The sequence below is a fragment of the Nansenia antarctica genome (genome assembly GCF_963989245.1).
Source record: "Nansenia antarctica genome assembly, chromosome: 5".
NCBI classification, from domain to species: Eukaryota; Metazoa; Chordata; class Actinopteri; order Argentiniformes; family Microstomatidae; genus Nansenia; species Nansenia antarctica.
In genome coordinates, this window is record NC_137690.1 from 31,299,074 (window position 1) to 31,443,252 (window position 144,179).

Here is a 144,179-nt window from a genome sequence, read left to right on the forward strand (position 1 = left end):
CGAATGACATTGCAAACGCGCGGCCAATTTGCATATCATTCCGGTGTGTCTCCCCGATATTAGATTAATGGATTGTGACTGACGGAAGATGAATACTAATTCCGGGGCGGGGGGCCCCCTCCTTAAATCACGCCGTCCGCGGGAGTGGCCCCGCAGCTGAGTCTCGGACGTTTTTATAAGGTCACTCGCCGCCGCGCGAGGAGTGTGTCTCTCCTCCTAAATGTAAGACAGAAGTCTTCCTCGCTTTTTTTTTTTTTTTTACACCAGCAGGGTTATTGCGCTCCCTGTAAATGTTAGCTGTTCCAGAGACTGTTAGCGCTTCTCATTAAGCGCAGACCGAGAGCACAGCCGCCTAGGGGTTAATGGCCGCACCATATACTAGCTAGCCCCATAAAGCCCTTCTTGATGGAGTCTCTCAGACAGGGGCGACCTTGTGCTGTTGGCCCTGATGAAAATCATAAATGCTGCTCTCTCTCTCTCTCTCCTTCCCTCTCTCTCTCTCCGTCCTAATGTGGCGTGAAAAAGACCAGGCCGTTACGCAGAAGTGCGGAGCGTCACTCGGCATTCTTAATGTCGTCTGCCCCCCTTTTCTCCAGCGGGGGGGCCAACACCCCCGATGAGCCGCGCATTACTGTGTGACAACATGGCGGCTTCGGACCGCGCGTCTGTCTATTTACAACCGAGGAGCCCTGATGTGAAGTTGCACAGTGGCTCATGCGTGTCAAATCCCCCCACCCACCCATGGAGACCAATAGCAATAACATCCACGCTGGTGTTTTTCCAGAATATTCCATTTTCATATTAGGTTTTTAGCACTTGAACGTCGCATATTTTGATGTCTGTATTGTGGTACGGCACCAGCTGAAATGTCCGCTATCCTAGCATGCGAAGCCTTTTGGATGGCGAGTGAAAGCCTCGCTAATACTCAGGGCTCAAAATGGCCACCCGTTCTCTTATGGCCTTTTAGCCTTACCTTACACTCTCGGTCTGACAGACGGTTGTGATTATTCCCCCCCTCCCCCCCATCCCCTTTAAGAGGATGAATTCATTACTGATTCAGCTCTGTAGACTCACAGTCCGAAAGCGGTTTACCGGAAGAAAAAAGACACTAATGGCTGTAATGGATAGTGTCATTCAACCATAGCCATTACATTGTATGGTTTCTCTGTAATGGAATCAGCAAGCTTGATTACATCGATTCAGATCCATTCATTATATTATTGCCCACCGCATTAGCCCAGAACATTAGCCACCGAGAGGAACGTTGTGCTCATGTGGTTTCTGAAGAACATATCTGGAGCTTTGCTGCCAAATGATTATGCCTATGTGGCCATGTACTGTACTGTATGTGATGTGGTGATGTGTGTGTGTGTGTGTGTGTGTGCCTGCGTGTGCACGTGTACGCAAATGTGTGTGGGTGTGTGTTTGTGTGTGTATGTGTGTGTGTGTGTGTGTGTGTGTGTGTGTGTGTGCACGCACATGCGCAGACGTGTGTGTGGGTGTGTAAAGTCGCGTTTCCCTCTATAGAATTGCATCCTAGAGGCGAGGGGATGGTGGCGGGAGTGGGGGAGTGGGAGAGGGGGGGGGGAGTGGGTAGATGGGGCTGCTTGAGTGATGTGTTTGGGGTAGAGGAAGGTGGTGGTGGTTGGTGGGGGGGGGGATGGTAGATATGACTGTGGGGAGAGGGAGCCGAGGGGGGTGGGTGGTGAGGGTGGAGGGGGGGGGGGGGGGGGGGGGGGGCTTTAACAAGCTCTAGATTGTTAGTGACAGGCAGATACTTCAACACTTAAAGTAGAAGGTTTGATTTAATCACAGAGCTGTCATTTGTTATTTGTCTGCCGCCCTCCGCCGGGGCTGGGCCTGATCAACTGCCTGCTCCCCTGAGAGCCTCGCTCTCCCCCTGTAATGTCTAAATCCTCCAAACAAATTACAGGCCCTGCACTGCCTCCCCAGCCAGGTTAAGAGATGGGGGGATGGGGGGAGTGAGGGAGGGGCGGGCGGGCGGGCAGTGAGTAGGGGAAAAAAGGGGGAGGTAGGGGAGGTGGGGGTCTGGGTGTACTGGGGGCGAATGAGGAGGGGGAAAAAAAAAAGGGGGGGGGGGGGGTTTGGTCTTGGCGAGAGAGCTGGAATAGCCTGCGGGCCACTAAAGATCATTAATAGTACTGTCAGAGAGGTTGCCAGTTGGTTAGCTCCTCATAAATAAGGAATGAATTCACCCTCCTCAACTTCATTAATAATGGCTGCTGCTGGAGCTATTTTGTTGCATTGTACTTTAAAGGGGGAAAGAGAGGAGGAGGAGGAGGAGGAGGAGAAGGAGGAGGAGGGAGGAGGAGGAGAGGAGGGTTGGGTCCCTGTGCTCACCGGTAATCTGATAAGACAAGCCTCCAAATTAGCAATGAACGTCTGATACCGCACTGCAGAGTCAATTACTCTAGGACCCAAAGACATGGAGGGGAGGGGGGGGGGGTGACAAGAAGGGATGATGGGAAAGAAAGGGAGGCTACAATGAGGTAGAGTTATTAAAAAGAAGAAGAAAGAAAACTCCCCCCCCCCCCCCCCCTGTCAATCAGGCATGGAGGCAGACAGACAGTGATCCTTTGCAGTGTGTGAGCCTCTCTTAGGTCTGCTTTATCTGGCCCACTTCACTACTGCTGTTCCACTATGCATGTGTGGTGTGGTGTGTCTCTCTATTTCCCTCCCGCCCTCTCTCTCTCTCCCTCTCTCTCCCTCCCTCTCTCCCGGGGGGGACATAGAGAGAGAGAGAGAGAGAGAGAGAGAGAGAGAGAGAGAGAGAGAGAGAGAGAGAGAGGGAGTTCAGTGGGGGTCACCTGCCAGGTATAAAAAAAAATGTATATATATAATATAATTATTGTATTTATTTATTTATTTTTGGCCTTTTCCATTTTAATTAGGTGAGAAAAGGGGTCAGATTGTCTCATAAAGGCCGTGGCTGTAGCGCGCTGGGGGCTGATGGTAGTCAAGCCTCTTCATTAACCCCTCGCTCTCCTCCTCCCTCCCTTCTGAAGACGGAAGGAGAGAGCCCCTCAGATAAAAGGATCAGCCAGCTGCCAAATGACAGGCAGGGGGGGGGGGGGATCCCTCTGGGTTTTTTCCTAAGTCTATCCTTTCTCTCTCTCTCTCGCTCTCTCTCTCTCTCTCTCCTTTATCTCCACCTCTCTCCACCTTCTCCTCGGTCACCGATATCTTAAGCCTCCCTGCTCCACTCGGGCTTAGGCTAGGGCCGCTCTGAGGTGGGCGAGCTAAAGGCCTGGAGATAGGGAGGGAGAGGGAGGGAGAGAGAGAGAGAGAGAGAGAGAGAGGGAGGGAGAGATGCGTCTCATCACATGCCACCTGCCTGACACTCAGATTTGGGTTTTTGCTTTTGTTCTTTCATCTCTCTGTCTCTCTGTCTCTCTCTGTCTCTCTGTCTCTCTGTCTCTCTTGCTCTGACTGTGTGTCATGCTCTTTCTTTCTCTCTTTTCTCTCCTCTCTCTCTATGCAAAGAGCTGTCCTCAGCACTCCTGGTGTGTTTTTCCACATCCAGCCCAGCTGTGGGTGTGGGAGGGAAACAGAGAGGGAGAGAGAGAGAGAGAAATCCAGACAGACAGACAGACAGACAGGGGGTCAGCAGCCACAAGAGGGCTTGTTTCCAAAAAAAACGGCATGATGTATGATTTTCTTCATCCCTCCTTCCTGTTCCTGATTAAGGGGGTGGGGGGGGGGGGTTCTTTAAGCTGTGATCGATCGGCCCCCGAACCGGGCCAAATCAAATGCAGATATGTGTGCTGAGCGGGGATGGGGAACACATGGGGAGGTCTGTACAGTCCCGGGCCACGCCACACAGAGAGAGAGGTTGATTCAGGTTCCTGCTAGCGAAGGGAAAAAGGGAGCGGGGAGGGACGGGGAGGGACAGTGAGGGGTTGTTGCACAATAGCGTCTCTTTCTCTCACACATACACAGACACACGTGCGCGCACACAAACACACACACACACAGTGAGTTGTGTTGAGTGAGTTGTGAAGATCCCAGTGGGACCCTCGGCAGACAGACAGACAGACAGTCAGACAGACAGACAGATCGACAGGTGGACGGATGGACAGGCAGGCAGGCAGACAGATAGGCAGGCAGGCAGACAGGTAGGCAGACAGGTAGGTAGATAGGCAGACAGGTAGGTAGGTAGGTAGGTAGGTAGGCAGACAGGTAGGCAGACAGGTAGGCAGACAGACAGAGACAGAGACAGATAGGCAGCCAGACAGACAGACAGACAGACAGACAGACAGACAGGCAGACAGACAGAGTGAGCTCTTCCCCTGCCTCTCCTTGTCTGAGGGGGGGGTTAGGAGCCCTGACAGCTCTGGTCCTGCTGGATGAAAAGGTGCAGTCAGGAGGCCCCAAAACAACCGTGTTGAAATGTCTACTATCCAACCACATCACCCCCCTCCTCCCTCCCCTCCCCTCCCCATCCTATCCCACTCCCTCAGGCCCAGCCCCACTCCTTTCCCTTCCCTCCTCCCCCCCTCTCTCCACCTCTCCCCCCCCCCACACTCCTCTCTCTCTCTCTCTCTCTCTCTCTCTCTCTCTCTCTCTCTCTCTCTCTCTCTCTCTCTCTCTCTCTCTCTCTCTCTCTCTCTCTCTCCTCCCCACCATCCACTAGAGATGGGCCCTGGCCTCTAAAAAAGACACACTGCGAAACGATTTACGACGCCTCTCTGGAGGAAGTCAGATCTCAGCTGCATACTTGGGGAAGGTTTTTTTTTTCTCTCTCTCTTCTTCTTCTTCTTCTTTTTTTTCCCCTTCTTCCTTTGCGGGTCTGCCAAAGGAACATTGTGATATGTAATCTCTGGATAGAGGAATGGCAGACAGACACATGTGCAACCAGCGCACATTTGTTTTTCCCTGCTCTTGACCTGCGATCGACTGCTGCTCTGCTCCGCTCTCTGTGAGAAGGCAGCAGATGTTTCCCCTTAAGGAGCAGAGATGAGGCTCTTTGTTACAAGTGGAGCTTTCTGAGACTCGAATCAGTTCAGCCTGCTGCAGCCTGCAGTTCAGTCCTGCTGGGCTTTCCTCCAATATGCTAAGAGAGAGAGAGACACACACACACACACACACACACACACACACACACATACATACACTCACACACATACAGACGCAGACACACACAGACATACAGACATACACACACACACACACACACACACACACACACACACACACACACACACACACAGATGAATCGTCCTTAGAATTATACAATAAACTGTTAAAGCCAAGTGCAATAAATTGTTCTCAGATTTCAGTGAACCCAGACAGTAATTGTTGTCCATATACAGTATGGCTCCAGTGAAGTTTGGATGAAGACATTTTGGATGTTAGCAATGGGAATTGTAATGTAACATTTGCAATGCAATAGGCTATTGGACAGAACATTGACCACGTTCAGACGTGTGTGATGGGGTCCATAGCTCTATACAAGGTTACTGGAAGTAGGCTAACCAACAACACTATAGTTATATCATCTGGATATCAAAGCGTCCAGACTGTCCATATAAGGACATGGCTACAATCAGACTGTCCATATAAGGACATGGCTACAATCAGACTGTCCCTATAAGGACATGGCTACAATCAGACTGTCCATTTAGGGACGTGGCTACAATCAGACTGTCCATTTAGGGACGTGGCTACAATCAAGTCGTTTCGATGCATTTCTCACCCATTTAGAAATGTTGTTTTTGCACCAACTCCATTACGTTATTACGATTATAATGGATGATCACTGCGCACGTTGCCATGAGCTTGTTAAGACGACTCCTTTGGATCCACTGACAGATTGATCTGCGAATCTGAATTGGAAATGGGGTGTGCATTCTGCCTTGGTCTCGTAGAAGACAAGAGACATAGCTTTCCCCAGCGGAGAGAAGGCATCACTTCTCAAACCCGGTGCACGCTTGTGACAAGTAAACCCAAATCATCATTGATGTTATTTATTTTCAAATGTGCCTCGCTTGACAGGCGACATCTTGTTCGCCGCGCGTCCCATGGGGGCCCCCGTGCTCAAGACTCGGCGGTTCCATCACGCGGCAGACAGCCGCTGAGCGCTGACACCAAAGCAGCGGAACTCGCTGGAGACATGCTCTGGAATTTGTCACAATCCCACATCTCGCCAAAGAGAAAAAGAAAAAGAAAAAAAGAAAACTCTCGCAAACCACAAAAAAAGAAAAAAAAAGAAACGCGCGCTCTCCTCTCCTTGTTTACACACCTTCAGATGTGTCAAGACGGCTGGTTGTGTCACGCGTCAAACATCTGCAGCGACGCAGGAAAAACAAGGCCTTGTTTGGCACACACACAAAAAAAAAAAAGATAAGTTCAAGATTGGATTTTTTAGGGGGGTTTTGTAGGGTGGGGGGTGGAGGGGGTGGATACATTTCAGCAGAAGTAATCTGCGGAAAACAAGCTGTGCAAATGCCACTCCCCGTCGCAGTCAGACGGCCCTGCTTCTTGAAATTGGAGAACTGAATGAACCTGTCTGTCAAACACGACTCCACACAATGTTGTTGCAATATCTGGAAACAAAAGCTGATATTAATATACGCTGCCCGGGTGAAGGCTTTATACGGTGGGACCTGTCCCATGTACGTTCAGCTTGTGCCATTCATCATGAGTCAAAACAAGCTCCAAATGCGTGCTATGCTAGTATGCTATGCTAGTATGCTATGCTAGTATGCTACCATCTGACCGCCACACCATGCCAGGGCTGCACGTCCTCTGCCCAGTCCAGCTCTGCTGACATTGACCTCATTGTGTGTGTGTGTGTGTGTGTGTGTCCGTGAGGTGCGTGCAAGTCGATACGCGTGTGTGTGTGTGTGTGTGTGTGTCTGCAAAGTCTCAGCAAACCCATGTGTGCCTGGCCCCATTATCAGGCAGTGCATGGGTGAGCTTGTGGGGGGGGGCAGTGTGGATGAAGGAGCGAGCGCGGCGGCAGGTAAACCAGCCGTGAGCCCGACGCCAAGCCCCACGTCCCCCCCGGGCGCGGGCCTGCTGAAGGAGTCCATTTGTCAAAAAGCCGTCCTCCTCCTCCTCCTCCTCTGCGCCCCGCCGCCAGGGAGTGCATTACTGGCCGGGGCCCTGCGGGGGGAGGCCCTGTACCCCCGCCCCCCCCCGAATCCCCCCGCCCCCCACACACTCACTCACTAGCCCCGGTCCACCCTGGGTTCCTCCAGTCAGCGGTGACCAGCCCCCGGCATTGCACTCTCTGGATTGGCTCATTAATAAAACAGCCCCCCCCCTGCCTCCCCCCCCCCCTCCCCCAACCACCCAGACATGCTCCAGTGCTCTGGACATCACTTTCTCCCAACTAATGGGCCCGGCCGGGAGAGGGCTTTGTCCGTACTCAGGTCCCACCCATCCCTCAACGTGTCTGACAAGACAGGAGTGCGAGGGGGAGGATGGAGGATGGAGGGCCGCTCCGTCGCGAAACCGCGAAGCCCAGATCATATAGTCTGAGGCCGGCCAAGGTACGGCGTTCACCACGGGCTCCATGTGTCTTCGGCTCGGAGGACAACTGCCTTATAGCCTGCCCCTCCCCCCCCCCCTTTCCCCCCCATCAATCCCTCTTAGCCTCTCGCCAGGCCTCCTCAGCGATCCGTCCTCTAAATGATTATGGTGCGGCTTGCATGTGTCATCATGAAGCCATCTACTACGAGGTCTGTGGTCGGCTCCCACCCCCCCCACTCCTCACAACCCCCCCCCCCCCCCCCCGTCTCACTGTGGTGGTGTAGCCCTGGGGAGTGTGAACTTGGCCATGCTCTCCTCTTCCTCTTCTCCCCTCTCTCTCTCTCTCTCTCTCTCTCTCTCTCTCTCTCTCTCTCCTACGCTGATTCACAGCTGGGCTCCTGGGGGAGACACAAGAGTTGTGTTTGTGTTCGTGAAGGACGTAAATCTAACGAGCGCGAGGTGGAGATTGAGCTCCGAGGAGTATAGATCCCACCGGGGTCCCTGGAAAGCCCTGACTAAATAAATCTAAAGTGAAAATACATATGGAGCCGTAAACTGTTCAAATAAAGGAACCGGTTGTTCTCCACACGGAGAAGAAGGGAGATTTACAGGCAACATGTCTTCGTCAGTCTGTCTGTCTGTCTGTTGGAACCGACCCCACTCGGCGGATAAACGCTATAGCAAGATGTGTGTGGGGGGGGGGGGGGGGGGGGAAGAATTGTGTTGGTATTGTTTTCAAGCTAGTATGTTCTCATTATATAGCAGGCGGAGGCCAGTGGGGGGGGGGAGTGTGTTCCTGGTCTCCTATCGACAGCCTAGCGGGTAGCCGCTTCACAGCGGTGGTGTGTGTTGCCTAGAACTCGATAGGTTTTTCCTCCCCCTGGAAGAAAAAGACCCTCCAGGGGGGCCTGGACCTGGGGCTGTTTAGAGAGCAATTTACTGACTGCTGTTGTTACTAGAGATTTCCACTTCCTGTTCGGCGGGGAGTCCGCGGCAGGCTCCTGAGAGAGAGAGAGACAGGGGGGGGGGGGGGGGGGAGGAAGGGTGAAATTGGTGGCAAAATATTGCCAGACGCAACTCGTTTGTATTAGCCAGGAACGAGAGAGGTGGTTCTCCAATGATTAGCTTAAGGAAACAGCTCCTGAGATTTATGACTATCCCCGGGTGGCTCAAGAAAAGCCCTAGTCACTTCCATATGTGACCCCCGAGCAGGGGAGGGGGGGGGGTAGGTGAAGGGTTGACAGGGCCCTTCCAGGCCCATTAGACTCCCAGTCCAATTTGAGGGGCCAGTGCTGTCAGCAGTCGGGGGTCCAGGGGTCCGTACCCTCTCCAGCTCAATTGGTAAAGATCACAGACGTGGCGCTCCGTGAGAGGGCGGCGGCGGCCAGGGAGGCCCTCTCAACACTGGGTTTACTGTTACCCAGTTTCCTCTGAGAGGAAATAACTAGCCACCAATTAAAGGTTTAAGACATTAAATAAAAACCCTCTGTTGTTGCTTTTTAAAACATCCCAGTTAAGGCTTGTTTGTCTTTATGATAGAGCTTCAGTCAGCTCAGCTGCCATTTTTCTGCTTTCTATTAGAGCAGGATCGGGTGGTTTTTCTCGTGTTGAGGTTTATTTTTTTTTCCCTCCCTCCCTCCTCCTCCACATTCTTCCCCCCCTCCCACCTCCCCCCGCTCTCTCGCTCATGGCTTGATTGCTGTATAAACAGCTTCTTTTATTGCAGAAATTCTTACGGTTGAAAGGAGGGGGACGCTGAGATGATGTCAACCTTTCAGATGGTAAATGACTTTCATCCTCACACATACAGTGCAGCGCATGCCTGCCCACCCACCCCATCACCCCACCCCACCACAACCCTCAGTAATCATCTTAGTGGAAGAGAAATGTTTATTACGTTTCTGGTACGTTTAGGCTACATTTAGAACACCGTCTGGACGACTTAAGTCTTTAGACCGTGTCCAGACATTCTCAGGTCAAGAATAGATCTGAGATCTGCATACATTTGCAAAGCGGAGGGCCGCCGGTTATAGGAGTCGCATGACAAACATGAGGACATCATGGTGTTTTTGAAGGCTCTGTTTAATGAACTTAGCCATCTCAGGAATCCCTGGAATCTCAAAGGCCGTCCGGATAAGGCGCGGAGGTGTGGAGGTTTTTTTCTCGACACAGTGAATACTATGGAAAGTGTTTCAAGTCCGAGGCGAAGGTCTCCTCGATCCCAACAATGCTCGAACAATGTGCTTTGTATCAAGCTTTATGGAATCTGGGTTGAGTCTCTTGGCTCAAGGTTTTTTTTTGTTCCTGTTTAGTGCAGTCACAGCAGTTAGATGTTGTCTTGTGGTTTCACATATGACCAGAGACATTTTTGTTCCCTTACGGTCAGCCTCTTAATGTCTTACAGCATGCGTGCACTTAGTTTGGGCATTTCTTTGTGTTATTGAGTTTAAACAACCTGTAAAAGTGTTTTACTCGACAGCCTCTGCGTTATTGCGGTCTCTCCCCCGTGCTGTACGCCAACGGAAATGACTAAGCTAAAAGAAACGACATTAATCTCACGATTGAACGGGGGGCCGGAGCTTAATGGAACACAATACTTTGAAATGGGGGGGGAAAAAGTTATAGTGTTCCATATGTGTGTCATGATGTTATTGAAACACAAGCGAGAGGGAAGTCGTGGCGGAGGCCTCTGCGGTCATGCCGAATGAAATGTATGATGGGAACAAAGAAACAAAGGGTGATGTGAAGCTGATGTCAGAGGTTCCCGGTCTCTTGGGCTCTGTCCCCTATAATTAGCCAAGAAGCCCCCTTGCCCTCTCTCACCACTCTTCCATCAACCCCGCCCCCCCCCTCCCGTTGGGGCCCTGGCATGAGGAGGGGCCAGGGCAGCCCCCTGGAGGGGGGGGGGGCTCCGGGGGTCCTCGAGGGGACGTCCCGGGAGACAAGGGGGGTTAGAAGTCACCACAGGCTTGTGGCCAGATGAATGAGGGAGGCTGTGATGAAAAGAGCCTTTTCTGGCATCGTAGCTGAGCTCCCCCAGCTAAAGTGTCTAATCCATATTAGCCGCACAAAGGCCTGGAGCAGATTAGTAGACATCTTCATCAGTCTGAATTTAAAAATGTATTTTTGGGGCCAAAATAAACCCAGACCAGAGACATGAGTTTTTACCAACAAATGCCAAGGGGGCAAGTTTTTTTTTTTTTTTCAGGTTGAGATTCTTAACCCCTCTGTGGAAGACATTATTGCGGAAGTCAGGGGTCTTTCGGATGAAAATATGGGATTTCCTGCCACCGACGCACGCAATGATGAGCTTTAATAGAATCCATCTGACTGGTGTTAACGTCCTCAACTCCTACTGGTGATACAGTTTCATTTTCGGTTGAACTGGGGTTGACTTGATGTGTTTTTCCACTCTTGTAATCTGAGCCTTCACTTGAATTTGACTATACACGCTACTACTGTAACTGTCCTAATGCAGACTGCCTCGCTGGTCATTGGGGCATGGCCTCAGTTGGACTCCATACTATCATGACGACCAGTGATCTAATAAGGACTCTATACTATCATGACGACCAGTGATCTAATAAGACACTTTGCCATTGATGGACTACAAGTGGCTGAGGCCTCACAGCCATGTATTGTGATTAGCTCTATGGTGTTACTGTAGCCTGCTAGCTTCAGCTCTATGATGTTAGTGTAGTCTGCTAGCTTCAGCTCTATGATGTTACTGTAGCCTGCTAGCTTCAGCTCTATGATGTTACTGTAGTCTGCTAGCTTCAGCTCTATGATGTTACTGTAGCCTGCTAGCTTCAGCTCTATGATGTTACTGTAGCCTGCTAGCTTCAGCTCTATGGTGTTACTGTAGCCTGCTAGCTTCAGCTCTATGGTGTTACTGTAGCCTGCTAGCTTCAGCTCTATGGTGTTACTGTAGTCTGCTAGCTTCAGCTCTATGATGTTACTGTAGCCTGCTAGCTTCAGCTCTATGGTGTTACTGTAGCCTGCTAGCTTCAGCTCTATGGTGTTACTGTAGTCTGCTAGCTTCAGCTCTATGGTGTTACTGTAGTCTGCTAGATTCAGCTCTAAGATGTTAGTGTAGTCTGCTAGCTTCAGCTCTATGGTGTTACTGTAGCCTGCTAGATTCAGCTCTATGATGTTAGTGTAGCCTGCTAGATTCAGCTCTAAGATGTTAGTGTAGTCTGCTAGCTTCAGCTCTATGATGTTAGTGTAGCCTGCTAGCTTCAGCTCTATGGTGTTACTGTAGCCTGCTAGCTTCAGCTCTATGATGTTAGTGTAGCCTGCTAGCTTCAGCTCTATGGTGTTACTGTAGCTTCAGCTCTATGGTTTTACTCTAGCCTCAGAACAGAATCTGAATAAAGGAGGTATTCTTTAAAAGAAACGTCAAAACCCGGCCCGCTGGCTTGCAGAAGACAGTTCGGAGTGTGGCGCGGACAGATGAATAGGGGGGATTCACAAGACTGGCATGGACATCTGTCTGTTGATTGAATTGGGGAGAGTTAACGTTGCCGCTCTTCCAGACACTAACCGTTTGTGAGAGGACGGCGGGTTTTAACCCGGGCCCTGTGTGAAAGTCGTACAAATGAGTTCCATTTTTCAGATGTTTCCTCAGATGTTTTATCGCGGAAGGCCTTCGCGGCTCACCTGAATCCAATTAGTGCGCCTGCAGGTTTGTTTACCTTGGGTTTGCTCAGTAGATTGGAGTTCCGAGTTAACTCTGAAGTTCGGCGACGGTTCACAGAGGAGACCAGTGTAAACAGCCGGCCTCTTTTTCCGTGATTTAATTTGAAATCTACTGTCGTAGATTTGATTTAATGATGGTAATGTGATATTCCTAACTCAATTCATCTCATTTGCTTGCTGTTGATTTGTTTTTCACAAGGGGGATTCTTTTTTTTTTGCCTGTTTGACTTTTCCACGAAGCCCATGGTTTCCTGTTGTAACATGTTGTCGAAATTGGATTATTGAACTCCTTCTAGCATTTCTAGCTGTCCTTTCCCTCATTCTGGTGGACTAGATCAGGAGATGGGGAGATGTACTGTGTGGGAGATGTACTGAACTTCAACTGTAATTGAAACAATGTGATCAGTAAGAATCTGTTATTGTTGACATCCCAGTCTGGCAAGAGAACCACCCACATAAAAAAAACAAGCACTGTAAAGCGTCTAATATTAACCAGCACTTCTAAAGCTTTACTCCGTGAGATCAACAGAAACAGAGATTTGTTATGAAGAGCCTACGTATGCAAACTGTCGAAGACTGAAACCAGGCCAAGGTCAAAGACACCCACAGAGGGTTACGTTCTCCTTCTGAGTAAGACATCGGCTATAACATGAGAGGATCCCGATGTTCCTGCTCCTCACGCTGACAGTGTTAGACCAAACATGTGTTTGTGAATACGAATACACATACATTATAGCCCTCTAACCCCCCCCTCCACCACCACCACCACCATCTTAGTCTCAGTGGTGAGAGTGAGGTAAGCCGGTGGCCATTTTGTTTCCCTGTTGTTTTCCCGAACGGCTCTTGTGAAACGCCGGAGTATGGAGTTAATTAATCCGTAGTTTTTGGAGTTGTACTTGATTGAATCACAGACTCATAATAGAAATTGCAGGGCTCCGACAGCTGCTTCTGGATTAAAACCAGTGGCATCCTCACCACGTCAAAAGGTTATGCTAATAAGGCCTTGAATGCAATTTGATTTTGTTGTGTTTGTCTTCTCTTTTCTCTCTTTCTTTTTTTCTTTTTTCTTTAAGGCAAGGATGCTTTTTTTTTCTGCCAACATTTTTCCCTCAAGGGGTCTTATTATACACTTCTGTAACACTAGAGAAGTCAGTGTGCGATGCGGTGGGGAAGCCAAGAAACCCTCCTCTTGGCTCCTTTCGAATCTGTCAAAGCATCTGCCGCCTCTACCCTGGCAAATCCGTTGACGTGTGAGGGGCTAAAGAGCCGGCCTTGTATCATTCATGAATGCTGGTGGATTTCCACATCTGACACCGCGCTGCTGGGAACGCCCGTGTCCATATTCAGCCGTCCGCCCTGAAATGCGCCGACATATGGCGACCGATGAGGTGATGTGCGCACACCGTCGTGCAACTGCGTTGCATCTACAGTCTGTCTCTTCTTCTTCTTCTCTTCCCCCCTCCCTTTCTCTCTCTTTCTCTTTTTTGTGTGAATGCAAACTCTAACACACTCACATCCAAATCGGAATTGAAATTGGACAATGTGCAGATGTGCGGTGAGCAAATATTCACATCCAAGTGCACGTCGTATATCTACAGTATTATCTCCCTCTGTCTCCGTTGCTGGCTTCTCCCTCCTCCAACCCTCCCCCCTCCCCCCTCTCTCTCCCTCTGCCCTGCCTTACCTCAGCCTTTATTCCCAAGCTGACCCTATCTTTGGGCCGTTGATACCGGCCGGTAATGATGAGGAATGGAGTTATAATGCCAGTTGTTAAACCTCAGGCCGCACAACAAATGCGCTTCTGAGACCCAGCATTTGTCTCTGAATGGATTAGGCCTGTGCTCTGGTAACCCTATATTTAATCTCACTCCAGCCTCTGCCGGCTACTCTGTGTTGCCCGCGATAACAAATACTCTGTCATTTTCCTTCCCCCGTCCTTTTAACTGTTTGGATTCTTGCACACTAGGGCTCTCTCTCTCTCTCCGCCGCTCTCTCCCTTTGTTGGGGTTTATCCCTTGTTGTCTAATTTAAGAAGATTGGGAGAGTAACACACTTATCCTTGAAAGAATGTTATCTCTCAAAAGTCTGCTGGTCGAGGCCAGACTTGCATTTAAAAGCCTGTCGGGCCTCTGCGTGAATTGACACAGTCCCTAGCACCTGGAATCCATCCTTCACCTCCTACCGTCCTTTCAAAGTCCCAACCCTTCCCCCTGTGTCTCAGACCTCCTCCATTTTACTCACACACTCATAGCCCATAGTCTAGAACAGGGAGGTCATAGAACGATGCATTTTTTTTCCAATCATTAGCATTTTGTGCAAATCTCTTTTCAGGATATGAATAAGCTTTAACAGATCACTCCCTCGAGTTTACCGTCTGCGTATACAAGTATCTTTTTTTAATGGTGACAACCTTTGAGTGTCTGTTCAGGCGGTAACGCCTGTGCGTCCTCGGTGCCAGAGATTATATGCTTATTATTCTCTGAGAGAAAAAGTCATAGAATGTTAATAAACTGGCGCCACCACTCTGTATTAAATTATCAATGTGCATGAAAAATTCATCTCCAAACGTCTTTCACATTTTCCGAGTCAGTGCGCAATTCACTTTTATCTTGTTAAAGGAAGGAACATTTTATTACAAGGGGAAATAACACAACTTGTTTTTCATTTCAAGTTTCACATCCCAAGCAGTGGCTCAGACGTGAAATATTTTTAATAATTTTAAGTCATTATCAATATTCATACATATTTGGGTGTGCCTCAGTGATTTTCTTATACCGGAACTGCCCAGGGCCATCTCTCATTGCTGTCCACGTGGAATGGCAAACTGGCATATACACTAACAGCTATGTCACTTCTCTTATTGAAATGGTTTTGGTTCAGTATAAACTGTTCAATGGAGGCAAAAAAACAATTAAGACCCAGCATGTTTTTAGACAGAAACAGATGTATATAAAGTCTGTATTTACGATGAAACCATATCCAAACAGCTCTGAGGAGAAAGGAAGTCTTGCCCTGCGAGCAAAGGCTCCATAAACAATCGTGTATCGAATAGAGGATCTGCTTTGCACATTTTCTCCCGACCACTGCCGTGAAGAAGATAAAGAATGTCAAGGTGACATGCGCGCGCTATTTGAGGGAGAAGAAAGACGCCAATGTCCTTGCTGATTCTATCGGTGGGAGCCATTCTTTACCTCCACACGGGCAGGCGGAGAGGGGGAGGGAGGCGGAGAAGGGGGAGGAAGGAGGGAAATGGGAGGGGGAGGCAGACCAAGAGAGAGCTTGACATTCCTCCCAGAAATGCAAGTCCAACGTACCCTTATCAGGGGCCAACTGCTTTTCCTGCCTTATTGATCGGCAGCGTTGGGCAATGCAAATGGCCGCGGTGGCTAGCCCAGGGTATTCCATCATCAATGGAGAGTAATTATCTTCGGCAACAACCAATATCGGATTGTTAAGCCCCAGGATAAGGTGGCCTAGCGAAGCTTTCAAACACTCACTCACCTCTGGGATTGAGGCCTGATGGATAGATGTGCGAGGGGGGACTGTCTGCTAGAGGGGCTCCCCGGGCAAACTAGTGCTGCAGTGAGTAGCTCTCATCTCCCTCTGCCCGACCAGCACAGCCCTTTCAATCCATTTTTAATGCGCCCGGTGGAGGGGCCTTTTTGTTCGACATCGCCTCAATCAATCGGAGCCGCTTTTCATGTCGAACAGAGGACCTCTAGAAACATTCGCCACGGAGGGCCTGTGATGAGTTCTGCTATAGGGAAAGTCAGGAAATGGTTTTGATTCACCTGATAAGCCCCATAGAGAAGATAGGACTTACAAAAAAGGTAGAAGACTATAGCTTCCAAAGACTCTTGAGAGGCAAAATGAAAAATCTATTTTGTTTTGTCTACTGACTACATTTCCAGGTGATACTTTAGATGGCTTCATCTCTTGATGTCATGGTCGGTGAGTCTTTTTTTTTTTTTTTCCCCACTATTACAATAATATACCCTTTAGCCTACTGTACTATAGTCTCCTGAGAGTCTGTCAGAGTGTCTGACATCCTCTGACCTCCATTCACCACAGCGCTACTTGTAGTTTGAAGTAGGCAGGTGCTCCAAATGGATGACCTAGAAATGTTGTCTGTATTGAAGGATGGGAGCCATTGAATGGGGTGCTTATTCCCACATTGTAGGTCTAAGCTACTCATGGCCTCTAATGAATAAATCATGGATTCGGATGGCACTCGCAGTGAGAAATTACAGTGTTTCAGGGGCGCGCAGGAGCGACGGAATATAAAACGGAATAAAACATGAATATCAGCTGCCGCTCCGTTCCGTTTTCGGTTGTGACAGCCTAAGTTGTGCCTCTCCACGGTCATTACTGTCGATGGCAAGGATTCAATGCCGTGGTTCGAAAAGAGGCTCTTATTAATGTCGTCGCCTACTGAATAGACTGCTCTGGATTGTGCTTGTGCATTTTCGCTTTGGACATTTTCGCTTTGGCGCTAATTGTTCAGCCGTTGCCAAAGGCCTGACAACTGGGGTGCAATACTCATTCATTCATTCATGATTGACATAAAAAACTAGTTTGCTCACATTTGGCTACTAACTTCCAGAAACGTTGTACAGACCTTACCAATGCTGTACTGCGTTGTTAAGTGTTTAAGGTGATCATAACATGAAATGATGTATGTGCTTTGAAGAATATCATGCCAATTACGTTTGATGAGCATACGATGTTCACCATGATGTCTGGTCTGTTAACGCTAAGTCCAGATGGTGTGCAAATCAACCTGTCTCTCCACACTCCTTAGTGCTCTTTTACATAACAGGTTGTACTGTACACACCTATTTTGGGAAGCCAGGATGTTGGAGTTTGGTATGCCGGATGCTATTTCCACTGGGCGGATAGTTGGCTGGCGCTCCACATCCACTCAGTCACTGCTGGCTTACCTGAGATTAACTGTTCTTCTGGTCAAGGCTGGTGGCATTAGCGGCCTACCACTGAATGGATTTGAAGCTGTAAAGCTGGCGGGGGTTACTGCTGAAGGACAGAAAACACACTCTCCACCTCAGCCTCACAGCACCTAACGTGTCCTTGTATGCCCAAAGGACTCATGTAGACCACAACACGCAAACAATGGTGTTCAAAAGTGGTTTTGATAGGCTAAACCCTCATTGTGTTTGTTTTGCGAACTATCTCTAGTGAATTGTTGATTTCTTCGCGCCCTACTACACAGGGTTCTTCCCAGGGTTATGAACATCGGGCCGCTGGGTTGCATTATAAAAAAAAACCTTGTTTATTCATGTCCAAAAAGCGCAAAAGAAGAACCGCAAAAATGCTGAATTCACTGAGGTACACCACAACGCTTTCACTTTAGCTTTAGTTTTTTTAATAAACAATGTCATTGGCAATCGAAGATAGTTACTCTATCATTACTATATCTATACAGTATATATATACATATACAGTATATATATATATATATATATATATATATATATATATATATATATATATATATACATAGTGGTGTGGTCAGGTTCCCAGCATGGCGCAGTGCCACTTCCATTCTTTGGGGAGAACCCTGCTATGGTTATTCCAGGATATGAATACGATCGTGGGTTTGATGTGGTGAGAACAGCTTGTTATGCCGAACATCTGCTTTTGTGTTCCATACTTCTCTTGGAACGTTTCCCAAGTCCAGCGTCATTCCTACAGCATGTTTCCCTTCATGTCCTTTAATGTGTTCCCTGAAATCAGGCCCCAGAATAAACACAACCTGCAATTAACCAATTGACCAAAAGTGCATCCAATGACAAAACGTTTCCCTGTCCTATGTATAAGGACCGTCATGTCATCTGACCTGCGCCAATTGCAGATCCTCAAGAGATAAACACATAAAGAGTGTGTGTGTGTGTGTGTGTGTGTGTGTGTGTGTGTGTGTGTGTGTGTGTGTGTGTGCGTGTGTGCGTGCGTGCGTGCGTGCGTGCGTGCGTGCGTGCGTGTTGTGTAATGCCTCATGTTTTTAATGGGAAGTCTGTAGGGTTGGGGATGACCCATAATTACAGTCAGCTGGGAAATAATTACAAGTCTTACATTCCAGACACAAACCCGCCAAGCACTCTTATTGACATCGCATGCAAGGCTTCACCAAATCTACACAACATAGATGCCAGTTTGGGGGGAAACATAATAGTGTATTATTTATCAATTTGTGATACTGTATTTATCATTCTTCTCCAAGCTCTTTTTCACATAATACAACCCCCATCCTCAAGGGTACTTAGGGGGATATCACATGACATAGAAGAAAATAAACATGAATCTTAAATGTGTCTTCAGCCAAATCCTTGAAATGGTGGGTAGTAAGAATGCTTATCCTTGGCGTTCTGTGAGCATAAGCCTTTTTTTTTCTCGATCAGACTTCAAATCTTCAGAGTTAAGCAGGTCGTAACATCGAGAACGATAACCACAGGGCTAACTTTGCAGCGGACGCAGGATATATCCTCCTCTTTAGCCTCCCAGATTTCTCCCCATAGGTACGGTACATTTTAGAATAACATCTTCAGATTTGAAAGACGCAGAGGAACAGCCCCCCCCCACTCCGTTTGACTCTGCCAGACTGTTCTCTCCAGACCAGTACAGTTTAGGCAACCGTTCGAGGTCAAAAGGAATTCATTTCTAGATTTGTATCGTAGTTTAAGGAATGTGTGTATAAAACCAAAAGAGGGTCCAAATTCTCTCTTTAATCTGCTGGGATAGAATCTGGATTTTTGAGTAAATCTGAATAACAGTTATATACTGTACCTACATAGTTTTTTGAAAGGCTTTGTCATTTTAACGTATTAGTAACACTTTACAATAAGGGTACATCAATAAGCATAATGAAAAGTCAATACTGTAAATAACATAAACTAATATTGTTATCAATGAATGTGCCAATAAATGACTCAGAAGGATGATTCATGTTAATAGGTATGGCTTATTAATCCCTCTTTATGCCTATACATTAAAATTAAATTAAGGACAGTTGTTCATGTTAGAAAAGGCTTGATGTCGATCCATTAATCATTAGTTAATTTTTATTACTGCATTCATTCATGTTAATTAATGTCATTATTAAGTATTGTGTTATCAATTAACCATTTGTATAGGTCTATACAGTGTCCTACCATTAACTATTATAGGCCTATACAATTCCTAGATGGAATTGTATTTATCAGTTGCAAATTGAGATGATTGACACTGTTATTCTTACTTTATATCATAATAGGATTTTCTCAACAAATTACAACAAGTAATCTTAGTACCTTTAAGTAGTATTGTTTAAAATATTATAACAAATATTATTTGTGTTTGTGCATGCGTTGTGGTTTGCCTCGGAATGTCCTTGTAAAAGAAAAGGTTGTCTGAATTGTAATGTTAAACATTGAGCATATTATGAGTCCCCTGCCATTTGCAAACCCCCATTTGGCAAAGCATGTTGAAGATACAAGAAGACAGGACTGTCGACATGTTCAATTGAGAACGACGGCGCAGTGAATCAAATTAAAGATCTAGCTCTCCTGCATTGATTGCTCTGGTCTCGTCCTGTCCTTTTTTCCCAACCCACCCAGCGAAGCAGCCTGCTCGACGCCCAGCCTGCCACCACGGAGCCAGTCTCTCTCTGTGTGCTTGGAGAGCATCGTGTCCGAAGGCGCACAGCACAGCGCTGTTTTCGGGACTTCTCGGCTATTTCAAAAGCGTAAAGAAAAGGTGGATACATTATACTGAAATTCCTTACGCACTTGAAATGCTCCTCGCGATCTTGGATATCTATTTCATCTTATTTCCTGCCTGAAATCGTCTAATAATTGGAATCTATTGTTAATGATCTGTCATCGAAGCTTTCATATGACTTGGATTCATATCAGCGGTAATCTGGGTTGACACAAAGATCCACTGTTTTTCAGAACAAGGAACCTGTTTTTAGGACTATTTTCGGAGCACGAATAGTTTCCGTGTATTTTGGAACTTTCATCCAAAGGAGAAATAACTGAATTTCGAAAAGATTGCTGATGGTTTGACAGCTTTCGCTGCCGCAGACGACAAACCGCTCAGTAAAGATTTATTGTTTCAGCAGGTTCCTCTGCCTCGTCTACCCGCTACGCCTGTCTACTCCTGCACCGATCCCGTTGTGTGTAGTAACCTGGATTTATTTCAATAAGGCTTGGTCGAATCATTTTGTGAACCTATACAGAATTTATCCCCCAATGGTTCTTTGCTCGGAGGGGATCGCAGCTCATTTGTTTCGGTAAGGATATGACATTTGATCATGCCTTCTTGTTGCATATGCTTTCACACCATTCTAATGTTTTCCTCTAATGTTTTAAGATGTAGGTGAGGCAACGTAAACACAAAACAACAGCTCGATGTTTACATGATCCAACATGTAAGCTATTTATTTGATAGAGAATAACAATAGGCGAGGGATATGTCTCCGTATTAAATGTAGGGTTGAGACTTCCTCGCATCTCCGCCGAATAGCGGTTCAAATGCGGTTACAATGCAATGTCTGTAGTATGGCAGTCTAATTAGGATTTAATTGCTTACATTCATGTTAACTTTATTTTGTTATGCATGTTTTCTTTTGTTTTATTTTAGTTATATATACCCACTTATTCTGTAGGCTATCTTATCATAAATTCAACACATACGACACTGACACAATGTTAATTTTGCTCCTTGTCGGACTTCTCGGGTCACAAGTGGAGCTGTTTAATTAGGGTTTTTTGTCCCAAAGCACCAATAATCTGGCGTTCAAGGTTATATCAAATGCCTTTCAATACGAGCAGAGCCGCTGCTTTTAGCGCTCTCCACAATGGAGAGGTCTTTTGTTGACTTGTTTGGATATTTCTTCGTACTTACGTAAGCCCTGTGTCGCGAAATGTATGGAATATAAGCCTCGTGTGTTTTAGACACGCACACATAGGCCCTACTTAAAAGTTCTGTTCTTGCATGGCGTCTATCGTCATGTTTCAGGTCGATATTCCCTGGCTAGACATTATAAAGTAGGCTATTGTTATTAGTCGACTTTGGATAGTAGGCTACAGGGTATTGATAATATGTTCATTCTAGTGTTAGATATGGTGCTGGAGATAATAACCAAATAATTGCTGCTTTTAAATCATAGTAAACAATCACGTTTGCTTCATGTCTGTTGACTGTCATGATAAGATTACAGGGTGTAATAATATATGTAGTTGTAGAGTGTAATAAAATAGTTGTTACTTGTGCAATTGTGATGTAAATACTGATGTATCAAATGGTTATTCTGGTCTTGTTTAACCCATTATTTCTGTTCTATATCCATGCTTTTTTTTTAGAAAATAGTTATAGAAAAGTATAGAATTATAGAAAATATATTTGCCATTTTTGATAGCACCGTCATATAGACCATTAGCTTGCAACATTATAGCTTCCACGTAGGCCTGCTATAGTAAAGCAAAGACATGTTGGTCTTATTCTGGCCAGTCCTATTGAGAAAATAGAAAATTAGTCTGAGAAAGGTGGGTCTCTGCATTCTACAGGGTCACTAGGCTCTACATTTAACTAAAGGGTTTGGCAAACTGTTTGGCTTGGGCGAAAGTAAGGTCATTGTCCAGTCCATGAACAGTCTCTAACATTCCTATCTTATTAGCGTGCCCTTTCACAAGGTGGTTATAGTGTGTCGTTCATTTCACCCTTTTGTAAATCTGTATTTCATAATTGGGTGTATGCAGAAAAAAAGAGCCCACCAGCTCCACCACCTTCCTTAGAAAAAAATATGGATATCTTTCTCCATTTCCCTCAACCAATCTGTAATCTACTGCAGATGCAGCTCTGGAATTAGCTTGCAAAAAGCTCTCTTATTCATATCTTCAAAAGCCCGTTTATCTCTAGCGGAAAGCTGATAAGAAAGAGGCCTGCTTGGCAAGCCTGATAAGAGGGTGAAAAATCCTCCAGCTATTTGTAATGTAAGAGTTCAGGCAGATCACAGCTCGGAGAGACATGACAACCCCTGCATCATGAGACTTACGCCTAATGCCCCCTCATACCGGAGGGGAGAAAATATGGAGATTTATTCTGGATTTATGTGTGGATTTAAATGGAATAGTCAAACATCAGGTAGGGAAATGCCAAAGAGATAGCCTTACCCATTCTGGTACTATATTAGGTACAATACTATTCTCAGTTGTCACAATTCTCCGTCGTGACAATGGTGCCTGTAACCTTGTAATGCCATCAACCAATCTCATAAAGAGGTGATTGAGCTGTTAAGCCCGTTGGCTGTTTGCAACTCTCTCTGTGTGAAGTGAATGAGGGGGAAAAAAGAAAGGGAAAAAAAACATGTCAAAGAAACATTTGTTGATGTATTTAAGGGTAAAGCTCCCCAAAAAAACCTCTTTGCGGAGAAAAAGGAGTGATAAACTGCTTTTAAATCCCAACTGGAACCTGTCTGGAATGTAGAGCTTATCCAAATTGGCTTATACTCTGAAGCCTGACCTGGCCACTGTGTGAACCGCAAGAACGATGGAAGTGGGTTTGCCTTGTAAGAAAAGCAACACACACAAAACACAGTAACTAACTTCACATTTGTGGTGTGGCTATAGCTCAGTCGAGTCAAGGCCACCCCTGCAGGCGGCAGAGGCAATGTTTCTCATCTCTATCCAGCACTTCTCTGTTTCCTTGTGATTTACCACTGAAGAACGTGACCTCCCTCTGCTCTATGGAATGGCAGTCGGTTCACTGCAGTAGACGATGGACATTCCCCAAGTGCTGAATATGTGCTTTCTGCAGACCCTCTGACACAGCACCCACTGCCTATAAATCACATTACATCTATTGTACCAATTTGTTGGCTGGGCACTTGTGTTAAGCCTATTAAGCAGGGTGAATTGTATTGGTTGTTCTATGCTTCACCTTTTATTTTTTTTCCCACAGAGATTCAGAGCCCCTTTGAGTTTCCCTTTTAAAGAGAGCAAAAGGCTGTTACCAAAAAAGATGTGGATTTTCCTTCAAGGATTACTCTGGCAACACGTCATTTAATTTACAACAAATGACACAGTAACAGTGACCGTATTTCGTGCTCGGAGGAGGACACTCCCTTGCGCTCGCTTGCTTGTGGGTCCTGTGTGAGATGTGCAGCGTTTACGGGCAGCCCCCATGGCACTTTAAACGTCTTAATCCTGCCCGGGGAAAGGGCCGTAAAGCACTCCCTGCACCAAGAGCAGTGGGGAGAGATCAGAAAAGAGGAAACCGGCAGAGCAGCGAGCGAGACAAGGGTTTGGCAAGCGTGGCTTTAATGCGCACTGCAGATACGTCTCTGCTTTTCACATTAAAGTTATAAATAACATGAAGGGCCGCACAAGGCCAGTGGTCATAAACGGACAGGGAGGTGTTGGCAAAACAAAATGCTTTTTTTTCTTCTCTTCTCTCTCTCTTTTTTTTTATTGCGCTTCGGTCCCCTCGGAGGCAGTGTGTTGTTAACTGCACTGGACATGGGAGGGAGGGTGTGTGTGTGTGGGGTGGGGGGGGGGGTGGATGTGGGGGTGATTTATGCCACGGTCCAAATGGAAGTGACCACTGACCTTTCCTGTGGCGTTGGCCTAGCCTCTGAGACTGTCAGACAATGGACCGCCTCGACAATGACCGCCGCGGCTTTTTGTCCCTCATCTCCTCCTATCAGATGTTATTTCCTAAATGTGGGCATCTGCTCTCTGTGTGAGTCCTGGGGCGCATGTCCTCCTCCCCCCACCCCGCCCCCACCCTCGTCGCCTCCTAAATGTCAAATGTGAGCAGCACAAAGCAGCCATCCAAGGCCCTTTTGAATACCTCCAGGTATTGCTGCAGTCATAGGTCACCCAAGCACTCAGTGGGTAATGTGTATTTCATGCTCACAGCTCAGAATTCACAGTGGATGTCGCTCTGTGGGGTGGGGGGGGGGGGTCGGAGTGATAGGCCTCAGCTCTGATAGTCATGTATTCCTAATTTCCTATTATGACGATGATGATAATGTTGTTATTGTTGTCGTTGTTTTCTGAAGCTACGGATAAAGGACCGTCACTTCACTTCAGAACCGTCTCTGAGGCCTCATCCATATGTCAGAGACTTCTCCCTTTAGTCCTCGCCGCCCTCCTCTTCTCCAATCAGCTGACGGCGTTGGGTGGCTAGCGCGGCTAGCCGCGATCTGAGAGGAGAGAAAAAGGCGGCAAAAAACCAGAGGGCCTTCTGGGGCTGGCGAGCCGTCTCAAGGAGAGCAGGAGGACTTCCTCCTCTTTTTCAAGCTACAGACCAGAGTTTGACCCTGTCATCCCCGGCAGCAGCTTCCTCTGCTCCTTCTCCCTTGTCGTCGTCGTCCTCCTTCTTCTTCCTTCCTCCCCTTCCCCCCCCCTGTCCCCCCCCCGTCCCCAAAGCAGCACTTCCCTGAGAGCAGCCGGTGTCTTTTGTTACCTTTACGAGGCGTAATTAAATGCGCACAGTGAGCACACTGTCTGAGCACCAACCCCAGGCGTGCCATTAGCCAGATGTGGCAGCGCCGGGCTCCCTAACGACGGTCGGAGCGACGAGTCTGAGGAGAAACGAGCCCGGGAGTCCCTTCGCCCCGCCACGCCGCCCGAGGTGTCGCGCAGGCCTAATTGCCTCGTCGTTTGGTGCGGCACACGAGAACCCACCCCCCCCCATGACACCTAGCTCCTGCATTCATCACATACCGTAGCCCTCCCTGTTGGGTGCTACGTGAGATGAAGAGTGTCCGTGTGTTGCGGGCGTGCGTGCGGGCGGGCGGGCGGGGGCGCGTGGTGCAGGATCACAGCCGGCGGGGCCATCAGGAGCTGAGAGAGGAGGGGGGGGGGGGAGTATGGGGGTGGTGACTAACACCCTTTGCTTTGAAGGTAGCCTGTTAATAGTGAAGGTATGATGTACTGTAAGACGATAGCCCAGTCACGGCAGGAACCGGGACAGAGTGACGTTCATCGCTAGGTTCCAAGACGGCGAGAAAAGACGAAAGAAAAAAAACGCCTGCACGTCGCAAACACAGGTCGGCCTGGGATTGAGATTCTCGTCGGGTTTTAGAGAGACGAGGGGATTGGCTGTTGGTACCTCTTGACAAGAGGGATGAGGAAACAAGCGGGCTAATATAGAAGGCACTCTGGAGAAAATACCTGTCTCCCCGCGGAGGCTTTGGGGAGGGCGCTCGGGGATCAGACTGACAAACGCTGACTGATCGGCTCAGATTCACCCCCGCCCCGCTTTCCTTTCAGCCTCGCCGAGGATCTTACCGTGCCGCTGAGCGCTCTCATATTTCCTCCTAAGCCCCCGTTCACTCGCGGTGTATTAAATCCTCTTCTAATCTAGGGGCCTGTGTTTTTCCCCCTTAGTAAGCAGATTCGAGTCGGGGAGCTTTAATTAGATGCGTTTTTTTTGTGTGTGTTTTTTTTTTTCTTCTCTTCCTTCCTACTGGATGTGGATGTGTCGGGTGGTCCGTGAGCAGCCAGGGGAGCGGCGGGGTGGAAGCGGGCCTACATACCAAACATACGGCGCCCTCGCTGGAAAGCAGGCCCCTTCGTTAGCGAGGAGCTGACGAGCTGCCGCTCACATTAGGGTAATTAACACCGCCACAGATTGTGGAACAGCTGTGCAATTTAGCACTGTGGCAACACCAGCGAGTCAGGAGAGGCTTTCGCAAACAGAGGGAAGGAAGGCTCGCCGAGTGCAGCTTCAGAGACCGCCGCCACGGTGCCAAGTTTTATCCCCCCCGCCCGCCCCCCCCCCCCAATACCTGTGCAGTAACTCAGTAATTACTCAGGAAACAACAGTACACATACACGCTGTTTGCTGTTTACGCGGTACGTTTAAGAATTTGTGTCGCAACGGAGTCGAGCATTTCGTGTGTTGTTTCCTAACACAAGTGGAATTTGTGCAAACGTGGCAAGTCGCAGAACAGAACAGAAGAGTTGTTGTTGTTTTTTTCTGTTTGGTACTCTTGACAACAGTCGATTGTAAGCCGACTGAAGTCTATACTTTAAGGGTTACCATGGTTCCTGTGTTAGGTTAGCGAGCGGCCCGTAGCACACAGGGCAGGCTATCCTTGTTGCTGTTCTACTGGGAATACTGATTTTTCTGGGGGCAAGTCGTGCCGTTCAGCCGCTCCGGAGCACGGATATGGCGCGTGTAAAAGAACCTCCAGACTTTTCTCTCCGTAGAATTTCGGTCTTTTTTTTCATCCTGCTTTTCTTGGCAACGCTGGGCTTACCCCCGCAAAACCAAATTATATGTGAGAAGTAATTAAAGTGTCCTGGTCTCTGTTTCTGTTTCTTTTTGATTATAGTTAATGCGTACCATTCCGTCCTCCCCGTTTTATTCCCCTTGTTTTTCATCCACGCTGATCCGCAACATCTGGTTTTGGGTTTTGCCATAGGGGAGTGGTGAACGTGCGGTGAAAAAAAAAAAAAATGTCCCCTACACTTAAGTTGAAGCTCAAGTGTTTCTCTGCCGATCCTGACCTAATTATTACAGAGAAAAAAGCGCAAACATCCTGTAATATTTGACATTTTACTGTAACGTTCTGTAGTCACGCCTGTGACACGGATTTCAAGTGAACTTTCGACACCCGCCCGCCCCCATGTATTCTTATTAGGAGGCTCTGGTGAAGGAGTCAGTCCAGTGAAAACTGAGATTTATGCAGATTTCTCCATATAAATACATGTCTGTAGAGTGAACAACTGTTTTAGCAAGCCTCCTCCAGTGCTGCCTGTGTGTGGCGCCCATGGTGGGTAGAAAGTAGACCTGACCCGGGGTGAAACGGAGGGGGTGAGAACAGGAGAAGGCCAGCGGCGCTGAGCTGAGCTGTGCTGAGCTGAGCTGAGCTTAGGTTGGCCCTGCAGGGTCGAGTTCTGTAACCATGCGTTTCTGTCTCTCTCTCTCTCTCTCTGCTATCAAGTGTCACTGACAGTGACGCATCCATGGCTGTCAGCGAGCCATGTCCTCGCTCCCTGTCGTGAGAGAGAGAGAGAGAGAGCTCGGGGAACTTGTTACATTTCTGCGAAGCACGTCGACTTTGACAAGAGACATTTCCTGCCCCACCCCTTCCCCCCCACCACCACCACCCCCCCTCCAACCTCCCTGACTCAGTGAGTGAGAAAGGCGCGGGGAGAGACAGCACAACGATAATAATGTGGAGGAAAAAACGATTCTATCTACAGTAATGTGAGGGGAAGGCGTGCGGGCGAGCGGCGGCGGCGGCTGCAGTGTGTGCTGGGAGGCCGGGGCCGGCCCCCGACGGGCCTGTCATTTATTTATCTGCTGCGTCTGAGAGGAGAGGAGAGAGAGCAGGCCGAGGCTTCTCCCTGCCAGAGGGCGCCGGGCGCCACATGAGGGATAGGAAATATAATTGGGCTGCGCTCACTCCTGGCTACGAGGCAGGCTCCCCCAACCCCCCCGTCTCTGTCTCTCTCTCTCCCTCTCTCTCACCCACGGTGCTTATGGTCGAGGCCGAGGAGACGAGGCGTCCGTGGCCTTTCATAGCTCCGCGCTGGGGGGGACGGTCCCCAAACAAGACATGTCACTTGCGCTTACCGTGGCACTCATTTGATCAGATGAGGTTTTCTCTCTCCCTCCCCCCTCCTCCCTCCACCCCTCCCCCAAGGCTCTGCCTTGCGTCTATGACTGTGTGTGTGTGTCTCTCAGGTTGCTGTGCTGCGGGCTGGGGGGGGGGTTGGCTGGAGGACTGAGTGTGGCTTGTTGGCCGGGGGTTGGTCTCTCGTCGAGCCTGCTGTGTGAGAAGCACATGACATTGCCGCGGGGGACATGCCACCTGTTAGAAGTCGGGGGGAGGGGAGGAGAGGAGGGGGGGGGGGGTTGACAGAACAAGTGTAGCTGTTAGAGACCCTGGTCTTAAGTGTCCCCCGTTGGGGGCTGGGGGGGGGCAGGGCACTATTTGGAAAAGGACGTCAGCATGAAATAGCACCCCCCCCCCCCTCCTGTTTTTTCAAAGGACTATACTATAGCTGCCTTGGAAGCATCCTTCGTAGAGCGTGAACCCCCTCCCCCCTAGAGGTGCCACGGGTAGAATCTGTGGAAAAAGAGAGAGTTATGGAGATCCGATAGGTAGCTGCTCCGTGTGGAGTATTGAGGTGTGTGTGTGGGGGCGGGGGGCGGGCGTTGGGGAGGTGGCGGGTGGATGGGTGGGATGTTAGGAGACGGTTGAAGCTTGCGAGACCATCTGTTTTCCGCTGCTCTAATTGCGTATGGAGGGTATTGATCTGTAGAGGGGGGAGGAGGGCCGCACGACCAGAAGGCCTGACTCCCCCCCCCCCCCCCCCCCACTGGCAAACACCCCACTGGCTACCTGCCAGTGTTCTGTCAATCACAGAGGTGGGTGCTGGTGGGCGGGGGGGGGGGTGTGTGTGTGTGTGTGTGTGTTCCGGGGGCAGGCCCAGTGGTGCAGCAGACCGTAGATAGCTTCCAATTATACGTAGGGGGTTACCAGGGGTTACCAGGGTTACCAGGCAGGTTCCCAAGGCCAGCTGGGCATCCCTGTTGAGAGCACCTGAGCACCTGTAAAAAAAAACAAAAAAGAAAATGGGGCTTTAAGTGTGTAGGTCTTGAACCTCCCTCTTCCAACAATAGCGCTCTCCTTCTCTCTCTCTCTCTCTCCTCTCTCTCTCTCTCCTCCTCCGCCTCTCAACCATCCCAGGAAGGCTTTTAAGGGCCCTTGTTGCTCGGAGAATAACAAGAGGAGCATGAAGATATGCCTGAGGGCAGCAGGTCTCGAGCCCCCTTACCTCCACCCCCCACCTCCTCCCCCACCTCTCTTCCTGCTACGCTCAGCCTCACAGCACTTGATTAAATCCCTCTCTCTCTCTCTCTCTCTCTCTCTGCTAAAGCTTTTAAGCAGTGGAGAGAACGTGAGAGAGAAAGGGAGAGAGAGAGAGACAGAGGGGGGATAGAGGAGATGAGTCGGAGGCAGGTGTAGCTACTGTTGGCTGTTGTGTTAAGGGCGGCTCACAGGGTTTCTCTCCGCCCCGGGCCCTGAAGATGGATCCTGGGATGATGTGCTTAGGCTCTGCCGCTCTGGATTAGCCACCTTCCCCTCCCCGGGGGGCCTGTTTACAATGGGATCTCCTCCGTCACAGCAATGCCTCTTTTCGCGACGACAGACACGTCATGCAAACACCCGCTTCGTATTAAAAAACCATAGAGCCAATCCGCTTTATTCCCGACACTCTGGGCGTCGAAGGGCCCCGGGAAGGCCTGGCTCCCCGGTAATCCAAGGATTCTCACAAATGTCGGGAAAAGGCAGGGGGGTGGGGGGGGGGTTGGAAGTTCGAAACATAAATAGGCGCCGCCTATTTGCGTCTGTCAACTCGTGGCGTCTGAAAACGCAGAGTGCGGGAGTCACCTGAGCCCGGTGCACGGCGGGGCAGAGAATCCTTCGCGCGGCTTCGAGAGGCTCAAATGGCTTCCTTACCACAGACAGGCGAAAAGGTGGTCGTAGAATTAGCGAAAGTTAGTCTTTTTTTAATTTTTTATAGAAGAACAAAGAGGCAATTTGTGGAAGGACTAATCACAACTAATTAAAGGACCCAGGAGTGAGCAGCGTTGTGTAGCTCGGACACTCGGCCAGCCGACACTGAGCAGGACCGTTTGAAACGGAGAACAGGAGACCTGTTGACATTTTAAGAGGTAGTTTTTAAGGCATAATGGGCTCCCCGCGCATTTGCTTTATTGACAGGAAACGGCTTTGTCAAAGTGATCCAGCCGCGGCCCTAATTAGCTGGGTGACCTCCCCTCTCTGCGTCCAGAATGTCAGGAATCAATAGCCTGCAGTGTCATGTACATATGCCAATGGTCCCATTGGAATGAGGGGGGGTGGGGGGGTGATACGTGTAACCAAGTAGAAATCCCCCCCCCCTCCTCCCCCCTAACACCCAATAGGCTCACACACTCATACTCCCCTAGACTCTAAAGGGAACAAAGCTTTTAACAAGCGCTAAGATATTCATTGCAGCCATCATGAGCCAAGCCTCTGGAGAAGAAAAACAAAAGTGTGTGTGTGTGTGTGCTCCAGGGTGTGTGTGCGTGTGTGTGTGTGTGTGTGTGTGTTTGTGTGTGTGCGCTCCAGGGTGTGTGTGTGCGTGTGCATGCTCCGGGGAACATTCCTCGCCCTGTTGTTGTTGTTTCTTCCACATGAATTATTGAGAGCGCCGCGTGTCAGACAAAGTTCCATTTGACTCTCCTTCATCACGGTTGGGTTCGGGAGCGAGCCTTCGCTCAGCATCTCACTTGGCACGCCGGGCCAACTTTGAACGGTCTTCTGTCTGCCGCTCGGCTCGTAAATCCTCTTCTAACCCTCATTGCTTGATCACACATCACATCCAAACCTCCTCCTCCTCCTTCCCCCCCAAGGTGTCTGTCTAGGGATGTCTTGTTTTATCGATGGAAGCCAGATCAAATTCCTCTACAGGTTCTCCTATCTCATCAGAGATGAATGACCATAGGTTTGGAGAACACACACAGGGTCGACGGCAGCTCCTCGCGCTAGGCCGCAGTCGACGGTTGTAGCTTCACCTCCTCTATGATGTAATAGCGTGGAAATTCTTTTGTTGGAAAAAAAATCCGGCTTTACCGGATCTCCCCCCTGAAATCCATAAAGAGTCCATCTCATTATTGACATGATACTCTATCAGCGGGGGTGTGTGTCATCATACAGTGCTCATGGGGACAGTGTGTCGGACAGTAATTGCATCATTGATTCCCATGCAGCAGAGACGACAACAAAAAAGATTGTGTAATCGAAAACCGTGTCCGGGACCGAGACCCACACCCCCCTCATATCCCCCCCCACATTGTGACTCACAAGGTCAGGCCAAGCTCTGGTATGTGTGTGTGTGTGTGCATGCTCTGGTATGGGCCAGGGTGAGGTTACACAGTAAGTGTGAAAAGCCCCGGTCGTAAGCCCTCTCTCTCTCTCTCCCTCTCACACACAAGGTCTCGGCAGTTGTCACGTTGACGACCGCGGACGTGGTTTGGTGAAATTGCCGCACATACCCCCGCCCCCCCGTCCGCTGTGTTTTATACACCTGGACCGCCTCGTAAAAAGTCACACATCTGGATCGGCCATTAACAGAGAAGACAATGCAGGGTCGTAAAGGGTGATCTATGGGGCGGGGGAGGGGGTGTTTGGGGGACGACACACACACACACATGTGTCGCTCTTCCTGCCTCTGGGCGTTCTTCTCAGAACCCGGCTTCTCTGACCCGCCTGGACCTCAGAAAACTGCCTACAATGAAAAAACCTGAATGCCACGCTCCAAATAAAAGTGTGTGTCTTTAAGGCCACAAAGAGGTTGTTCTCCATGGTCGACCGGCCTGCCATTTCTATTATCGGATTACCGTCCCTCCCCACCCTGATTATCATAACCCCCCCCCACCCGTCACTCTTACCCGCCCTATCACCAAGCACCCATCCATCACACCCTAAAGACACCGCACCAGTAGCGAGAGAGAGACCACCACCCCCTCCGCCCCGCCAAGAATCGAGACGCTTTTACCGTGTTTGGCAATCGGACGGATGTTCCCACCCTCTGTTAAGCAAGTGGCGTAATGCGAGAAAGAAAAAAAACGTAAAGGTGTAGTGACCTCAACCCCCCACCACCACCCTCCCGCCCGCCCCTCCGCCCTCCTCTCGTCCTCTCCTCTATTTTTAAGGACAGCTGAGTGGTAGAAGTATTTCTAAAGGGCTGCCGCGGCGTTGGGTGTCCCGGCGCGAGGCCCGGAGGGGGTGGTGGTGGGGGGGGGGGTGTGTGTAAGGGGGGGGGGGTGGCAGGGTAGTGTTTCAGCTGCCAGTAACCCGAGGCGCGGTGTCCGCTTCAGAAGTAAATTCCACTTAACGTGCCGCGTCCCTCTCCGACATGAACAGGGGCTTAGGGGTCTGAGCCGCCTTTATATAGCGCATACCGTGTCTGTTTGTGCTCGGGGGGGGGGGTGCCAGGGGGTGTTGGGGGGGGGGGGCAGGCTTGGTTTGTTGGCAGGGGTGCCAGTTCCTGCCCCCCCTCCTCCGCCTGCCATTTCAGTTTTCCACTAACACCCACCCCCCCCCCCCACACACACACACACACACACTCCACCCCCCCACTCTGCTCTCCTCCTCCCTCAGACAAGTGGCTGTATTGATCCAGTGAGAGCCCTACTCTCCCACCCGGTGGCTGACATATGAGCGGGGACGCTGGGGCTGAATTCTTAAATTCCCTGGGCTGAATTCCACTGCTGTGGCACTGGCACAGTGGGGGGGGGGGGGCAGGGGATTGCTGTTTCTACCCCAGAGCTGCGCTCATCACCAGAAACGTCAGCAGCCCTGTGGGAGGGAGGGAGGGAGGGAGGGGGAAAGAGAGAGAGCTGAGCCGTGCTATTAAAGGTCAGGGGTCACGGGGATCAGGTGTGAGAGGGGGCCAGTGTCCAAGCCAGTCGAGTAGGGTGTAGGGTACCGCTGAGTCTGAGGAAGTGGTGATGGCATATGTGTGTGTGTGTGTGTGTGTGTGTGTGTGTGTGTGGAGTGGAGATCAGATCCTGTGGAACCCTACAGGCCTCTAGTCAGCTCTCCCTGGCGGTTCCCCAGTGGCTTTGGCACAACATGACGCTTCATGCTCCTTAACATCATCGCACGGGCGGGTGAAAATGTGCCTCGCTGTGCATTTTTCCCCTTGTTTACAGGCCTCCAGGTCCCCAGGGAGGGGTACATACCCCGGGGGGTGGGGGGGGGCATACCGCCACGCCATTAAAGCAGCAGTCAGGCCAGGGCTCCTTCTCTTCTCCAATACTTTTTTCTCTCGGTATCGTCGCCTGTGACCACGGTGGAAATGTGACGTGTGTGGGATGAGAGGGGGGGAAAGGAAGAGAGGGGGGGGGGGGTCACTGCACTCTTCTTGTTTTAACCACGTCGTTATTGAATATCCGAGGATCCGAAGGTTATTTTATCGCTTCTTTCTTTTCTTTCCTTATACAGCGAATATGGGGGGGGGGTGGGGAGGGAGGAAAACCCCGCGTCGCGGTGCGGTCTTAAAGGAGGAGAGGAATGTACATTTCCGGTTTTCGCCTCGAGGTAACTCGTGACTCATCCGAGACATCGTTTCTGCCGTTTCTCTTCTCTCTCCAACGAGCTGCGGTGAGGAGGTGATTCAGAGGTTCTGGTTCTGCCTGCAGCACTCTGCAGGGCGGTCGCGTCACGGCGGCGGCCCAGGGGGGGGAGGGGGGGTGACGTGTGAGTCAGAGTGACGTGTGATGTGTGTCTCTTGTCAGAAGGGGGGGGGAACGCGGAGCCTTCTCTGTAGCGAGCGCTCAGAGCTGCCGGATTATTCGTCTAACTCCTTCCTGTCATACCAGGACGCTGTCTCTCTCCACCAGAACAATGCAGGGGACATGCTTTTAGAAACCTAAACCACACGCAGGAGGAGGAGGAGGAGGAGGAGGAGGGATGGGGATGGGGATTGGTCAAGGCTGTCGGCCAACCAATCAGAGAGCAGCGAACCGTCGCTTTCGATGGCCGCCACCGCCTCTCTCTCTCTCTCACTCCCCTCCCGTTCCTCTCTGTCTCCCATCTCGGCCGCCGGTCCAGGAGAGAGAGGGAGAGAGAGAGAGACACAGGAGACACAGAGAGAGAGACACAGAGAGACGGAGAGAGAGAGAGACAGAGAGAGAAGCAGCAGCCCTCTGATCTCTATCTCGCCCTGAGAGTAATGAAGAACTAGCCCTCTGACTCCTCAGGGAGATTCCCCCAGGCCTTATCGCTGGCACACATTATGACATTAAAGGGACCTCTGGCACCTACCCCTCGCCCCTTCCATGCTGAGCCATGCTGGGCTGTACTGAGCCAGGTGTCTCTTTCTCTCTCTTTCTCTCTCTCTCTCCCCCAGGCCTCCTCCCACAATGCCCTGGGCCTTATCAGTGCTTTATCACAGTGCCACATTGACCCTTATCTCACCCTGAGAGAGATAACACTATCTCTCTCCCTTATCAGTGTTTTCCCTTGCAACTGTGTCTTTTACGCGACAAGGCCGGGGGGGCTGTCGGCGAACACGTCTTCGGTTTTTAGAGGGGGAGGGGGGGGGCAATTTCGCCGCTGTTTTAATTGAGTTAAACGGATAAGAGATGGGCTTAGACGATTTCGGTCCGTCTGCTTTTATTGTGATGATTTTTTACGACACGGCAAACGGCGCGTTCCGTTGCTTGGCGATAGCCGTCGGTAGCAGTTTGTCACTCAAAAAAATTATAATGTGCGCCCAGATATCAACGCTCACACAGGTTCACAGAGATAGCTCGCCCCCCGGTTTCCCTTAATTCGTTGATGCGGAATTGAGCCGACAATTAGTTTTAAGCCCCTCTCTGACTCCTGGCTTTTTTAAATTTTATGCTGTTTTCTTTTTTTTTTTTATGTGTTTTTCTTTTCCGAGGTCTGAGGTTTTCATTTGTTACCAGCCCCCCCCCCCTCTCTCTCTCTCTCTCTCTCTCTCTCTCTCCCCCCCTCCAGGTAGTAGAATGGGGTCTGGAGCCGAGTCCTGTGAAATATGTCATGTCCGTTTTCCTCATTTCTCTTATCTGGTTACTGCTGGCCGTGCGGGGGGCCCCGGGGGGCGACCGCCGCCACCGCGCTGATTTGTGACCCTCCCCCGTCTCCCCGGCTGCGGCTTTAATGCGATGCGTGCCTCTGCCCTTCTCCGGCTGATGAAATGGGGCCCCTGCACTCCCCTGATAGACCGCTAATTTGTATACTAAACTGACAGGCGGCCATGATAAGGGCTAGCAACTGCTCCTCGACAGCGGGGGGGGGGGGGGGGGTGGAAGAGGATGGAGGGAGGGAGGGAGAGGGGGGGGGGGGAGTGATGGAAAGGGGAGAAGAGAGAGTGGTAACTGAGACGAAGGGTAATCATTTACACAAAGCTCAAGCCCCCTCTCTCTCTCCCTCTCTCTCTCTGCGTTTACTTACCCGGCGCTGTTGCTAGGGAAAGGAAGACCAGTAGTCGTCAAACCCCCCCCCCCCCCCCTTCCCTCCCCTCCCCCCTCCTCTCTCTGTACGCACACATCATGGCTGGCTATGAAAATGGCACTCAGGGCTAAAGGCATAGAGGTTGCTGTGTGCGTGCGTGCGTGGCACGCCGCACAGGCCTGTGTGTGTGTGTGTGTTTGTCTGTTCGCAAAGGAGGACGACTCCATTTTGCCCCGGCCCCTCTGTGGAATTCATTATCATCTAAATGACTCTCTTGGTGAGGCTAGACTATCTAATGGCTTCAGGTTTACATACCTGCGTGGGACTTCATCTCTGTCTCTCCCTGGTGGTGGTGGCGTGGTGGGGGGGGGGGCGTCTAACTGTAATCTGACTGGCCCACACCTGTTCTGACTGAGGGGGGTGAAGGGGGGGGGGGACAGCATCCAAAGCTAGCCTGCTAGCCCCTGGCAGCGCGGCGGAGGTATACACGCTGCTGCTGCGGTTTTATGATAAACGAGCGTTCGGGAGGTCATTACGTTTCTGGAGCAGAAGGCGGTGCGGGAGAGAAGAAGAAGGGCGAACGGCGTGGAGATAATTCATCCGGTCGTCTCTGTCACGGGCGGCGGCCCGGCCACGCACGGCCGCGCCGCGCAGAGTTAGCCCCGCTGTGTCTCCGAGACACCGCGCAACTGACGCACGGTTTTTCGAATGTCCGACGGACAAAAACTTGACTTGTGGAGGGGGCATGGGATGGGAGATAGGGGGGAGGAAGGGGGGGTTGAGGGGTTAAAGTGTGATTGTACTTCAAGGCCCCCTTGAGTGGGTGCTGATGGAAATGTTTATCAAAGTCAGCGGACTACTCGGACATGATTGCTAGATAAATGGCGGAGGGCTTTTGGCCGGCGTCCCGGCTGTTTAATAGGAGCAGGCTGAAGGGGGAGGGGGGGGGGCAAGGGGTGACAGTGGATGAGGGAGGAGGAGGCTGCGTTGACAGTGATGGAACACCGACCCAGGCCGCAATTTAACACAAGTGTGTGTGTGTGTGTGCGTGAATGTGTGCGGTTGTGCGTGCGTGTGTGTGTGTGGGCGTGCATCCGTGTGTGTGTGTGTGTATGTGTGTGGTTGGGGGCGGGGGGGGCAGAGGGCGGATGGTAGAAGGATGTCAGGGGGGGGTGGTGAGGGGGGCAGAATGGGTCTGCCAGGGTAATTGAGAGCTTGGTTGTCTGTGCCAGCGCCATGCCCTCTCCTCCTCTGTGCCACCGCCTCCCCCCCCCCCCCCTCTCTCTCTCTCTGGTACTGTAATAAATGACACCACCTGGCTGCGCTGAGAAGTGCACCGTTGCATAGCTCTTTACTGCGGCCCACTCCCCCTGTGTGAGTCCAGTACCAGGCCAGCAGTGTGACCCCCCCCCCCCCTCCCCTCTGCTTCCCACCTTCCTACAGATGGCAGGCACGGTGGGTTTAACAGTGGGGGAGGAGGGAGAGGTAGTGGTGGATCTGAACACTACCCGCCTCAAACACACAACACGTTCACAGCCCCACACCTCTGTACCGCAGTATTCAGAGACACGTCGACTCGACGATTCCGCTTTGTCTCAGCGAAGAGCTCCAGACGCTCCAAGCTAGCCAAAGATAAAAAGCAGAGTAGAGAAGATGCCCTGTTTTTTTGGGGTCGACGGACGAAAACCGCTTTCGGTTTGTTTGTGTGTTTGCCATCGTTCTTTGGGCAGCTCACCACTGGAGCATGCATGCAGAGTGTTTACCGTAATCGCTGGTCAGCGGTTAGTCAGAGTGTCGCTTCCGCCCTCCCGCCCACTCTGCCTTCCCCGAAAGGGTTGTCATCTTAGTCCCTCTGAAAAGCTATCTGCCAAAACGACTCTTTTACTATTGTGAACTGTAACTAGAGAGGTACAATTTCTGTGGAAATAGGTCCCTCTGAAAAGCTATCTTTCAAAAACGACTCTTAACGAATGTTAACTGTAATTATAGGAATGTTAGCGGGCTGGAACCCACAACAAAGTGATACAGGTTTAGCATTCCTTGTTTTCACCCTTTTGGTTTGGTTTAACAGTCGAAGGATTTACCACTCCGCTCTGCACAACATGTACTCAAAAGCACTCTTTTTTTACTAGGTCCTGGAAGGGTTTCTGTTGGGGCTTTTTATTTGGCATTTTTGTTTCTGCGTCTCTTCTGACCCACTCTGACTTTATGTACATCCTTCCCTCTCTCTCTCTCTGGTGTTTTGGAAATATTTTGCTCAGTTCTCAGGAATGCGAAGCATGCAACACGAGTCTTAACATCAAAAAGCGAAGGCTTCGGTGTCCGCTGATCGTTTTTCTTCTATTATTATTACATTTTTATATATATATATATATATAAATCCTGGCAGAATCAGGCTCTCAGCAGTCCTTACTGAATGAGGTTAATTGAATCTGGGTAATTGCTGACTTTTCCTGCTCTTTGTGAAATCACATCCTTAACTGATCAATGCCTTTCATGAATTCATGCCTGAAGGTCATCTTTGCTGATTTACCGCCCCCGGCGCGCCGGGCTTGCTAATTTGGCACATTCTGCAAAATGCAGTGGGGATGTTTTTAATGCTCTCTGAGATAAATCCCTTGTTAGGGTCTGGTGTTAACCTGATGAATTAGTGCCATGTTAAGTGTTACTAGTTCCTAACAAATAGGTTGCCAGATAGGATTTTTCATACACTGTATTTCACTGCTGTGACAACACTACAATTAATGTCTCACTAAATGCTGCTGGGTAGGTTTTCTCTCTCTCTTTCCAGTCTCTCTCTCTCTCGCTGTGTGCTGTTCTGCTATTATCAGGAGATTTATGCAGCCAATAAGTCACCCGTGTACTAGGAAGTTGTGGGACTTCTTAAAACAAACAGCAGTGTAATTCTTAATTTGGCAGTCCCTAAATCTGTGAGTTATGGCGCTGCGTGTGGCTCTCGGGGGAGTCGGCCTTCCGTAGGTGGGATAACAACCCCACCATCTCTCTCTCTCTCCCTCCTTCGCTCCCTTTCCTTCACGCCCCGCCGAGGAAACGGGAGGATTTCACAGCTGCTGCGAGCAGGCCACGGCTGAGGCCTATGACCTCGTTGTTGTTTTTTGGGGAGTTTTTCTCTTCTTTTTTTTTCATCTCCCTCCCTCCATCTCGCTTTTTCTTTTTCCTTTTTTTTTTTTTTTTTTCCTCTCCTCCACAGCCTCTTTCCTCAGGGAGCCCTTGTGCGGCTCAGAGGAAGCTGAATCATAAAGCATGGCTAATGAATAGAATAGGGAAGGAAAGCTGAGGCCTGCTTGACGGCCCTCCTGAGAGCAGGGCCAGGCCCCCTGAAGCCTCAGGCTCAAATAGCAGACGTCCTCAAAGGTCAGGCTTCCTGCGGCCCAGTCCAAGGGCTTTTGGGTCCCATCAATGTGGCTTGAATTTCCCCCTCTTTGGTTTTTTGGAATGGTTATATTTCCCTGTTTCCTTTGGAAAACCTGCCCTTTGGTCTCGTTCTTTAGTTTTTTTTCTTCCCCTGTCTCTCTCTCTCTCTCTCTCTCTCTCTCTCTCTCTCTCTCTCTCTCTCTCTCTCTGTGTTGTTTAATGGAGGGCCAGGGTTCCCTCAACAAAGAGAGAGTGTGAAGAATTTGTTCTACGTGACCTCTGCGCACGACAGTCTGGGCCTGGGAGCCTGCCAACAGAACAGCCCTCTGAAAACATGCAGACTTGACCAGCTCAAGAATCCAGAAGCTCTGCGAAAACAAGAGCAAGAGGCCAAATTCTGGCTCTTGTTTTGACATGCCTTTTTTAAAAGCACTGCTTTTGTAACTTGGCCTTGTAATTGTGGATTTACACCACCGACTCAGCGGTGGAGTTTGGCAGACGCCAAATCAGAGCTGTTGTCGAAAGCGCCGGCGTTTGGGACATCCCGTTAAAAAACAAACCGCTCGACACATCATTAAGCCGTACTCTTTAATTGAACGGATATGAATAAAGATGTCTTGACGGATTTTGCATGAAGTCATCTTAGCATAACAAGAGAACTTGTTTTTATGACTCGCCAGGGGGCGGAAAATAGTTCTCCTCACCTTTTTGGATTAACCACTTTGGTCCGAAAACAGTAGTTCCAGTTGTCAGAGAGGGTTAGACCGTGACCAAATGGGTTTTTAGTTTCCATGACCTAGTGGCAGTCTGCAGCGAGGCCTCTCTCTCTCTGCTCCCGTGTCCATTTGACAAGCTTCATTTCATCACAGCCATATTTTCACACAGGGCCTCCGGGCCTGTGATCCAGGGGCAGGCTAGGCGGCGGCAGGGCCTCGGTACTGGAGCGTTTAATGTGGAGCTCTAACAAAGGCCCAGTGTTAGGAGACAGCCTGGTTCTGGGAGAATGAAGGAGGGCAATGCGGAACGCTCTGTCTCTTCTCTCTCTCTCTCTCTCTCTCTCTCTCTCTCTCTCTCTCTCTCTCTCTCTCTCCGTCTCCTCTCAGGGTGAAACAGAACACCACTAGACTAGAACCGAGCTTCAGCTTTCACTTTGTCTCTCTGTCCGACTCTGAAGGTCCTCCATGACCCCCACCACACCTTGGTCTCGTTGGCAGCTTAAGTGGTAGACAGCCCAGGGGTATTGACCGCATATGGTTGATATTGTAGTATTATATACTGACTGGTTGATATTGTAGTATTGTATATTGACTGCTTCTGGTTGATATTGTAGTATTGTATACTGACTGGTTGATATTGTAGTATTGTATATTGACTGGTTGGTATTGTAGTATTGTATAGTGACTGGTTGATATTGTGGTATTGTATACTGACTGGTTGATATTGTAGTATTGTATACTGACTGGTTGGTATTGTAGTATTGTATACTGACTGGTTGATATTGTAGATAGATTAGATTAGATTCAACTTTATTGTCATCGCAGAGTACAAGTACTATACAATGAAATGCAGTTTAGCATCTAATCAGAAGTGCAAGTCGTGATCTAAGAACATGATATAAATAAAACATGACAGTGATAGTGATGGGTAGGTGTGCAATATACAGTATGTGTGCAGAGGTAGTATTGTAAACATCAGTTTAGTTTAGAGGTACAGTTATGAGCTATGTACATATAAGGTAGCTTGTACAGTGTGGTAGTTTATGTACAGTATCTAATGTGCAGATGTATAAAATAAGCTGTATCAAGAGACATGTGCAATGTGCAATATACAGTATATGCAAAGGTAGTATTGTAAACAGCAGTAGTGCAAAAGTTATAGAGTGATCACATTGACCAGGGAAGTGTAACCATCATAGTACTGTCATTGTCATTGTCATATCATTCTAATATTGTATAGGCTACTGACTGGTTGATATTGTAGTATTGTATACTGACTGGTTGATATTGTAGTATTGTATACTGACTGGTTGATATTGTAGTATTGTGTACTGACTGGTTGATATTGTAGTATTGTATATTGACTGCTCCTGGTTGATATTGTAGTATTGACGGCTTCTGGTTGATATTGTAGTATTGTAGTATTGACGGCTTCTGGTTGATATTGTAGTATTGACGGCTTCTGGTTGATATTGTAGTATTGACGGCTTCTGGTTGATATTGTAGTATTGACTGCTTCTGGTTGATGTTGTAGTATTGACGGCTTCTGGTTGATATTGTAGTATTGACTGCTTCTGGTTGATGTTGTAGTATTGTAGTATTGTAGTATTGACGGCTTCTGGTTGATATTGTAGTATTGACGGCTTCTGGTTGATATTGTAGTATTGACGGCTTCTGGTTGATATTGTAGTATTGACGGCTTCTGGTTGATATTGTAGTATTGATGGCTTCTGGTTGATATTGTAGTATTAACTGCTTCTGGTTGATATTGTAGTATTGACGGCTTCTGGTTGATATTGTAGTATTGACGGCTTCTGGTTGATATTGTAGGTATTGACGGCTTCTGGTTGATGTTGATAAAATGACGGCGTTGGAGCACTAATGTGGTTGACTTTAGAGGAGAAGGCGAGTCGATTAGGAATAGATTGGGAGGTCTTCTCTGGAAAGAGAGGGTGTCTTCAAAACACTTGAGTAGACCGAGGGAGAAGCCAAGCAGAGCCATCTGTGTTTACAGAGTCTCTCTCTCTCTCTTTCTCTCTCTCTCTCTCTCTCTCTCTCTCTCTCTCTCTCTTTCCCTCTCTCTCTCGCGCTAGTGTTTTACATATGTTCCCCTTTGTGCTGTATACAATACAACTATGGCAGCTAAGGACACCAGAGAGGCGAAGGCCTGGAACCACATGCTCAGCTTCAAGTCCCAGTTGAGAGCAGCCGTCGAGAGAGGAAACCGTTGATGTACACAAAGTCTACTGTATATAGACTGACATCATAGGGGACGGAGGGGAAAGGTTCAGTGTTTTAATACAATTTATTTTTTTCGCACAATAGCAAGTTGTCAGACGTAGATTTATGACTCTCCGTCGTCCGTGTTTAAAAGTTTCTCGCGTCTCGCCGTCGTGGTTGTGTGTTTTTGTAGAACATATGGCTTGTTTTTGTTCTCGGAGCGGCTTGCCAGAGTCTACACACACACATCTGAAAAGGGCAGGAAAAAAATATCCAACCAGTGTTTAGTCTAGAACTCTCTGCTGTCACTTTAATAGTCAGATGCCTTTTTCCCCCATTTTCGGTTCGTCTCTCTGGTTGCGAACTCCGCTGGACTGGCCGTACGGTGTTGTGTAGAAACTATCTTTCAGCACGGTCTCACTTGAACCGCTTAAAACACAGAGGCTGCGTTCGTAAATTCGCTCTGAGAGCACCGGAGCGCACACTGGATTCAACGCCATAAAGGGACCAATTTGATCGGACCTAGAGGCATTCCATGAGTGCTGATCAGATTTCCAGAGCGAATTTACGAATGCAGCCTGCAACTGATAGAGAACTTCACATCACACACAAACAGAATTGGGTAACGGTAAACAAATAGTTTCCAACATTTCAGCACACTGTATTCAAAGTATGCGTGTGTGTGTGTGTGTGTGTACATGTGTACATTTGCACACATGTAATAACTACTATGGTATACAGTACATGACCGATTGGCTTGTCTAAAACACTGAATATGATTTGCTTTGATTTACAATGCACGTTATTGTGTGTGTGAATGATCATGACGTGTGTGTGTGTGCGTGTGTGTGTGTGTGTGTGTGTGTGTGTGTGTGTGTGTGTGTGTGTGTAGGGCCCTAGCACGTGCTCTGTTCCTGCACTGATCCTGCAGAGTCACCATCCTGATCAGCCCCCTCCCCTCCCCTCTCCTCCCAGACATCCTCCTATGTTAGGGGGCTCTCATGTGGCTCAACAGTGCCCCCTAATGTTACCTAGCTCTGGCCAGGGAGAGCACCAACCGCTCACAGAGACTCTAGACAACAGGGACTCAGACAGGTGGAGGGGGGGGGGCTCCTATTTGGCAGTGCAGCAGAGGTAATACCTTTCGAGTCATGTAGTGGCAGTGGCTTCTGATTGGACGTTTCGGGGGGGGGGGGGGAAGAAGGACGCTAGATGCTTGTACAACGTCTGCTAGCAAATGTGCTGGGTTCAATGCGATGAGTGTACAGTCGTTTGGTACGTTGTGACGGTGTGTTTTCATGTGTTCTGTCCCTATCTTAGGAAATTTCTTTCTCAGAACTCCTCCGTCCAACCAGACTATTAACAGACTCTCTTCCCCCCCCCCCCCACCTTCTCTTTTGTGTTCCAGGTGTCTGATGTAGGATCTGAGAAGCTCTTCTCCCCTACGACACCTAAAGGTAAGGACTCAGGCTTTATGACCCGTTTTTTTTTCACCTGTGCTCCGTTTGGACCGGCACACCGCGTTTAACAGAGTCTCTGTCCGATATTAAAGTGTCCCGATATTTCCCCCCCCCACTCCTCATACGCTCCGTGTCCATTTCACAAACAATGGAACCCACCAGAACCAGACACACAGCGCCTGCTGTCTCTCCACACATATGCATAATATCGTCCCTGCGGACGGCAGGGAGGGGGACGTTTTTTGGGACACACAACCAAAGGCTTACCCCTTCCCACCGTGTTGGCTCATTAAGGCGGATTTAGAGGCTCCCTGCCACATGCTCCCACCAACATGGGGAAATCCGCCCCGGGCGCTACAAGACGCCCGACAGCAGGCTGCCCGGTAATGGCCGCCAGAGGAGGGGGTCTCGTCTCTGTGCACCCCCCCCCCCCCACCCCCTAGTCTACATAAACACAGATCCACAGGGAAGGTGTGGGGGGAGAGTGTGGGGGGGGAGGTTGTGTGTGTGACTGTGTGTGTGTGTGTGTGTGACTGTGTGTCTGTGACAAGTGTAAGGGCCTGCACCTGTGCACTGGCTGAACGGGAGTGGGGGGGGGCTTGGGGGGTCGGGGGAGGGGAGGAAGGAACGTAAAGTAGAGGAGGAGGAGGGAGGGAGACAGCAGGTCAATCCCCTGGTGGCAGATAACAGCATGTCCACCATGTGTGTCCCCAGGTCGTTTACAGAGGCAGCCACGAGGGCTGTTTGGGTGAAACGGAGCCATTTTGTGAAAGAAAGAAAGAAGGAGGGGAAATGGGGTGCATGTCTGCAGGCCAGCCTGGACAGAGTAGGGGGGGGCGCTTCTGTTCCACGTGAATAGAAACGTTCAAAAACACAGTTTTCATTTTTTTGCCATTATTCATGTAGCTGTAAGGTGTCGCAGGACGGAGAGAGGGAAAGAGATACAGCGAGAGAGAGAGAGACGGAGTGACAGGGAGAGAGAGAGAGAGAGAGACGGAGTGACAGGGAGAGAGAGAGAGAGAGAGAGAGAGAGAGAGAGAGAGAGAGAGAGAGAGAGAGAGAGAGAGAGAGAGAGAGAGAGAGAGAGAGAGAGAGAGGAGAGAGAGAGAGAGAGAGAGAGAGAGAGAGAGAGAGAGAGAGAGAGAGAGAGAGAGAGAGAGAGAGAGAGAGAGAGAGAGAGAGAGAGAGAGAGAGAGAGAGAGAGAGAGAGAGAGAGAGAGAGAGAGAGGGAGGGAGGGAGCTGGTTTTAACATGGCAGAACAGAGGAACCACCGGCTGGTCTGGGCCGTGATGGAGATGCCCTGTGACCAGTGTCAGCCTCGTAAAGGCCGCTGGTTTCCCTCCCCAGTCTGACGATGACTTCCAGACATCCCAGTAATGAGCTCACGCTTCCTTACAAACCAGCCAGGATGCTGTTGTGTACACTAGGCTCCTCTCCTCTCCTCCTCCTCTCCTCTCTCTCCCCTCCTCCTCTCCCCTCTCCCTCTCCTCTCCTCTCTCTCCCCTCCTCCTCTCCCCTCTCCCTCTCCTCTCCCCTCTCCCTCTCCTCTCCTCTCCTCTCCCCCCCCCCCCCTTCCAGTGTTCTGTTGTGGTTGTAGTTGCTGTTTGTTTGTTTTTACTTCTCTCACACACACACACAAGCACATTCACACGCACACACACACCCTGATCTGTTTTTCCTTCTTTCATGCACATACACACAAAAGCATGCACACACACACACCAATCTGGAGAGGGCCTGTGTCAGTGGGCCTCCCGAAATCCTGCTAATGTGAGTGGGCCATGCACACGGGCCCGGCCCGGGGATTAGCACTGGAGCATTACATCAATCCCATCAGTTAGACCCCCGCCTGTTGGTCACAGGGCTCAACGGGAATCCCTGTGTGTGTGTGTGTGTTAGTGTGTGTGTGTGTGTGTGTGTGTGTGTGTGTGTGTGTGTTTAGAAGAGCCATAAGAACGTTCACCCAGATTAGGATTAGGGTGAACAGGGAAAGCAGCCAGCGGAGGCTCTGGGTGGATGAAGTGACTCTGTGATGAGTGAGAAGGTCTTCTCATGCTGCTACCATGTCTCACTCTCCATGTCCTCCTGTGGCCAATGTTGTTGTTGTTGTTGTTGTTGTTGTTGTTGTTGTTGTTGTGTCTGGTAATGGATTCTAGAGCAGTGTTTTTGGTTTTTGGTGTGTGTGTGTGTGTGTGTGTGTGTGTGTGCGTGTGTGTGCTGTGTGCGTGCGTGTATGTGTGCGTGCGTCTGTGTGTGTGTGTGTGTGTGTGTACTAGGTTCTCCAGGCGTCTCAGTGGAATGCAGAGCAGCCCAGTGGCTGTTCCTCTGTGTTCCTCTGTGGTCCTCTGTGGTCCTCTGTGTTCCTCTGTGGTCCTCTGTGGTCCTCTGTGTTCCTCTGTGGTCCTCTGTGTTCCTCTGTGGACCTCTGTGGTCCTCTGTGTTCCTCTGTCCCCCTCTGTGTTCCTCTGTTTCCTCTGTGTTCCTCTGTGATCCTCTGTCCACCTCTGTGTTCCTCTGTGATCCTCTCTGTTCCTCTCTGTTCCTCTGTGGTCCTATGTGTTCCTCTGTGTTCCTCTGTGGTCCTCTGTCCCCCTCTGTGGTCCTCTGTCCTCCTCTGTGGTCCTCTGTGGTCCTCCTCTGTGGTCCTCTGTGTTCCTCTGTGGTCCTCTGTGGTCCTCTGTGTTCCTCTGTGTTCCTTTGTGTTCCTCTGTGGTCCTCTGTGGTCCTCTGTGGTCCTCTGTGGTCCTCCTCTGTGGTCCTCTGTGTTCCTCTGTGTTCCTTTGTGTTCCTCTGTGTTCCTCTGTGGTCCTCTGTGGTCCTCTGTGTTCCTCTGTGTTCTCTGGTTTAACATGCAGCGTATGTGTCCCATTAGCAGCCTGCCTCTCAGTCCTCCGGGACCAATCCAAAGCCCATTTTTCTCTGATCCTCTGATCACAAGGCTCGCCTTGGACACACACACACACACACTCACAAATAGCAATGTTATGATGTCATGTTGGTACAGCACTGTAATGAGGGGGTTTTGATTTTGAATTTTTTTCGTCAAAACTTTAAGGGTTAGAGACAGTCAAAATGTCACTGTGTTTTGTGATAATGAAACCGTTTAGGCGTTGTAGATGACAGGAACATGAGGACAGTCGACCGGTCCTAACTGAACACCGATTGTGGATGTTACTTTATATGTATATACTTATATATTTACTTTATTTATGCACACAGGACCCGGTTTTGGGGGAAATCTTTGGGCCTTAGGCCATTCTAACCATATTCGATATTCAAATTCTCCTCCTATATGCAGGGCTTGACGCTTACCTTTTCCCCAGGTAGCACTGTGCTACCATGTTGAAAAATTTAGTAGCACACCAAGAATTTCAGTAGCACAATGAAAATTGTGCAATTTTCGTCAACAACGACAACAAATGATCATAATCATAACATATCAAAATGATCATAACCGGCTCTTGGCCGTAATAAAAATGGAGACTCACACAATGTAAAGGGGAAGTAAGAATATTAATTTCAGTTGGCCCACGGTTCGGTATGAACCTCGGTTTTTGGGTCACGGTTCACGGTTCATGTTTTTTATTTTTTTAAATGCTACTATTTATTTACATACTGTTACTTTATTTTGCTTATACTTATGGAACTTTAACATTTAGACACATTCCAGAATATGACTGGTAAATTGTATAATATAAATATATATAAACAAAACACTTTCAAATGTAAAAAAATTACATAAACACTTTCAAATGTGACGTGTTGTGGATTGGAACTACGGATCATAAGCTTTCAAATGATGTGTCATACATTGAAATCCGAAAAAATCATCATTTGAATGTTAGACGTCAGGCACATATGGGGTTAACCTCTTTGTAATGAAACCGGAAGCAGACGCTGCTAGCAGCTAGCGGCTAACAAAACACAGCGCTACGAGAGCTGTATCCCATATACACATTATGCGCATTTTAAGCGCATATAGGACTCGCGTGAAGCATTTCTGCGACACGCGTTTCTGTTCACTGTTTTCATTCCCTTGTCGCTTATACACATAAGTTTGACTGCGCATGACAGTAGTTCAGCAGTCTTTTAGTCGCACTGGTGCGATTGAATGTATTTCCAAGTCGCACAGTAATATATTCACTCGCAAATGCGACCAAAACAGTCGCACTGTCGAGCCCTGATATGCGATCCTCTGTTCTTCTCAGCGCTGCGGTATCTCCTCCGCGGCATCCGTCTGCTTCTCCGCGGTGCAGTTAGCGAACGGGATTCTTCCCACCTTTAAAGCCTGACCTCAAGGGCTGTGGGTGCAGTGGCTCCCCAGATAAGATAGGTAACAAGGTACGATAGCAGGAAGAATGTTATCTAACCGGCCAACGTTGTTCTCAGACTCGGTCCTGAACTTCCTGCAAATTATTGATTTCCTGGAGGTGTGTGTGTTAGTGTGTGAGTGTGTGAGTGTGTGTGTGTGTGTGTGTGTCTGTCTGTCTGTCTGTCTGTCTGTCTGTCTGTCTGTCTGTCTGTCTGTCTTGAAGGAGGAAGATAATAAGTCTTGTGCACAGCTCCGGGTGTGTGTGTGTGTGTGTTATTGAAATAGATCGGGTCGTACAGTTCAGAGTGGATGAGTTGGTTTAGTTCTTGGAACGGAGAAACGGGAGAGCTAAATGTAGCGGCGTACGGGCGACGTATGGGGCCTGCTAGCAGGGGAGAGGGTAAACACACTTTTTCGCAGACCGCTTATGAAACTAGAATAGTGCTCCTATGGAAAAAAAATGTGGCTTCCACCAGGAGCTAGAAACACAGAGGCGTTCTGAAGACCCGGAAATCTCAGAGGGAAAAACTCTCTCTCTCTCTCTGGAGCAGAGACCGGGAGGCCATTTTGGCTCGACCGGCTCCACGCCGAGCAGGATGTTTTTTCCGGTGCGAGGCCGTGCCCATTTTATGTGGGTGTGCGGGGGGTCCGTGCAAGCAAACCTGCGGCATCTTGGGATACGGGGAGGAGAAAGATTGCGGGAGAAAACCCATTTCTGAAGTGGATTTGGTGCCCTTGTAATCCTGATTAATTTTGACCCGTTGTGCTCATTTTAAACAGCGCATTACAGTAAGCGTGAACACAGAGAGCCCCGGGCGAAACCAGGAGCTTAGCGGCTTTGGGAGGCTTAGCAGCAGATGGCATTTTAAGCCGGACTTAATAAATTGTTTCCATTAAACTTACCGGCCCACACATGCTGGATTAGTCCAGCGGAACAAAGGAAAAAGGAGGAGAGTGTGCAGAAGAAGGAGAGAGAGAGAGAGCGAGAGAGAGAGAAAAAATAATAGAACAACTGCCATCACACCACCACAACCGCACAACCGCAGTCTCTGTCGAAACTCTCGCTGGCCACGGGTGAAAAAAGGTGAAGCGCGTTGGCTCGCCAGCTAGGCTCTCAAGGAAAACGGAAGCCGGGAGAGTTAGAGAGCGCCGCTTGTCAGGAGGGATGTAAGAGCTCATTTGCGTAATTGACGTGAAAAGTAAACAACAAATAAACAAACGGCTAAACCATTTAGCTTCCCCTGTGGATTTTAGTCTTTTGTTTATCCTCACCTGTTTACATACATACACTGTGGGGAAAACACTGCACACAGAGGATTGTGACTCATAATAGCATTTCTGTATTTATTATTGTATTATTATTTTTTTCATATCCAGTTTTTTCCCTTTTTGGAAATCAATTCCCCCAACCCCACCCCCATGAGCTCATGGTTGGCCTCTCTAAGCGCTCAATATGTGTTACACAGCCCTGGGTCCCCGTGTCGAATCGCTAATCAAGCTCCCTGTCTGCAGCCCTGCCTTTCGATACGCGCTCGAAGTGCCCTTTGTTCCGGGGGGCTGCTGTTAGCTGCATGTCAATAACAGGCTATGGCCTCCACAGGCCGGGCAGCTAGCAGCTAGGCCAGCCTCCGCCCTCCACCCACCACTGCAGCCTGTCAGAATAGGAAACACACACTCATCATACCTCCTGCATTCACAAAGCTGAGAGGCAGGGCAGAGGAGGGGGGGAGGAGGTGGGGAGGGGGGAGGGTGGGGGGAGGAGGAGGGTCAGGGGCAGGGGGATTGGGGGCAGCACCACTCGATTGAGAGAGAGAGAGAGAGAGAGAGAGTGTTTGTATGCGCCGCCTCTCCTCTGGCCAGGTCATTGTGATGTATCGCTAACCTCAGCGCTCGGCTCAGTGTTTGTGGCCTTTCGCCCATTAAATAATGAATAGAGGTTGACCTTTTGACCAGCTAATCAGCTTTGCGGCTGTGTGAGTCGGGGAGGGGGGGGGGGGGGAGAGAGTGTGGCTGTGTGAGTCGGGGAGGAGCAGGGGGGAGTGTGGCTGTGTGAGTCGGTGGAGGGGGGGGAGGGAGGGGGGCTGCTGTGCCTGGCTGTGTGACGGTGAGAACACAGGCTGCAGGGGCTTTACGCTGCCAGATTAGCGCACGGGGAGGGGGGTCTGATGGTTGAATTAAAATCAGCCGTCTTTGCGGTGGAATCTAAGCCTGGTAAACCTCGCGGCGGTACCTACTTTTGATTTGTTTGACGATCCTTTATCAGGGGCCCGATGGCTCCATATTGACAGAGCACTTATGGCGACGCTCTTGGCTCTAACCCTTTTTTCTTCTCCCCCCCTTTTTATTTGGCACACATGCGACAAGACAGCAGGGATGTGTAGTATATGTGCTCTGGAAGCGGTGTTTTCCGGAAGCATCTCGCCTCTGGCTGTACCGCCTCCTCCTCAGCAGCAGCAGCCGCCATTTCTGCCATCCCCATCCGCACCATCTCCGTCCCCACCCCCTCCATCCCCACCCCCACCTCCACACTTATTGTCATGCCAGAGCCAAAGCTCAAAGCTCATTTGTTTCTCTGATTCAATTTAAATTTTAAACAGGAGTAAAAAATAAATAAATAAATAAAAAAGTCCTTGCAGAATAGGGAAGCCCCCTTAATATGTTTTCCCCCTGCGCCGTCAGGTCCTTAAGCGCCGGGGAAAGAAAATAAATACTTTTGGAATCAGTTGGATGCCAAAGCTGTTGGTTTGTTTCTTTATTAATCCTTCAGTTATTACTGTTCCCAGTCATGGGAGAGCTCATGAGCTCGGTGATTTGTTTTGGGAGAGAGCGGCTGATATTAATGCTGCTTTTATTGATAGTACTAATGCTGTTTGTGCACTAGTCCCTGTCAGAGAGATGAAAATAAAGAGAGGGAGCGCGGCAGAGATAAGACACGCGTTTAATTATTAATTGAGCCATTACTGACAGAGATTGCCTTTTTTGATTTAAGGCAGGAAGCCGGCTTCAGGGAGAGAAAAAGCAATTACAGAATTCCCAGCCTGCACCACAGCTGCCCATCGCTTTCGCCGCTGTGTGCGCGAGAGGCGGGGTGGCGGGGGGGGGGGGGGGGACACACACACACACACCAAAAACGCCCTGTTAAACCGCCTTATTCCATAAATTATTGTAATTCTTCTTCAATATTTATAGAGTTTTTAAATTATGATTACGTTGTCATGTTCTATTTATAGGGAGTGGCGGGCGCAAAGGACTAAGCCACACTACCCACAATACCCTCAGGTCCTCTGGGGGCCAGCTGGAGGGATTCGGTCGATTTGTGTTACATTTCAGGAAGTGATGTCACACTGCAACACACTAGCTCCTTTCTCAAAAAGGTTTATTTTAAGACAGAAACTTAAATGGATTCAGTCGTTTCAGGCTTTCTTTTTTCCTTCGAGGAGGGCAATTAGTCCGCTTGTAATGTCATTGCCGATATGTCACGCTATCCCAGAGAGCACTGTTCCCCCCCCCCCCCCCCCCTTAGAGGAACTATTAGTTCCATTAGAAGAATGTGTGCTCTGTGCAAGACCCTTGCTGTGCATGAAATATTAAGTTAGCTCCTGTCTAGAGTTACTCTAGTACTCTAAGTGGGGGATTTGGTGGCTTATAGCTTTAGCCCCAAAGCACATACAGTGCCCGGTACTCAGGTACAGTAGAGTACAGTACAGTCGACCCAGGACCGTGTTGGGCTCCCTGTCTTTTAGAAGGTATTGTCTGGGGCAGGGAAAACCCGACACCTGTCCGTCACCCTTGGCGCTCCCTGTCACGTATCATCATGTCAGCGTCTCTGGTCTGTGTGCGCTTGTGGTGATTGGCTGTGCTGACAGAGAGCGGGAGTGGAGTGGAGTGGAGTGGAGTACAAGGCATTGTGATTCAGGGGCTTTTGTGCGCACGCTTGTGTTCATTGACTGAATATGGATCCGGCTCAGCGACAGTTCTGAACAGAGAACAGTTCAGGTGAGCCATCACGGCAGATGTGACTTTGTGGTTCACCCTTGATTCTTTTGTTTGGTTTTGTTCCACGTTTCGTCTGTCTAGCCTGCCAACCATGTAGTTGAATATTAAAACATTTTTAGATGGTGTGTCGTTTCAATTCAGTGATTGATTGAAGTACCACATGTAGGACATTGCGGTTATTACAGTATGTCAGATGAGCCTATAAAACGGTGGATTGTGTTGAACTGCGGAGTAGCATGAACACACACGCCGAGGAGATGACTTCTTCAGTGCTCACCTGAGACTCTCCCTCAGACTCTCTCAGGGGTCAGGGGTTAAACGGTAAAACTGTCTCGCCGCTCCCGTCTTTTCTGATTTTCCGGAGCGTGTGATTCCCCCGTCACCTTTACACCTCCCATGTGTGAACCTCACGAGCGCCGTCAGCAGCGCAGCGCCGAGCGAACAAATCAGGAGAACAGATGTGGCGTGTTGCGGCGGCTGCGACCCCGAGGTGACATTTCACCTCCCCTGACATTTCTATTTGTGCACACGTCAACCCGCGGATGAGCGCGCTGCGGAGTCGGCGACGGCGAAAGGCAATAAGCAGGAGCGGCGGATGATGGAGTGCGAAGCGAGGGCCGTTTGCCAACGATCGCATCCTGTTGTTGTCGCTGTTGTTGCACAGAGATCGGAGAGGTTGAGCTATTCTTTTCATTACACGCTTGTTTGCGAACGTTAGTCTATACGGGGTAGCCGTAGTGTTTGAAACCAGGGGATGGGTATGATCAAGTCTCAAGTTCACACAAGTGTAAGAGAGTAGAATTCTTAGGCTTCGGTTCCTGACATTGCTGCACGATAAGGCAATAGGCAGAATTCAAGATAATTTAACAAGGGACAATAGTACAGGACAGTAGACGCTCTTTATTGGAGATGGACTTTGATCCCAACCCCCTTGGAGCAATGGAGCTACCGCTTCTTCTCTGGTGCATGGAGCCCCAGGCGCACCCCCCCCCCTCCCCCCCCATCTAGGCATCTGTAGGAAGCCCAGACCAAGGCTGCTGCTCCGACCATGGAATGCTCCATGGGAGATCAGAGGTTTTTTCCCCCCGATGAGAGGAGGTCTCCTCTGGTGATGTGGTCTGCTCGCGCCCCCCCGCAGTCTGCGAACAGCCCGACTTGTGAGGCATCGGCCTACACTCCCCCGCCACGCACAGAGACTCTGTCATCTCCATGGAAATAAGCCACCAAACCAGCCGAGCGACAGTCTCCTTCAAAGTGACCGTCTCAGAAGACGCTGCTTCACAGCTTCCGCAGCAGCAGCGGCATCGCTCCTCATCCCAACGTCAGCGTAATCTCTCCTTCTCCATCCGAGAGAGAGAGAGAGAGAGAGACAATCAGCTGCAGGATACGAAGCCGTATTTGCATTGTTGGGTTAGGGAAAACACACAATGATTGTCGTCTTATCATCTTGTCGTCAGGCCTTTGAATATAAAGTGTTCTCACGTGTGGATGCTCCCTTTTTTTGGGTTTGTTGTTGTTTTTATAATCCTTTAGTACAGTTTTTTTTTTTGTGAGGGAGTGAGCGTTTGTTTGAAGAAGATCCCAACTCCATTTTTGCTGTGCTCTCCCTCCTCACCCCCCCCCCCCCCCCCCCCGCCTTGTCTGTGTTGCACATTCAGAGCCAATGTTGTTTGCAGATGAGGCTGTAATGTTCATTGACAAAGCCAGATGGTAGGAGATTGTGGCCAAACATGCCTCTTGGATAATGTACAATCACTGGCAGAGGAGAGACAGCAGCCTAGATGGATATTACAAACACGCTTGTAATGGATTTTGACGTTTTTGGGAAGCAGTTCACACAAGGCTTATAGAGACGGGGGAAAAACCCGTCGCCAGCAACAGGATGGGAAGTAAAAAATGGTTTAGATTCCACTATGGTGAGAGTGGGACACTCTCTCTGCATCTGAGGAACCATGCCAAAGAAGACTGTTCTGTCGAGGAGAGAGTCCAAACCCGGAGAGCGTGAGGAGTCCAAATCAAACAGAAATATCGGCACGGCATATGCAGTGTTTTGATATGAGGCGGGTGGTCCACTTCGGGTGTTTGTACAGGGACATGGTTAGATTTCCTTTCCATACTGCATACTTCTCGTTCGGTGGTAGAACACGTCTCTTGTTGCTGTCAGTGCCTCTCTTAGAGCCTCTCTGTCTGGTACCGTAAAGTACAGTACGGGCCTGTCTGTTCCGAGCACGGTGGGTCCGTGACAGAACCCGGCTATTAGCCCTGAACGCGGCCACATGGCGGAGCGGAGTAACGCGATACGCGCCGCCGAGAAAGAGGGTTGTGTTTCAAACCCGTATTTCACCCAGACGGGCACCATTAATCGTCCTGTGTTTTGTTAAGAGACAAGCGGTAATTCGTTCAGACACAGGGGCCCCGCTGTCGGGGGAGGGGGGGAGGCAAGCGGAGAGAACATGCAGAGTGTGGTCTGACTCTCCACCAATAATCAAGCGGTCATCTGTTTGCCTGTTGTTTTTGGCTACCGGGCGTCTTCCCCCCCCCCATGCGTGGGCCCCAGCGCCGGGCCCCCTAATGGCTGCTCAATCTAATGCCCCCATTCAGAGCAGGGATCACAGCTAGAGAGGCTGTTGGTTTAGTGCTGCTGTGGAGAGGAGGAAGCAGCAGGACTGGGATCTCTCTCCTGTTTGCTTTAGAGGGGGGGAAAGAGAGCAGAGAGAAGAGAGAGCCACAGTGCCACATCACCCAGGAGGGCCCTAAACGTCTGAGTCCCCCCCCCACCTCCCTCCTTTTCGACCCGGCCTCATGCTCACTCTCCGTCAGCGAGGCAGGATGATTGGTGGTTGTGGTAGCAGAGCCGTGTGTACAGTACGTTCTACTGTATGCTTGAGAATATCCTCCTGTTCATTTGGGTAACCCCCGTTCATTAGTCTGGGCTGTATTCCAAATAAATAATTAGTTGGGTGTTATTGTTAATACAAATGTAATATTGGGGCACTTACTGTCGATAGGTAAATGAGAAATGAAATGTGTAGATGTCATATCCATGTATCATACGGACGTTTTTTAAAGCGATCGCGGTGGACACGTTTTAATTTCCATTGAAGTAATCTAAATGGAATGTATACAGTGTGCGTCGTCCTCCCTCTCCTCTGGTCCTATCAGAGCCCAGTCTGAGGTGTGGAGGTCAGCGCTGATGGAGACTGATAAGACTGTGAGTGGAGGTTACAGTGCTGGAGAGATCAGGGGCTTCTGTCCGCTTTAGCCTAGCGCTTTAGCCTAGCGCTTTAGCCTAGCGCTTTAGCCTAGCGCTTTAGTCTCCTCAGGCTCCTAGCGCGTCGGGGGCTAATCTCAGAGCAGGTGTGGCCTGAGCAGAGGTAAAGATGTCAGGGTCCTCAGAAAACACTTGTGTTTTTCTTTTTTGTCTGTGTGACACTCCTGGCACTTTGCATTTAGCCACACACAATCAACACAGTCATAGCACACACACACGTGCACACACACACACACACACACACAGAGAGAGAGGGTACTCCAAGAGAATTCCATTGGGTATTCCATTGGAGGGTGGGGGAGTACCTCTTTGTTACGACTAGCTGAAACAGAAGCATTCTCAGAGCTTCTTTTTTTTCTTTAAATTTCTTATCAAGACGCTTGAGATGTGAAGCCTCCAAGATGTGTGGAATCGTCAGCTGTGAAAATGTTTTAGTTTTTCTCATTTTTAATCTGTGTTTTGGGGTTTTCAAGTTTCAGCCTGCCCCTAGGCGACCACCACGCCAGCTTCTCATGCTGTTTGGAGGCTTTCGCTTCATCTCCTGAATGATTTGATGGCTGGTTTCATTCCTATTTCTCCCCCCCAGGCTCACAATGGCCCCCTCCACCTGTCACACCTTCTTCACACTCCCAAACAAATCAATTCTTCGCTGCACTTGGAGTGTTAAAGTGTTACAGTGAAAGGCTGCAGCTCGTACTGCTACCAAACTCACTGGCGGTTGTTAACGTCCCCCGTCCACTCTTGTGCTATAAAGGTTGCTCCAGATCCTCAGGCCTCGTCAGCAATGTGTGTGTGTGTGTGTGTTTGTGTGTGTGTGTGTGTGTGTGTGTGTGTGTGTGTGTGTGTGTGTGTGTGCGCGCGTGCGCGTGTGCCCTTGTGCGTGTTGTATATATGTCTGTGTGTGTGTGTGTGTCTGTGCACGTGCGCGTGTGTGTGTGCGTGTTGTGTGTGTGTGTGTGTGTGTGTGTGTGTGTGTGTGCGCGCGCGCGCTTGCGTGTGCCCTTGTGCGTGTTGTGTATATGTGTGTGTGTGTGTGTGTGTGTGTGTGTGTGTGTGTGTGTGTGCGCGCACATGTGTGTGTGTCTCAGTAACTCAGGAGGAGATGAGAGCAGACGTGGAGGAGATGAAGAGAGCAGACAGAGCTGTGTGTTTCAGCAGGCTTCCCCCCAGCAACCCCGCGGGTCAGACGCGAGGCCTTGTCTCCATTAGTTTTCCTGACATGACTCCCCTGCCCTCTGCTCCCGCTCTCCTCGCCTCTGCCTTATTAACTTCTCCTCCCTTCCTTCCCCTCTCTCTCAGCGTGTGTCTCTGGCTCTCTCTTTATCCCTCTCTCTTGCCTCTCTGCTGGCGGAGTAATGGAGAATGATGGATTGGGTGCTAGGAAGCGCCGGGAATGTTTGCTAACCTGATACACAGGGGCGTATTCTAACCCCCTTTTGTGCTCGGTATGGAGGACATGAGAGATCCCCCAAACGGCCTCTGCGTGGAGAAGAGCTTTGTGTGTTTGTCTAGCTAAGCACTTGCTAGAGAGCGGTTCTAAACGTCTGCACCTCAGCCCACTAAGTATGTCCTCAGCCACTGGCAGACGATTGATCCAAGGGCTCTCTTCCTCCTTCCCTCTCTCTCTCCGTGCGCCATTTAAAGAAAATGTCCTCTTTAAAAAACGTCTCTGACGGCTCATTTAGACGGCAGCGTTATTTCTGCAGAGATTAACTCGTTTTCGCGCGTAGCGATTAGGAATGGGGAAAATGGCGTCTCTCTCTCTCGCTCTCTCTCTCTCTCTCTCTCTCTCTCTCTCTCTCTCTCTCTCTCTCTATATCTTCAACAGCAGCTGGCCCCTCTCCATCTTGCAGTCGTAGAATGCTAATTGCTAACCACCCTCAGGAGGAGCTTAGTAGCGGTCACACTTTTGAACTGGATCCTCTTCTAAGGGGCTGGGTGTTGATTGCATCAGTGTGTCTACCGGACAGCTTGTTTCCTGAGGGGGGGCAGCATTTGAAACCTAACCCTCAGGCACTTTAAGAGCACATAGGGGGGCGGGGTGGGGGGTGCTGCTGCTATCTTTAGAGAAATGGCACACAAAAGCTTTTAAACGCTAGACTTCCCTCCCCCCCACCCCACCGACCGTCAGATAGGATTGCCACACAGCTCCTCTCACGGTGGAAAACAGTGTGTCAAATGAACTGTCGACCGGGGTGGTTCACTAAAATCGATGGTCGTGTCGTCCATATTGTGTTTGTTTGGAGAGTGGCCAAAGTAGAGAAGCGTGTCTGTCTATTTAACTTCCATCCCCATCCGTTCGGTGTCCTGTTTTGACCTCCGGTGTGCTTCATGTGCACGAGCGCTCGGCTATTTTTTCTGAGCAAACTATGAGGCTTGAGAGAAGCCTGGTTTAGAGTCACACTGTATGGACTTGAGGTGATTTGAGAAGAAATGTCGGGGAGTTTTGGAACGGCTATTTCCAACCGCGAGAAGGAATGCCGTTTGTCAACCGTTGACGAGTCCTAATAAGTACATCGCTATTCATACCCAGCGTAACAGTAGCCCGCTTTGATCGTCGTCACATGAAGAGAACAGAAGACGCGGGCCTGTAATAACAGACCATGTGGCGTGTAAACATGACAGAGAAATGCAGGAGGTGATGGATGATGTCGATTTCTGCCGATGTTGATAGAGAGACTTTTCTCTGTCGCCTCTCCCTGCCTTCGGGCTTAAGCTTCACAAAGAAACTTTCTGCACACAAAAAGCATTTGATTTAGAATCCATGTTCCCGCTGAAAATGGAAGAAAAAAAAACTCTTTATTTGCCTTACACAGGTGGCCCTCTTAGTCAGCGTCCTGAGGCCAAACCCCCCGCCGCCAACGACTCTAAGTGAACGGACATAGACGTATATCTGTGAAAAGCACTCGGAAGAAACATGATCTCCCAGATTTTTTTTTTATCCCTATCCGTTCACGGGTTTCTGAGCTGCAAATGGCTGCCCGTGTCAAAACATTTGGGCAAAGGCAGGACGAATGGATGAGCCTGTCAACCCCCCGATTGTTGCTTGGCTTTAGGGGCGGGCATGCAGGCCAGGAAAGAAAAACATGCAGGCGCTTTCAGTTCAGTCATGCCACTTGGGACACGATGAAGGATTTCTCATTCAGCTGTTTCCCTTCCATTGAGAAGTAATCAGTGAGTCGCTGAAAGAGAGTATTCTATCCACTTAGTGACATGCAGGCTCGTTGCAGGTTCACGCTTGAGACCGAGGCAGTAAAAATCTACCTTTGTTTACATTTCAGAGTACTTCCCCCCCCCCCTAACAAAAACAAACATACCCCACAAACGCATATCTGCTGAGACTTGGAAGCTAGATGGTGATGGTTCTCTCTTTCTCTGTCTCTCTCTCTCTTCCTCTCTCTCTCTCTCTCTCTCTCTCCCTCCCTCTCTCTCTCTCTCTCTCTCTCTCTCTCTCTCCCTCCCTCTCCCTCTCTCTGTCCTGCTCCCCCTCCCTCTTTCTCCACGGGCTTGTAAACCAGCTGGCAGTCCTAATAGAGGATGCTTTCCTGCAGGGCCACAAAGCAGCATTGTTAGGATTGTTAGGAGGCATTATATGCGAGGCCCGAATAAAGCCGACACAGGCGACGAAGAATTAGGGCCCACACTGAGCCTCTGCGGTGCCCCCGTCGAGAGCCTCTGAAAGGCTTCTGGAAGGTATCGGAGACGGATGGGGAGGGGAAAGGGGAAAAGGGAAGCTGTGCTGCTGCTGCTGCTCCTGTCCCCCTCTCTCCTCAGCGCCACGGTAGGGAGGGGGGGGGGGGGGGGGGAGCGGGAGCTGGGGGCCCCTTTTATTAGAAGTGGCAGGCGTTGTCTCCAGTCATCTAGATAATTGCGGCGCTGCGTCCGCTCCTGTAATCAATCCGGACAGCTGCCGCCGCCGCTGCTGCCGTTCGAGTCCAGCGGGCAAGAGCGTGTCTCGCTAATTAATGGAATGATAAGGCTAGTGCATGCCGGGGCCCACACAAATAACTCCTGTGGTGGTGTGGGGGGGTGTGGGGGGAGAGAGAGAGTGTGTGGTGATTGGGAGGTAGTTCTTTGCGAAATTCATCCTTGAAGTTCATAGTATCTTACCTCAACCCGCCCCCCCTCGTCATCCATCGGGGTTGCCTGTCTGTCCGCTGAGTGCTCAGGGCCACGGGGGCTGTTCGCGGAGGTCAGGGGGTCCAAGGTGGTGAAAGGCTTTCTGGCTGACAGGGTGGGCTGGGTGTCAACGCGGGGGCCATTAGACTTGAGCTTTGTGTTGAAAACCGATTCCCCCAAGATGTCCGCCCGCCGCAGCGCTTCCTTCTTCTTTCTTTCACGAAAAGCCTCGGTAGAGAGCTGACCTTTCTCCACCTCAGGGTTCCTCTCTCGCGAAGCGGAGAGAGAGAGAGAGAGAGAGAGAGAGGGAGACGGTCACGCCAAAAACACAAGGGGGCAGGAGGAAGCCTGCAGGGAGTAGGAGGTGGGGGGGGGGGGGTGTAGACCCATGAAAGGTTAGTCACAATAGTCTGGTGTCTACCATGACCGGTTGCAGAGCAGACCTTGCTTTGACCATGATGTTGGAGGCCAGTCAGCGGGCATCCATACGTACTTACAGTATGGCTGCTGATCTGAATGGACACCCCCCCCCCGCAACCCCCCCCCCCCCCTCCTCTTCCACAACAATGGCATGTGCTATGAGATAGACGGTGGCATATGCCTCCTGCTCCATATGGTCGGGGTTTGACTCTTGAGCCTCGCATGCGGAAAACACTGATTCATAGCTAGCAACCCGGGGGCTTGCCAGCCTCTCAGAAATGAACATTAGGTTCTCCCGTCGAATGTCTGCCTGGGCTTTGACAGTCAACGTGTTAGAGCTTAACACCCCATCCCACTCTGCCGCCGTCAAGTCCCTTTTGTCAGCCGCGATGGAAAGGAGTCATTGAAACACGCCAGCTGTCCCCACTTTTGGAGCGATCTTGGCTCGCCTCTCCCTGTCCGTTTTCCATTAACGTCTCCCCGTGATTTGCACAAGCGTCGCTTTGGCCCAATCCCTTCGAAAAAACGAGATTGGAGAGATGCTCAAGGCCGATTAAATCGTGTGGAAGGCCTGTAGCTGACGGAGTTGTGATTTTGATGATTAACATAGGGAGACAATTCGAGGACTGTTCAGACCCTTCAAAATCATAGCTGAGATGAAATCACTTCCTGAACCTCTCTCGCGTTGCTTCTTTCGCACGAAACACCGTTCCTCCCTCGCAGCGACGAGGAGTTGGATTCGCAAGACTTGTCTTGTGGGAGTCTTGGGTTTTTGGCGCTCGCAGACAGACGTGAGCTGGAAATGTTTTCTGAAAAAACAGACCCTTGTGAATTCCACTACTGAGAACAGGAGCGTTTCCCGTCCGCCTGAGCCAAGCTGGGCAGGGGGATCAAGGCGGAGTGCGTCAACGGTACGCCTTTTTTGCGTCCTTCAACTTCTGTCAGCCGACTCCTCACCTTCTGTGTTTAGTTTTCGTGTGTGTGTGTGTGTGTGTGTGTGTGTGTGTACACGTGTGCGTGTGTGTGTGTGTAGGAGAGGGAGAGAGAGTCGTCCCTGACTGTTTGTCCTCTGGCAAAGCGGCGGTGTGAAAGGAAACGCAGCGTTTGCCTTGTAAATGAGAAGGCCCGGTGGTGAGGCTCTGCTCCCCGCGCCAGGCCATCACGGCCGCCGGTCACAGGCCCACATTTCCATACCCTTACGTCTCATCTCCAAACACCATTTGCATACAGGTTCTATTTATTTCCCTCCTCTGTTGAGTGTTTGTATATACTGGCAGCGGTGTTCCAGGTACATTCATATACACAACTCCCTCCTTTGCATACACAGCACGCGTCTGCTGATGGTTTTGTCAGACGCAGAGATAGAAACAACTAGAGAGCGTTGAATACATCTGCGGTCCGAAGGGATGTCGGGGTTGTTGATATGCAGGTGGCCGAGTGCGCATGAAGTCGACGGTGAACAGAAGTGATGCGTTCCTCTGGAAAAGCATTCTGGGTTTCGGGTAACCACCTAGCTTTCAGATGCAAAAATCATCATTCGGTACTATTATTATTATTATTATGGTACACTCCCAGTAGAATGGTTTCTGAATCTCAATGGTTATAGGTTGATTGTTTTTATTGAATTTCTACCCCCCCCCCCCTCCCCCCCGTCCTGTCTTGTTTATGTGGCTGTGTCATGCAAAAGCTGCATGTCTTACATAGAAAACAACAAAGCCTCATCGGATATCATATAAGCCTCATATTATTATTATTATTATTATTATCCCTTATTGTTTTAGTGACAAGTGATCAATCTCTTGTTGTCGTCGTGGGGCTGTGCGGAGAACTCGAGAATTGACCACTCATGTCTTTTATGGACGGGCCCTCGTTGCTGCCTACTCGAGCCATCTGCCCCTGCTCTCACCCCACCCTCCACCCTCCCTCCCCCGGTGCTGTCCTATCGGCTGGATGGATGGACGGAGAGGAGGGAAGCGGCCAGCTCTCCAGATGTTCCAGCGGGACACACGGGGGTCAGAGGTGAAGGATATCCGAGGCGCGGGACAGCTGTGGAGCGACACGCGCTGAGCGTTCGCTGAAGTCCCTCGGTCGACACATCAGTCACCGAGGGGGGGTGGGGGGGGGTGACTGGTGTCCGTCTGGCGTCCCTCCCTCTCTTCTCCCATCCCTCCACTCTGTGCCAGACGAGGCACGTGTGCACAGGACAGGAGGAGGGCGGGGGGGGTGGCTAAACCCCCTGAGTAAGCACAAAGGCTACAGGAACAACTCAGAAAAGATCAATAGTGAGCTGGGAGATGTCATCTGGTGAACAGTGATGCCAACACCCCCCCAGGGAGTGTCTCTGTGTCCTGGGTGGCAGCCACCGGGCCCTACGGGAGCCTCACCGTGTCCTCGGGGGGGCCGTCCTGCCGCCTGGCTCTCCCCATCTGTTCCGTGTTTCAGCCGCGCGTTCCACGCCATGTGTTTTCCGGCCCCCTCGTCTAATGATTTGATTTGAACGACTACTACTACGAGGGGTGATTAGGCCGGGGGGAGTTGGGCCGGGCTCACCACAGCAGGGTACGGGGAGGGGACGACGACGATGACATCCAGTCGAGAGAGAGAGAGAGAGAGCATTTGCGTCCTTCCGAGAAGAGGATTTACTACAGAGAATCTTGACAGTCATGATTAACTGCGGAACTACACTTGACACACTTGACAAGTCGTTAGATGCGGCGGTGAGGGGAGAGAGAGCTGTTAACTGCTTTGGCCGGCGGGGGTGGGGTGGGGTGGGGTGGGGGGGGGGCAATGAAGTGTTCTTGTTACAGTATCAAAACACATCAGAGAGGAGTTTTTTTAGTCGCTCGGGTATTGTGTTTGTTTACCCTCGGAATCCGGGGGTCGAAATCGAAAAAAGGCAATCAGAAGGTTTGAACTGGATTCTCCGAAATAACAAAGACAACGTTTTTCGGTCATTGATTTTCGTCGGTCATGGCTTCGTCTTGTTTGTTTTTTGGTTTCTTTTGTTTGTGCGTTTGCGTGGCGGTACATAAACAGTTGTGGATAAATGACAGTGCCATCTCTGGATTGACATGCACGGTACTGACAGGAACACAGACGCGAACAGACGGCAGACCAGATGTTCCCCATCAGTTCGGAGGCAGACCTCAGAGTAATGGTGTTATGTCACCGACTTCCTTCTGCCATGATGATTATTATTTAATTATTATTTTTGTCGGATTCCATTCAGATTCTGGTACTCTTCGACAGAGTCCATGGCAAAGGCATTGTGTTTGTGCGAAGTGTGTGTGTGTGTGTGTGTGTGTGTGTGTGTGTGCGCGTGTGTCTGGACTGGTGTGTGTGTCCATGTGTCTGGACTGGCGTGTGTGTGTGCGTGTGTGTGTGTGTGTGTGTGTGTCCGTGTGTGCGTGTGCGTGTGTGTGTGTGTGGGTGTCTCTGGACTGGCGTGTGTGTGTGTGTGCGTGTGTGTGTATGTGTGTGTCTGGACTGGTGTGTGTGTGTGTGTGTGTGTGTGTGCGTGTGTGTGTGTGTGTGTGTGTGTGTGTGTCGTGTCTGGACAGGCCCCTGGGCCAATGGACATGTTTTAATGAGGAAGCGTCTCAGCTGATCCCTCTCTCTGCTCCCTGCCTCCATTACGGCCCATTAGCATCATCATTAAGATAACTCACAGCTCATTGTGCCCTCTCTCTCTCTCTCTCTCTCTCTGCGTTACAGCCCCCGCGTCCTAGAGCGCCGAGGCTCCGGCAGGCAGCAACATTCTCCCTCCACAATTGTGTCTAGGAGAAGGGGGTTACCAAGGCAACCTCGGTGAAGGGCGACACTCACGACAGAGGGTATTTGCCTCTCTCCGAGAGAGACGGGGCCCCCAGACACGAAATCCCTATTCCAGACCTTCACATAAAGCCGGATATATACACTCAGACATTGAATTTGTGAGGGAAAATCGTGACAACCTTTTCCCCTCCCCCAATTCTCCTGGAAATGTGGAGTGAAGGGAGGAGGGAGGAGGGGGGGGGGTCGTGTTTAAAATCTCCAATAAGGTGTTTTATAGGCGTTTTTTTAATGGGTGTTAGAATCCTTCAAAGATGAAGCGGGGCTATAATAAGCAGCGCTGGGTATTCCATCAGGGCTCTGTGTTGAGTTGTGACTGGCTGGCTGGTGGCTGCTCTTGGTCATGTGCTGCTGGCTGGAGCCGCATGCCAACGGAGCGTTTTAATTGAGGCTCTAGTAAGCCGTCTTCTTGAACTCCGGCTGGATTAGAGGAGATGCTTAAAAAGGGCCGTTTTTCCCTTTGTCTGTCTCTCTCTCTCGCTCTCCTTCCATCTCTTCTCTCTCTCTCTCTCTCTCTCTCTCTCTCTCTGTCTCTCTCTGTCTCACTCTCCTTCCATCTCTTATCTCTCTGTCTCTCTCACTCTCTCTCTCTCACTCTCTCTCTCTCTCACTCTCCTTCCATCTCTTATCTCTCTCTCTCTCACTCCATCTCTTATCTCTCTCTCTTTCTCTGTCTCTCTCTCTCTGTCGGCTGCTCCTACCCTTTTTTCCACCAATCCGTTCATTTGCAAGTGATATTTTTGTGCTCCTCAGTGACTTTCCCCGCGCGCTGCTTTTGGTTATTCAGAAGCTCGGTTCCCTACGACGCCGACGCCGCTGACTGGGTTATTAGTGGCGCCCCTCACCGTGAATGTGTTAACGTAACCTCGTTCACCGAGATGAAAGCGGGAGCGAGATACGGTCAAACACGCTGTTTACCACCAGCGCTTTGTGATTTATCTCTAATTCAAGGGTTGAGATTTTTCTACTTTGCTGTTGCTTTAGTTATTTAGTACGACATAGCACAGTCTAATTGTCCTCATTAAAATGCTATGCTCTTAGCACCGAACACGACGTTACAGCGCCCCACGCTCGTTATAAAAGCTACTTGTCTTCCGAAAGGACCCCCGCTGAATTCGCTCAGATGTGAAGTGCCTCAGTTCAAAAGTGCTGGGCTACAGCGTCGGAAACCACCACCCCCCCCCCACACACACACACACACACCCTCATGAAAGATCTGGGGGAGGTTAGACGTGGGAAAAGGCCATGATGGCGGGCCGTGATCCCTTCTCACAGCACAATTGAAACATAATTATTTCATGCCAGATTGTGTGCTCAGCAGAGCCCGGAATAGGGGCGGCATTTAACTTTAATTAGGTGTGATTTATTCATACTGACTGGATCGCTCACAGAAATTGGATCATCTGATTAAAGCCGAGCATGAAAATGACCTGATTAAACACTTTATAAAAACCAAGGGAGAGGGAGAAAAGGGGTAAAAGGCGTTGCAGATGAAACGGAGGTGCGGGGGGGGGGGGGGCGACGACGACGACAACAGGGAGAGAGACTGTATTAGATGTTATCTTTGTCCTCTGGTCTCCCATACAGAGTAGGGTACACATCCATAACAGTCCTAAACATTATCTAGAGCTCCTTCACCGCCAAGCAATGTTGACCCCTACCAAGAAATGTGTTGTGTGTATTCCGAAAAGGTAAAGCATTCTGAGTTCCTTCCCGTTTGGTATTCCCCTAACGCCGGCTCGTCTTGTGTCTCTCTCTCCGCAGGTGTGTCAACGAATGAGAGTCCCGAGTCGAAGACTTGCAGCTCGGCCAAAGTCTCGGGGCTCCAGCGTAGCCAGGAGCAGAGCAACGAGGTGTCCTTCGCCCCGCCCGTGCCCAGCCCCACCCCGGCCTCCCCGCCGACGGGCTCCCCGGCCCCCGCTGCCGCCGCGGCCCCCCCCCCTCCGCAGCCGCCCCCCGCCCGGGCGCGGCTCGCCTCCCCGCCCCCCCTCAGCGTCAAGAGAGAGTCGGCGCCCCCCCCTGTCCCCGTCCCCATCCCCATCCCCACCCCTCCCCTGCTGAGGGCCCACCCGCACCAGGAGCACCGGGTCCTGGCGTCCCCCCAGCACCACTCACACCCCCACGTACCCCCCCACGTGCCCCCCCACGCCAGGCCTCTGATCAGTCACCAGGTGCACCACCCACTGCAGTACAACAGCCTTCACGACATCAGGTACTGTACAGCATCTGTTCTGGACTCACTCCTCTGTCTAGTGTTCTAGACCCTGATATGATACAATATGTGATTCTAGACCCTGATATGATACAATATGTGATTCTAGACCCTGATATTAGGGATGCACGATATGCATTTTTTCCAACCGATACCGATAACCGATGTTTACCCGCTTCTCGTGGCCGATAACCGATATGATAACCGATAGGAGAACAGATATAATTTCACAGTTGATAACCTGTAGTTCATGCACACCTGAAGGTAAGAAAGGCTATGTAGTGAGCAAAGATTGATGATTTAATATTCCATAGTGATCTCACCAAATCTAACTTACATCACTATTGTTAACACAACAAAGAGAACACTTCTGACTCTTAATGTTGAAATCATTTAAGCCTCTTTCACACATAGTTCCCTGTAACTTCAATGGAATCCCAAGCTGTGCCGTCCAGCCATTTTCGCCGTTCACTCATGAGTCAAATGCCGGAAGATTCGCGTCTTGCTCCCTTTAACACATGTCGGCGTTTCCCTGGTTGCGAGATCTAAACTACTAGAACTGAAAGCGGCAGGTAACAGGCACGTAACATCCATATGCTGTATATATAAATAAATATATTTGACTACCAGCAAGACACCGGAGCACTCGTATCTATAACAAACGCGGAGATTGTATGAGCCCCGCGTCAGTCAGCCTTTCCGTAGAAATACACCGCTCCGTTATATATCTAACGTTACATGTTTTAAGGCTGATCTATGCATGATAGTGCTGCATTATGTTGATCTATTTATATCGATCTATTCTTGCAAATTCCTTATTACCAGTGGAAAGGGTGAAGGCTAAAACACTTTGAATGGAATAGATAGGACTTTCCGTTCAATGGAGGAAGCATGACACTCGCGAGTTCATCTCGCTTTTCCCCCCGTTGATGTATTAAACAATCTAAGCAATCTAATCAGAGCAGTTGTTATTATGTAATATTATTGATGGATGTGCCATTTTTGATGGAGAGCAGTGAGCGGATGACTGGATGTGAGCATGTATTTGACTAATGCCGATAGATTCGCGTCTTGCTCCGAAACCGGAGCTGTCGGCGCCGACAGGATTTTACAGCGTTCCTTCAAACTATCGTAATTCATGAACTATATGCCCAATCTAAAAAATTCAAACAGTTTCTGAAAGCAGAGAAGTTGCACTTTTTGAACAGTTGAACTTTTTTAGGCTTATTACGGTAGTTCACCGAACTTCTGCCGAACATGTATTGCAAATTGCAAACACACTATCTGCCTCAGAAACTGTCCACACCGGGGAAATGTCCACCAGAAAAATGTCCACACCGGGGAAGCCATGTTTCGCTCTCGTCTCTCCACTGCGTGGCTGTACGCAGGCGCAGCATCATGAGCGCGACAACCGGAATCTGAAATATTTCCGGCTTCATATTATCGGCTCTATATCGGCAAAAAATATATAAAACCGAAAAATATTTAATAACATTAATTTCCCAATATCGGGCCGATAAATATTGGCGCCGATAATATCGTGCATCCCTACCTGATATGATACAATATGTGATTCTAGACCCTGATATGATACAATATGTGATTCTAGACCCTGATATGATACAATATGTGACACGGTCTGGTCAAAAGGTCTGCATGTTGGCAGTTCTCGAGTCACGCAAATTATTAAAATGCTTTTCTTTCTTCTTTTTTTTTTATGTGTTTTCCGTTTTTTTTTTTTTATTATTACAAAAGTTGAAGTGAAAGTGTTGAAGAGTCCACTCGATATAACAAACAACAGTTTTAGGATCACTAAATACTTATCATTTGTGAATTGGATTCACTGTATCGTCTGCCGTAGGCTACTGGGTTAGTGATGCATGGCTTGTAAACAAACGTATGTTTTTGTTCAAAAGCAAGGACTGTGTGATCATTTAATTATGTGTAGTTATGTGTTTTTAGCATGTTGATGTTCTATCAGCATGTTGTGATGTGGTAAACATGCAGTTAGATGTTCATAGTGATGTACCTTTTTCGGGGCTAGCTGCTAGCAGCTGTTTTGCGTGTGTTTTGATTCAGAGCCAGTTTCTCCGGTATTTGGTTTGAGTCGTACCAACATTCAAATAAGCATATCTTCTTCAACTATTTTCAGATTTCAATATATGAAAAATAATTTGAAAGCTTACAATCTGCACTTTCATCTAGAAAACACAGAAAAATGAGCTTGCCCTACTTGAGGACTTTTTTACCAGACCGTGTCACATATGATATGGAACCATACAACACACTACGATACCTCGATTGTCTACTTATGTGCAATGGACTTCTTCTGGCACAGGACAAAATGTGTAGGGAATTTTCTGAATTCACACAAACGACTGACAATCACGACGTAAACACCGTCGCAAGTCACCTTCTGACAAGGTCTTCCTTCTTCCTGTGTCTCTCTCTCTCTCTCTCGCCACAGCCACAGTCACGGCAGCAACAGCAGCGGGCTCCCCAAACACCACCTGGCCCCCTCCCCCCACCTCAGCGGCCTCCCCTCCTCCTCCCCGGGCCTGCCTCTGTCCATCGCCAACCTCTCTACCTCGCACTATTCCCACCTACGACCTCCGGCCCACCGCCACCCGGCCATGTTCGCAGCCCCCGCCACACTGCCGCCACCTCCGACCTTACCCACCAACAGCCTTGTGGTCCCCGGGCACCCCGCTGGCACCCCCTACCCAGGTAACACCACCCTCCTCCCCCGCCCCCTGCCTCCAAGACACTACTGTGTAGAGATTAGAAGGGCCGTTCATGGGAAACGAGGTCATTGTTGAACACATTGCAGTCATCCTCTTATGTTTTCCTGGACAAGGCCCCATGTACTTGTGGCCAACTCTCTCACTTAATTAGAAATGAGGAAGAAAAAATTAAGATCGGCAGCTTTAGCTAATTCTTTAAAAATGTATACTGTAGCAAGCCATAACTATGTACAAACTATGTAATAACGTTGAATAATATCGAATCCATTCGTCACTGTAATGATAAAAAAGCGACGAATTCGACACGCCACTGTACAGTATACGTGTACAATACTTCCAATTATAGACTCAAGTAATGGGTCATTGAGCTATTTGGTAACCGATGAACGTCAACATGCCATGTTGCTGCATGATCCCGGTAACAAGCATTCAATTATGGTTTGATTATGTGGTAAGTGAACTCATTCATTACAATTTCACATGCAGTAGAGGGAGTGATGTATAAGCTGACTCTATTTAATAATCTCTTGACAAATTATAGGCCATTCTAGACCTAGAAGACCAGGTCTTCCTCAAAGCCTTTCTTTCACCATGGTACTAGAATCTGCTAAACAATAATAGTCTGCAGTTTCACGTCTCATGGCGCCCCATTGTTAGGTCTATTTTGGGAAGATGGCCTGATGAATCTCTTAAAGCGAGATGCCAGAGGATTCTCATGTCTTTGCTTTACTGCATGCAGTCATCATATTGTCTGTTATGTATATGATATATAACATGCTATATTTTGTTCTGTGTAATGTTAGCCTAATTGTGCCCTCCTATAAATGTGTTTCTATAGAAAGAGAAGTGACAGGATAGTTAACGTTTATTCTGAATTGATGCTATTTTAAATGTGTGTTTTAAACATTGATAGCAGCGTTAGTAGTTAGCATGATGTAGTGTCACGGTAGAGAGAGAGAGAGAGAGAGAGAGGGCTTATGGAGGGAGAGTCTCTGTGTTTTCTGCTTGAGATGACTCTTGGTTCTCTCTTGTCTTTAGATACCAGCCTGTTGATATCATTCAACCAACCAATCATGTATTGCCAGCCTCATTCGGGGATTCTGATTGGCACATTGTCACAGGCAACTCTCTTACCGCCACCAATGAGTCCTCACGTAGAAAACCCTCACAGCATGAGCTGGAGAAACAGAGAATGCCAGGTGACTATGTCTTTTTTCTCCTCTACCCTTCCGCTGTGAAGACTGACTGGCGTCCGTTGCCTCTTCTTCTGTTTTTTGTTTTTTTTTTCCCCCCCTTCGCTCTCCTTTCTTGCAGAGCATGACCTCCTGCGGCAGGAGCTGAACAACCGCTTCCTGGTTCAGAGTTCACAGCGCGGGGGCAGGGGGCCGCTGCCGCCTCCTCCGCCCTCCGCCGCCGCCTCCCCGCTGGCCCCCGTGTCGCACCTGAGGGCCTCCGAGTTTCACCAACACCAGCACATGCACCAGCACCAACACACCCACCAGCACACCTTCACGCCCTTCCCCGCCAGTCTGCCCCCGGCCGCCATCCATACTCCGCCCACCGCACCCCCCATGGTGCGTACCCCGGCCAGAAATGTGAGGATAAGTAAAGCTCCCCCATACACTACCGCGTCGACCCCCCCCAACACCTCCACCCCGCCAGACCAACCCTTCCCCTCACCCAGAGTCGCCAAACAACCCCCCCCCCCCCCACACTCCGTTCCTCAACTCCCTTCTGATCCCTCCCCTCGACATGCAGTATGCTACAGAAACCCCCCTGAGATGGATGGATAGGCAGGAAGAGGTGGTCCCTGGTCCTCTGCATACTGTTACGACACTGTATAAGACCCACTGTTGCAAGTTCAGTCCCCGCTGAAGACCAAGCTACAACACTGTCTCTGTGACGGACAATGTGTTTTCAATGAGATGAGGAGGGGGCAGGGTGAGGAGGGGGGACACCTCCACTACACCACCTCATGACGAGCCAGAAAGGATCTGGGCTGATGGGGCTGCCACCTCCCTCCTGTGTTCTCCACATGGTTCTACTGTCATCTTCTACGCTGACACCAGATCCTAACATCCAGACAACAGTACATAATAGGCTAGATGTTCTGCTTTAAGTCGGGCCACTTTAGAGAGCAGAGCCTCAAATGCATTTGCGATGCACAAAGTCTCCGCACACACCCCCTGCCGCCCGCCCCCCGCCCCCCCTCCTCCCAACACAAGGGAAAGCTTTTCCCTAAACCATTCGCCGTCAGAACGGTTTAATTTCAATTTATTCATCGTCTCTCTGAACACGACATATATTTTGCCGTTTGCAATTTTTGCCTTCGGGAACAAAGGGCGAAAAGCGATTTTGAAAGGGAGTGTTTTTTTGTTTTTTTACTGTTTTCATATGGATGCGTTTTAAATTGTTGTTTTTTTGGGAATGTTCTGATTTTCCACGCTCCGCGAGAGTCACAAAGGGCCGTGGAACAGATGTGTGGCGTGACTGGGTGACTCGATGCTCGCGAATTACAAAAACTCCAAAGCCTGTGGTTCCGCCGAATGACTTCATCAGTAGATGAAAGCGGGGGGGGGCGGGGGGGTGACGTCACCGCTGCTGTTTTGATAATGGATAATTGCTTCCGTGCTTTCACCGTCATCAGGCAGCCGGGGGGGGGGGGGGCGCAAACATTGGCAGCTCTAGATCGCGAGAGAGAGAAAGAAAAAAAACATGGCTCTGGAAAAGTTATGACTATTCATCCATCATTTGGAACGCCGCGCGGCAATCTCTGAAATACATTCAGACAGCTGTCCAATTTGTGCCCTTTCAGCATTAGTCTAATAGATATAATCCATCATGTCACGACCTCTGATTAAGAGGCTATGCGCGCCATTTAGAGGGCGCTTTTGTAGGGGGGGATCAAAGATTATCCCATCCTGTAGGTTTAGAAACCCCGGGTGGAAAAGACTTAGCCGTCTGCATCCTGTAGGGTACGGCATCTGATACAGCCTGGCCTTTGTTTAGATTGCTTCTCGGCCCAAAAAAGCATGTGCTGGGTTATCTCGTTCCCCCTGCCTGCCGATCTGTCCTTCTCCCTACATGGCCACGGAATTATTTATATGCACTCTTGTTTGAAGATGAAAAGAGCCGGCGTGATTTCCTCTCCTCGGCGAACGCCGCTGTTACGCATAGCGTTATGCTCTTGTGTCTCTCGCTGAGGGGATTTCCAGTACGACGGGCCAATGTGTTCTGTTTTCTATTTGAAACTGTGTTTTTTTGACTTAACCAATGTTGTTGTTTTTCTCTCTCTCTCTCTCTCTCTCTCTCTCTTTCTCTCCACCCCCCGCCCCACTCCCCTACCCCTCCAGTAACAATGCTTTCACTTCTATTTACTGCCTGTTTAAAGAGGCAGGAGTAATGTTGATGTTGTGGTTGTTCTTCTACTGTGTTGTCCTGAAGTGCAATGTGTGAGCGGGCGGCCCAGCTGTGCTCACTCTAGACGCTCCGTGTCATTCCGACTATGTAACAGCCCTCGGCTAATAGCTGTAATTAATGAAATTATGAATCCTCTGTATTTGTTTATTGTTCTACGCCCTCAAGCAGCTGGCTTGCCAAATGGCAACACTGAGTGTCTTCCACCCCCCCATACACAACCACCCACCCCCCCCCCCTCCTCTCTGTCTTTGGGAAAAGGAATATCCTTAATTGTTTAAAGATGAAATATCAAGCTTTAATTATCCAAAGCTGTTTACAATAAACCTCTGACAGGGCCCATGAATTACAAAGCACGAGTTTTATAGACAGCCATAAAGCGGCGACTATTACTCCCCCAGTGTAAGACATAAAACAGGCCCCAGCCTTCAGAAGGGGAGCGGACCCGTTTAATGAGCTCGGAAGCTGCCTCAGCCATTTCCAGTCAATAGGGTGCCTGTGTTTGATTCGGGCCAATTATCGCCGGCAAACACACCGCCGCTGTGGCCGTTTGTGAGGATGTGAACGACCCCTCTTCACAGGGGGAGGTCCCGGGACCCGACCCAGAAGCTCGGCGGCGACTTTGCGCACGAGACAAAACCGCCTCCCCTCTCCCGCCCATATCGCTGAGACCCACACACAGGAGACCCCCTCCCCCGCCTCCACAAACACACAGAGAAACACTGATTCATTCGCCAAGAAGGCTTTTGTAAAAACACTCGCAAAAAGTACCTGCAAATGGTTTGTGTATTTACGGAATAGGAATAGGTTGCTGTCGGTTGCAGTTAGCCCGCTTCGAAATAGAGGAGCACTATTGGCTTACATGCACACATACAATGTACCCCATTCATACATGGAAATACACACACACAAACACACACACACTCGCGCACACACACTCTATCTCTCTCTATAGTCTCACTACTGTCAAATGTCACATTTGTAAACTGCATTCCCATGCCTTGGCCTCATGATCAGACATTAAACTGTATTTGAGGCTCCAGTCTTTATGTTGAAAATCCAAACGCACTTATTCTATTAGACACAAGAGAATGCTTTCGCAAAAAGCTTTCGTCGCGCCAATAAAAGCTTTTAAAGTTATATCAGTCTCATGCTTAACTGTCCCAAATGAGCTTCCCTTCGATATAGTAGTCTAGCCAATTCAATTGTGCTCATAAAAGACACATTGTTCCTATAGCCACCACGTCTGATGTGTATGTCTCGCGTATGTCCTTCCTCCATTTTGGAGGCATTTCTGCCTAGCCTTACAGAAGATAGAGTATGTGTCTCATTAAGTGTACTTTTTTCCCGTGGCAGGGATCACGGTAAAACAACAACAAAAGAACTACTAACATACTGTACCAGTCAAAAGCAATTAGGTTCACTTTTCCTCGAATTTTCCAGCTAATCGAATCCATAACTCAATCTTCTCATGTCGTACCGGGGCCCTCGCAGAGTGAAAGCCCCCACACCCAAAGTATTGTACGCTCAATTGGAAAATCATGCTCCCCCTAATCTTGGCAGTCCACTCGATTGGTCATATTACAGTTGAGTTCACTCGGTCCTCTCCGCTTGCGCTCTGAGAGAAACCCCATGACCAGAGAGAAGCCTCAGTGTTTCCTTAGCCAGCTGCTGTCAAACCGAGGGGTGATGATCTGTTATATGAATGATGTCTAACATCCCCTCTCCTTTTTGTAATGTGACCGAATGGATGCAACGACGCAGGACTGTGTTGGTTTCCTTTGTGCTTTCTATCTGTGTGTTGTTCTGTGGTCACAGATGCAGTTTTGAAGTGTTTTGTTCCTCGGTTTTTTGCATCACTAACTTTGACATCTTTTTTGTCTTTTTTCTTCTTCTTCAGTTCGACAAGTATACCCCAAAACTGGACAATCCGTTCATTAGACATTCAAATGTAAGTAACCCCCCTGTTGACTCTGTTCATTTCTAGTTTTGGCACATTTTTCTATCAAATATTGATATACAGTCTATGAGTTCTGGATTGATTTGTGTGTGTGTTGTACACGTCCTGTATGATGTTTTAAGAGGTGGTCTCTCCTCCCCCTCCCCCTCCTCCTCCTCTCCAGTTCTTCCCCTCCTACCCCCCCACAATGCCAGGCATGCCTCCGCTGCTCCCCCACTCAGGACCCTTCAGCTCACTGCAAGGAGCCTTCCAGCCCAAGGTCAGCCCCCTGTACACACCTCCCCTCTGAGCACCCTGGAACACACACACACACACACACACACATACAGTCACACACACAGTTATTTACTCTCACACACAAATAAACCATACACACATGCACACATACCATATTCCCCAACAGACACACACACAAGCGCCGGCACGTGCGTACACACACACACACACACAGCAATTTACTCTCGTACATAAATAAACCATCTACACATACAAAAATACCATATTCCTCAACAGACACACACACACACCAGGGTTTCCGTTAGAAAAAATTGCCGCCGGACATCGTGTCCGGGAAGATTTCGATTTACCGGACAAACGTGATATATTCCGGTCATCATATTAAAATATAATAAAATTAAAAAAAATCTAAATCATATTTTTTTTTTTTTCAAATCTAATATAGCTGTTTGTCGCGGTGATTACTGTTGTGTAGCGGCCTATATATGCCATTTAATGTCTATTTCTCATCCGATACGATTAGATGCGCGCTATATAATATATAATAATATAACATGATTCGCATGCGCGCTATGCCATTATGTCCAGCGCTGAACGGGCGCCTCACTGGGAACTGAACAGACAGCATCGATCAATGAACGGACTCCACATTACGTTAACTGAAGTTTGTTAAATTGTTTGGGATTAATGTGAGTTTTCTATTTTCTCTTTCCAGTTTTACCCTTTTTTTATCAATAAAACAACGTCATTTCTATAACCAGGTCTCGCTGGTTGGGAAGGCATTTTGTTTAGCTGCCTGTCAAATCATACTTAATCGGACTCGGGAGTATGACAATGAGGAGAACATAACTGTTTATTGAGAAACAATAGGCAGGCTGGGATACGTATATAAAGAAATACCACAATGTCTAGATGTATAACATTTTATTGAACAGTGCAAGCATGTAGGCTTCTGGCGTGACATCGTACCCCTAACGTTCTTAGGGCTTGTTTGAAAAGCTTAGACTGAAAGTTAGTGCCCTGGTCAGATTGTATAACAAGAGGAAGACCGAATGTGGAAAAAAACGTTGTTAAAGCTTTCACCACTGAGCTGGCTGATATGTTACGCAACGGAACAGCTTCGGGAAAACGAGTAGCAGCGCACATAATAGTGAGCAAATACTGACTTCCACTTTTAGTCCTAGGCAAAGGTCCAACACAATCAATTATTACACGTTCAAATGGCTCCCCGATAGCAGGAATGGGATGCAATGGTGCGGGTGGAATGGATTGATTAGGCTTACCCGCCATCTGACAAGTATGGCAACAGCGGCAGTGCTTGGCAACATCCGCCTTCAGTCCGGGCCAAAAGAAATGTTTCAATATCAGCTGATAAGTTTTAGTTATACCTAAATGTCCTGACCACTGGCTCTCATGTGCTACAGATAACACCTGTTGTCTATAACCCACAGGCACAACCACTTGTTTTACAGTATTCCACTCACAAACATTTGCATTAGGAGGAGACCATTTACGCATTAATATCCCATCGTTAAGGAAATAAACTACGTTGCCCCCTATTTCAGATTCCTCACTAGCTGCATGTAAAAAACATTTGTTTAATGACTGATCAGCTACTTGAGCGACACGCAATCGCTCGCCGTTTACAGGCAGAGATAGGCTGTCAGTGAATGGTATGGTAGGACTCGGGGAGGATGGTAACTCTACCACTTTCTCCCTGGGAGAAGCTGAAACAATCGGGTTCTCATCCCTTTCAGAAAAGGCTTGCATAATCACACTATCACAGAGAGAAACATCGCTATCCTCCTCTCTGCCTCGACTCGATTGTGCACGAGTTATAGCGCACACCGGAAACAACCGCTGTTTCGCATAGGCAGCCTACACATTAGGAGTCATCATCATGCCGGTGTCAAATCATATCATAATAAAAGAAATACATAGCCTATATATTCGTCTTTTTTAAAATAGAAGGAATCAGAATGTGAACTTTAGCGAATTGTATTCAAATTGTGCTTAGAGGGAATTATTTTCACCGGACATTTATGTCCGAGTTTTCAATTTGTCGGACTTCAACAAATTTTACCGGACAAAGACCGGTAATTACCGGTTAACGGAAACCCTGACACACACACAGTCACAGACACCCAAAAACAAAAACACACACTCACTGCAACTTAGCATTCCACTCACCGCTTTGAAACCCAAGAAATGAGACTGGAATTAGGGTGCATGAATAGCACCAAAGCCTTACTTTACATTCTGTGTACATGGAGGCGGCGGGAGGGGGGGGCAGCTACATTCTGTGTACATGGAGGCGGCGGGAGGGGGGGGGCAGCTACATTGGGGAGTGAAAACAGGGCCTGATAAATCTGCTACTGCTTAAAAAAAAAGAGAGAAAAAAAAAGAATCTCAATAATGGACTATGCAAACACGCTCTGTAAGCTGACTGGGCTGGAGCCCTGCCTTTCCCTGCCGCTCAGTGCCTGTGTGAGATAAGCAGCCATGCGGCCTGTGTGTGTGTGTGTGTGTGTGTGTGTGTGTGTGACGATCCGGGGGCCGGGGCTCTTGGCGGACGCCCAGTGCCTCTGACCCATGTGTAAGCCCCCCAATCAAAGCTGTCCTAAATCCTCGGGCCTTATTTCCCCACAGCCTCTATTATGGGGAGGCCCTTTTGTGTAGCCGGCCGTGGGGAGGGGGGGCTCCAGATGGTTAGAGTCCAGTTAGCCCCCCCTCCCTCCATCCCCCGGGCCCCTAAAGCTCCCTGTGAGCAGCAAGAGGGTGTGGTGTGGTTCCCCGGGGTTAACAGGGCTATCAGGGTGACAGGGGGGGGGGGGGGAGGGGAGGGTGTGGGGGGGGAGGGGTGGTTGGCTCCTGGTCTCTGGGATGGATTAGTATAGTCTGGTCTACTGTAGGCACCCTGGTGGTGATATGTGGGATTGGTTGCTAGAAGTCTGTCCTAAACCTTTCTTGGTTTGGTACTGTGTGTGTGTGTGTGTGTGTGTGTGTGTGTGTGTGTGTGTGTGTGTGTGTGTGTTATTCGGGGAGGGGGGGGTTAGGGCTCTTAAAAGCGCTATGCTTTGACGTCACATCCAGTACTGCAGAGTGAGCGACAGTGTAGCTGATGGTACACGGTACATGTCTAGCTGGAGGGTTCCTGTAGTGAAGGATCAATGCTGCGTGTTTCCACGGAAATGTTGTCCTTTGGTGTGCCTTTGTTCCATACAGTACAGAGCCCGAGCTTTCATCGTCTGCTTTTGTAACCATCTCTTATCTGTGTCCCTCTCTCTCTCTCCATCTGTCCTCCATATCCCCCCCCCTCTCTCTCTCTGTCTCTCCATCCCCCCTCTCTTGTATTTTCATCTCCCCTGGTTCCTACAGGCCTCCAATCCCATCGACGTGTCCTCTCGTCAAGGCGGCGTACCTCACACACTCCTACAGAAGGACCCACGGGTACGTAAGCCTCCGGCGCCGCTCTGCGTTCTACCTGCGCCGGCGGCCTCAACGCACACACACACACACACACACACATGTACGTACATACACACACACACCACATCACATGCTTCAACGCCTCACAAATATTATACGCCACGCTTCACCGCGACAACGTTGCCGCCTTGTATTTGACGATTATTTTTCTTTGTTGTTTTCTCGACGTTATAGGTAAATGATCCTTTCAGGACGTCAGTCAGAGTAAGAGATGTATTTTTTCTTTAAAAAAAAATATTCGTTCTCTCTCTACACTTTGATGTTCTCAAATTGACCGTTTTTTTGTTTCTAGCGCTTGGAGGGTCTTTGGGGCTAACTGTAGCGTCGCTCTCTGTCTCTCTCCTGTTTCAGAAACCTGGCAAATGGTGCGCGGTGCACGTCCAGATTGCCTGGCAGATCTACCACCATCAGCAGAAGATGAAGGTGAGCCAGCCGGGGTTCTCGACTGCTGCGTGTTGGGTGGTAACACAGGAGCGGAGGTCGGAGCGAGGGAGGGAGGGAGGGATGGGGAGAGAGGGGGAGAGGGAGAGAGAGAGAGAAAAAATAAAATAATCCCCTTCCCTTTCCCAAGGATTACCTCTCTGGCAGCGGTGGCCATTTTGGTTGCGCCTCTGGAACCTCTCCCCTCCTCAAACGCCCCCGATGGTTTCACTCCCACAGACGCCTCTCTCTCCCCCGCCCGGTCCCACCGTGGGTTTAGTGTCCCTAATCAGCTTACACATATTTTATTTTCATAGTTATGACACAGTGGGTATGGATTAGGAGTATAAAGGCCTTTGCTTGTGTTTCTATCCCCCCCTCCCCCTCTGATCTCTCACCCAGTTCAACTCACTAGCAGTCCTCTCCCTTGTGCTCACCCTTGCGCTTTCAAAGACTTATGTTACCTCTCTCTCTCTCTCTCTTTCTGTCTCTCTCCCTATCTCTCACTCTATCTCTCTCTTTCGCAGCAAATGCAGGTGGACCCTCACAAACTGGACATGAATGGGAAGCTGGACCTGTTCAGCCGGCCCCCCGCCCCGGGGGTCTTCCCTGGGTTCCCCTACACCCACGAGCTGGCCAGACCCCTCTTCTCCTCCACAGGTAAATGGACTGACTTATATAGCACCTTATCCCAAAGTGCTTTACAATGGCCTGTCATTCACCCATTTACACACCAATGGCGGCAAGTCACCCTACAAGGTGCCGGCCCGCTCATTGGGAGCAATTTGGGGGTCAGTGTCTTGCCCGAGGACACTTCGACATGTGACCAGCCGGGGTTCGAACCGCCGATCTGCCGACCTTGCGATCATTAAACGCCGACTCTACCTCCTGAGCCACAGCCGCCCCCTAAGCAAGGGGGAAGCGGACCCCCCCTCTCCCTCTCCCCCTTTCTGGGCTTCAGGCAAAAACAATAGGCAGCCCAGCGAGGGGTTTTGTGGACGGAACTCTATGCAAACTCTGCTCATTAGCTACACCGCTACCTGTCACGTAGAAGGAGCTTCACTCAGGTGAGGGGAAACAGCGTTGCTGTCTCGTTTCCGAGTGTTTTTCTCAGTCCTCCCCTGTTCTCCTAATTTGAATCGCTGTTGTTGTCAATGTCGTGCCAGACAGGCCAAGTCAGACACATGAATATGGATGGGGGTATGTCAGGGTAATTGACTGGTAGCTCTGCATTGAAGGGCAACATGAGGGGCGGTTGCCCTTTCCCGTGGTAATTATGCGCCCGCCGTGTCATACACGCAACTGTAATAGGCTCTTTCGTTAACGATTCGTAGGAAGCGTCACATGCTGTTTCTTTTCTCTTCTTTGTACGAAATAAATAGCCCCCTCCCGAAAGAGCCACCCCTGTCCTCGATGCGTACGCACGCACGCACGCGCTCACTTCGTTATATACAGTATCTATCAAGAGGGAGAGAATGGCAGGTGGTAATTGCTGTTTGGCTTGCTCTCAGGCAACCGTCGGTAACCCTGGGAAACATCCGAAATCCTCCACTGGTTTTTGATTGGATTGTTTGGCCAGTTAGCATTGAGACTATGAAACAGGGCTTGAATCCCATTAGGGTTAGCCAATATCTTTGTGTGTGGAGTGTCTGGGAGGTCATGAGGTGAGAGGTCAACGTGTTTAGTTTTTTTTGGGGGGGGGGGTTATTGGGTTGTTCTCCCTGGAACCCTCGTTAGAGGCTGTGCTGGATGACAGCTGGGGCGCCACCGTTTTGAGTGGACACACATTTTAAATTTTTGGCATTTAGCAGACGCCTTATTCCAAAGCGACTTACAATCAATACATTTGACTAAGCAAGTGAATCATCAATCCACCAGTCGTAGCAGGAAGAGTAATCCAGCTCAGGCCCGAGGCCACTGATAGAAGGATTTTTTTTATTTTTTTTTATCAAGACACTGGAGAAACAGAAACAGTACAAGGGGGGCAAATAGTTTAAGTTATTAGGGGACACAGTAGAGGGGAAAAGCGGGTGTCTTCAGGAGACGCAGTGCTGGGGGGCAGTAGATGTCTCAGGAGGAGCAGTTAAGGTGTAACCTGAAGAGGTGGGTCTTCAGTTTACGACGGAAGATGGGGAGTGACTGCAGTTCTGACAGCCGTGGGAAGCTCATTCCAAAGTAACATGGCTTCTCTCGCTCTTTCTCTCTCCCTTGCTTTCTCTCCTGCTCCAATAGGCTCTGGCCATCCGGCCGCCTCCCCTTACGGCCCCTCCCCACACCACAGCGGCTTCCTGCCTCCCAGCCACTTGGCAGGTAAGTGTAAGTAGCACCACGTTTCACAGAACATCTCCCTCCTCTTCCTCTTCCTCCTCCTCCACCACCTCCTCCTCCTCCTGCTCTCTCTTCCTCTCCGTTACTTCTTGCTCTCTTGTTGTGGATAATAAAACACAAACAGTGGACACAGCACGGTTTGACAGTTCCGCTGTCGCCTAGGATATTTATTGTTTTGGGAGAAGTGTTTGGTTTAAAGGTTAAGAGGGATGGATGTCCTTCGTTGGCGAGGCTAGCCATCCTGTTGCGCAATCTCTTCCCCTGAATCTCACTGTATGTGTAGAGAGATACTTCCCCGGTGACTCATAACAGAAGTTGAACCAACCCTGTCTGGCTTGCTGTGGAAGGGCCACAGTGCCTAGCTGACGTCTCTTTCATCCCCCCACTCCTGTTTTCCATCCATTGTGTCCAGCTGAAGGTTTTTTCTTGTTTTTTGGTTGTTTTTTTTCACAAGACAGAGCTCTTCTGTCTTATTGCATACGGCCTTCGAGAGAAGCAGATGGCCTTAGCAAATATGACATTTTACCTTTTTCTCCGGGCTCTTAAAGTTGAGTTTGTCTCTCAGAGACAGGGTAATAGAAGCGTTGGTATTCCGCTTGTGTTTTCCATCACAGACATTGTTTGGGTTCAGCGCAGCGAGGTGGTTTCACGGGATAAGCTCTTGAGTCAATCCAATTTGAGTTGATAAACACCTGGTGTGCGAGGGGGGGGGGGGGGGGGGGTCGAGGAACGCTTGAAATGATTACACAAAGATTTGGGGAAAAATCAAGTGCATATTTTATTTTATTTTTATGCTGACACACCGTTGCATTGCCAGTTTAGTACAGATGGAACATATTCATTAGGATTTCCATTGTACAATGATTCACCACTGACACAAACGGGTCAGGGCCCGATGACACATTTCAACCAGTGGTTCTTGTGAAGTGAAATGGGTTTTCACATTTTGATAGCACACTTCTGTTGTTCCCTGCCAGCTCAGGTATGTATGCGCCGTCATTTAGCGAAGAGGCTATTTGCGGAGCGCCATGTAAACTGATATGAAAAAATGGCCTTCCTAGAATCTACCAGACACGGTTCTATCTCCGAGCACCTTTGTGTACTGTCCTGTACTGTTTCGGCACCTTTACACACACCTCCCCAACTTCCCCTAACTTAGCTTTGTAGTTCAGATCCTGCTCCTAATTCCTCAGAACTCAGTCTCCCATCAGGCAGTGCGTCTTCCCCATAACGTCAGGAGGGTCACAGGAGGGCTCCGCTCCATTACGGTCGGTGGGACTTTAAAAAGCCCACGGTCCACGAGGCCAGTAGCATGCCAGCCTAGCTACAGTAGGGATTATCAAAAAGCAGGATGGCAGAAAAAAAAAAAAAAACACCACAGCTCCGCTTGTAAGAGAAAAGCCGAGTGGAACGGTCGGGCTCCTCCAGCCAGCCCTTGCTAATCCCTGTTTGGCATTTTGCAGATCCATTCAGTCGCTCCAGTACCTTTGGCGGCCTCGGCAACCTTTCAACCAGTGCCTTCGGAGGATTAGGCAACCCCTCGCTTGGTAAGCGCCCGGCCCCCCCCTCCCCCCCAACACCACCACCACTACCCCAACCCCCCCCCCCCCCCCCCCTTCCCACCCCCATGGCCAAACACATAGCACAGCGCAGCTTTAGACCACAGGGAGGGCCAGAAGGAAAGGAATCAAGGCACTTAGCTCTGCATCAAATGCCAACAAAAAAAGAAAATGAACACAGGGAGGACCAAAAAGGCAGGCAGTGCGCCCCTCCCACCGACCCCCCTCCCTCCACTCCCAACCCCCAGTAGCCTGGCTTTAATCTGACAGCAACACTGCCAACGCGCACTCCCAAGCTCGCTGTTTGGTTGCTATTCATGTATTAATTATTCTACAAGCCCCCTTCACACCACTGTGGAGGGCTCTCTCCTCCTCCTCCCCTTCCTCCCCCCTCTCTCTCTCTCTCTCTCTCTCTCTCTGTTTCTCTCGCTTATTCTCCTGTGCCAAATGGGGCTGCCCGGTAGCGAAATGGATGTCAGTGAAATAGACACGCTGTGGAATGCTAAGGTCTCCTTGGCTTTTCACAACCCTCACCCCCAGAGGGCAATTGAGTCCCCTGTCATCCCAGTGAAAAGGCCCTGAGAATCAGACGAGAGAATGGTGGGGAGGAGGGGGGGGTGGGGAGGCAAGGCGAGGCCCTTGGTCCAGCAGCAATAAGTGCAGAAGGGGGAAGCCATTAACCTCCCAGTCTTTGTAAGCAGAGCTTCAGCAAAGAGCTCCGAAAACCTCAGGAGACAAAGACTAAGCTGCTTTTGTTGTTGATTTTTTTTCTCGGTGTGTGTGTGTGTTCTTTTTCCCTCCTCAGTCTCCAGTCTCTTGTGTGTCCAGGAGGAGGTTTAGCTCTCTAACAAACTCTCTCTCTCCCCTTGTCTTCTCTCCTCTTCTCTCCCTGTCCTCTTTCAGGCTCTAACAGTGTCTTTGGCCACAAAGAGGGTCCGGGGGGTCTGCCCGGCTTCAGCAGCCCCCACCACGACACTTGGAACCGGCTGCACCGGACCCCGCCCTCCTTCCCCACGCCGCCGCAGTGGCCCAAGTCGGCAGACGTCGAACGCAGCAACTCGGCCAACAGCCACGAGCGAGAGAGGGAACGGGAGCGGGAGAGAGAGAGGGAGCGGGAACGAGAGAAAAGGGACTCGTCCGTCGGGAAGGAGGAGAAGGATAAAGACAGGTGTGTAGTCCCATATGAAACTCGATACGGAACGGGTTCTTTTACATTCACCGATGGGGGAAAATATGATGTTCTATGCACGTCCAATACGTTTTCTGTGATGAACACAAGCCTCTAGATCACGTCTTCCGACATGGGTAAATAAATCTTTCCGTTCTATGTTTTTGTCTCTCTCAGAGATTCCGTGGACCGCAACCGCCACTCGAACCGCTCGTCCCCGGCCTCGGCGCCCGTCAGCTACCAGATCAGCAGCCTGATCCGCTCCAACAGCCAGAACTCCAGCGACTCAGGCCGCCACCACAGCGGTAGCGCCGACCGGGTCCGGGAGGCGGACAAGGAGCTGCTGGAGCGCCACCACCGGGACGCCGCCGCCCTGCTGGCCGACGTCAAGGTGAAGGAGAGCCGCTCCCCGGGGAAGGAGGTCCAGGACCGGCGCTCCTCGGAGGACGCCGTCAAACCTGCCCACCGCTCGCCCTCCCCGTACTCCAAGGCCGTCATCCTCACCGAGTCTGGCCTGAAGATGTCCGGCGGCCCACCGCCCACGCTCAAGGACGGCGATCGGAAAGACCACCTCCCCCCCGCACCGCCCGGTGGCGACCTGATGCACAAGGTGAAGAACGACATGAAGATCAAGGAGGAGCGCAAGGAGGACCAGGAGGTGATGGTGGTGAGCTCCGAGCCCACCCCGCAGCAGCAGCAGCCCCCCGCCCCCCCTCCGACTCTCCAGGCCCAGCCCGGCCACCACCACCACCACCACCACCACCACCCTCCCCTGACCCAGCAGCCCCCGCCCCCCTCCCCGCGCTGCAGCGAGATGCCCACCCACGGCTCCCTGCACGGGGTCCACATGGCCCACTCCCTGCCCCTCTCCATGAGCGCCATGCACCAGATGGGCAGCCTCAACGTGTTGGACCGCGCCCGCATGGCCCCCTTCATGGGGGTGAGCCCCCTGGCGGCGGCGGCGGGGCGGGAGCGCATGCCCCCCCAGGCCTTCCCCTGGGACCCCCTGAGGGAGGCCTACCGCAACCTGGACCTGCAGCGCCGCATGGACTTCCAGCTGCGGGCCGAGCAGAGCCACCGCTTCCCCAACATGTACGAGCAGGAGCGGGCGTACCGGGAGCGCGAGGCCCACGACTACTCGCACCACGAGCACCTGCTGGAGGTGCGGCGGGAGCACGAGAGGATGAGGCAGCAGGCGGAGGAGAGGGAGCGGCTCCACCTGAGGGAGGAGCTGGACCGGGCGCGCCTCCACCAGCTCCACCAGTCCCCCATGGAGGGCCACCTCCCCCACATGGCCCCCTTCATGTCCCACCTGGGGGGCATGCCCTACCCCAGACTCAGCCCCTCCACGGGGCACAACGGCCTGCTCAACAGAACGCCCCCCACCGCCGCACTTAGTGCCCCCCCTCCCCTAGTGCCCGCTGGCAGCGCCAGAGCGGCCTCCCCTAGAAGGACTACCCCCCTCACCACCCAGGACCCCCGGGATTACTCGCCCTCTCGCAACCCCAAGGAGGTGGAAGCCCGGTAGCTTCATAGACGCTGAAAGGACGCACTCGCCCTGTTGGAAAAATCTTTTAGAGAACAAAATGCACTGCTTTTTCAAGGGGGGAAAAAAGCAACAGTCAAGATGAAACAGTATGATTGTACAAAGTAAAGATTTGTAAGGCTAAAGAAGCACATGCCATGTTTATATGGACGGGTGGAGGAGAATGTCGGTGAAAAGAACACGAATCAAAAAGTATGTGTATGTTCACGACCGACTTAAAATTTGATAATATTAATATATTAATCCAATATCTTTTTCCCGCTTTTGCGCGAAAGAGTGAGATAATGAAATGAGTTTGTACATTTCCTATCCTCGTTCCATGTAAAGACATCATTTTTATGAATTTGTATTTTGTGCATTAGTAACGCTTTTTTTCCAATATTTATCCGAGTCTATTGTGAAGCATATCATTGATGCCCCACAGTACCGACTGGAATTCAGTTTTTACCCTTTCGACAGTAATTTAACCTCATGGTACCTGGAAATACTCATTAATGACAATGTACAACGATACATTACAGATTTGTTTTGTTTATTTGTTTTGCCTTTGAGATATGCAGACAAATATATATTACGAGGTCTTTGTTCGGTCTCTGTAAAGAAAATTCATGTAAATATCTTGTTGATATTCCTTGCGGCAAAATTACAATGTAAATTTATTAGGCTTTTTAAATGTTTCTAGAAAAATAAATGAAATCAAACAGAACCACTTCCCTATTGGAAACCATGGCAACAGACGAGCCTGCCCAATGGGAGGGAGAGCATCAGAAAGGGGGCCTGGAAGGATCATCTGCAATCTATGCAAAGAGGCACTGAGCACCCTGATGGAGAGACCACCTGATGGAGAGACCACCTGGTGGAAACATGGGATCATGTTGATTCAGCGGAAGGAACTTGGATTAACTCAACATGGTTTTATTTTCGGGAAATATGGAATTACAAAACGTAAAGACTTCCAGGTCACAGATTCACTGTGCCAGAAGCTTACAGCCCCGGTGAAACAGACAGCAGGAGGAAACAGGCGTTTGATTGGGCGGCAAATAGGACTTTCTCTGTCGACCTTGTGGTGTTGTGCAGTTGTTTTTCTTAGACTCTTGTATACAAAACAAGTAGAGTTTTAGGCGTGCAAAAAAATGAAAATGAACATTCATGGTTTAAAATGTACGGAATAAAGTTTGAACCTAAGATCTTCTGTATTTTCGCTTTTTTATTTTATTTTTTATTATTCATTCAGTTATACATAGTATACATCAGGGGTCTCCAACCTTTTTTCATCGGAGAGCTACTTTGAAAAAATGAATGTGGCCCGAGAGCTACTCATGTCATTACTTTTACTAGGCCTACATTTATTCACACAACATATCAAAACACTCTTAAATTCAGCATGCTCTGTTTCAAGTGTCAATGTGTAAGCTCACTATCTTCACATCAAAGTCATAGAAAACATTATTATCTTCTGTATCCATATATCAATGTATCACCTCCATTCACATATCAAAAGCATATCATCATTTTATGGTCCACATGTGCCTATAATAAGTGCATTCACATCAAAGCCATAGAAAACTTTAGGCCTAATTTTTTTTTTACTTAGGCCTACTACTTTTTTTTCTCCTTTAACTTATTTTCTGTATCCATATGTCAATGTATCACATCACCCCCATTCACATATCAAAAGCGTCACATTTTGTATTACCGTACACGTGTAAGTGCATTCACCTTTTCTATTTTTTTCAGTCAGAAAACATTCATATTTTTTTTACTTATAACTACTTTTATCTTCTATTGTCTTTGTCTCTTTAAAAAAAAAAAGTGTGCATGTGTGTAATAAGTGCATTCACTCGTTCCTAGCACTTATATTAGTGAGATTGTCACTGCATGGAGTCTACAAGAGTTGTGTATGCTGGAGTGTATCCACTTAGGCAGTGGTGTAGTCTACGTGATACGCAGGACTACGCCGTATACCCACTAGGAAAGGCCAAGGATTTGCGTATACCCACTAAAAAATGTGCGAGGATACGTAACGGCGTTTTGTGACAGAACTTTCACACTTTTATTCATAAAATTCACCCCGTCTGTGTTACGAAGCACTTACTTCGAACTTTCTGACATGTTTGTTATCGCATAACCAGTCGTTCAGAATGCTAGTCTCAGTATTTCCCCTACAATTGCCTTGGGGTGGGCGGGCCAGACCTCCACACACAGCTTCGTGCCGCTGGAGAATGGTTTTGTTTTTGTTTTGTGTGCGCGAGCAACGCGAGAGAGTTTTTGCAGGGTGAAAGCTCTGCAGAAGAAAGTAAGCAAGTTGAAACGTTAGCAAATATAATTACTGTGTTCTGACAGAGAAAGTTGGTTCAAATTAGTCGTTATTATTGTGATTAGAAAGTGTCTGATTATAGTTTCATGGTGAGAATAATAGTGTCAAAGAACTAGCTAGCTAGCTCAAAGGTGATTAGATGAGCTAGTCTGCTGCACACATGCCAGCTAAAGAGCTAACTGGATGCACTTTATTATTTTACTTAAAGTATATATACAATCTTTCTTATTCTGCTAGAATTGGGCTTTATGGTAATACCATAATGGTATATTTACAGTACATGGACAGTGGATTGAAGCATTGGAACAAACCCTCACTCATTGGAAATGTCTGTTTTTTGTAGTTGGACATACGATTTTCTTACAGGTGAGAGAGTAAGTAAAGACAGTATCTGACTCCACAGCAACCCAATATTCAATTAGAATGATGTTATGATTTGATATGAATTCAATGTATACCTCTTATTAAATTATAAATACTCTGGTTGTTATATTTGCCTTTTGGTTGACAGCAAAAGAGGGAGAGAGGAGGATAGAGAGGGAGAGGAGGAGGAGAGAGAGCAGGATGGTGTCGGCACACCAGAGAGACAGCAAGAACCAGGTGAGAAAGTGGACATGTAGTCAAGACCACATAAGTAGCCTTGAGAACCGATGGTTCTCGAGCCTAACGGCCCTTAGGGGGCAGGAGCCTATCCCCTGTTTCTGTAGCGTGAGGCAGCTTGATGTACAAGTACAGTCCATGCCACCCCCCCCCCCCCCAAGGCAGCAAACACCGGTGTAGATGCATACTGTATGCGTAAGTGAGTGTGGTGGTGCTTATGGGGTGTCGCTACGGGACAGGTGTCGCTCTGACTGGGAGGGCAAAATCACAGTATACCCACTAGAAAAAACTAGACTACACCACTGCACTTAGGTTCACTCTTATAGAGTAGGCCTAATTTAAATGCACATCTGTCAGAATGACAGATTTCATTACATTCATATCAGAAAAAGCTGATTCGCAAAGGTATGTAGAGACAAATAAATATTAGTAGTATTAGATACTTTCAGGGCTGCTTGGTGAATATTCTTATAGTTTTCTGGGTCTACCAGGCTCTACAGGGTTGACACTGAACAGTTAAGCTGTCCACAACTATACGGTTTTTTTATAAACATGGATTTTTATATTCGGTTTGGGGGTTTCGTCCACGTTAAAAACGCAGTATATTTGCAGTATATTTTTTATGTATTTTTATATACGAAAAACATTTATCACGGCCTATCTCACCTACCGTCTTTTCAGCGTTGCTTTCAGCTTCTCAGTTCGTAGCCTGCTACCCGCAGGAAAGTCCCGTGCAAAGTTGCTGTGGACCTGAGTGTAGTGGCGCTCAACGTTGCATCTTTTACCGACTGAAACGGTACTACCACAGACAAGGCACACACACTTGTCCTTCACATTTGTAAGAAGAAAAAAAAACTCGGTTTCCCATCCCTCATGGAAATAGTATGTTTTCTGCATTTCCTTGACAGGGCCACTTTCTTTTCTCAAGCTCATCATAAATCAGCCAATTTACTACACTGGCTTGCTAACACCGAAGTCTGCTTTACCTCAGATACAGTAGTAGCCTACACTACTCCGCTTTAGCTCTGTAGCTAACTTTACCTCAGATACAGTAGTAGCCTATGAATGAATGAATGGTCTTTATTGTCATTGATATAGTACAGGTACCAAACAACGAAATTTGGTACTACAGTCCCAGTGAGCAATTTTACGTTGATTAGACGTCTAAACAACGTCTAAATGGCCCGTAGACGTCTAGGCGAAATCGAGGCTAAATATCAGGCATTTTGGAAATTTAAAAAACGTCTATGTTTAGACGTTGAAATGCTGTTGAAACATAGACGTTGTTTCCCTGTCTATGTTTCAACGGCATTTCAACGTCTAAACATAGACGTTTTTTCCATTTCCAATTTGGCCTATATTTAGACCTTGAAATGCCGTTGAAATATTATGTTCCTGGAGGTACTGCAATACCAGGTCGATGCGTGGTGTGGACGGAGCAAGCCCCTATTCCATCTCCCTGCTCCAAAAATCAATTTAATATAACGTCCCCGGGTAGGGGACGTATCAGATATTAAACTGATAAGAACAGATACACTTGATCTTAGCCAAAAGGCCGAGAAGCGATACCCGCGATGGTTTCGAGGGAGGGTAGTCATTCTCTGGCACGTCAATGTAGGTCACGGTTTAACCACAACAATAGTTTCTATAGGCATTCCACTATATAATAATAATGGTATTAGTGGAATAGTGTTTTAACAATAATAATGTAGTGCCAATGTACAAAACATCCCAAAAATACTACTTTTCACTGTTCCAACCGGGAAATTCAATACGTCCCATGGTCACGTGGTAACCCGTCTCCAATCGTAGCGAAAGAAAGCATTTGTTAACCAAAATTACATTAACCGCAAACTGGAAATAATAACCAACCGGTTACATGTAGCAAAACGTAATGCGATTATTATGTGACGTTTTTTGTATTTAAGAAAGCAAATTTTAACGATATTTCCTTTTAACGATCAGTTTCTATGGACCTCTTTGAATTAAAAGAAAAGGACAAAGAAGAATATGCCTGTAAGCAATGCGTTTGTATTTTTAAAATATAACTGGTCTTTCCTCTCATTCTGTGCTACTTGTTCCTGTTTAAAGTTGTTCATGTGCTTTGATCTTTGTTTGAAAAGCCACTGATGACTCTACAATGATCACGTGCCGATGTGTTGACAGACGATAGCAATTTGATTGAGAGCTGATCTTTTTTTGTGTGTGTATTGGAGGGGGTGGGGCATAAATCCTGGATTGAAATTGGAAAAGGTTTCCAGGGTGAATTTATTTGGTGAGGGTTTTTTTTGTAGGCTACATCAAAAACAGGCAGCGAGGTAGCTCGCGATTGGAGACCCATGGTATACATGCTCATTCTCTGAGAGGTCTTGAGTCCACACTACCGTTGCATGTCCTCCACCTCTCGTAGAATGTTGATTCAACAATAATATACAAATCACTGGAAGCTACAGTGTTTTATAGATTTGCCAATAAAATGTTTGCTCACCTCATGTAAGGAGCATTGCTGGAAGAATCATAAAGAAGATATACTGTCACGTATATCACTACAGTAGCTAAGCTATCTGATCATTTCACTGTAATCTGTCATACATCAGCTGCAGAGCTCTACCTGGGATCAATAGAGATGGGGACAAGGCCATAGAGGGTGGGACTAATAGGACATTGATTTTGTAAGAAAGCAGGTTTTGAGTGTTTGTGTTGCAGGTAACCGGTATTGACTGGCGGCCTGGCGGAGGTATTGACCTGCGGTCTGGACTCATTAAGGAGAGCAATGCATGGGAGGCAGGCTATCGGATGTTAGAGGAGAGGCTCCCTCTCTCCCCTCCTCTCCACTCATCTGCTTCGCTAATGAGCCCGGAAGGCCCTCTGGAGTGGGGGGGGGGGGGGGGGGGGGTTGGGGGTGTAGGGGCGCCCCGACCAGCTTATCGACAAGGCCCTCCTCGGTCTCTCCCGAGCGCCTGTCCAAAGACGGCCAATTCATCGTGATCTCTCCCCCCGTCTCTCCATCTGGCCAGCCCCCAGACTCCCACCAATCCCGCTCCCTGGGTACTAGAGCATAATGACAGCACGGATGAAACCGTGGCGAGGTCATTAAGGGAGGTTATTGAAAATCGATACAGATCCTCTGTCTCACACACACACACACACACACACACACTCTGGCAGGGATTTTTTAAAAGGGCTCCTGGAAAAGACTGCCTGCCAGAATGGCCTGGTGTATTGGGAAGACTTAAATCACTATCACTTTCAATTTAGGCCGGTGGTAATTGAGCCACATATTCCTCCGACGGGGGGCATCTGTTGGCTGCGTGTCTCCCACTTTACTGCCATGTGCTTTTATTTCTAATCATCGAGTCAACAGCAGGTGCTTAACCTCTATCTGTTACAGCACAGTGCATTTTTGTTATAGCGAGGCCTGTTATTGACTAGTTTTCATGAGCGAAAAAAACACCTTCCATTTTCTCAGCTTCCATGCCTCATCCAGCTTTGTTCTGTTCATTTTATGGCTGGAGAGTTAAGAGGGTCTCCGGAGATGAAAGACTCCATCAATTTCACTCATTGTCCAGCAAGGTCCATTTATTTCAGCACACAATCCGTCATCAGCTGGGAATCAATTGACACACTGCATAGCATATCTATCTATCTATCTATCTACCTATCTATCTATGTATCTATATCTCTATCTATAACTCATAGCATCTAACGTAACGTCTGCCGTTGCCTTTAGCAACTCAATACTCGTTTGAAACGCCTTTTTTTCATAGGTTATTATGACATGCTATTCTCAGTAATTCTTGTTGAAACCTTAGACTGAAACCTTATTTCCTGCTTCAGAAACAATATTGTAGAGAACAAAGGGGTAGACTAGCTTGCCCTAAACGGGTATCGAACTCACAACCTTCCACTTAAAAACCTGCCATGCTAGCTACACCACCAAGAGAGTTACCGTAAGTCCCTTGGTGGAGCTGCTAACGGGCCAGGGTCCTTACAATATATGATATATATTATACACTTACTGTCGTCACTGTTATGTTTATATGATTCCCACAAAATCAGGAATTGTATTTACCTCAAAGCTCCTTTTCAGGCTGTGTGTAGAGTATTAGCACATTTATACATTTTACTGCATAATTCCAATAAAAAAGAGTTGAGTGGTACCCGAGGTAGGATATTGTTCTTTGTTCTGATAATCCCCCTGCATTTATCTGTGAGAAACCTCGATGCTAGAGGTTGGGATTGGATTTTCATGGTCTCAAATACCTCCAAAAAGCTACTGGCACTGAACTCACCCCAGAGCCACCAAACAGTGGAGCAGGCCCGGGGGCTTCGCTAGGCACAATGGAACCTTCTAACACCGTGCCAACCTAATAAGATGGGCATTGAATGAATGGTTCAGTCCAAGCCTCTTTTCTCTCTTTCTTGTTCCCCCTGATAAAACATGTATGAAACCGTTTTGAACAGCTATGTAGCAGCTCCCTAGACTCACTAGACCCCCCACCCCCCCCAGCAAGGCCTAATGCATTAGTTCCCATTTGGAGGCTGTTTTGAAATGGAGATTGGTAATGAGACTGGAGGCCCCATGATCGCATTTGAATTGCTCTGGGCTCCGCTGGGCCTGGTGATTTGGAGAAAAGGGGGTTCTACTGTGAGTTCAGACCCACGTCTCTGTGGAGGGACAGCACACAGCTCTGTGTTGACTACCAGACTATTATCTGAACCAGGAAGCGATGGCAGAGTAAACCACGTTTAGGGCTTTTACGGCATGTCGTTGTCGGCCGACACAGCGTCTGTGTACTGTGTGTATATGTTTCTCCCCACCTAAAAAGGCTACCTGCATACATGATATTACCCTCTCCCATCTTTTTATAGCACTAAATGTCAACAGATAGCCAGCTGAGAGTATCCAGGACAGTCAGGAGTTAAGAACTGGACTTAGACGCAGCCAGATGGTGTGAATTCCAGGCCCGTGTGACAAAGTGCTGTCTAATGTCTTTGCACCTCTGGCCCAACGGCAAATATGCTTGCTATCTCACACGGCTATAAGGCTGTGCAAAGCCTGTGGCCTAAGAGAGTGAATATAAATCAGCACATTTGGAAACAGAAGAGTCTCAGAGTGAGGTGTGGATTGGAGACAGGGAAGAGAGGGAGAGGGAGAGGGTGGGGGAGGGGCCGACAGAGCTAGCTAGTAGCCAAAATAATTTTTCCACTTTCATTCATTTTTAAGGATTTTTTCAACGGTTTTAGTGGAACCACACAATCTCCCACACTGGCAGTATTATGTTCATGAGCCATAAAAAAAAAACGAATAACATTAATGCAGCTGGGTGCAGCTGGCAGAGGTGGTCCTCTCGTTCAGGGGGCCACAGGTTGGCATGGCTACCTTGTTCCCTGTTCTTTGTGTGGGTAAAAGAGGACCCAGGGAGAGGCGGGGGGGGGGGCAAAGAGGAGGCCCCTCTAAATAGTTATGGATAAAAGGAAGTTCTTCAAAAAATTCAAAAAAACATTTCGAGGCAGATCGTAGACACACGGCTCGTCCAATTTGGCACGCCGAACGCACATGATTAGGCGGCGTCGAGACGTTAATCAAAAGTGGTTCAGTCTTTGAAGGGGTGGCGAGAGACCCTGCCAGCTGGTGACAACATGGCTTGTGTGCACAGGGCCAAGAGTGAAGTTTATTTGAATGTGGATCTTGTCGTGACCGTATTCCTCTGGAGCTCTGTGAGCAGAGCAACTACTGCCTGGCTCATCGCTACCATCGCCTCAGAGCAATTCTGGCACCAGGCAAGATGGAAGTTTTTCCAAGCAGCGGAATGAGAATTATGATTTACTCCATCCCCTCCGGTGGTGTGGGAGATTCATAAGCATTTATTCTGTTTGACGCTCACAGATATCTGGCACCGGGTTTTGGCTCCCATGTAGAAAGTTTTCCTTTCCAATAAAGAATGATTATATCAACAGTGGTTTTATTTTCACAAAATGTTTGGAGTTTCTTAAACAAATTCCACATACTGTAGAGTGCACGTACCTGTCATTATAACAACACCTCGGATTGTGGAGATGAATAAATCTAGGATTGGAAACATGTTGATACATTTTAAAACATTAAACGCACTAGAATAACACGCTTGAAGCTTGAAACGAGGGAGTTGGACTGTGTTTCAAACCCTCTCTGTTTCAAACCCACATAAATCTATCCCCTGCATTAGTATCTGGCAATTTCATAGGGAAATAGGGTCCTAATGTCACTTCACTTTGGGTGCAGGAAGCAGCGGTCAGCAGTCTCCACTCAGTGTGTTTTTACACTGGAACACTTCCATCCACCTCGGTTTTAATTACTGTCAGCAAGAACCGTGAAAGGTGCCAGCATCCTGACACGGTGGCAATGTGCATGCAGAGAGCTTTGATTACATTTTGTCCCTCATGCACAATGTGGTGTTGGAATTCCACTGGCATCCAGGCAGCACATGCCTCATATTATACACCATCCACATCCTAGTCTCTAGTATCATATTATTGTTTGCTGAATTGAACAGCAAATATGGAATTATTATTATTATTATTATTATTATTTTCGGTATGAGTCTGTGTACAAACATTGAATGGCACTACTTCAGAGACGTGTATTTGATCAAATCGGTTCAAGTGTTGAAGTATAAATCATTTGTGACTGCTCCTGGTGTTTCTGGACACCTCTCGGAAATGAGAAAGACGTCAAATTCGTCTTTAAAGTTTTTTGTTTTTTTTTCAGATTTTCGTTTTTTTTAGCTAACATTCAACTCGAAGATGTGAAGTACCCACTCGTTATTTTTCCGAACAGTTTTACGTTCATTAAATAAGTGTAATCTATAACACAATGACTTCGTTTCTTGTTGTTTGATGGGGATTCATTATCTTTGATGGGGATTTTCTGTGCTTAGTGATTTCCGGTGTAGCAACTTTCAAATACTCATGTCGTCTTCAATTTGTTTCCGATTTCAATGTATGATGCATCATTTGAAAGCTTACAATCTGTAGTTTAAGCACATGTAAAAAAATGAAAAATGATTTCGCCTACAGGTAGCCCTTTTCATTGGGCTGTCACATTTTGTTATTGTTTTGTATTGTATTGATATTATATATCATTTGGTTATGTTATGGATTATGATGTGTTATATCTGATGGCGATTGGTTAACAATTTAGTCTAATGCATTTTTATTCATGTTAGCACTACATGAAGGACTCCTCAACAGTGTCACATACAGTACATTTCTCTGGTACATGTTGTGTTTTCATGGCTCATTGGCAGTCTCTGCATAGAGTAACAATGAGGGTGAGGCCAGATGCTGGATGAAAAAAAGGCTTTAACAGGAACATTCAACATTCCACCCCTGGCCTTGAGAACCAGGCCCTGGCTTCTGTAGATCTGTCTGGCAGCACCCTCTGAAAGGCGCTTATCTGCTATCTGAGCAGGAGTTCCATGCACACGATAACAATCCCTATCTTATCTCACTCTGTTCGTTAATGTCACAGCTTAAGGGCTGCTCTTCCACTTGCAATGGGGCTTGCAGAGCGGATTGTTTGCAGATTAGTCAACACAGGCCTTTGTAGGGGGGTTGGAGCGTGTTCAAATGCTTGCCTTGTCCTGCAGACGTTCTTCTGTGCACACGTCACCATGTGAGCTGCCTCATGCTTGCTTGTGTGTCAGATGATAGGGACACAACACTGGGGCTGGTAGGCAGGATTACACAACTTCAATTAAACCAAAGGATGCAATGCGAAAACAATGGCCTTGCGTAGGAGGGAAAGCATGGAGGATTATTGTGTTGATGGCCCATCAAGATCAATGTGCCCAACGATGTTTTTGGATGTGAAACCTATGATTAAATATCATTGTAATTATAGCACACTGATACTAGGAGGGCATAAACCAAAAGATGAGTCGTTAGTCGTTAATGTGTGCGGTTGGCGCTTATTAAGCTAGGAATAAACCCGTACAAAACTATTTCATGTGTGGCCTGGTCGACAGAGCCAAGTTCATAATTATCGTACTGTGACACCAAAAGAGCCAAGCGAAGCTCCATTGACTCCAGCCATCTGGCTATCTCACACACAACCCCTTGGCTACACAGTGGCTCACTCAGCGATCGACTGGGGTGTTGAAGGCCAGCTATTTAACACATCAGAACAACAAGTACTGCTATCAAGCAGGCCCTCTACATGCCTCGTATCTGTGCCGCCCAAGAATGTCTCTTATCTCTCCCATACTCTGCTTGTTGGTTTAAGCCAAACAGCATTCTGCCCACATTCTCTATATCGTACAGCATTGTGAGGGATAGAGCAGACCTTGACAGATAGGTTAACTCTGAGAGATGTGGGTGGGAATTTAACCCTTTCCGGGTTCAAAAGGGTTCACTTTTGGTTCTGATTGCTGGAGGAAATGATAGTTGTAAAAGGGTATATTGCTTTCTCCAGTACTCTTTACACAATTTCTGTACGGTACACTGAGTGTAGTGAATAGGTAAAGATACAACACCGCCCTTCACTTTCCCAGCATGCTCTGCGCTATCAAAAGATTCACAGTTCAAAATAATGGCCCACATTTCACATTATTAAAATACATTCTCTCACCTGATTATAATAGATTGTAAATAGCACCTTCGTTCTTGTGTGATTATTTTTTACTTCTATAGAAACAGGTCTAATAATTTGGGTTCTCGGAGTGGAATCACAAGCAGCTCATTGCTAACCCTAATATTCTTTGTTGTTGCAGAATGGTTTTAAATGAAAAGTATAAGTGCGGTGTAATTACAATTCTGAGGGTATTAAATCCAATATCACAATGAATGTAATTTTATTTGCTTGTAATCTTTCTCACCCAGGCTAATAGGCATTTTCAAAGGGCACGCTTGGGGGCTTTAAATGACGGAGCATCTCCGAACGCAATGGCTGCTCTCTGCTCTCACTCTGTGTCTCTCTCTCTCTCTCTCTCTCTCTCTCTCTCTCTCTCTCTCTCTCTCTCTCTCTCTCTCTCTCTCTCTCTCTCTGCTCTCACTCCCTCACTCTCTCCCTCTCTCTCTTCCTGTTCTTTTGTCTTTGATTTGCAGGCAGAGGGCTTGACAGTCAGGAAGACACAGGAGATTTGTCAGCCTGTGATCTCCCAGGCTCTTTGACAAATGAGTGGCTATGGCGGAACCGGTGGTATGGCTCCTCTGCTCCTGTGGAATCCTGATGAGAGCGTTGGAGCCCTTCCTGATGAACTCAGAGAACAAAACACCCTGCCCTGGTGCATTCCAAGCAGTCCCTCCCTCCAAGTCTATCCATAGTGTGTTGTCATCATGTACACATGTAATGGTGACAATACATTTCTGCTATGACTTGTACCATTTTTTCAGTATGGGCGGCAGATCTATTGTTTATGGTTCTGCCTTGCCAAAACCAATTTAAACCAAATGTTTTAGTGGGAAGCCAAATCTAAAATATTCCCTCTGAAAAGGGGTCTGCTGAAAAATACTGATTCTGCAATTGCAAGGAACACATGCCGTCTTGTTGATACAGTGCATTCATATCTCACTGGTGAAACAATTTGGATGCAATCACGATCCAGTCAATCTTTATTACAGCAGAGTCAAGTGCTTCACCAAGCACACAATTGCTTGGCATTGATTGTGTGAATCATTTGAGACAGAATTATGCTGGAGACTGAATATGGCAAAAATAATGGTATGTAGGTTAATTCTCTTTACTTCAACATGTATAACGGAAAATCGGTAACAGCTCAACATGCCCCTATGAATGTTGATCTTCTTTTTTTAATTATTATTCCTACAGAGTACTATTAACAATAGGGAATGGTTTACTTTGCATTGATTTAGGACATTTCGATTCAAGCTACTGAAAATCACTGAATCATACACAACACCATGGTCTGCTCTGCTGCTTGGTTTAGCGTTGACTGGAGGAGGAGGAGAATGGGTCATGCAAAGAACAAGCACTACCCCTTGTGGCTCGTTTGGCTCAGTGCACTGTGGGTAATGGAGCCTCCTGCTGCTTCTGCCTACTGATAAGTTAACCTTGTGATAACACGCTAATGCCTGATTAATGTTGCACTAATTAGACACAGCTTTTCACAGTTAGTTAAGAGGACATCCTCCAGCAATTAGCCCAAGTCAGGGAGATAATTTCAGAGGGCAGAAAATAACCGTTTTCCTGGGCTCCAGTCGGTCCCATTTGACAACATTAGCATTTATTTCTCATTTATTCATTTAATTACTTGTTTGATGTTCTATACAGCTGCCACCAGTAATCTTTGATCCAATTAGGAGATATTGATTGACATTGTGGAAGTTTGATGTGTTTTACAGTCAGTTTATAATCTCATCCCCGTCTGACAATTTGCCAAAGATTCACAATGTGCTAAGTGATTCTCACATTTTCAAAAGGACAATTCATTTTTGTTGAAATGACACTGCTAACTCGAACATTCTTTACTCTGCAAGGATGGTGTGTAACTTCACGTACGTGTGTGTGTGTGTGTGTGTGTGTGTGTGTGTGTGTGTGTGTGTGTGTGTGTGTGTGTGTGTGTGTGTGTGTGTGCGCGCGTGCGTGTGTGCGCGTGTGTGCGTGCGTGCGTGTGTGATGGCGGCACATGTGTTGTCTGCGCTTTGCTCTCCAGACAGACAGCTAACAATGAGAAATGAATGCATTAGTGAGGAGAGGCCCCTGTACTAATCAGCCTCTACTTAACCCATTAATAATCTACTGGCAGGGAACAGGGGGAATTGCAGAGGTTAGTCCTGCATTAAGGACGCGTTTGCTATTTATATTACAGAGACGCTTTGGTGTTTCTTAAACAAGATTAGTCCACTTGTAATTGAAGTTTATAAAAATCCTATATCAACGTTTTTAGTCGTCCCCAGAGACATGTATCTCCCCGTGCACTGACAGCATAATTTCCATTCACACTGAATCACACTGAATCAGAGCATCAGTATGCTGCTGTAATGTTGCGGTGAGAGGCGTGATTTTAGCCGTGATTGTAGAATTTTCTCCAAATGAATTTCTGTGAGCATAATTACAGCCTCTTTTATCAAAACAGCCAGACGATAACCTTGCGTGATGTTAAACATTATGTATTCATAATCAAAATACAGGCCGAACAGAATATTCATAATGAAAGAAATATTCCCAGTGCAAAGCAATACATTTGAAATGGTGCTGGTTGAACATTGTGGCTGAAGATTATCCGTCTTCCCTTTCATGTGCCGTATTCTTTAGTGAGCCACTACTCGCTTGTGTTTCGACAGTGGAATAATGTCTCTCGTTGTTATTCGTGTGATTAATACGGTCATTGGAGACTTCAGAGCCCTGAGCCCCACAATAACTAAAGTATATTTTAAAAGGAATATTCCCAAATATGAAACGAGTAGACATAAATCCAGACTGAGCATACACAGCCTGAATGGGTCAGCGTCAACAATATAGGTTTTCTCTCTGCCGATCCTCAAGCTCCTCTAGCTAAAAAGGCCATTTTAAAGTCCTTGTCCAGACACCATTATGGAGGAATGCATTTGACATGGAGGACAGGGCTGCTGCTGTAGCCTATACTGTCATACCTCTCCCCAAGCCCCTGTCTCCCTAACCCTCTGTTTGTCACCCAGCTCCATCCAAAGTGATGACACCCAGCTCTAGCAGAAGATAGCCAGGAGAGCACAAACAGACAGGCGACGAGATTAAAGAGGCTGTCAGTCACCCTTATCTGGCCTAGACAGAGAAGGGACTAGCATGGACCCAGAACCCTCGGGGACCCTCCATCCAATCTGTAGAGCCGTCGTCGTGGTGAGCTGCCTGTTGGACTGCTGACGTTGTCAGTGGGCCAGCGGGTTCCCCTGGTGACACTTGACACGGTCTGTCACTCTACAGGCTGACCTCTGTGAGAGGACATGGCTCCCATCTTCTGCCGCCTTAGGCTATAGGAATTCTATAGGCTATTCGAATGTTAAGTCGTGACGTGTTTCCGGGTCCAACGTTGGCTGAGGCGCTCTCTTCGAACTGCCGCAGTAATAATAATAATTCATTATATTTCTATAGCGCTTTTCCGAGGCTCAAAGACGCTGACAATATGGGAAAAACGTGAAAGTGCTGTGTCCCCTTGTTGTATGAATAGATCCGAGTCTAAAAAACTATTGAACTGTCATTCTACCGGTTTAGTACACTGGTACTCTGGTGCAGGGAATTTTTTATTTGGACCCGGAAATTGCTAAACGTCACACGTGACATCAGACTTAACAACCGAATAGGAACTGTGAGCCTATAGTGACACGTTGTGATGTTTAGGGCTTGAACAGTTATCACTTTTCTATTATGAACGTTAATTTTTGCATTCTTGTTCAGCAGTCTTGGGCGCCAAGGAAGGCCCTCCAAAAGTGATGAGGAGTTGTCAGAATAGTGAGAATGGTGAATTGTACTGCCGGTGTAGGTTTTAGCATTGATGTCATTTAAGTCGCTTTGGATAAAAGCGTCAGCTAAATGGCATATGTGACACGGTTTCCTTAAAAGGTCCGCATCTCTGCAATTGTGAAAGCTCGCAATCGAGCCAAACAAGTCTTGTTGTGAAAAAATTTGTTTTCCGGTTTTTGGCATAGGACGAAAATTGAAGCGATGAAGAACCCACTCGATATCATATCCAACAGTTTTACATTCACTAAATACCTACATTTAGTTAGCAAAGTCGGGTGGGGGGTATTAGTGTGGCAGTGTAGCCACGCCCATCCAAGCTGTATGTAAGGAGCCATGTGTGTGGAGCTGTTTGTTGACAAGTTTACAAGATGGAGGCTGAAGCTCTCGCTAATGCTATCAACAGAATTTCATAAGCAGGCAGAAATATCGACAGTGGGCAATTAATGAACTCCTTAATGTTGGACTATACATAATGAAAACTCCGAACGGGAACTCCGAACTCAGAATCTGACGATGACGAAGAAGACAACGGAATGTCAGACATTGAATTGCCACTATTCATGCACAGTCGTCTGCAGACAGACCTTCTGCTGTGTTCTTGGGTAAGTTTTAGTGAGTTATATGTGTTGTTTACTAGGATTTTGTGTTGTTTACTTTAGCCAAACAGTTATTTGTTGTTTTGCGAGTAAGGTAGATTAGAGTAGATAGAGTTATCAAACCACTGAAACTGTGCTCACCACAATCATGCCACCCCTCTACAAAACGAATAGGAGATGGTGCGAGGAAGAAATAGGTTGTCAAAGATAAAACATAATGAATAAATACATTTGTTGCAGACCTACTAAACAGATTATAGAAAAAGTAAATGCTTTTGTAATTACATTTTGTAATGTTGCGTGGAATCAAAAATAATGATTAATTCATTGATATGTAGATTTGCTGTAGAATAATACTGTGAATTGAAATGATTTCACTAGCCTACTTCTTACAATAAAAAGTACAGTACACTGAGAGTCTATGGAAAACCTACACTAGAGAAGTGTCCACACTTCTGACCTGAAATTTGTGTTACAGAATGACGAGGTGAGAGGTTCTGAGAGATGACACCTTGATGTGAGTCACCAGCACTTCAGGTATTTGTCAATGTCATTGTATAAGCAATTCTATTTTATGAAGATAGTAGTAGGCTATTTCGTAAAAGTGGTGTTGGTAACAGTGGGCAATCATGTTAAATGTACTTCTTTTTGTCTTCTTTTTTTATTACAGCTTTGATGCCCAGATGGGATGGGAAGGAACTACACCGAAGTCCCACTAGATGCTTTATGGACTATAATGATAAATGCATACACACGGACACAACATTATAATTTTTTACCATTCTATTATTGTATTGCTCAATTGTATCTTGCCTAATTTTTTACATTGCCATGAATTTTACTCTCTTGTACTTGTAATGGGATGTAAATAAACTTTTGGCACACATGGCAATAAAAAAATCATGAATCTTGAATTATTATTATTATTATTATTATTTTGCTATTTAAACATGGAATGGAATGGTAAATTATACTGGTCTGTTCTTACTCTATAATAATCAGATGTCTATTTTTATTTTATTGTTATTATATTATTCAATTGTCACTTTATTTTGTTGTTGTTGTTTGTGGAGGGAGCAGGGGCCGATTCCACGAAGCTCGATTATCTTCTAATCCGCGATAAAGTTCTAATCGGCGATAATTTTATCTTGCGTTCGCCGTTCGGGTCCATCAATGTGGCTCAAATAATTCGCTGTTTGGTTGCTATGCAACATAGCCTCCCGAGTTATTCTGGTCGCGAGCAGGCTAAGAGGCTGGCTAAAGTAATGCGTGCGTCAAAATTGTCTCACAGACACGGTAAATATTAATTAAATATTATTAACAGTAAATATTAATTTATTAAAATATGAACATATAACAATAACTGGGGCTAGTATGACCAACGCATTTAATCGGTCAGCAATTTCTTGCCAAACCATTTCCCTCGCCTTGTTAATTGCGGCAGTATTGCACTATTTTACATCTTATTTTTCCGTCTTCATAAAGATCAATAATTCGGAATGCTGCGCAAATGTAGAACCCCTGCAGAGTGGAGTATCTTCATTTCGACTATCGGCTCTTCTGGGCCCTTTATATCTTCGGCCACGCGCCCATATCGAGGATTTCTAAGCCGGTCTTCTGTGAACACTGATGACACAAGGCTGATCCTCGTTCGAGGAATTACCTGAGGCTTGAATTCCAATCCCGAGTTGCCTGATCGCCTGATTTATTTCAATCGCCGATATACTAATCCACTTTAGTGGAACGGCCCCCTGCTAGAGTTCCGAAGGTTGCGAGTTCGAGACTTGAATAAGTTTTTTTTTTTTTTTTTTTACATTTAACCGAAGATTTCATGCAAAGGCTTCAAACACCATTGTAATAGTGTCAGTTCTTGTAAATTAGCCTGCACCACAATTTTATAGCCTACATACTTTTTTAGATGAGATTTTAGATTAGATTCAGACAACGAAATGCAGTAAAAAGTGTGTCTGAAGAAGGATTTGAACCACCGATTTAAAAAGACGAATAAATACTATAGCAGCGGTCGATACCACTAGGCCATTGTGACGATATGACAGCTTGTAGCCTGCTGCGGATATCACCACAGTAGTAAATATTCATTTATTAAAATATGAACATATAACAATAACTGGGGCTAGTATGACCTACGCATTTAATCGGTCAGCAATTTCTTGCCAAACCATTTCCCTCGCCTTGTTAATTGCGGCAGTATTGCACTATTTTACATCTTATTTTTCCGTCTTCATAAAGATCAATAATTCGGAATGCTGCGCAAATGTAGGACCCCTGCAGAGTGGAGTATTTTCATTTCGACAGATCAACTCTTCGGGGCTCTTTATGTCTGCGTGCACGCGCCCATATCGATGATTTCGAAGCCGGTGTTCTGTGAACACTCATGACACAAGCCTGATCCTCGTTCGAGGAATCACCTGAGGCTTGAATTCCAATCCCAAGTTGCCTGATCGCCTGATTTATTTCAATCGCCGATATACTAATCCACTTTAGTGGAACGGCCCCCTGCTGTAACGCCTTAATCTCCCTTCGGGGATCAATAAAGTACCTATCTATTTCAATAATGAGAGTGAGTTCATATTGGTATGTATGGAGGTTCCATTATGTGCATGCTACTATCCATCTATGCCGTGTGTGACATACTATCCGTGTGTGAGCTAGAGTATGCAACGCTTCAGACTAGGGCTGCAACAACGAATCGATAAAATCGATAAAAATCGATAATGAAATTCGTTGGCGACGAATTCCATTATCGATTCGTCGGGTCTTGTTCCATAACAAACCTACTTCCTGTTGACGCACGCCACACTGTCTTGCGGAGCCGGTGCGGCGGCTACATTTAAAGCTTACATTTTAGCTTGCTATTCGCATTCTATGCCTTCAGCACCGGAGTATGCTCATAGTCACTTGTATTAGTAAGGAGATGCACTTGTGAGTTCTGGCGAAGCGTCAGCTAAATGACTGTAATGTAATGCGATAGCCAGTGAGTGTTTGCTCGCATTCATGAATTCAATATTGCATGACAAGTGTATTTAGCTAGCTGGCAGTGTCAGTGTCAGTGTCAGTGGTAGAGCAGAGGTGATAAGCTAAAGGCTAGCTAGTGGTAGCCTACCAAGCTACCCGTGAGTTAGAGTGAGACACTGACTGTAGCCTAGCCTATTGTATGGAGTGAGAGGACACATTGCATTGTTTTGGAGCATATCTGTTATATAAAAACATTAGTGTCTTGTCTGTAGCCTATATTGCACTTTGGGTTACTGACCTTTACATTAAGCAAAGTTATTACCTAAAACAATGCATGTATTGAGCTAGAGTTCAACTACTTTATTGAAACAATCTACCGCCATAGTCCATGGTCTGTTGTTAAACCTATTTGATGTAGCAAAGCCTTTTTTATTTATATATATTTTTATTTATTTATTAATAAATACTATTTTGCACATGTATATGTATAGGCCTGGCTGATTTAGAAAATATAAAATAAAATGTGCAAAAGAAATCAGTTGTTTCATTTGTATCCGATTAATCGAAAAAATAATCGGCAGATTAATCGATTATCAAAATAATCGTTAGTTGCAGCCCTACTTCAGACAGCATAGTCAAGGTTCCAAACATTCAGTCAAGGTTCCAAACATTCAGTCAAGGTTCCAAACATTCAGTCAAGGTTCCAAACATACATTAATAAGGTTCCAAGCATACATTAATAAGGTTCCAAACATTCAGTCAAGGTTCCAAACATTCAGTCAAGGTTCCAAACATACAAATGCTTTTTCTTCGTACTTTCCCTTGCAGACCTCATTCCCTCACTCCTCCATATCCCCCTCCTCCATCAGCTGATCTCTGTAAATACCTCTGGTTGCCAGGAAGTGCAGCACGAACGTGTGCCAAGCAGGAACATGAAGGAACAAAAACATCTCCACGAAGAATAACAAGACGAAATAACTGCGCTTTTGGTGGTATAATAACCCTATTTGACAAGATTGTTGATCGCTATTGCTCACTAAACCTATGCCTTTCTAACACCAGGCATAAGATGCTAGCTAGCTTAGCCAGGTTTTTAAAAAACGAAGTTGATTGATTGTTCACCCGTAGTTGTTTGTATTGTAGGACTGATTAGTCAACTTAGTAAAATTGTGTATAGTTACGGGCACTAGGTAAAAAGTAGTTAAACATGGATAAGGATGTGTGTTAGGTAGGTAACAGTAGCATGTGGACGTGGACGTTTCCAGACAGAAGCTGCTTCATTGTTTAGCTAGCTGCTAAGCTAACGTGTGTCTAGGGCTGCGTTCGTAAATACGCTCTGGGAATCTGATCAGCACTCATGGAATGCCTCTTGTCCAATCAAATGCCTTGGTCCCCTTTATGACGTTGAACCCAGTGTGCGCTCCAGCGCTGTCAGAGCGAATTTATAAACGCATCCTAGTTGTAGTTGAAGTACTAGCAGGCATCGAGCATCTTTCTGCTCTGCTAATATTTGCCAATGTTCATGTAAATACAATATCTGTTGTTAAAGCTTAATATTGTGTCTCTAATTGTAGCTACCTATCCAGCAACTGGACCGTATGTTGAGACATAAATAGGTTGGACATGGAGAATCCTGGTGGCAGAAGTCTTCCCTGGGGGAGGCTGGTCAGAGTGGACCAGGGCTGCGGGGCAGAGGTGCTGCTGGTCAACAGAGAATGCACCGTGGGCCGGAAAAAAGGTCAGAGAGTCCGATTATTCCACCCTATTACAAGCTGTTGTCTAACTTTGCACTTAGATAACCTACTTGACTATATTGTCATTTGGCATCAAACTAGTTTGAAGACCAAATCAATCCAAACTGTCTAAGTAAACACTTTGAAGTGCACTTGGTTTGAGACACTACTACTTGATAGCAGAGAGATAGTAGCCAGGCAGTGTCTGGGCTCTTTAAAACCAGTCTATTCAAGGCACAATGCCTTCTTTAGTTCAGAAAACTTAGACACCCCCCCCCTCACCCCAATGATAACAAAGGCGCCCATTGAGAACATGTGTGCAGAATATTAAGTAGTTTTTTTGTATGGATTTTGTCCCAGGAAAAGTTATATCTTATAGGTTCTGTCTGTGTCTGCTCTATTATATTGAGTTCAACGAGTCTGCGTTCCATGCAAAGAGTCTATGGGGCTTAATTAGGTAAGTCTGCTATGCAGCTCTGGAGATGGGCTAAATAATAGAAGAAAAAGAGCCAACTCTCTCACCAAATAAATCAGAGTACCATCTCAAACGGATGTTACAAACCCACTAATCTAGACAATTACTGTTAGTGAGACGACGTGTTGTCTGAGTATTACTTCATTATAAATGTACACTATAAACAAATGACGTTACATCATTATAAATGTAGGCTGTTTTTTGGTTTATATTGTACACTTCCTAGCCTATAAGTATAACACAACATCATCTATCTGTGCAAGGACATCTAAATTATGCAAGTTCTGTGGGAAACAGTAAATGTTGTTTATGTTTTGATCATTTAAGCCAAAGCCCAATGTTTGTTTTTGCTAGGTTGTGATCTTTCCTTTCCTGCTAATAAACTGGTCTCAGGGGAGCACTGCAAGATTGTGCAAGACGAGAGCTCAGGGTTGGTGTGGCTGGAGGACATGAGGTATGTACTGCATGAGAGCCGTGTTAATTATCAGTTATTGCCTTACTAAGAACCTAATTGGCCAAGAGCTGTCATTATGAAGAATAAACGTAATAAATAATATAGAACCATGCTAAAGTAGGCGCTGAACAGTAAACTAATGTGGAGCGTGGTGTGGTGTACAGGGGTCCGTAGTGTAGGGCAGCTTTCTGGTGGGCCCCAGGTGGGGCAGCAAGGACTAAGGATATAGGGTGGAGTAGACTCAGCCTGGACACATTCAGTCTAGGTTTGAAGGGCTCGGAGCACATAGTGAACAACACAAGATTAGAGACTGTTGCAAAACAAAAAACTGAGGCATTAAACAATAGGAGAGAATCAGCATAAAGCAGGTGGCCATAGCCCCCCCCCCCGGCACATCTAAGGGACATTTAACATGCATCTAAAGGACATGGTCAAATGTTATATTGCTATAGCCTACGCTATGTTTGTCTCTGTTATGTTTTGTTTTGATGGAGAAATACATGTAGCAGATTTAGTTGATTAAATCCGGTTGTGTTATGCAGTGCATGTTATGGTGCCCCCACAGCATAGTCTTAATTGTCGCTGTAAAGCAACCAGCTGGCAGATAATTAGGCCCACTAACTGGTAATTATAGAGGCTTGTGTTTTACCATTCCCTGAGTCAGCAAGGTGACAGGCATCTTCCCTACATACCTTTTATTGGCACACAAATATTATACCTCATTGAACACAGTAATATCATTAGCTGCTGTGTTGTTTGCTTCTGAATAGCTACCCTCTGCAAACTCATTGTTGGAATGTGATGAAAACGGAAAGTGAAATAACATTGTTTGCCATTAAGGTGCCGTGGGGTTCACCAGTGGTTTCTCTATCCGGGCAATTCTGTGTCCCCATAAAGTGTTTATTTGCACAATAATTCAGCACATCTGATGAAGCGATGCTGGTATTTAATCGATGCCTGAAGGCGACCGCTGTTGTAGGTTATGAGTTTCTGCTGTAATAACTGCAGTAAAAATGTCTTTCTAGGAAGCCAAGTCAGCGACACAGCGTTCTCTCTGGCCTGGCATTGTTTCCCAGGCTGCTTATTGACCCCATCAACTACAGAAAAAGAGCAAGAGCGCCTTGTTTTTTTTTCAGTTAATTTGTTTTTTCCGACCCCTAGCACCAACGGTACGGTGATCAACATGGCCAAACTGGTGAAGAAGCAGACTCACAGGCTGCACAGCGGTGATGTCATCTACTTTGTCTACAGGAAGAACGAGCCTGAACTAAGTATGTCTGCCTTTTAGGTTGATTTAGTGTTTAGTGTATTATATATATATATTTATGCTGCTACTTAATGTATGCTTATCTCTTTATGTCTTGGTCTTCTGGTCTTAAGTGAGTGGTTGCCTGCTAGGCTGCATACTGGAACTTCAATTAGTGCTGCTGGAAGAATAGAGGGGTCATATGCCAACGGTTGCCTTGGAAATAGGTAAAGGTTATATAAGTTAGCTAGAACATTGTGACAAAATACTACATTTGGGTGTAGGGGGTTAGGAAAAGAAAGGCCACTTGTTATTATCCTGTGCACCCTTCACTGATGCTGAATAGGGTTATATAATGCCAACACAATGAACTTACATAATGTGTGTAAGCTGAGTTGGACCGGTACAAGAATTGAGTTCAGCTGGCATGTCAAAATGCCAGTGTGACGAGCAGTTTATATGAAAGTGAAGCAGGGGAATTATATTGTGTCCTGTCGCCCGATGGTGCGTTTGTTTGTGTCTCTCGTGGCTTTGTGGCTAAATAGTTTGTGTCGTGGAGCTTGATTAACTCAACTGCAGCCGTTTAATCAAATTCTGTCTGAAAATATAATACTGTGTCTCTGTTCCCTGCAGACATTGCCTACATGTACCAGCCCATCAAAGCAGAGAGGACACAGAACAGCAGTGGTATGTAGTCCATCACTCTGAGCCTGACAGGGTTGCATTAGATTAGATTAGATTCAACTTTATTGTCATTGCAGAGTACAAGTACCAGACAACCAAATGCAGTTTGCATCTAACCAGAAGTGCAAATAGTGATATAAAACGTGATAGTGATAAGTGATAAGTGAAGTATGGCAAGTACGGTAGTTAGAGGTACATACAGGAGATAGATATATGTACAGTATATCAAAAGGAGGTATGTGCAAAGTTAGTATTGCAACACCAGTAGTCCAAAGGGTAATTGAGTGTTCACATTGACATGGGGTGTGTGCAAACAGCAGTAGTGCAAAGGCTACATTGGTTGTCCACAGGGGTGGGGTTTCAACAGAGTGTGTGTGTTTGATTGATATATGATTGATACATTTGAGTTGACCTGTGAACCTCCGTAGCATGACGGGGACATTCGCTAGCTCCGTTAGCGGCTAACAGCCTCCCTCTGTCTGCCCCTGCTGTTGTGCAGTAGGCGCCTGTATAGGAGGCTCAGACACAGAGCCGGAGGCTCCTGCTCCGCCCGCGGCCATGTCTGTGGAGCCGGTCCTGGTAGGACCTCCCCGAGAGGAGCCCCAGCCCTCCACCTCCACCTCCACCTCCCACCTCCACGCCGTCTCCCCAGCCACCGCCTGTCCCCCTGCAGCCTCCCGCCTGCACCCCTCAGCCTCAGGTAGGGCCGTCGCTCCGGCCTGCGCTGGGCGTTCTCCTCTATGTGGTTGGCAGCTTGTCCAGGTGTCCCTTTCTGAAGTCAACCACCTGTGGTATCTCTCCCCCCGCCGGCACGGTACTCCAAACTCAAGGGCGGTCTATTTCGGAGTGAAACGGCGCCTGGCTCTGCATGCTCTCTCTCTCTCTGATCTACTGATCTTTGCCAGCTGAACTCTGATCTACGCCGTGTGAAAACCGTCCCGTATCCAAGGACGGGTACCAGGAAGCAGACGTGGTGCCGACCGTAGAGGCATTAATCATATTCGTGTCCTTTTTTTCAGGTTCAGAGGATCCCTACTGTGCTGCCGAGTCCTCCCTGACTGCAGGCCAGGCTGCCAACCCCGGTGCCAGCCCCCTCTGTTCTAGAGCCAACCCCCCCACCGAGGCCCAGGCCAGAGGCCCAGCGCCGGGGAGAGGGGAGGACATGGAGCCGGAGAGGAAGAAAAGGAAAACGGCCAGCGGTCAGTACAGTGTGTTCAGAGTCGTCGTTACCTCAGAGGTACACGGTGACACTTGGTCCAGATGACTTGAAATGTTTCTTTTCAGTCAAACTTTATTTCTGTAGCACAATTCATACATTGAATGCAACTCCCAAGTGCTGAACACAAAAGCAATAGTTAATAAAATACAACACAGTAAAAGAAGAGGTAGGTGATAAGAAATAGGAGTAAAGGTGAAAGTTTAGATGAACACTAGATAAAGGTGTGTTTTTAAGATTTCTTTTAAAGATAGCCACAATATCTGCCACCCTCAAGTCCTCCGGTAGGCTGTTCCATAGTCTGGGGCCATAGTGGCTAAAAACGGCCTCACCGTGGGTCTTAGACCGGACCCCTGGAACAACCGTGGGGTAGTGGTGGTCTAGTGGATAGTGAGTTGGACTTGTGATCGGAAGGTTGTGAGTTCAAATCCCGCCTGAAACCACACCACTACTAGTGTGCCCTTGAGTAAGGCCCTCAGTTACTCCAGGGGGAATGTCCCTGTAATTCGTAATTGTAAGTCGCTTTGGATAAAGGCGTCTGCTAAATGGCAAAATTATTAAAATTATAAAAATTAACCAAGAGACCAGAACCAGAGGACCTGAGGGATCTAGTGGGTACATATTTTAAAACCATGTCAGACATAATAGTCGGCAGCGAGACCATTTAGTGCTTTGTAAACCAATAAAATAATCTTAAAATCAGTTATACAACTAACAGGTAGCCAGGGCAGCGATGTTAAAACAGGTGTGATGTGTGCTCTCCTTCTAGTCCTGGTTAAAACACGAGCAGCTGAATTTTGTATAAGCTGGAGTTGATCCGTCTTTTTTTGGTAGACAAAGAAGAGCATTTACAATAGTCCAGCCTGCTAGTGATTTCTGCAGAAGGAACTTCTTTTGTGACAGAGGAAATAATTAATATTCAGCCCATACACAATTTAAGCACATAAAAAAATAAAAAAAAGACATTACAAAATGCTTTGATATACATTTATATTTACATCATGTGACGTTAGAATTATATGGTTCTATCTTCATTTTTGGTCAAAATGTAGTTTCTTACATAATCTGATCCATTAGGTGTTTATTAATGCCTGTGTGGTGTTATTTTTAAAATGTTGACATTTTTTAGTTAGTAATTAATAAAATACAAAGGTTCCATCTCACAAAACATAATGGAATGTAAAAACTTTGACGCTCAATATCTCTGAACTACCCTAAACGGAGATAGAATCCACACTCACGGGGTGCTTAGGTGGCGTAGCGGGTTAAGCGTCAACCATGTAACCGCAGGGTCCCCGGTTCGAATCCGGCCGGGGACATATCCTGCATGTCATCCCTCCTCTCTCTCTCACCCATACGTCCTGTCTAAATCTTCACTATATCTGTCAAATAAAAATGAAAAATATGAGTGGGACTGCCCCACTCAGAAAAAATAACAACCAAAAAAAAAAGAATCCACACTCACGATCAATCCACTCCAATAAAAGGGTAACAGACAGATTCAACAGTCTTCTAGATGCTGGCCACACAAGCCAGTGAGCCCTCTCGCGCAACGCCCAATCACCATGTAGTGTTTTCCGTCCCCCCTCCTCTAGATAAGGCCTATGGTTCAGACCTGCCTCACACGTCCAGCACCGAGGCGGCGGTGGGTCCGGCCAAGGGAACTCTGAGGGACCTCCTAGGGAAGCCTGCCGTGGAGGGAGCCAAGACAGACAAGATGGAGGAGTCCCTCACCTGCATCATCTGTCAGGACCTGCTGCACGACTGTGTGAGGTGTGAACGATAACTCATAACCAGACGATAACACACAACCAGACCATAACACACAACCAGACCATAACACATAACCAGACGATAACTCATAACCAGACGATAACACACGTGTTGAATAATCGCTGTGTTAAAAATGTCTTATTTTTTTTATCTTACTTACTTAAAAGAAGAATAATCACGCTCTAGAGAGTTAGGTTAAGTGTTTTTTTTTGCACCGCTCGGCACTATTTGCTCAAGCAAATTGTGTCCTGTAGTGTAATCTGTCTACACGTGTGGTAGCTTCCTGTGGAGGCTGGTGGTGGTGGAAAACGGGACAGGTCTGTATGTTTGGTACCATTCCTCATTCAGTTCCCTGCATTACAAGCAGGCTGTCCTCCCAGGCCTTCCCTGGTAACTTCTAATGTACGACCAGTTACGTAAGAGCAGAACCCGCCTCTATTAATCAATCAATCAATCAATCAATCACACTTTCCATAGCACAAATCATACATTGAATGCAACTCCCAAGTGCTGAACATAAAAACAATAGTGAATAAAATACAACACAATAAAATAAGGTAGGAGATAAGAAATCGATGAAATACTGTACAACACAATAAAACCCAGGAATAAAACAAGAACTAGGAGATAAAGAAATAGGGAGTAAAAGTGCAAGTTGAGATAAACACTAAGAGAAAAGCCAGGCTAAAAAAAGGTGTGTTTCTTTCTTAATCCACACTCTCTACCACCCTCCTATCTTCTGTATCTCATTTTGCCCATCTACCCCCCCTCCCCCCCCCAGCCTGCAGCCCTGCATGCACACGTTCTGCGCGGCGTGCTACTCCGGCTGGATGGAGCGCTCGTCCCTGTGCCCCACCTGCCGCTGCCCCGTGGAGCGGATCAGGAAGAACCACATCCTCAACAACCTGGTGGAGGCCTACCTCATCCAACACCCAGGTCTGGACTGTTCCTGGATCAGCAGCAGGCAGGCGCTGTACCCATCAACACATCGCAGGGGAGCTAACGGTTGTTCTTCTGTGTGCGTGTGTGCGTGTGTGTGTGTGTGTGTGTGTCTGTGTGTGTCTCTCCACAGAGAAGTGTCGCAGCGAGGAGGACCTCAAGAGCATGGACAGCCATAACAAGATCACCCAGGACATGCTGCAGCCCAAGGTGGAGCGCTCCTTCTCCGACGAGGAGGGCAGCTCCGACTATCTCTTCGAGCTCTCCGACAATGACAGCGACGCTTCGGATATCGGGTCAGTAAAAAAAAAAGGAAACGGCTTCTGTGGCTGTTTGTGTGTTTGTGTGTGTGTGTGGTTGTGTGTGTGTGTGGTTGTGCGTGTGTGTGTGTGTGTGTGTGTGTGTGTGTGCGTGTGTGTGTGTGCGTGTGTGTGTGTGTGTGTGTGTTCTAAATGTAGTTGTCGCCGTTGTCGTTTTTCTCCGTCCACAGCCAGCCCTTCGGGATGTGCAGGCAGTGTCCGGGCCACTGGAAGGAGGTCAGTCGGGGGCCCTGGCCCACGCAACCCCACGCCCCGCCGCCGCCACCGCCACCAGCCCCTGAGGGCACGGCAGGGAAACCCCCCGGAGAAGGGCCCTCGACGTCCTCCGAGATCTCCACAGGTACCGCACGCACGCTGTGTTTACAACTGGTAATCATGTCTCCAAAAAAACGGTGTTAAGTGTAACGGTATGTCGCGATTCACCGCGCGACCGACCGAAGCACTGTAAATACTCGGCCTTTCTGAGAACTGTGTTTGATATCGCCTTGGCGTCATCGTTGAGGGCTTGGTTCGAACCGGTTTTGACGAGCGGTGCCCGTATCGTACCATGGAGGTGTTCAAACAAGCCTGTTGTTTACGTGTGTGTGTGTGTGTGTGTGTGTGTGTGTGTGTGTGTCCTCCTCCTCCTCCTCCTGCAGCTCCTCAGGAGTACACCTGCCCTCCTCAGGGCAGCCACGTCATCTGCACCTGCTGCCTGCAGCCCATGCCAGACCGCCGCGCCGAGCTGGTCGGCCAACAGCTCTCCTCCGCCCAGCAGTGTGAGTGGAGGCCCGCCTGTCAGCCAGCCCATGACGGGCCGTTTGTTGTCACCTTGTTCAGATCGCTGTGGGGGGGTTCAGGGGGGGGGGGGGGGGGGGTCGGTCTCGTTGACGGTGGTGTGTTTGTTGTTCTGACAGGTGTGGCGTGCCAGCGGCCCTTCTGCCACATGTACTGGGGCTGCCAGAGGACGGGCTGTCAAGGCTGCCTGGCCCGTTTCAGTGGTGCGTCCTCCGCTTCAGTACCCCTAGGGCTTAAAACTTACCCTACGCAACGGGTAGCTGCACCTGGTGTTTTCAGGGAGTCAAACAATGTCATTTATGGTTAGAGATGTCGAAGGGATCAGACTGGAAGCAGATGAGATGTTGTGTGCTTGTGTCATATCGTTCTATTTGTGTGCTTGTCATATCGTTCCATTTGTGTGCTTGTGTCATATCGTTACATTTGTGAGTGTTGCATATCATAACGTTGTTGACCCTTTCAAGTTACCGGTATGAGAAGTCCTGATTTCTCTTTTCACAGAGCTCAACCTGACAGACAAATGCCTCGACGGTGTTTTAAACAGCAATAACTACGAGTCTGAGATCCTCCAGGTACGTCCAGTTCCTCCATACATACATACTACTGCTCCTCTGGCCACTCAGAATCAAGAGAGTTCACTTCCACCATCCGAGGAGAAGGCTACAAAAAACTCTTTCACCCCCCCAACATAATCATTTCTGCACTCTTTTTAATTGTAATAACCAAACCCCCAGTGGAAAGAATGTATAGTGTCATCTTACCCATAATGCTTCTGCCCTGAACTTCCCAGAACTACCTGGCGGCCAGGGGGATGACGTGGAGGGACATGCTCCATGAGGGTCTGCAGGGCCTGCAGCAGGGAACCTACTACCTGTCAGGTGAGACCCCCCCCCCGAGAAGAAGGCTATCTTGTTGACCATCTTGTTTCCATACTTGTTCTCAGTGCTCAGTTCTCACTTACCATATAGAACAGGGTCGTGTTCAGCACGCGTTCCTAGACTTTCCTAAACGGTACACACAAGGGTGCTTGTCCTTGATTCAAAGCAAAAAAAACTAAAACGTTGTCTTTCTTTTTGGTGTTGAAGGCTTGTTGTTTCTTCTCATTTTTAAAAATAATTAAATAATTTCTTCTGGAGTGTGTCCCATTTTTCTTCATGAACTCTTCCAGTTCTTCCAGAACAGCATAGACAGTGCTTCCAACCGTGCCAGTTGACCACTAATACCCCCCCCCCCCACACCTACTGTTTGACCCCCAGATTATCGCATCAACACTAACGCTGTCCTGTGCTTCTGCTGCGGCCTGCGAGCCTTCAAGGAGCTGGCCTACAAATACAGACAGAACATCCCCGCTCCGGAGCTGCCCGGTAAGACCGCCCCACACTGGCTTTGCCTTGGGGGGAGATACCAGCAACCAGAACAGGCTGGGGGGAGATACCAGCAACCAGAACAGGCTGGGGGGAGATACCAGCAACCAGAACAGGCTGGGGGGGAGATACCAGCAACCAGAACAGGCTGGGGGGAGATACCATTAACCAGAACAGGCTGGGGGGGAGATACCAGCAACCAGAACAGGCTGGGGGGAGATACCAGCAACCAGAACTGGCTGGGGGGGGAGATACCATTAACCAGAACAGGCTGGGGGGGAGATACCATTAACCAGAACAGGCTGGGGGGGGAGATACCATTAACCAGAACAGGCTGGGGGGAGATACCAGCAACCAGAACAGGCTGGGGGGAGATACCAGCAACCAGAACTGGCTGGGGGAGGAGATACCATTAACCAGAACAGGCTGGGGGGGAGATACCATTAACCAGAACAGGCTGGGGGGAGATACCAGCAATAGGGCTGTTACGATTCGTCGACGTCGTCGGCGTAATCGACTACGTCAATACGTCGACTTGCGTAATGTGCGTCGGTGCGTCGTATTATTATTATTATTATTATTTTTTAAATAAGCAAAAATGAAATGGCCTATCACAGCAGTACGTCTGCAATGAACGAGCACCTCAAGCGTAAGCATCCTGGAGCTCTTTGTGAAGACAGCCGCAAGATAGCACCACCGTAAGTCACCGTTGTACTGTATTTCTGTTCACTTTTCCGGCCGTGTATGAGTGAAAAATGGATAGCTACTAGCTAATGTTACACAAGCAATGTAGCTCACCACAGTTTGTATGTCTTGTCTTCTGGTGTTAGTAACGTTAGCTATGTAGCTGGCTAGCTACGGTAGCCTATTGTCATTGTGGTGCTCGCACCTACTGTACGTTATCTAGCTCGTAGCTCGCATGCTACGTTAGCATCAATTTAGCTAATCATAACATAGCAGCGAGAGTAACGTAAAAAAAGTATCGCTAGATTAATCGTTAGAAAAATAGTCGTTTGGGACAGCCCTAACCAGCAACCAGAACAGGCTGGGGGGGAGATACCAGCAACCAGAACAGGCTGGGGGGGTGATACCAGCAACCAGAACAGGGGTCATTGACTTTTTTCATTTTCGGCATTTAGCAGACGCCTTATTCCAACCGACTTACAATTGATACATTTGACTAAGCAAGTGAATCATCAATTTACCAGTCGTAGCAGGAAGAGTAATCTAGCTCAGACCCGGGGCCATTGGCATTTGTCGTGATAGAAGAAGAAAGAAAGATTTTTTAATTTTTTTTTATATATACACTGGAGAAACAGTACAAGGGGGAAGTAGAAATCTTAGGAGACACAGTATACGGGGAAGCAGGTGTCTTCAGGAGACACAGTGCTGGGGGGTAGTAGATGTCTCAGGAAGAGCAGTTAAGGTGTAACCTGAAGAGATGGGTCTTCGGTCTCCGACGGAAGATGGGGAGTGACTGCAGTTCTGACAGCCGTGGGAAGCTCATTCACCAGCGAGTGTAGTGAAGAGATTGGATGTCATCCAATGATGTTGGTGGTCATTCCTGAGAGGAGGTCTAATACAGTATGTGACGGGTCTGCTTCATTGGTTCACTCCCACAGCTGCAGTGACGTCTCGGCCGGACTGTTACTGGGGACGCAATTGCCGAACCCAAGTGAAGGCACACCACGCCACGTAAGTTAATGGACTCTCTCTCTCTCTGTCTCTCTCTGTCTCTCTCTCTCTCTCTGTCTCTCTCTCTCTCTCTCTCTCTCTCTCACTCTCTCTCTCTCTCTGTGTCTCTCTCTCTCTCTCTGTGTCTCTCTCTCTCTGTGTCTCTCTCTCTCTCTCTCTGTCTCTCTCTCTCTCTCTCTCTCTCTCTCTCTCTCTCAGTCTCTCATATTTTAGATGGGTCTCCACAATCCGCACAATCCACACACACACACACACACAGGCTATACATGCATGTCACCACCAGAGGGAGCTGTCACATCACCATTGTATTGTATTCTTGCAAATCGCACCTGCCGAAGGCTTCTAGCTCCAATTGCAGGTACAGCGTCTAATTTTTCCCCTGATTTGGACTTTTCCAGGAAGTTCAACCACATATGCGAGCAGACCCGTTTCAAGACTTGAAGAGCCGTGTGAACTGGCTGCCGGCGGAGGCTTCCTCCCCCAATCACTGAGCACGGACACCCGAGGATCCTCCTGTGTTTACTCAACCAATCAAGTGTTCCTTTCCTTCTCTTTTCATTTAGCGCTGCCATTTTGGAGGCCGTTCAAATGTAAATCGTAGTTCTCTTGCAGATTTTCTGTAGACATCCGTCGGCTCGCCGTCGAAATCACAATCAAACTCTTCTGAGAAGACCAGTCAGGGCGGGACGAGAGGTTTTATGTGTCGTTGTGGCGTGCAGAATAATGCTACGAACAATAGAGGCTTCCCCTCTATATGATGATGACGATTAGGGTTGGGGAGATATTCATTGTTGTTCTATATTGGGATATTTGGAGCACGTCATGACATTGTTGGACTTAAAGTGCAGTGTCTGGTTTTTTGTTGCCAGGCAAAGCACATCTGGCGGTAAAAACACGTCTCTGTGGTTCACCTGACGACAACGCCAGCCGTACACTATGCGCTGCAGTTCAGGCATTTTTGTCCTCATGCTGGTAGGTCTCTCCATCATATTTCAGTGATGAAAGATATTATGGTAAAATCGTGAATAACAAAAATGTGGATATCGCCCAACACTAATGATGATAGCCAGATCCTTTAGGGAGCATCACCACCGATCATTCCAGTATCATGTCCTTGTAGGTACATGTCAAATGACTAGTTTTGGTGAAAAGAACAAAAAACAAATCTTGACTATTGACAACAGTAGGGTAAGTGAGGCAATCTGAGTGAACATTGGCCATACATATCGGTTAAGCATGGGACCTACAACTGACTCTTGTGTGATTAGTATAAGGCACATATTGATATTAGTGAGCCGTTTTTTGTTGTTGTTTTTATATATATTTTCCTATTTCCTGTGCCTGAGTAGTAGCTCATTAAAAAAAGATAGTAATCTGATGCTGTTTAGTTTTTTCTTGACTTGTGGTATAGCAGTTTAGGTGTCTTAGAGAGTGATGCATTCTGATTAGAATCTAGAGCTTCCTACTCCTCTTCTATAGAAGTACAACTGTGAAGTATGTTGTCCTAAACACCTACATAGTGTGCATTTGCAAGTTATGGAGTATTGTTCCCAGATCAAGTAGGCTGAAGCACGTAGTTATGTCATCACAAGATTTCTATGCATATGCAGACTTTGAACGGACTTTATAACGTGACTGCTAACTGGAAATAGAATGCAATCTTTAGGGAGGATTTCTACTGCTTTGTTTTGGTGTGACATGGATTTCCCTGACTAGAGCAAGAAGCCATGTCACAGTGGTGGAGCTGAGTGAGTCCATATGATAGTTAGTAGGATTTCTGTTGTTTGGGCGGAGATTAAAGACTGTTGAAATGGTGTAGTGTCAGGCCGGGGGCCTCATCTGTATGCTTTGCTCGGGATAATCAACTCAAAGCTGATTAAAGTGCATTATAGACGCTTTCTCAGAACTAGTAGTATTGGCCAAGGCTGTTTTTTAGAATGCACAATGGTTCTCTAGAAAGTTGGGGGTAGAATTGTTGCTATCTTTTACATTAGTATGTTGTTGTGTTTACTTACAGGTCTTTTATAAGGCCAAGCATTCTGTATTGTATTGTAAAACCAACTTGCAAAAATCCTTCAAATCCCTTCAGGAATATATGTGCCAATATATTAGACATGACAGAACGTTTTCTGTGTTGTTTTTTGAATTACCTTGTGTTCTAGTTCATAACTTCTTTTGTTCCTCTGTTAATTTATGTTGTCATAGTTGGGTGTTACCTTGGAGAATTTGGGTAGAAATTATTTTATTTGTCAAAGGGGTATTTACCTTTTTTACTGTCTTTTTTTATTATTTTGCTGAAACATGTAGAGGACTGAGTACCATGGTTTGATCCAACCCCATGGATACATGTACAACTTCAACTGGTGCAATTGAGTCTCACGGTAACAACACACTGCTGTTTAATGTGGCATTTTCTTATCGGGCAGTTGAAAGCACTAAGTCGCAAGTGGAGGTTTTGCAACTTTCAAACAAGTTATGGTCTTTAGAAAGTTCTAAAAACCAGACCCTGCCCGTCATATACAAGGCTTTGTGACAAATACAGGACTAGCAGAGGGAGAAGCATCACGTTCTGAGACACGGTCGAGTCTGTTCATCTCAGCATTTACATCAGCAGATGACTGTCAACACCTGGGTGGCAATATTTTGTGCCAAACCACAGAAGACACCAGTCAATTCCTTTTAGCCATGACAGCAGACGTTTAGGCTAGATAGAACGGCCTGATATATATATTATTGTTTTCGTTTTCATGAGGCCTTATATATTGAATAGTAATAAAAAGCTGAAAAAAATAAAATAAATGTTAGTAGTAAAGTAGCTAGTATATACTGGAAAGGTGTGTATGCAAGTCATTAAACACTGCTGCAATGAAAGTTAAAAGACAGCCTTTGAAAGAAATGCAAACAGGATCCAATACCTTGTGGATATCTATGTACATTTTTGCTAGATTATAGTAGGAGTTTGGAATAATCTGACTTTGATTTTTAAAGTTGTAAAATGACATAATCAGTAAGATGAGAGAAATGTAGTTAGAATGTCCAAACTGTTTGTGTTTGATGTGTTTATATGCAAGACCTAGAGCTTTGAGGGTGTTTGTTCCTCCTTCAGCTTGCATTCATGGAAAAGATGTATCCATCGTTTGAAGACCTCTCCAGCACCCAACTGTTATGTTGATGCCTCAGTGTTCCAGAATATTCTAATTGGACTAGCATATCAGGCACTACAAAGAGGATAAACAACTGTCCTTTGTACTGAGTGAAAACATCGTTTTGCGAGATGTCCTTGTGCAAACTCAGGCATCAGCTTAAACTACCTTTCGTCTATGTAACAATATACTGTTATTGTGACTGCTGGTGCCCCCCCCCCACCACCACCACCACCACGACCCAAATGTTGTAAAGGGTTTAAGGGGCAAATAACGGGCACACGTTCGCTCGTGGCCTGATCTCTTCTCTTAGTTTGTGGTGGTCGTTAAGTTGTGGTTTCCTCGTCGTGGGTTCACACCGGCATTCCTCAGCGGCTCAGGCCCCTAGCGCCCCCCCCCCCCAGCCAATCCCCCCGGAGCAGCTGAGTTTTAATTATTCCCAACAGGAGGATCTGGGCAGACTAAGCCAACAACAGGCACGCAGCCGAGCAGGAACGGGTGTTAGAGAGGCTTTGGAGGGCGCTTTGCATTCTCTCTGAGGGAAACGCAGCGTATTCTGGGGCAAATATTTACTCACTCGGTGAGAAAGTCTGGACCAACCTTCTCTGTACTAAACAGTATGACCAGTGTAAGGGGCAGTGTAATTCTACCTCATCAAAGCTCCCAGGAAGTCGAGAACAATCCAGTCTGTACTTTATGTTCTGCCAATTCTAAAGCCGAGGACTAAACGGGGCAGGTCACCTCCGACCGTAGAGGTGCACGACCCCCCAACCTTTTGGGTTTTATCCTTACCTTTCAATCAGCAACCAATTAAGACCTGCTAAACTAGGTGTTGGTACTCTGACCAATGAGTGAGTTTATCTGGACAGTTCCAGGGAGAACATGTTGCTTATTGCCTTTTCTAGAGCTTTGTGCCCCCTACCCTGTGTTAGCGATGCTAACATACTTCTTGTTGGGTACATGGATCTAACATGTCTGTTTGTTTAACTGCACTTATAAAACACTGCTAAATGGTTTCTTCTTGTCCTTGTATTCTTTTACAGTTTTTCCTCAATTGCTTACACACTGACACTGGAATTTGAGACACAATGATTAAAACCTGAAACTCGTGTACCTTATCTTACACCAATTTCGCACGAATACAAACACATTTCCTGCGTTTCACTCATTTTGCAGTTCTAAGCCGCACTTTTTGCAACACACTACACTCTACATTTGGCACAATCCTCACTGATAAAATGTCTTGTGTTCACATGGAAAACACTACCATTCAGAATGCTAATCTCAAACCACCAATCACACCATTGACTCCTCATATGGACAAACACCTGTTGCTTTTCAATTAGCAATCATAAACCCAGTAAACAAAGAGTCCAAAAGACGTCCTCAGGGAAGCCAGAATGTGGGTTCAGATGACATCTTGATTTGATTTGATTTGATTAATTCATGCTTGCAGTGGAGCCAAGGCCCCACTGAAAAACTGCAGAACGTTACAAAAATTCATACGTGACAATAAAAAAGATAAGCTACATACAAAACAATTTTATGGTAAAAAATATTTCAGGGCAGGGGGGTCATGGTAGCCATGCTGTGTTATTTTTGCGGCCTAGATACTGTCATTGTACAGCCTAACTGCAGTATGCAGGGTTGAGCCTGCTGGTCTTGCCAGGTTCAGCCAGCTTGTGCTGGTTCCTCAGTGTCCTGGCAGTGCAGCTGCCTCATGTTGGAGGTAGCAGGTCTCAGTGTCCTGGCAGGGCAGCTGCCTCGTGTTGGAGGTAGCAGGTCGTGCAGAGGGTGTTGCTCGTCGTGCATGTTCCTGACCAGCTTCACTGCAGCCTCCTCCCTCCTGGTCTGGAGTGATGGTAGGGGTTGTGAGATCTCACCAGCTCTCCTTCTGATGATTTTGCAGGCACGTGTCTGGATTCGTTCTAGCTCGGCCTGTTGTTTTTTAGAGCAGCCCACCAAGAGCACTAAGCTGTATTTCAGACACGGCATGATGAGAGTGGTGTAGATGATGAGGTCATCTGCAGGTAGACCATATCTCGCCATGACAGTTATTTTTTAGGACAGAATCGTCCATAAGATGTCATCTGGACGTCCTAGAAAGACGTCACCTGGACACCCTAAAAAGACGTCATCTGGACTCTGTAGTCCACAAGACGTCTTTAAGACGTCACCTGGACGTCCTAGAAAGACGTCATCTGAACCCACATTCCGGCTTCCCTGAGGACGTCTTTTAGACTCTTTGTTTACTGGGAAGGCCTGTGTTGGAGAACAATGAATGCCAACTTTGCAGAGAGAGGTAGAGCGGGAGGAGGAGCAAGAGGATGACCAAGACTACAACCTAGGAGAGATTCAGACCACTTTGGTTGACCACGTTGATGAAGTGGGTTTCAACCTTGCAATGGCATGGGGAAGGACATCACCATGTGCGCAGCTACAGTATATAAAACACCAAGGCGTCCTCCATCACCATTTTTTTCCAGGTAGGTGCTGGAAGATGAACCCAGGCCCCATGAGTGCTGCATACCCCTTTGACAAGCCATGAGTGCTGTGTACCCCTTCTACAAGCCATGGAGGAAGTACCCCTTCTACACCCATGGAGGAAGTACCCCTTCTAAGACATGGGGGAAGTACCCCTTCTACAAGCCATGGAGGAAGTACCCCTTCTACAAGCCATGGAGGAAGTACCCCTTCTACACCCATGGAGGAAGTACCCCTTCTACAAGCCATGGAGGAAGTACCCCTTCTACACCCATGGAGGAAGTACCACTTCTACAAGCCATGGAGGAAGTACCACTTCTACAACCCATGGAGGAAGTACCCCATCTACACCCATGGAGGAAGTACCCCTTCTACAACCCATGGAGGAAGTACCCCTTCTATAAGCCATGGAGGAAGTACCCATTAGCAGGGTTGGATTCGCCAGGCCAGCCAGAAACGAAAGGCAGGATGAAGGCTAATTTTATTTTTCTTTACAATATATGCAGAAGGGTTCTATTGTTTTTATGTATAAAGAACATTTTATTTATCAATTTATTTCAGAATAAGAAAACATTCCAATCTTGTATTTGTGTTTTATATTTGAGTATGAAAACACAACAGTTTATAACAGGCTACTGTAGGTACAGTATGTCGTGTAACACTGAAAATGCAAAAGGCCTACGGACAATCTTATTATAATAGTGCTTTCCGCTCATGATAGTGTTTTCCATTGAGCACATCAGTGTTCAATTGGTTCTTAGTGTCTATTCATTTGATGGTGTGTGTGTGGCATTTGAAGACAACATTTAATTTTGAGAAGACATAACATTGTTTTGAATGCAGTGTTTGCTTTTGCAAGAGATTTGTGGAGTTAAGGGTTTTGTGTGTGAGTTTTTGGATTTGTGTTTAGAGCTTTGAGAACACGTGCTTTCAGAAAACACGTGGAAGCAATTGATATGAAAAGATCAACTGATGCAGCAATATACATAGATGACACAGCCTTTATTAAAAGTTCTTTGCATATAAATGCCTCATTTATTCGCTACAGTATGTTAATTGCTATTCTTTTCTATAGCTGACCTTTATTGAATATTAATATATACTGCGTTTAATTCCTTTTTTTCTCTCTTTTTTTACAATGATCAATTCCCTTTAATAATCCAGTAACAGCCTCAGAAATACATTTGTATACATTGTTGCAACACTGACATGAATATATGATCTATACTCAGTTTAACACTGGGGGGAACATAGTAATAGTGGAAGCATATTGTCCTCCTGGTCCTTGGCAGGTTCATTCACTGCTTCAAGGCTCATGGTTGAACAAAGGCAGAAGTTGGCACAGAGCAGCACAAAATCCACAAGCATGAATGAATTGAAAGTGCATTATTTTTTTGATTTCAAAAAACAAAACAAAAAAAACATTGATTAATAAACCCATCTGGTATATAAAAAAAGTGCTATGATGACTTGGGAAATAATTTTAAGTGCTTTCTTAGAAAATACATTTTGTTTTACATACATGTTAAAAAAAAAAAAACACAGCGTACTCAGGCATACAATGCCTCAGTGTTGACAGACATTATAAAACATATACTGGGGGTCGTGTCAAAATCTGATTTGTCAGCATGAAGACATTAACAATTTTGTAATTTCATATATAAAACATTTTATTTCAGAAATCAAAAAGTTAGGTTTTGCATTTCACAAAGTGGTACTAACAGAAGTTCGCAATTGCCTTGCTGGGTCAAACCCAGGAGCCCAGGCTCTGTCCACACTCATACAAGTTGACCTGGTCACTCTATCCCCCGCACACCGCATGGCACTGCTGACTGGCTGACGGAAGGCAGCTTGATCTGATTGGCTGTGCTGTGCACAAAGGCGGACTTCAACTCAGTGATGGCAGTAGGCGAGTCGGAGGGGTAAGGGAGAGGACTTGCCCCCCCTGAGGCCTGACTCCCCCACGGCCTCCACTCTGACCTCCCCCTCTGGAGGAGGGAGCCGTTGGCAGGGCTCTGAGGCCCCGGGCTGGAGGGGCCCTTCCCTGGGGACGGCCCCCGGCTCAGTCCGTTCAGCGTGGAGGACTGGCCCACGTGCTCTGCCAGGACCAGGGGCTGCCGGTCCTCTTCCTCGGAGATGGCGAACACCGGCACGCTGACGTGGTCGCCCTCCGCCGAGAAATCGCGCCGCTGCATCCCCCCCTGCGGCCCCTCAGACGGGGGCTGCCCGGGGTTGCCGTTGCTGGGCTCAGGCGGGGCGGCCTGGGGGTGCAGCAGGCTACCCGGTCCCCCAGGGGCCTTGGTGCCGTCGGCGGGGCCGGAGAGCAGGCCGAAGCAGGGCCCGGTGAAGCGGGAGCGCCGCAGGTTGCTGGTGGAGTTGAGGCGTCTCTGTCTCTGGGCCGGCTGCGTGAGCGGGTAGGAGGCGGTGCTCATGGAGGAGTCCGAGGCGTGGCTGTCGGTCTGGGTCTCCAAGTGGGGGTCTGAGAAGATCTTCCTGCCGTCGTCCCCGGGGCGGTCCGACACAAAGCTGGACGGAGCCTGGAGAGGCAGAGTTCAACATCATCCTCATCCAAACTTCCTCAACATTTAGTTAGTACTGTAGTAGTATTTAAGAGTAGTATTTAGTCATGCAAAAAAAAAAAAAAGAAGGTCATGAAAATAAGATATAAATGCAGAAATCTTTACTATCATAATGTCACATATCCCCGGTTTTACGGTATTGTAGCGAACTTAGCAGGGATCAAACTTACAGTAACAACCTTCTGCTTGCCAACCGGCCGCACTAGCTACCGCCCCGAGATAACGAACTCCCTTGACAGATGCTAAAGGACCTGATACGGGAGTCGCACAGGGGTCACAGCAGTGATTAGAACTAGTAATACTAACGCTGTCCACCAGCTTGGTGAAGGGGCTGGCGGAGTTCCAGCTGCACCACTTCTTGTGCAGCTGCGGCAGAGGAGGCAGGAAGTCCTGGAAGGTGCGGACGCTCCAGGCTCGCGGCCGGGCACAGCTGGCGGTGCCGTCCTGGGCGGCCCTGGCCCCCGCAGGGGAGGCGGCAGGGTCTGGACTGGGCCAGTCGGCCACAGGGCCCGGGCCGGTGTCGCTGTGCCTCAGAAACCTCTCCCGCTGCTGAGAGAGAGAGAGAGAGGAGAGAGGAGAGATAGACCAATCACCACCAGGTGCACCAGTGCATGAATGAGTAGGTAGAAAGAAAGAGAGAAAGAGAGAGAGAGAGAGAGAGAGAGAGAGAGAGAGAGAGAGAGAGAGAGAGAGAGAGAGAGAGAGAGACTGACTGGCAAGAAATGCAGAAAAACATAAAAATAGCTAGAAATGGCCTTATGTTCAAGCGCTCAACTGTACGTCCAATCACCATTGACCTAAAAAGGGTGTGTGTGTGTACTGTGAAGTGTGCAGCAGACCAGCCGTTGAGTCAGGTATACCACGTCAGGGATTCTAGCGTCAATGTCGCACCGGGGGTAAATAGTTGACCCGTCTGTGGGGGTAATCTGTCAAGATGCCGTTGGCAATCCAGTAGCTTGATTACTTCCTAGAATCTTCACCGTCTCTAACCGATTGTTGTAAACAATTTTAACAGATTAGCGAATGAAAACAGGTGAGGTGGAGCAAAGTGGGGAGACAGGAAGCAGTGAGGGAAGAAATAATCTGAACATTTGAAGTTCAAGGGCTGGGATAATAGTTACATTCCTATTTCTGTTGTTGTTGGGGGTTTTTTGTTTTGTTTTTTGGGGGTGGTTGGGTTGGGGGTAGTGAGTTGTGACAGTAGCTCAATACACTGCTACATGGCAAAAAAGTGAACTAGTGAAAATACCACCCGAAATTAAGTTTGAACCACCGCCGAGCTACAGCAAGATGTAGTTAAAGGACGTCGTGGAGCTGCGCTGTGGGACTCCTCCACCCGACACTGACTGTGAGTGGCAGGGCAGCGCTCAACGCCACATTAGGCACGTATCCTTCAGCTGGTAATCAGGGTGGGGAAGGTTATAAGGGCTGCACTCATGAGACAGAGCCAGATAATCCTTTAACAGAATCACCAACAGCTCACTTGGTCTAGACAAGAATTAGGGAGGTTTTCAATTAAGTGCTCTGCTTTCTGCAAAAGCCGGGCCCGACACAATGGTAACTTGTTGTAGTTTTGGGCACAAAGGGTGGCTGGGATAAGCCACCCAGATGTGACATAAACACCTTTACCCCCCCCCCCCCCAAAGCACAACCGCCCATTGGAGCATGCATATAAGATCTTCGCATGACATAGTGAAGATATCCAAGGGCCAATGTAGAATTCTCATAATACAATGTTTTAGAATTGACCTTCTACCACCGGCGGTCTATAGTAAACAAAACATGACATGTGCAAGGGCTTGACACATTCACACAATCTACACAGACTACTGCATGCACAACAAACAAACAAACAAACACACACACACACACATAGGCACCACAGCGTACATACACACACACAGACATACCACACACTACGCACCACAGCGTACATATACACATACACACACACACACACACACACACACACAGACAGACAGACCACACACTACGCACCACAGCGTACATATACACACACACACACACACACAGACAGACAGACAGACAGACCACACACTACGCACCACAACACACACACACACACTTGGACCTGGGACCTGGGACAGATAATACATCCATTAGCCTAGGCTGCAGAAAAGCTGCCAGCGCCCTGGAAGCTGCCAGAGCTGCCTTATGCCAACTCTTATTTCCAAAAGAACACAAAAGAGCACAAGCAAAAATGCTGGGTCAAATCCTCTCCTCCCCTGCCCTGCCAGGCCCCGCCCCCCTGGCTTTATCCCCCAGCAGGCCAGCGCCGTATCGCTGCACAACAACCCCATACTACGACCACGCAACGTCACGCCTAGTCAAAACAGAAGACGAGGAGATACAAATAAAACTAAAATAAACTGTGTTAGCAACGGCTAATGTGGCGGTCAGGCAGTATTAGCCATTAATTAGGCATAGTGGGGTTATGGTTAGGGTTAAGCATTAACTGTGTGGGGTTATGGTTGGGGTTAGCGTTGGGCGGTTTGGGTTAGGAATTGCGATGAAGTGGTTAGGGTTATTTTGTATCTAATCTCTCTGGAGGAGCTGTACAAAACACGCTGTCTCAGGAGGGCCTCCAAGATCTCCAAGGACCCGACCCACCCTGGGCACGAACACTTTGTCAAGCTGCCCTCGAACAGGAGGTACAGGACCCCGGCCGCTAAGACAAACAGACTGAAGGACAGCTTCTACCACAGGGCCGTCAAGGCCCTGAACACAGAAAAGGCCTAAGTTCTGGGCCCAGGACAAGTCCGGACGGATTGTATGGCAGCTAGTGCTGAGGCACAAACATGTACATTTTCAAGCCTGCAAACTGTGACACTTTAAAAAAATGTGAAAAAATACTTTCTTGTGAAATATGACAACCCTAGTTGACTATCTGTGCAGTATAGTACAGTGGATTGTGTACATAGCCTCTATTGATGTAAACCAGCTCCTTACCTTCTTGTGATTTTATGCATCTATGCTTTTTCCAAAATGTGTTTCTTTTTCCTTTCTTAAACACCAGGGGAGCCTCCCCTCCTAAATTTCGTTGTTTGGTACCTGTATTGTAACAATGACAAATAAAGTCTATCTATCTAATGTATGACAATTAAGTCTTGTCGGACATATAATATAATATGACGAATAGGAAAAGGGCTTGGACATCAATATTTGCATGTGCAAGGCTCCTGACTTCTCCTGTGTTCTCCTGTGTTCTCCTGTGTTCTCCTGTGTTGTCCTGTGTTGTCCTGTGTTGTCCTGTGTTCTCCTGTGTTCTGCTGTGTCCTCCTGTGTTGTCCTGTGTTCTCCTGTGTTCTCCTGACTTCTCCTGTGTTCTCCTGACTTCTCCTGTGTTCTCCTGACTTCTCCTGTGTTCTCCTGTGTTCTCCTGTGTTGTCCTGTGTTCTCCTGTGTTCTCCTGACTTCTCCTGTGTTGTCCTGACTTCTCCTGTGTTCTCCTGTGTTGTCCTGTGTTGTCCTGTGTTCACAGGAGTTCTCCTGACTTCTCCTGTGTTCTCCTGTGTTCTCCTGTGTTCTCCTGTGTTCTGCTGTGTTCTCCTGTGTTCTCCTGACTTCTCCTGTGTTCTCCTGTGTTCTCCTGACTTCTCCTGTGTTCTCCTGTGTTCTCCTGTGTTCTCCTGACTTCTCCTGACTTCTCCTGTGTTCTCCTGTGTTCTCCTGTGTTCTCCTGACTTCTCCTGTGTTGTCCTGTGTTGTCCTGTGTTGTCCTGTGTTGTCCTGTGTTGTCCTGACTTCTCCTGACTTCTCCTGTGTTGTCCTGTGTTGTCCTGTGTTGTCCTGTGTTGTCCTGTGTTGTCCTGACTTCTCCTGACTTCTCCTGTGTTCTCCTGTGTTCTCCTGACTTCTCCTGACTTCTCCTGTGTTCTCCTGACTTCTCCTGTGTTCTCCTGTGTTCTCCTGACTTCTCCTGTGTTGTCCTGTGTTGTCCTGTGTTGTCCTGTGTTGTCCTGTGTTCTCCTGTGTTCTCCTGTGTTGTCATGTGTTGTCATGTGTTGTCCTGTGTTCTCCTGTGTTCTCCTGTGTTCTCCTGACTTCTCCTGTGTTCTCCTGTGTTCTCCTGTGTTCTCCTGTGTTCTCCTGTGTTCTCCTGTGTTCTCCTGACTTCTCCTGTGTTCTCCTGTGTTGTCCTGTGTTCTCCTGTGTTCTCCTATGTTCTCCTGTGTTCTCCTGTGTTGTCCTGTGTTCTCCTGTGTTCTCCTGTGTTCTCCTGTGTTCTCCTAGGTTCTCCTGTGTTCCAGGTTCTTACCGTGTGGGCGGAGAACTGCAGCCTGCCGGGGCTGGGTGCAGACGAAATGATGAACACCTCGTCTGTTCCCAAGTCCAGCTCGGTGAGACCGTTCGAGGACAGCTCCAGCTCGGCATTCTGGGACACGTCACCGACGCCACTGACTGAGGAACCTGGGGAATACATGGAAACAAAAGACGGATTAAAGAGGGACACTTCCCAGAGGACACTGCTACGAATCAGCTGCAACACCTTCAAGCAATCTGTTTCCATTTCTTTTGAGCTATAAACTAGAGCGATTCCTAAAACACACTTGATGAGAACAATGCTAATTCGTGTCGTGTTTGTGTGTGATAAGACTGCCATCTCTTCCACTCTCATTGTGTGTGTTCCAAGGCCTTGTATACCCCCTTTCCCTGGCATGGTTTGGAGCTGAATGCAATAGCAGTGCCCTAATTATACTCAACATGTAATGTCAGTTTAGGGGCAGAAGATGAAGTAATTGTCAGCTTGGTTGGTACCACCCCAGTGGTGCCCCACCATCATGGAGAGAGAGAGAGGGTGGGGGGGGAGGCAGGGTGAACTCAGTGGGGGTTCAGTAGTTGGGGCACGGGCAGATGGTAGCTAGAGAGAAAAACAGAGCTATGTCAGAGGGAGAGTGTGTGTGTGTGTGTGTGAGTGTGTGTGTGTTTGCCAGAAAGAGAGTGAGATAGGGGTGGGCAGGCACAGAGATATCCAGAGAAAGACTGTGTGTGTGTGTGTGGTGCTTGAATCCCCACCTGTGTGTGTCAGGGTGAGACTGAGGGAGTGGTTGAACCCCCACCTGTGTGTGTCAGGGTGAGACTGAGAGAGTGGTTGAACCCCCACCTGTGTGTGTCAGGGTGAGACTGAGAGAGTGGTTGAACCCCCACCTGTGTGTGTCAGGGTGAGACTGAGAGAGTGGTTGAACCCCCACCTGTGTGTGTCAGGGTGAGACTGAGGGAGAGGTTGAACCCCCACCTGTGTGTGTCAGGGTGAGACTGAGAGAGACCCCCACCTGTGTGTGTCAGGGTGAGACTGAGGGAGACCCCCACCTGTGTGTGTCAGGGTGAGACTGAGAGAGACCCCCACCTGTGTGTGTCAGGGTGAGACTGAGAGAGACCCCCACCTGTGTGTGTCAGGGTGAGACTGAGGGAGAGGTTGTACCCCCACCTGTGGGTGTCAGGGTGAGACTGAGAGAGACCCCCACCTGTGTGTGTCAGGGTGAGACTGAGAGAGACCCCCACCTGTGTGTGTCAGGGTGAGACTGAGGGAGTGGTTGAACCCCCACCTGTGTGTGTCAGGGTGAGACTGAGGGAGAGGTTGAACCCCCACCTGTGTGTGTCAGGGTGAGACTGAGAGAGACCCCCACCTGTGTGTGTCAGGGTGAGACTGAGAGAGACCCCCACCTGTGTGTGTCAGGGTGAGACTGAGGGAGTGGTTGAACCCCCACCTGTGTGTGTCAGGGTGAGACTGAGGGAGTGGTTGTTGTTGTCGGTCTCTGCAGGGACCTCCAGGCCAGACTGATTAGCAGCGACCAGCTGCAGCTCACTGACATCAGCCCCCGAGTTCTGCACTCCCTCCTGCACCTACACACAGCATAGCACGCCAGCAGGGTCAGCAACAGAACTGTCATAACACACACGCATGCACAAACACACACTATTGTAGCAAGTGAAATCCAAAGCAGCAATATATCAACAAAAGTTCAGACAAAAATAGTTCTGTTGATAACCAATGGCATAGTATGATCTAGTGGCTATGAGATATTTAAAGTAACAAGAAATAACATGTTTTTATATATATATATATATACAGCATCTTACTGTATGTTTGAAGTTCAATGCCAAAGAACGGACACATTTGAGTGTCCTCAACTCGAGTCATAAGAACATGTATTGCTTTCTGCATGTATCTGCCTGACCCTCCGTGAACTGTCAGGGCTGCGTGGGAGAACGCGGGCCACAGCAGCGGAGGGGATTGGCTGCAGCGGTAGAGGATATGAGGGGAAATGTCCTCTGATCCCAGGCAGAATGTAGCCTGGAGTAGAATGTCTGGCCTGTTGTGTTCTGTCCTGTTCTGTCCTGTTCTGTCCTGTTCTGGGAAAGAGGGATTCTTTTCTCTGTTTACCTCAGAGTTGTTGGACGAGCAGGAGCTGGCTGTTTTCGGACATAGTTTCGGTCTGGAAAACAAAAAGAGCCACAACATTTCAGTTATGCGTGATTGACCATTTAACATATCTTCAAAACCCACTTGTTTAATGCGTGATCTTGATTTGTGGCTCCATGGTTTCTTTCTCCGATTTTGACCCGAGGACCCAAAAAAATGCACGAAATCTTTCCAAACAACCACAATCTGGAAGATATCGGTTTGCCTGTAAATGATCGCAGTTTGACTTAATCGGTAATTGACTCGCTGGAATACAAACGGCCCGAACTAACGGAGTCGGTAGCTCTCAATCCAGTCACTGTGCCATAAACGATCCCACCTGGGGTTGCCTCGCGATTAGGGCATCATTTTAATACTACGAATAGTGGATTTACCCATGCAGAGAAAAATATCTCACTGAGCAATATCAATCATATGAGGCAACTCAATAACTGAGCTACCATGTGGTGCACACAACAAAACATAGCCCCAGGACTGAATGCCACAGCTCTCATTTCACTCAACCATGGGTGTATTACTCATGGCAGTGCATCAGGCTTCCTCATGACTTTTTTATGCTTGTGTTGTTGTTGTTGTTGTTGCTGTTAATTAGACTTTCATTTTATGGAACGTGTGTTTCCAATTTCCCCCTACCAATGGGCTTATTGTGCTCAACAGTTCAAACTTTTAAAGGACAAACCGTAATGCAGTTTACTGGTCTGACCAGATATCTAGGGCAACATTGTGTTACAGTACATCTTGAGGATGTACAGGAAATTCAGCAACTCTTGGGAGGACAATGAAACTTGCGATTTATTGTTCAAACTGACGTGTTTCGGGGCCTGTAGCCTTCATCTGGGTTTATCTAAAGTACATCTTGAAAGTCTTCTGTATCATCATTTCAAAACATTCTCGCAGCAACATTTCACATCGGCAACTAAAGTAACAATAAGCAGCAGTGTAACAGTTTTTTTTCTTCAAAGTGCTGAGAGATTCACCAGAAATCAAGCTTTTCTGTGAAGTGAACGAGAATGAACCGGGCCAGAAGCGTTCAAACTGACGGGACTGCTCACTTAGCCAGGATAGGATTACAGCCTACCAAACCAACACTATCATCGTGTGTTAAGTGTTAGTGCAGTCACCCCATGGGATCGGGCCGGGAGAACATTCTGTAAATTACACCTTTTGGGTTTGTTGTGCTTGTTCTATTAAACCACCACAATAGCATCTCTGTGGGACAGAGGTTCACAGCACAAGGTCGGTCCCCTCCATTGGAACACAGTGTGGCTGTGTTCTCTTTGTCTGATGGAATTGATGCCAGGTGCTGTACCTTGAGTGGCCCACTCTCTATGGTGAGAATCCTACACATCAAGGAGGCCGATGCAGCCAAACCCTGCCTTTCACTCAACCACATCAGGGACCAGGCCCTCCAGCTGAGTCAACACAACAACAGCCACACTGTGTGTGTGTGTGTGTGTGTGTGTGTGTGTGTGTGTGTGTGTGTGTGTGTGTGTGTGTGTGTGTGTGTAGGAGGAGGAGGAGGACACAAGACCCCATCTCATTCATGAGAGGAAATCTTTGTCCGTTGGCATAAAAGATGTACATTTGTGTGAGCTCCCTCGGGTGGCGAGAGAGAGGGACTCAGGTGGGTTGTAAAAAGGACAACATCACATTGTCCGCAGCCTTCCCCACCGACGACCTGAGAATTGGATGTCTCCGAAAGAGGGGAGTCAGGGGGGGAACCTATAGTTCCTCTATAGGTGTGTGAGAGGTGTCTCGTGTGTGAGAAGAAGAGAGGTCGGGGAGGACCGGGTTAAGAACACGTTCCACACAGGTCGACCTTTACCTGAAGATGATGCAGAGGGCGCTGGTGAGCACCAGGGCGAAGAAGGCTGCCCCACTCACGGCCGCCAGCACGGAGTCCACTTTGCTGGGGGCGGGGGCCGAGGCGTGCCGGTCGTCTCCTCCTCTTCCGCCGCGCTCCGTCCCGTTGTGGTAGTGGAAGAGCAGGGCGAAGCCGCGGCCCCAGTGGGTGGTGGTGATGAGCTCCATGATCACCTCCACCATCTCCTGGCTGGAGCCGAACACCAGCTGGCTGCCGGACGGCCGGTTGGCGCCGCAGAAGCGCGAGGAGAAGGTGATGAGGTCCGAGATGTACAGGACGTCGTGGGGGCAGGCGTCCACCCCCGACTGCTGGGCGTCCGGGCTCACCGCCTCCGTCGAGTCCTCCGTGGGGAGCGGCGGGGGAGGTGTGGCACGGGCGGGGGGGCGGCCGTCGACGGCCGGGAGCGCCCTGGGGAGGAGGTTACGCTCTCCCCGGAGGAGGAGGGGGGAGGAGACGGCGTTGTCCGCCTTGTCGTCTCCGGGGCGGGTGCCCGATATCAGGAGGGGTGGAGGCAGAGAGGCGAGGTCGGAGGCGGCGGCGTTGTCGGCAGTGGACCGTTTGGCCGAGTTGGAGATTTTGGTGACCTCCATCTTGGCGGACTGCTCCTGCACCACCACCTGCTGCTTGGCCTCGTCCTTGGAGGAGGATGGGGGGGCCTTGGCGGTGCCCCCCTGGGTCTGGGGGACGGGGTCTTTAGCCAACGACGTGTTCTCGTCCGCAGCTGAACCCCCGGGCCGGGACGGCATCGCCCCCCCATCGCCCCCCTCGTCCTCTTCCAGGTCGGTGACGGCGGAGGCGTAGCGCGCGGCAGCGCCGGGTTCCTGACTCTCGAACACGTCAAAGTCAAACATCTCCAGGATGAGCTGATGGTCCACAGGCACAAAGAACTGCCAGACGCAGTGCATCCCAGAGGAGTAGTTGTAGGGGAAGCCAGGAGACAGGATAAGGCCTTGGACGTCCACCACATCCACCTTGGCTCCACAGTCAAAGTAGACCTACAAGCAGAACACAGATGGAGTTGATTACCTTAGCGCAAAAAAAAACTTGACCTTGCCCAAAAAAAAAACATGACCGTATGTATTTCGCCAGATACCACCCCGCACGTGTCAGACTTACACGACTCATCAGAAGACGTAAACAAACAACGATAACAATCATAACATCCACACACGTTTTCTAGTCTACCAGAGTCGTGTCGTCTACCGAATGTGGCTCTCTTTTAAAACAAATAACACACTCCGATTGAATTCAGATTCGCTTCCCAAAACTAAATGGATTCCCGACCTGAACTATTCAACCCGCCTCTGTTCTGCCAGTATATCAAAGCTCTCTCCGCCTTTTAGCCTGCTTGGGGTACCCTGGGGAGGGTATTTCTTCAACCATGCTAGGTGTAATGCTTCCCAGGTGTTGTGGGGACGGAGCAGGGGACCTCGGCCTTAAGCAGAGGCAGATGTGTTGGCTGGGCCGCCGAGCTCAGGACCAGACCTTTGTAGGGGGGCTGTGTCTTTATGAGCTTTTCCTTGTCGGGCCCAGGGTTCTGGACTGTGGGAAACTGACCCAGCCTGAGCTCAGTCAGTCAGTCAGTCAGCTAGCCAGTCAGACAGACAGACAGTCAGTCAGTCAGCTAGCTAGCCAGTCAGTCAGTCAGTCAGTCAGTCAGTCAGACAGTCATCATCGCCAGACAGGAAAGTAACTGACGCTGACCCGCAGGCTACACAAGTACTCGGAAACATATTTCCGATGGTGGTTGTGCTTGTGCCGGGGGGACAGGGGGGGCTGACGGGGAATTGCAGGAGCCACTGTGATTGCTACATGGCCCATCTCTCTCCATAGGCTACATGGCCCGTGTCTCTCTCCATAGGCGTAACATTTCTCAAAGACATTCCACAGTTTATTTTAAGCAGCAAAATCTAGATGTACTTTTCAATCGTGACTTCTATGAGAAGACTGCACGGTCTGCGTCCCACTCCCCACTGCCCCCCTGCCCCCCTGCCCCTCGTCCCTCTCAGTCAAACTCAAAGCCCTCTCTCCCTTGCTGATACAGCTGGCAGCCTCTCAACCGGGCCAGAATGTCTCCGTGCAGACAGGTCAATGGAGGGGAGGCTGGCCTTTAAAGTACATATCTCTTGTCTCTGTGTGTGTGTGTGTGTGTGTGTGTGTGTGTGTGTGTGTGTGTGTGTGTGTGTGAGAAGAGTCTAACAGGGCACATAGCTTTGTGCTGTGACGAAACGTGTATTAAAAACAACACGAATAAAGAGTGTCTCTAAATGATTGAATGAGCAATCATCAGCAACATATTTCACGCCCTTAGGAGCACGACACATCGGAGGGTGACTGCCATTTGTTTGATCGCCATCAAAGACAATCATCTAGCTCATCTGACCATCGTCTTCAAATGGTTTCGCACCGCTATCCATGACCTACTGAAATGGAGGCAACTTGTGTAATATGTTACAGTAGCATACCATTGGATTAAGACAAAGTCATGCAACAGTAAATACTCTCATCCGCTGACCTGGGAAAACATATTTACAGTGGAAAGTAGCTAAGCATCTAAGCAGCTTATCATATGTTGTGCCTATAGTATAAGCCATTATTTTACAAAGCTACTGTCAAATATTGTGTACACTCTAGGCCCATTATACCAAAAATTATAAAGGCATTTTTTGAGGGTTATGTCAGTATAGAAAAACAACCTGTTAAATCAGTCTCAACAAGTTCCATGAAACAAACTAAATGACCTAAGACTTTTCTAGGAATTCATGTTCCACAACACGTAATTACACGGATGACATTTGAACTGGTCAAATGTCATTCCTTCAGATGTCAGGAGTGTAAGCTGATTTTCGCCTTTTGCTCAGCAGTAGTGCACAGCGGTGTTGCACAATCCGCCATAGAATGAAGGGAACGGCTTCACAACATGGGGGCGTCGGGGGAAAGGGAGGGAAGATGTGTCAGTCCACAATAACAAGACTGAAGTATATCCAAGTTGGAGGTACAGTGTGGGCTTTTCTGTACAGAAATGACCATATTCACCTTTATAAGCAGGATTAATATTCCTGTTGACTACGTACACATACAGTGCATTCGGAAAGTATTCAGACCCCTTCACTTTTTCCACATTTTGCTGTGTTATAGACTCAATTTAAATAAGTTGCCATAAATCCACACACAATACCCCAGAATGTGAAGTGATTTTTTGGGGGGGGGGAAATTTCAGTAAATCTATTAAAATTGAAATACAAGAAATACCCCATGTACGTAAGTATTCAGACCCTTTGCTATGACACTCTTAAAATGGGCTAAAATGCAAGAATGTCATCAACAAATGACTCAATAAGTTAAATTGAGTCCATCTTAATGCAAGAACAATAGTTCATGTCATTTTGTTTTTATAGGGTTTTATAGGAATACCACAACAAAATGTGGAAAAAAAGTGAAGGGGTCTGAATACTTTTGCACCGTATCCATCTCTACGAGAGCAAACTGTTATGAGAGAAACTGTGTCACCTCCCCTTAGCACGGCGGGCCTATCTGGATGTCCACACACGGCCGTGTCGTGCATGGTAGACTACACATGAAAGGCCTCAAAAGTGCCCCAGTGTAGAATGGAAATGGGACATTCTTATAATGCCAAACATCCCACTTTCGTTACATCACAGGCTCTCCACTGGCGGGGCAGCAATTATTCAAGGATGCCTTTTCTCATGGGGGGAACAATGGACCGCAGTGCCATGTGGCGCGCTGCTTCATGGTGGGATGGCAGATAACATTTTAATGAAGTGATGCTAATAAGTAGGAGCAAGAGAGAGGAGGTTTTACATAAGACCCCGCCGGTCATCCCGCTCCAGTTGTGCCCACATGGAAGTGACTAGATTTGTCCCTGTACAAGTTGATCAACCAAGCAAATAATTGCGTGAGGTGACTTGTTCAGTGAAATGTCCAGCGAAGCGCTGCCGTTACTTTGTGGTTGACCGCAATCACCGCACGGTTCAGACACTTCAGATGTCCACCCCCAAACAAACTCACATTCTGTTGTTATTATTTTTCATTTCGGAATAATGTGAAATGGGGTTATTTGATATGTGCAGTTGTTATGATTTCACGAAGACAATTGACTGCAGGCTATTCAACACACCACAATCAGATGCATTATGTTACTTAGTGTTAGTGTTAATTTCCTAGATTAAAAAAAAAGTATGTCATGCCCTCATCTCTGCTTTTTGACACTATTTCTTGTATAAACAGTTTTAATTGCCTCATGTTTTTGCTGTTTGGAATGACAGGTACACCCTTCGCCCCCCCGCCCCCCTTCAAGTTTCTACATTATTCTCTCCAACTACTGAAACAGAAGCAGTCTAAACGTTCAGAGGAGGGGTAGTTCATCTAGGGTTACTTTCTCAGCAACAGGTTTTCCTGTATACGAGCAGCCGACACCACCGAGAAAAGACATGCGACAGAGAGGCTCGACTTCCAAATTGCTTTAAGCCACTCTCTCTCCCCCCTGGCTCCCTAACATGCACAAACAGCCCCTGACTGGCTCATAAACAGCCAGGCGGGCCCCTCAAAAGGGGGCAGGGATCCTCACTAGGCCTGTTTACTGGAGGAGAAAAGTGACATTGCTTCACACAGGCTAGCGAAACGCAACAGTGCTAATCCTCCGATGCGCCGCAGTCGGGTCACAGGAGGCACAGTGGGCTTGACAGACCTGACTGAAATCTACTTCATGGACGTAAACATGCTCAGACTTCATGGATGTGCACTGCTTCCTCATTTGGTGGGGGGGGGGGGGGGGGGGGGGGGTGGCTACTTCTTTAAGAGAAAATAGGGGTCCTTGAACCCTTTCTCCGCAGCTGTGAAAAGTGCTGATACACGAGCCCACGACTTATCAAATACCTTCCCTTGTGATGTCAACTTCTCCCTCTCCCTCTCTCCCTCCCTCTCTCTCTCTGTGTGTGTGTGCTCATGCGGGTATGCCGTGCCCCACAAATTCACCCAGGGTGAGTTTACAAACAACCGGTGAGCGACCCTGATTAAACTGAGGCCTATTTCTGTGACTGGCCTTGTTCTCCAGGCTGAGCTGCCTCGTGCGATTGTAAAATCACAGTATATCACTCATACTGACTGACCACACTGAAATCAACAGACCGCGGTGTTTAGACCGATTACTGGTCGCCAACGCAAAAGGGCTAGAAATCATCGACGGTCTGCATGGGAGACAGTGGGAATGTCCCGATTCGTGGCCCACCAACTCCTCCAACTCCAAATCTCAGATATGTGGCTGGGTGGGCGGTGGACTGATGGGGGGTTCTATTCCAACATTTGCGGCGCACACCAATTAACATAGTTTTCCTCTGGATTGGAGCTGCAGTAATTAAGGACCCGGGCTATGAAGCATAGGGGTGAGACCCAGCGTTATCTCCACGGTGGTTCCGACCAATTTGGAGAAATCATTCCCAGATTTCGGAATGTGATCCAGCAGAACCCATCCACGGTAATTAGTCTCTCAGCAGCTGAGCGACTAGCCCCACCAGGATGACAACAACACAGCCCGCAGCGCTGGGCCCATTCATCACTTTTAAAGTCACAGTGCCGATTATTTACAACGCCGACAACCTGAGTCATATCTGCCTCGTCCACTCCTCTCTTTATGAATTCAACCTTTTGAATCCCTCAATAGTTCCAGGTCTAGTGCCCGGCCACCGTCAAATAGGTGTTCACTTTGACACCGACAACACAATGAGCAATACACTTTAAAAAAAAGACACAGTGACAAAAGTAACATAAACTATCTTCTCAGTTATCATTTGGTGGGGGTGGGGGGGTGGGGTGGGTAATTGTCAAACTTGAACTTTTTTGTGTGTGTGTGTGGGGGGGGGGGGGGCAATGAATTCCAAGCTTGTTTACGCTGTTCCAAAAATCAACTTAATACAAAAGAGGACAAGAGGACAAAGCCATCATTTAGAGTGTCCCCTCAGGCAGATAATCGCAAAGATAGTGAACCCCCTATGCACACAGGAACTAAAGCTGGCGACGCTGACAACTCAATATACCAAGGGCTGTTGTTGTTGAATTCGCTGCTGAACCCCGTTCTGTCTCAGTGGACGACAACGACCAGTCTTGACAGTTGTAGCCCCCCAGCCTCCTCTCGCCAGTATGGTGGTCATTATTAATATTTCCCAAAACTGCCCCCCAAGGGAGAACTCCATGCGGTGACTCAGGTAAACCTTCTAATGTAATAACGGCAGGTGTCATCAGAGACGAGGGAGAGCAGGACATAGGAAGTGAATGAGTCACTGTATGGTAATACAGTCTGACCCGCTGCCAGAGTTGGCAGGAAGGATTGGATCATTAAAAACATGCCTCCTACCGGAATCTGTTAATCACCTGGAAGTACTGATCAGATTAGGGAGGTCTGTCCCAAATGGTAAAGAGACTGAGCCTAATTAAACACTCTATTACTGTAACAAGGAGACAGTACTCAACATGGTTACAACCACTCAACATGAATTGTGTTACAGCTGTCTCAAGCCTGTCAATTCATCTTCCATCTTCCATATGAATGTCTGGATTCCTCCACATTGCTCATAACCCTACTCAAGTGGATTCCTGAATGTCAGTTGTTCACAAACCAGTCGAGACCGAGAAGAGGATAGGAGCGTATGATTAAAGAAGCACTCGTGTTTCCTTCAAAAAACGGTCCAAGTGACACCTAGATAACAGCAGAATCTCTGCTCAACCATACAGTACAGTTGCTGAACGCCGAACCTCCAAACTCCCACCTTAAAGGTCCGCTCACACGTTGAAGCACCGATACATAATATGCCAAAGTACCCGGAGGCCAAGCTCATCACGAGGAGTCCTCTCTGAAACACTGATGTATTCTGTTTCTGCAGAGCTAGACCAAGGGTAAGTTACATTCACTAACTGCCATTGTTTGGGAATAAAGACATGAAACCCCATGTCAGCGGTAGAATGGGAATTCTCCACAAAGTGAGAGTGACACTGGGGAATGAGGGGAACATGCTCAATGTGTTTCTCATTTCAGTGGTAACTCTGCATACCATTCCCCAACCTTGAAGGTGCAGTAATGGGGAGGACAAAAACATAGCACATAGTACAGTGTCATGGGACATTTCCCCCCTCCCCAAAGTATTGCAAGCTGACGATTAACATATAGAAGCAGGCTTCACAACGATGATGTATAGCCTACAAACATCAAATGCATTACAATGGGAGCATTACAGTCAGAAGATATGATTATCTGCATACATTTGCTTTACTGATCAAAGGCTGTCCTTGTTTCTCTGATTTACAAGCACAACATGGGGGGGGGGGGGGGTAATGATCAGAAGCATATCTAACATGCATGTCAATTACCTTTTTCTACTATCATGACGCAAACTGCTCTAAAACATATTGTAACAATATGTAGAGGGCACATTATTATAACAAAAACAAAAACAACAACAACAACAACAACAATACAGTCAGCTTCTACAAGTGCGCCCAATGTGTGCATGAATATACACATGTATGTTGTGTGGTTGTGGGCCCCACGTTTACATTACATTACATTACATTACAGATATTTGCCCATTCAGCAATCATATGTCTTTACAACATAAGATGATGAACTATACGACAAACGCGTTATTGTTTCATTCTTTGATGCAGGTTTTTAGCAGCCACATAAGCAGACCGAACTGACGGAGAATGTATTGCGCTTTTTCATGAGGCAAATAGGTTTTAAGCTGTTCCAAACATCAGTATCATCTCATACTCACTTTCTGTGCAACACATCCAGTGACCCAAAGTAGATATGCTGTCATGAAAACATGTGCCCAGAACGAACTATTGCAACTCATTTTCTTCATTTCTTCCTTTTATGCAACGCACACTGATCCGTAACCCGCTACTGTCGCTCCCACTCTGCAGTCCATTCACCTGGAGTCTCGGGGGCGCGCGCGCATCGTTCGTGGACCCGCGTGCAGAATCATTGAGGTTCTGCTGCACGCGCGCATCATTTGACAGCCAGTGGACTTCCACGTCTTAAACATCATAAACAGTATGGCCAAAGCATCATTCAATCATGTAGCCTAGGGAATTTAATCTTGAAACAGTTGCCTACCGTTGGTGTTTGAGGCGCATACTATTCTGCAAACCGCAAAGAAATGTATGATATTTATATGAAGAGTTTTATATAATAGTGATTATAGGAATAGCAGATTGCAGTCCTAATACAAATAATATAAAAGAGATAATCCCCAGCCAGGGCATCTTCCCTAAACGTTTGTAATAACTTACTTTTCAAATTCCCAGTCAATGGTAAATTTTCAGTTCCATGAAATGTATGAAATTATATGTTTGCCCCCAACCCTCACCCCTCACCCTAACCCTAACCTCTCCTCTCTCTCCTAACCCTAACCCTACCCCTTTACTATCAGAATGTATTTTATAGACCTCACCTAGATTTAGATTTAGAAGAGCTTTACTTTTCCAGAAGGAAACTAATGTTATTATTAATTTAGTCTGAGTTGTACAGAAATAAATAGATATGTCTTTGTCTGCTTGAGTACAAGCAGATGCCACCAAAACATTGGATGGTGCGTCATCACACAGCAAGACAACAACCTCAAACATGCTGCCATAGCAACTAGGGTTTTTTAGGGTTCTTAATGGCCAAATCAATCTTCAGATTTAAATTCCATTGAAGATTTCATTTCCTGATAAGATTTTAAAAGATCTCAAAACAAACTACATCTGAAGATGGCTGCAGTATTACAATAGGGGGAAGAAGTCTGACCAAGTGTCAGTGGCTATTTCATAAAGTGAACTTGCAATAAATCATAATGAGCATTGAATGTAGTGTAGGTATTATTAAACAATTAAATGACCAACCACCAAAAGTGTTGCTAACATTAAGCTTTCATTTACTGTCAGATTTCATTTACTGTCAGGTGTGTCCTAGGTTGGAGTCAGAGTCAGATTGTACCGTGGTTGTGTGCCTGGGGGGTGAGAAGTGTGATGAGTGTACTGCATTCGTGTTGGTTAAAAGAGATTTTGACTTAAGCTTTTTTTTTTTTAAAGTGCTGAATGGCCATGATAAATCGGTAGCCATAAGGGAAAGAGATCACATGAGGAAAACGTCCAGTGAAGAGTGCTGTATTCATTCAAACATAGTGTTGTTTCTCAACTCTGGTGTCGGGTATAGGACACTGGGCTTTATGTACCTCTTTCACGTTTGGTTCGTTTACAAGGATGTTCATGTTTGGTGTTGTAAGAAAACGATGCATGTGCATGTTTTCAATTGTTCAATGTGGTCAGTGCACACAAAACTACATACTGGACCTTCAATTACACAATGAAATTATAGAGTGCAAAACAACAGCATCCGCAGTTCCGCACTCTCAAACACTGCAAAAAAACATAGTTTATTGCGAGCTTTCGGTCATAGACCTTCTTCAGGCATAAAGCAGACAAGTGAATGCAGTGGTATAAAGGGTTCAAACAACATCACTTGATTTAGCCAAGGCACAACACCTGTGTCAAAAATGTCACCTAGTGGCTAGGCATCAAGGGAATTGTAGTCCTAGATTTAGTGGACTACAAAAATAATATAAAATAATGTTGCATACTACAGATGTCTATTTTTCCAATATGAACATTTTTGTGTGCTAAATTGTGTCTACAATATGCATAATGAATGTTACTGGTGCATTAGAATTAGAATTATGGACCAGTATGACACAAAACCGTGTAATAAAGAATTCAAGTTTCAAGTTTCAAGTTATTGTTTCGTCACATTATACTGTGTAATAATGTGTAATGTAAACATTTTAGGCTTTGGTTCCTGACATTGCAGCACAAAACTATAAGGCAATAGGCATAATTCCATTATGATGTCATAGATCATTGATTCTGATGTCATCTACAGCCAACATTACAAAACTGAAAATAATAATAATAATAATAATAATAATAATAATAATACATTAGACTTATATAGCACTTTTCTAGACACTCAAAGACGCTTTACAAACTGAAAAGATTGAGTAGTAATGTAGTAATGCTGGGGACACATGGGAAGGGGAGGGGGAGAGGGTTAACTGGTGAAGGCAAGCTTGAAGAGGTGGGTTTTGAGGGCCAGTTTAAATCTTGGCAGGGTGTTGGCCTGTCTGATGTGGTTGGGTAGGGCGTTCCAGAGGGACGGGGCTGCAGCTGAAAAGGCCCTATCACCCCAGCTTGGTCCTGGTGGTCTTGAGGGTGATTTGGTCGGCAAACCTGAGGCAATGGGAGGGGGTGTGGAGGGGGACGAGGTCGGCAAGGTAGGAGGGAGCCAGATTGTTGATGGCTTTGTAAGTGATGAGTAGGATTTTGAATTGGATCCTGTATTTGACCGGGAGCCAGTGTAGGTTTTGGAGGACAGGGGTGATGTGGTCACAGCGGCGAGTGGAGGTGAGCAGAGTTCTGGAACTATTGGAGTTTGTTTAGGATGGTATTAGGTAAACCATAAAGGATGCTGTTGCAGTAGTTGAGTCAGGAAGTTATGAGGGCGTGGATGAGTGTTTCAGCAGCGGAGAAGGACAGGGAGGGTTGGAGGCGGGCAATGTTCCTGAGGTGCAGATTTAATGACCTGGTTGGCATGGGGTAGGAACGAGAGGGTGGTGTCAAGGATGATACCAAGGTTGCGGACCAGACACTAAACTGGACATTTGTCCTTTCATCATTCCTCCACCCCTGTGTTAGACTCCAATCATGGAGCAAACAGTGCCTACAGCTACCCTCCATGCTCCTCCTCAAGCCTATTCCCCAACGATGTGGAGATGATCAAGACCTCTCTGTGCCCCAAAGATGTGGAGATGATCGACACCTCCCGGTGCCCCATCCCATACCCCAACGACCCAGCAGTGGACCGGCACCTTCTCCAAGCCCCCAGCCTCAGGACCCAAGCCTGACACCAACCCCATGTTCCAGCCCCACGGCCAAACACCGGAACCAGCTCCAGGACCCAGACCCAGCACCAACCCCAAGTTCCAGCTCCGAGACCCAGAATTGGACCCAACACCAATCCCACGTCCCCAGCACCAACACCAGACCCTACCCCAACTCCAATCCAAGCCCAAAATGAACTTTTCCCATGAATAACACAATTTATGTTTTTATTTATATTTATGTTTTTGTTAGAATGAAACGGTATGTAAAGGTGATGAATGTATATGGTTGACGTATGTTGTGAATACTGGTGTTAAATAAAATTAAAAAACGAATTAAAAACACCATACCCCAATGATGTAGAGATGATTGACATCTCGCTGTACCCCAACAATGTAGAGATGATTGACATCTCTCTGTACCCCAACGATGTAGAGATGATTGACACCTCTCTGTACCCCAACGATATAGAGATGATGGACACCTCTCTATACCCCAACGATGTAAAGATGATGGACACCTCTCTATACCCCAACAATGTACAGATGATTGACACCTCTCTATACCCCAACGATGTAGAGATGATTGACACCTCTCTATACCCCAACGATGTAGAGATGATTGACACCTCTCTGTACCCCAACGATGTAGAGATGATTGACACCTCTCTGTACCCCAACGATGTGGAGATGACCTCTGAGCCTCAAAGCTCTGTCCTCTTACGTGTGCAGAGGCCTCCAGCCTCCAGACAGAGGAAGCAGCACGAAACACCGGGACACACCGGCAACTCAGAGGACCACGCTAACCCCAAGAAGCAGAGGGGAGTCCTCAAACCTCTCAAACCTAGCCCCCGAATCCTCAAACCTGGCCCCCAAAGACGAAATTCAGATCTCTTCTTTTCAGATACCTTCTTCTCGTCTTTTTTTCTTTCTTTTTTGTACAGTGTCCTTGAGTTTGAGAAAGGCTTTCGTCCATTTATTGTGTGGATAATAATAACAACAATAACAATTATTATTATTATTATTATTAATAATAATAATAATAATAATAATTGTTATTGTTGTTATTATTATTATCCACACAATAAATGGACAATGATTGATTTTTTACAAATAAATAAGAAGAATCTGGCAAAACCT

The 144,179-nt window shown here is 47.9% G+C and overlaps 2 protein-coding genes across 2 annotated transcripts; both read left to right on the plus strand.

Annotated features, from left to right (window-relative positions):
• The first annotated feature begins 20,363 nt into the window (after positions 1-20,363).
• fbrsl1 (fibrosin-like 1) lies at positions 20,364-85,056 on the plus strand. The gene is given in 16 exon segments (XM_080532402.1): positions 20,364-20,479; positions 42,905-42,953; positions 64,671-64,893; positions 64,896-65,118; positions 67,592-67,845; positions 69,177-69,457; positions 73,180-73,230; positions 73,403-73,498; positions 76,855-76,926; positions 77,140-77,169; positions 77,317-77,388; positions 77,913-78,045; positions 79,618-79,695; positions 81,177-81,260; positions 82,176-82,440; positions 82,618-85,056. Coding segments are annotated over 14 exon segments (3,201 nt in total). The 5' UTR covers positions 20,364-20,479; positions 42,905-42,953; positions 64,671-64,682; the 3' UTR covers positions 83,969-85,056.
• An 18,792-nt stretch (positions 85,057-103,848) lies between these two features.
• On the plus strand, positions 103,849-119,715 carry chfr (checkpoint with forkhead and ring finger domains, E3 ubiquitin protein ligase). The gene is made up of 18 exons (XM_080531556.1): positions 103,849-103,906; positions 104,489-104,652; positions 105,477-105,576; positions 106,738-106,847; positions 107,456-107,509; positions 108,009-108,206; positions 108,526-108,705; positions 110,318-110,495; positions 111,277-111,431; positions 111,568-111,730; positions 111,925-112,094; positions 112,393-112,512; positions 112,651-112,734; positions 113,033-113,103; positions 113,322-113,409; positions 113,788-113,895; positions 115,518-115,590; positions 115,989-119,715. Exons 2-18 carry the CDS (start codon positions 104,538-104,540, stop codon positions 116,029-116,031), a joined length of 2,010 nt encoding a protein of 669 aa, XP_080387682.1. The 5' UTR covers positions 103,849-103,906; positions 104,489-104,537; the 3' UTR covers positions 116,032-119,715.
• The last annotated feature ends 24,464 nt before the right edge of the window (positions 119,716-144,179 follow it).

What these genes read in the sequence shown, in the direction of transcription:
- chfr (XM_080531556.1), top strand. Translation starts at nt 104,538, where the DNA reads ATGGAGAATCCTGGTGGCAGAAGTCTTCCCTGGGGGAGGCTGGTCAGA. An exon ending in GAAGAACGAGCCTGAACTAA is followed by an intron (nt 106,848 to 107,455) that starts GTATGTCTGCCT and finishes TGTTCCCTGCAG; the next exon opens with ACATTGCCTACATGTACCAG. An exon ending in ACGAGTCTGAGATCCTCCAG is followed by an intron (nt 113,104 to 113,321) that starts GTACGTCCAGTT and finishes TGAACTTCCCAG; the next exon opens with AACTACCTGGCGGCCAGGGG.